The 139,544-nt window shown below is 50.2% G+C and overlaps 11 protein-coding genes and 1 pseudogene across 12 annotated transcripts; 7 read left to right on the forward strand and 5 right to left on the reverse strand.

Annotated features, from left to right (window-relative positions):
- Positions 1-3,165: 3,165 nt before the first annotated feature.
- Positions 3,166-5,583, forward strand: DCTPP1 (dCTP pyrophosphatase 1; the record flags this gene model as incomplete). The annotated part of the gene is made up of 3 exons (XM_084250373.1): positions 3,166-3,266; positions 4,011-4,121; positions 5,283-5,583. 3 exons carry the CDS (start codon positions 3,166-3,168, stop codon positions 5,581-5,583), a joined length of 513 nt encoding a protein of 170 aa, XP_084106499.1.
- Positions 5,584-20,800: 15,217 nt separating this feature from the next.
- Positions 20,801-24,665, reverse strand: ZNF48 (zinc finger protein 48; the record flags this gene model as incomplete). Its single annotated transcript, XM_084250198.1, has 3 exons — positions 20,801-22,602; positions 24,148-24,241; positions 24,504-24,665. The coding sequence occupies 3 exons, from the start codon at positions 24,663-24,665 to the stop codon at positions 20,801-20,803; spliced, it is 2,058 nt and encodes a 685-aa protein (XP_084106324.1).
- A 6,917-nt stretch (positions 24,666-31,582) lies between these two features.
- Positions 31,583-36,281, forward strand: SEPTIN1 (septin 1; the record flags this gene model as incomplete). Its single annotated transcript, XM_084250199.1, has 12 exons — positions 31,583-31,617; positions 32,711-32,819; positions 32,991-33,081; positions 33,174-33,260; positions 33,484-33,607; positions 33,909-34,043; positions 34,136-34,253; positions 34,831-34,932; positions 35,044-35,143; positions 35,404-35,569; positions 35,780-35,870; positions 35,982-36,281. 12 exons carry the CDS (start codon positions 31,583-31,585, stop codon positions 36,066-36,068), a joined length of 1,245 nt encoding a protein of 414 aa, XP_084106325.1. The 3' UTR covers positions 36,069-36,281.
- A 233-nt stretch (positions 36,282-36,514) lies between these two features.
- Positions 36,515-38,949, reverse strand: MYL11 (myosin light chain 11). The gene is made up of 7 exons (XM_084250646.1): positions 38,904-38,949; positions 37,931-38,026; positions 37,609-37,684; positions 37,294-37,398; positions 37,124-37,202; positions 36,782-36,830; positions 36,515-36,690 (listed from the first exon to the last, which is right to left on the reverse strand). Exons 1-7 carry the CDS (start codon positions 38,904-38,906, stop codon positions 36,586-36,588), a joined length of 513 nt encoding a protein of 170 aa, XP_084106772.1. The 5' UTR covers positions 38,907-38,949; the 3' UTR covers positions 36,515-36,585.
- Positions 38,950-42,593: 3,644 nt separating this feature from the next.
- Positions 42,594-52,462, forward strand: TBC1D10B (TBC1 domain family member 10B; the record flags this gene model as incomplete). Its single annotated transcript, XM_084251325.1, has 9 exons — positions 42,594-43,564; positions 46,338-46,437; positions 46,748-46,855; positions 46,953-47,059; positions 50,565-50,679; positions 50,803-50,868; positions 51,081-51,270; positions 51,580-51,734; positions 51,818-52,462. 9 exons carry the CDS (start codon positions 42,594-42,596, stop codon positions 52,460-52,462), a joined length of 2,457 nt encoding a protein of 818 aa, XP_084107451.1.
- Positions 52,463-53,490: 1,028 nt separating this feature from the next.
- Positions 53,491-54,126, reverse strand: LOC311181765 (sesquipedalian-1-like; the record flags this gene model as incomplete). The annotated part of the gene is made up of 1 exon (XM_084250200.1): positions 53,491-54,126. The coding sequence occupies one exon, from the start codon at positions 54,124-54,126 to the stop codon at positions 53,491-53,493; it is 636 nt and encodes a 211-aa protein (XP_084106326.1).
- Positions 54,127-55,705: 1,579 nt separating this feature from the next.
- On the forward strand, positions 55,706-57,439 carry CD2BP2 (CD2 cytoplasmic tail binding protein 2). The gene is made up of 6 exons (XM_084249144.1): positions 55,706-55,806; positions 56,021-56,156; positions 56,278-56,435; positions 56,540-56,975; positions 57,057-57,163; positions 57,250-57,439. Exons 1-6 carry the CDS (start codon positions 55,732-55,734, stop codon positions 57,358-57,360), a joined length of 1,023 nt encoding a protein of 340 aa, XP_084105270.1. The 5' UTR covers positions 55,706-55,731; the 3' UTR covers positions 57,361-57,439.
- A 16,390-nt stretch (positions 57,440-73,829) lies between these two features.
- Positions 73,830-75,050, forward strand: SPN (sialophorin; the record flags this gene model as incomplete). The annotated part of the gene is made up of 1 exon (XM_084250201.1): positions 73,830-75,050. One exon carries the CDS (start codon positions 73,830-73,832, stop codon positions 75,048-75,050), a length of 1,221 nt encoding a protein of 406 aa, XP_084106327.1.
- Positions 75,051-82,554: 7,504 nt separating this feature from the next.
- Positions 82,555-96,519, forward strand: QPRT (quinolinate phosphoribosyltransferase; the record flags this gene model as incomplete). The annotated part of the gene is made up of 4 exons (XM_084250202.1): positions 82,555-82,567; positions 95,008-95,543; positions 96,097-96,228; positions 96,301-96,519. 4 exons carry the CDS (start codon positions 82,555-82,557, stop codon positions 96,517-96,519), a joined length of 900 nt encoding a protein of 299 aa, XP_084106328.1.
- A 6,143-nt stretch (positions 96,520-102,662) lies between these two features.
- LOC311181121 (large ribosomal subunit protein eL21-like) lies at positions 102,663-103,145 on the reverse strand (annotated as a pseudogene). Its single transcript has one exon. The product of its transcript is annotated as a large ribosomal subunit protein eL21-like (transcript).
- Positions 103,146-109,536: 6,391 nt separating this feature from the next.
- LOC311181993 (transmembrane protein C16orf54) lies at positions 109,537-110,232 on the reverse strand (the record flags this gene model as incomplete). Its single annotated transcript, XM_084250518.1, has 1 exon — positions 109,537-110,232. The coding sequence occupies one exon, from the start codon at positions 110,230-110,232 to the stop codon at positions 109,537-109,539; it is 696 nt and encodes a 231-aa protein (XP_084106644.1).
- A 17,754-nt stretch (positions 110,233-127,986) lies between these two features.
- ZG16 (zymogen granule protein 16) lies at positions 127,987-129,321 on the forward strand (the record flags this gene model as incomplete). Its single annotated transcript, XM_084250895.1, has 3 exons — positions 127,987-128,041; positions 128,200-128,332; positions 129,006-129,321. The coding sequence occupies 3 exons, from the start codon at positions 127,987-127,989 to the stop codon at positions 129,319-129,321; spliced, it is 504 nt and encodes a 167-aa protein (XP_084107021.1).
- Between the last annotated feature and the right edge of the window lie 10,223 nt (positions 129,322-139,544).

Consider the following 139,544-nt stretch of genomic DNA (forward strand, 5'->3'; position numbering starts at 1 on the left):
TCAGTGGTGAATTGCATGTTCTCATCTAATTTTACAGTTCACAGCCTCCCAATCAGATGTTCATCTCTTTCTGGAATATGTTCCTCTCAGCCTCCATGTCACTACACTCTGCCAACTTTCCTCCTGCCTCACCTGCCTCTCCTCCACTCTACTACTAAATGTCGGAGTACTCCAAACCTTGGTCTATCTACCTGGATTCTTGTATTATTCTCCAATTCCATGACTTTAAATGACATACTGCAAAATCTGGATCTCTAGCCCTAATTTCTCCTCTAACCCTTAAGCTCATAAATCTACCTGCCAATTTGACATGTTCAATCTTGCACCTCCTCCCCCTCATCCCAATAGGAGTCACCATCCATCCACCAAGTTGTCTGACATTCAAAACTTGTAAGTCAGGTTTGAATTTACCCTTCATCCCATCCTGCTACTTCAAAATCAACAAAGCCTATAGCTCTACGTCCAAAATATGTCTCCATACATTCAACTCCCTCCATCTTCAACCATCAGCCTGGCCCAAGTCCCCATCTCTTTTGCTTGGACAAATGCAGTAATTCATCTCCCTGCTTCTACTCTTGTCCTCCTCCATTCATTCTTAAAACAGCAGCCAGCGGGGTCATAAATACAAAGTATGAACCTATGACTCCCCTGTCCAAAGCCCTTCAAATGGTTTCCATAATTCTTTTTTTTTTTAATTTTTTTTTTTTTAGATAATCTCCATTTTTTTTTTTTTGGTTTTTTTTTTATTTTTGCCAGTGTATTTTTTTTGTGTTTTTTTTAATAATAAATTTTATTTTTATATTCCCCCATACAATTGCAAACGCCCCATTCTGACCCCAATCCTTCCCCTCCCGCCCCCCACCCCCCAAAAAGTGTCTCTGGTTCATAGTTTTTTGTTGATTTTGATTTTCACTTTCTTATATTCATTTTCCTGGTCCCTTATTTAAGTTTTCTAGATTCCTGCTATGAGTGAGACCATCCGGTATTTTTCTTTTTCTTTTTGGCTTATTTCGCTGAGCATGATCCCTTCCAGCGCCATCCATGTTGCTGCAAATTGCATGTGTTTATCTTTTTTGAATGCTGAGTAATATTCCATGGTGTATATGTACCACATCTTCTTGATCCAGTCATCTATTTTTGGGCATTTGGGTTGTTTCCAAAGCTTAGCTATTGTAAACAGTGCTGCTATAAACATAGGGGTGCAGGTGCTCTTTGGAATTGATGTTTCTGTGTCCTTTGGGTAAATACCTAGGAGTGGAATTGCTGGATCCTATGGAAGCTCTATGTTTAGTAGGTCCAGAAATCTCCACACAGCTCTCCATAGTGGTTGGACCAGTTTGCACTCCCACCAACAGTGCAGGAGAGTTCCTTTTTCTCCACACCCTCGCCAACATTTGTTGTTGCTAGTTTTTTTAATATGTGCCATTCTCACTGGTGTGAGATGGTATCTCATGGTAGTTTTGATTTGCATTTCCCTGATTACAAGTGATGTTGAACATTTTTTCATATGTCTGTTGGCCATTTGCATTTCCTCTTCAGAGAAGTTTCTTTTTAGCTCTTCTGCCCATTTTTTGACTGGATTATTTTCTTTGTTGTTGCTGAGTCTCATCAGCTCTTTGCAGATTTTTGTGATCAGTCCTTTATCATTAGTGTTGGGTGCAAAAATGTTCTCCCAGTTGGTGGGGCTTCTCTTTGTTTTTGTTATTGTCTCTTTTGCTGTGCAGAAGCTCTTTAATTTGATGTAGTCCCAGCTGTTTATCTTTGTCTTCACTATCACTGCTTTTTTTTTAAATATTTTTATGTATTTGTTTATTTATTTGTTTGTTTGTTTGTTTATACATGCACTGGGTACAGTAAGAAGCGCGGGAGGGTGAGAGAATCCACCAGAGCCAGAGCGGGGAGCAGAGCAGGCAGAAGGACCGAAGTACACTGCTGGGGGGGGCAGCAGGCGGCAGGAGAGGTCTGCGCGCCATGTGGGACCTTCCTCTGGTGGCCCGGGAGCAGCCGGGGATCGCACCGGCGCTCAACCGCTGCGCAACCCGGTGCTCAACCGCTGCGCCACCAGGGAGGCCGTTTACTGGAATCTTTTTAAAGAAAAGACATATCCTTTCAGAATGCAGTCATAGTAGTAAACCAAATGGTAACAACAAAAATTATTCCAGGGGCCTCCCTGGTGGTGCAAGGGTTAAGACACAACCCGTGAAGCTGTCCGCAGCCTCTGCAGCACGAGTTCGATCCCTGGCCAGGGAGGTGACCCACATGGCGAGGCAGACCTCTCCTGTCTCGCCCGCTGCTCCCCTCAGCAGTGTATTTCAGTAGATCTGCCTGTTCTGCTCCCCACTCTGTCTCTGGTGAATCCTCTCACCCTCCCGCGCCTCTGGCCTGTACCTCAGCTCTTGTATAAAAATAAATAAATCTTAAAAAAATAAATAAATAGTATTTATGACCATCAGAGGCAATCCAGTGTAGGGGCCAATAACAAATTCTAGACCCAAACTGCCTGGATCTGAAACTTGACTAGCCATTGAGTTAAATCACTTAATCCTCGGTTTCCTTGTCTGTAAAATGGGAATAATAATACTATCATCACCTACCTCATTGGGTTGTGTCAGGATTAAATGAGTTGCTGTGGAGATTAAATATGTGAAGTGCTTGAAACAGCTACTCTAGGCCCAGCTCCTTGGCAAGGCCTCGCTGGAACCCGGAAGGCATCCTGCGTCCTTCGGGCGTTCTTGGGTCCTGACAATTCCTCTCTCTTAAACCCTCCGCCGCTGGGGTTCTCCACTGAGCGACGCGCGCCCGCACCCCGCGACTTCGCTTTGGCGCCATCTGGCGCCCAACAAGAGCAGTGACGCGCCTGCGCCCGCCGCCTTCTGCCTTTTTCGCGTTCCTCTGAGGGAATAATCTGGCAGAGACACCTTTAAGGCGCTTGACCAAAACCAAGAATTACCGGGCCCGGACTAGGTGCGCGCGCCTGAAATTCTCTCAGATTGGTCCAATCCGGAAAGGGGGCGGGCTCTATGAAATTCCACAGAAGTAATTGGTCTTCCCTGCGGCGCCGCCGCGCTCGCTGGCGACTGTGATTGGCCAAGGGCTCCGGAGGCGGGCTGTCGCGGTGGGCGCAGGGATCTCCTGGGCAGTCCCGGGCGCGGCACCGCGGCCACAATGTCCGCGGCGGGCGGGGAGACGCGTGGGGACTCGCGGGAGGAGGGCGCTGCTGCCGCCGCGCCGTTCAGCTTCAGCCCGGAGCCCACGCTCGAGGATATGTAAGCCGCTCTTGCCCTGTCCGCTGGGGAGATCGCCGCCCTTCTCCCTTTTTCTGGGGAGGGTCCCTCCACGTGGGCTGGAAGAAAGCAGCGTCTGTTTCCGGGCCCTGCACTCCTGGCGCACCGGGGAGAACTTTGCAATCTCATCTGCAGAATGGGCTTGGCAGTGTATACCCGAGGCAGGGCAACGGCGATCCCCAGTGAGCAATAGTAGAATCACCCCTCAGCTCTGCCCAGGTGAAATACCGGAGTCGGATGCTGCTTCTGCCCGGCCTCTGCCTTCCAGGAGTGGGTGATAAGACGGGGCATATGCAGGACTGAGAGGTGGGAGACATTACTCCCTGCTGGAGGAAATCAAGGAAGGCTTCTTATGACGGATGCGCTCCTTGCTGTACCTTATAAAGCTTGGTAGAATTTAGATATGCCAGTATCCGTAGAGATACGGATATTCCCGGCGGAAGAAACTGCAGAAGCAGCAGCAGGAGGTGGAATAATGAAGAGGGTATTGTTAACTTTCGGTAGTTTGGGGTGTCTCTAGGGGCACACCCATTATATAGATGAGAAAACCAGGTCCCCTAGAGAAGAAATGATTTGCTTAAGGCCATCTAAGGAATTAGGTGAATTCCTTTATTACATGCTGCCCCTCTTCCCCCTCCCCCATTAATAACACAGCAGGACCTGCCTGGGCCCTACCTCTCATCCTAATCTTGGGACCTGGGCTTTCTCCCCTTTCTCCTCTTCCAGCCGCCGTCTCCATGCAGAGTTTGCTGCTGAAAGAGACTGGGACCAGTTCCACCAGCCTCGGAACCTTCTCCTGGCCTTAGTAGGGGAAGTGGGAGAGCTGGCAGAGCTCTTGTGAGTAGACAGAACATTTCCTATCTCTGTGGTATGGAAGAAGGGAGGGTTTATTTGATCCTCAAATAAGAGGATTGCTTTAACTCTCTTCGCTCCCAAATTCTGTTCTGGTGCTGGGGATACCTAAATGACTGAATCTTCCTGGTCCTTTCAGGGATATGAACCCTGAAAGATAGAACAAGGGTTAGGAAGTCATGGAGTATGATTAGACAATCTGATCAGATCCGAGTGGTAGAATGACCCTTGTGTCTGCAGGGTGGATGGATCACCGAGCAAATTGGGGCAGGGGAGGCTACTAAGGAAACTGGTGCATATTAGGCAAGACCAGGGCAGTCACCATGGGATGGAGAAACTAAGGCACAGAGATGTGTGCCTGCTGTGTGCAAGCTGTTCATTCATGACGGGTTTATGAGTGTCATCTGGCTGCTAGGTCTTCTACCATCAAAGAATATGACCTTGAACAAGATAGTGCAAGGATACTGACAATAAGTAGGCAAATTTGTTTGAAAAGATCTGCTGTTACAACAAGTTCTATGAAGAAAATAACACCAGGTGATGAAAAGGTAGCAAAGGGAGAAGGCTCTTCTGAGGAGGTGGCAGCCATGGGAAAATTCTAAGGGTGGAGAGGAGGGGGAGGAGCATTCCACGCAGGAGTTTTAAGTGCAAAGCTTTTATGCCAGGTCTGTTTGCAAGACACAAAGTGGCTTTAGATGGGGAGAGGGGAGAGTAGTAGACAAAGACAGGGGCAAGAATCAGCTCATGCAGAACCTGGAGGAGTTTGGGGAAGGTATAGCAAGAGAGGCACAAAATGTAATTAATGCTTTTAAGAGATGGCACAGAGTAAGGGTGGGTACAGGGCAGACTTCTACAGTGGCATAGGTCTGAGGTGGTAGTGGCTCAGTCTTTAGAGAAGTAGAATTGGATTTCAACAAGTGAAAAGTTCTCTTGGCTTAGAGAGAGACACAGCTTTGGGTGAATCATCTGCTCGGGTGTCATGCCGTACCCCGACTGCCTAGGGCCCAGAAGGGTTGAGTTAACCTTGGAGGAACTTCTAGGAGGTAGGAGTTCATTGCTGTAAGAACTGGGTGCTCTCAAGAGAGCCAGGGCCCATTGTCCTAGCTAGCATCGCTGTGTGTACCTATCTGTATGTTCTACCCCCAGTCAGTGGAAGCCCGATGAGGAGGCTGGCCCCCAAGCCTGGCCCCCCAAGGAACGGGCAGCCCTTCAAGAGGAGCTTAGTGATGTCCTCATCTACCTGGTAGCATTAGCAGCCCGCTGCCGTGTGGATCTGCCCCAAGCAGTCCTTGCCAAGATGGACATCAACCGGCGACGTTACCCAGTACATCTGTCCCGCGGCTCTGCCCGCAAGTATACAGACTTGCCCCATGGGGTCACCTCCAAAGACCAGGCTGTGAGGCCTGCAGACCTTACCTGTGAGCCTATGGGCCAAGCCTCAACCTAGAACATGGGCACAGAACCTGAACTCAGCATGGCATCTGAGGAGCAGAGGGTGGCCCGGCCGTGGAAGCTCTTCTAATCCTTTCCTAACTGATCATGGGTCTGGCAGCCCCACTTCCAGAGGTCTCAGGCCCAGAAATCTCCAGAAGACAGCTTCATTTTCTCTCTCAATAAAACAGTTTTGGTTAGCAATTTCCAGATTCTTCCTGGAGTGGTGGGGGGCAGGGAGGGGGAGGCTGTGTCCCAGAAGGTGCCAAAGAGGGGTGCCTTTGGGCTCAACTCCTGTGTATATTGTACCTTCTTCCTTTGGGGCAGAGAAATTTGAGTTCTAGCAATTCCCTGTGAGATTTCCTGCAAGGTCCTTTCCTATTCAGGCTTCTAAAGGAGTTTGGAGTCTATGTGTAGTGTTGGTTAAGAATCCACATTTTGGGGCCTCCCCTGGTGGCGCAGCAGTTGAGTGCTAGGTGCGAGGCTGCCCGCAGCCTCTGCAGTGCCAGTTCGATCCCCGGCCACTGGCGAGGGTCCCACAAAAAAAAAAAAAAAAGAATCCACATTCTGGAGCTAGCATTTCTGGGTTCGAGTACCATTAGTGATACTTAGCTGGATGGTGTTGTTCAAATCACTTCTGCACTTCAGCTTGCTCATCTGTAAAATAAATAGTATCTACCGGATAGGGTCGTAAGGTTTAAGTGAGCTATTATAGGAAGAATGCTTAGCACAGGGCCTGGCACTTAATAGGTACTATGTAAGCTTGCTGCTGTTACTGCCAGTTTGCCTTTCAACTCAGAAATTCTAAGGGTTCAGAGCAGGAAACAACAGTTAAGCCAGACCTGGGACCTAGAACTCAGCCTTAGACCCTGGGTCCCCAGCACTGAGAGCCCTCAGCCCCTCTTCCCAGCACCCAACACAAACTGGGGTCACGTGTCTGATATGGAGAACAGGGCTTCCTCTCTCTTTGCATTTGGGCCCTTAGACTCCTTCCCCACCCTCCCAAGGCCAATTTCTTATTCCACCTGTACACTCAAAGATAGTGTTGGGTGTATATGATTTACCTTTACTTTACCTCCCTTCTTGGATAAGGGGCCTGCCTCTCTCACAGGGTGGGGTAGTGCAGGGGAAAAGACCATTTAGACTACTTTTACTGTCCCTCTAAGCCTGTTTCATCATCAGTAAAATGAGGCATTCCCCTTTACTGACCTTACTCCTCCTAACCAGTGATCTCTCTTTCTAGGTAAAACAGTCCAGATTGGAACTGCTTCAGCTTTATATTCCCAAACCCACCTTTTTTCTCCCTGCCAGTGACAGGGCCTGATTTCATTTCCCTTTCCTTGATCACTAATCTCCCCTCTGTCGAATCAACTTCTCTTTCCAGTAGCCCTTCCCACCAGCCTCATACTCTCACAGCCAAGCCTCTTGAAGAAGAGATGCTTCAGTCATCCACTCTGCTTCCCCCTCCTCCCAGTTATACCCTAGTCCACTCAAGGCTGACTCTCACCCCAGCCCTCCACTGAAACTACTTTGCACTTTCCCCAAACAGTGGACACCAGAGCGGCATCTGACTGAGCAAGACAGTTCTAGTTTTCTTCCGACCTCTGTTCTTTCACAGATACCCTTCTTGGGTATCCTCTTCAGGACATGGCATCTTGCACCATATAGCTCATCCCCAAGCTCTTTTGAGTCACTCCCTAGCCCCCCATCCCCTTCCCACCCAGATTGGGGTGTAACCACTGCCCCCACTTCAATTCCTGCCCTGCTCATGCAGTGCCCCCGTTTCAGTGTCACTGCCTAAGAAATGAAGACAGCCCCATCTCATTTCCCTGTCGCCAGGTCCACTCTTAACGCCTATGGCTTCTAGCTCCTACTGTCAAGTCTACCCTTCCCCTTCCAGTCTTCCAAGGTTTCTTTGCTGCTTTGGATCCTTTAGCCTTGCTTCCAAAGTCCCTAGTGGTTTATTTCCTGCCCACCACCATCCTCCCCGCCCCCCATTTCTATCCTCCAGTGGGTCTGCAAGCTTTACTAAGTCTGACAGACAGTTTCAGGGGCTCACTCCATACTGTCCCTGTCTTGATCTTAAAGATCAGCTCAAGCACCTCTTCTGAGAAGAACCTGTAAATGCCATGATTGCTTTAAAGAACTACCCAACAGCTCCCCTCCGCCCCCCTATGGCTCAGGGACAAGACTGCAATGGCCTTTTACTTGCACCAGCTCTGCCATTCAATAGCTGTCAAAACCTACTTTTCTGCAAAAATGGAGACCAAAGATAGACCTGCTTTACGGGTACTTTGGGGATAAAAATGAGCCGATCACTTGAAGCTTCTATGAAGCTGCTATGAAGCTTCTACTAGAGCTGCTTCACTATGCTGAGCTCCTTGAGGTCCATCCTACCCACCCAAGCGCTTCAGAAAGCAGTGGCTTCTTAATCACAAACATGCTCTATTGACAGACCCTTCCGGGTGCGAGGTAGCAAGGACATGGACCACCGCAGAGTGAGGGAGGCTGCACACACAAACGAAGTTCCCGGAACCCCTTAGACTTTACAGCCCCTTTGGCTCCACGGTTCACTCAGGTCACCTAAGCCTGGGGGATACTTTCCTCCTCCCCACCCACCTCACTCACAGGCACGGGTGGGGTGAGGATATAATACTTTATTCACTATCACGGGCTGAGGGGCTGCAGTTGGGGGTGAGGTTTGCCAGGACGCGATTTGGGGAGCTCCCTGTTCCAGCCCAGCCTGCCATCCCACCCTACCGCAGACCCAGCAGAACGGGGGTGAACCGTCCAGGCTACGCAGCCCCAGGACGGGGTCTTGGCCGGCCCCTCGCAGCCACATGGCGACAAAAAACGGCGGCTCAGGTGCCCTCGCACTCCGGGCAGCGCTCGGTGGCAGTGGCGGCCGTGGCGCCAGGGGGGAGCTTGAAGTCCCGGCCGCAGCCCGCACAGATATAGAGGCGGCGCCGCATGTGCGCGCGGCGGTGGCGGATGAAGTGCGAGCTGAGGCGGAAGCGCCGGCCGCACTCGGCGCACGGATAGGGTCGCTCGCCCGTGTGCGTGCGCGCATGCTCCGCCAGGTTGGAGCGGTGGCCGAAGCGCCGGCCGCACACGGCGCAGCGGTGAGGCTTCTCGCCCGTGTGCACACGTCGGTGCTTGGCCAGCGCCGAGCTCTGAGCGAAGCGCGTGCCGCAGTCGGCGCATGCGTACGGCCGCTCGCCCGTGTGCGTGCGTCGGTGGCGCGCCAGGCACGAACTGCCGCCGAAGGCGCGTCCGCAGTCCGGGCACGCGTACGGCTTCTCGCCCGTGTGCACGCGCAGGTGCTGTGCGTAGTTGGAGCTCTGCGCGAAGCGGCGCCCGCAGTGCGCGCATGCGTACGGCTTCTCGCCAGTGTGGCGCCGCCGGTGTTGCCGCAGGTTCGAGGCGGCCGAGAAGCGCTTGTCGCACTCGGGGCACTCGTAGGGCCGCTCGCCCGTGTGCGTGCGGCCGTGTTTGGTCAGCGCTGACTTCTGCGAGAAGCGCCGGCCGCACTCGGTGCACGCGAAGGGCCGCTCGCCCGTGTGCGTGCGTGCGTGCTTGGCCAGCGTGGAGCGGCGCGCGAAGGCGCGGCCGCAGTCCGGGCACGCGTGTGGGCGCGCCGGGTCGGCCGACGGCGCTGGCGCCTCGCTCGGGACCTGCGGGGAGAGGGGCACAGGTCAGCCCTGACCGCTAGGCCCAGGCCCCCGGTCTCTGGGTCTGCGCAAGCTGCAACCTGAGTACCCCCGTTTGTAAGATAGAAAAAAACAAAAGTGCCTGCCTCCTCGTGTGCGCATTAGAAACGATACAGTGATGCAAATACCACAATGCCTAGTGTCATTCTAGCTATTCTTTATTAATCCAACAAATACTTATGGAGCACGTACACGGGGCCGGACTCTGTTCTAGCCGCTGGGTCATTCAGCCTTGTTTTAAATTTAAATTCCTGTTCTCAGGAAGACTGGATGAAGAAAAATGATATGGGGGGGGGGCTTTAAATTCAAATAGAATTAAGAAACCTTACTGGTAAAAGATAAGCAAACACCTAAAGGCGCTTAAGACTGGCTACTGAGGGGCAGCAAGACCCTGAGGCAGGAGTTGGCCTGTTGAGTTTCGGGGATGCAAAGTGCCCAGTGCAGAATGCACAGGCGAGCATAATCCACTAAGTGACAGTATGAATGAGATAGGGAACCCTCTGAGGAGTGTTAGCTGTTTGGGGGCAAGATCAGACTCAGTTAAAAAGGCTCCCTCAGGTTGCCAAGGTGGAGAATAGAAGCAGGAGACAGGGAGGAAGCTCCCTTACTGCTGTGGCCTGGCAAGAGAAGACAGTGACTCAGACCCAGGTGAGGAGGTGGAAAGTGAAAGTGGTGAGAAGTGGTCTGCTACTGGATATATTTTGCATTTTGAGACAACAAATTCAACAAAAATTAGATGTGAGGTATAAAGAAAAGAGGAATGACTTGTAGGACTTTGAGCTCAGCAACTGCAAGGGTTGCCATCTACACAGAGAGTATGGTGGCAGGAGCAACTTGGTAGATGAGATGTTTTGGATGGTATCTCCAATTCTGGATACATCTGGAGCTCAGGAAGGAGGCCTAGGCCAGAGATGTTAATTGGGAAGCTTGGAGATAGATGGTTTTTAAAGTCTTGAGAATGGATGAGGGCACTTGGAATGGGCAGAGAAAACCTGGGGCAGCAAGATGCAGAGTGGCCCGCGAAGGAGACTGAACAGGAAGAGCCAGTGAGGTAGGAGCACCAGGAGAGCATGGGTTCTTAGAAGCCAGGCCAGGATCAAGTTCCAGGCTCTCTAAAAGACTTAAGAGCAAATACCTTTTTAATTTTTTTTTAATTTTTATTTTTTAAGTGAAGAAGGCAAGGGTATAATCTCAATACTATTCTGAGGCTTGAAATGAAAAATTTTTTAAATGAGTCAATATCATGAGGTCTGGGCCTCTAGAGAGAAAATTAGAAAAAGAAAAGCTTTTTAAGAAATAGGTAAAGAGAAAACATTTTGTACTAACAGAGCATTAAGAGGAATATTGAAAGCACATTGCTCCCATCTTAGAAAAGAGAATCTCATCCCAGCAAATGTGGACCAAGAAACTAGGCACATTAATTTACCAAATGAAAGGAAACAGGTAGAGGTGGTGACAGCCAGGGAGCAATAAGTCCTTTTCTTTCTGAAGTTGCAAGGCCTTCAAGACCCTTTGTAAAAAGGCAGCAGCTTTTGGATAACCAACTCAGAAATAGAAAACAAGGTGGTCTGGGAAATTAGTGACTAGTCACATATATATCTCATATATATATCATATTTATGTGATAATAGTGATAACATTGCTATGTAAAGCTTTGATTATGTTGTTTTATCTACATCATTGTATAAAATCTTCCTGTTACTTCTTTAAGTCAGGAGTGAAAAAAAAAAATCAAGGCTCAGGGAGATTAAATTCACAGTCAGTAGGAGTCAGGACTGACTCTAGAGCCCTTAACCAGTAGACTTCCCTGTGCTCATGTGGCCAAGACTTGACAGAGGCTGGACTCCAAGTCCCCAGCTCCCTCCTTCAAGGTGAAAATGCAACCTGATACTTTAAATTGAGAAACTCCACACAGTAGGCTTGGCACAATCTAAATTCAAGGTCATATTTTCCAGTCGTTCCCTGGTTTTTGACATCTATCAGATTGATTTCAACACAACAGTCATTGTGGAGAGAACTTTTTTCATTATAGCTACATTTTCTGGTCTGTTTTCCCTTGGCACCATTCTTTAAGGTGACTTTAGCAGCCTGAGGAAGTCCTTAGGCTTCCTAAGAAAGAAATTCTTCACACGTGTCTCTTTAGTATCTCCAGCTCCAGGAGAGGGGGACTTGGGTGCCCCAGGAAGAATCTTGGTAAGACGGGCCAAGGCGAGCTCATTAACACTGCAGGCAAGTCACTCCCTTTCCTGCCTCAGTGCTCCAAGGAAGGTGAGATCACCTAGGTGAAGTCAAAACTTCCCAACTGGAGGGACGCACACTACAAGATGCAAGAGGATTCTGGGTGTTATGTAGGCAAACTTTGTCTTATTATAATCATTATTTATTTTCACAGATATTAGAAAAACAATGGATTCCATGAAACTCACAATTTCATCAATATTGTTGTTTAAATGAAGGTAAATTTATTTAACAGAACAATGTGAATCTATCTGAAGAAAAGCATTAAATATATGAGCACAACAGGTGAGTAATACACGTTACTAAAGCTTGGCAAATACCAGACAGAGGTGATCGTAAAAAGCTCTATTTGTCTTAAATCCTACAACTATTAGAAGTCAGAATAAATGGTATTTGCATAGAACCCTATAACAAGAAGCACTATGGGGATATAATGTAGTATAATAATATTTTTAAATACAACTACCGTTGATTAAGCATTCGCTATGTGCCAGGAACAATAGTTTTTTTTTACTCATGTTTTCATTGTAAATTCTCACAACCCTTTGGATTAGGTATCATTAGTTCTGTTTTATAAAAAACGATTTAAGATTCAGAAGTAAGGTTGCTGACTACCCAATGTCATCAGCTAATCAACTGCAGAGTTTGAACTGGACATCTGTCATTGTCCAAAACGCCTATCCCTTAGCCATGATGCAGTTATATCTTGCTGACATGTTTGAGGTCACCTGTGCAGCTTGTCTCGCTCCCCTTGACTCTCAAAAATCAGAATCTATCTTCTTATTGGTATAAAGTATAAAATCGATCCCTGTGCTCTAGCTCCCCCACAATGGAAGTGTGGGCCACAGACCAACACTAGCATCTGTGGGAACTTGTTAGATATGCAGTCTCAAGTCCCATCCCAGACCTACTGCATCAAAACCTTCACTTTAACAAGATCCCAGGTGATTTGTATGCATGTAAAAATTAAGAAACTTGATCTAGAAGAGAGAAGCTACTGTAGGGGAAAGCAGGTGGAAAAGGGCAAGAGGGCTAAGTAGGCTGAGAGATCACATGGGCAAAGTCTTAGAGGTAAGAAAGGGTCAGTTCTGTTTGAAGCTGGGAAATGGGATGGATCTTGATTGATTAGACATGAAACCAGGACATGAGGTCAATGGTGAAGAGCTTTGAATGCCAGACTTAGAAGCTGAGACTTTATCCTGAGGGAAATAGGAAACCACTCAAGGGTTTAAGCAGGGAGAGACAGAACTGGATGTGCAGAGAGCCCTGAGAAAATCTGTTCTATTCATTAAAGATAGATTGGATTGTGATAGGCAGAGAAAGAATACCCCAGCCCCTGAGTGCAGCATAATTAAGGCCTGTTCTGGACAATGACTTAGCATAGAACTAGGTGACAGCTAAGAGTCACAGAGTGTCAGCACTGGAAGGCGCTTTCAAGATCACTGTTTCACAGATAGAAAAACTGACACCCAGTGGGACCACACAGCAAATCAGTGAGCTATCTTATGGGCACAGTGTAAATGTCCTTGGGATGTGTGCATGGATGTGTCAATGCCACCCTCCTCCTTGGATGATCCTTCTCTGACTGGCATTCAAGGATCTTATTTTCATTATCCCATTTTACAGATGAGAAAGCCACGGCAAAGCTGGTGAATGGTAGAGTTAGGATTTGAACCAATGTTTTTAATTGCCACATGATGCCATTTACAGTCTAGTCCTCATACCTTTCATGACTAGCTCTGCCTAGCTCCCCCAACACCGTGATTAGCTCCAACCAGTCCAACCAGGTATCCCCTCCTCTCAGCTTCTCTCCACTGCACTGCTGTCCCTACCTTGGAGCAAGTTACCTGGCCTGGTCTCTCCACAGTAGTTAATGATTCTTCTAAATTGAAAATACAAACATGTCCTTCCTCTGATTTAAGGCTTCTGATGGCACCACATAACCTAACTCAGTATGTCCTATGCTGGCTTTCAACACCTTTTACTTGATGGCGCCACCCACTTCTCTTGCCTCATATCTGAGCCTTTGCCTTTGCAGTCTCCTCCTGGAATGCCCTTCCTCCTCCTCCACTTGCCAAATCAAAGTCTGTTGCACTAAACTTTCAAGACCCAAGTCAAAAGTTATCTTGTAAAGCTTTCCCCAAGGCTTGTTTGCTCTCAATCGCCTGTCAAGAGCCACCATGTTGGTCTCCCTGTTCAATTCCAGGCCCAGAATGGTCTTTGATAAAAGTGAGTTGAAAAATATCTGGAAGGATGACCTTTTTGAACTTCAGGGAGATGAATGAATAATAGCAGATATTTACATAGTATTTATTATGTGCCAGACAGTTCTTTACATGTGTTAACATATTAATCCTCACAACTCCAAGAAGTAGGTGCTATTATGATTTCCCTTTTACAAGTAAAGAAACTGAGGCACAAAGAGGTTAAACTTCCCAAAAGTCACAAAGCTGGTAAGTGAAGGAGTTGGAAGTCTACCCTAAGCTCTGGAATCTCAGTTCTTAATTTATAGGTCAAAGGTGGAGATCCACAGGGCCAGGAGAGCAAGGCTGAGCTAGGATGATGGGCTAAAGAAGCCTGAGAGAAACAACTGTAATAGTTATTTTGACTGGAAGAATTTGTCAAAGCATCCAGCCCCCTCAGTTAGGGCCCACGATACCCACTAGGGGGCAGCAGAACGTTCGCTGGCCCCTGTGCAGGAAGAAATCAGGTACCCTGGGCCCAGAAACCTGGCACAGCTGGAGGTTGAAATTAGGACTGCTTTGGCTGGGGATGGGCATCCTGTAGGACTCTGGGAAGTGGAAATATACCTGGTGATAGTTAGGGTCTTGAGTGGGTAAATAAAACTCATTCTGATCTCCACAAAATGCCTCTCTGTGAACCTTCCACACCCTCAGGGTAAAACCCAGATGTTCTACCTGGCCTCCAAAACATACACTATTCTCACCGAGGTTACAACATGACTGAATCATGTGCCCTCGTTCCTCCCAGTGCCCCACTCACTCCTCTGGGCCACTAAAAAGGCCATTCTTCCCCTCAGATTCCTACTAGTCTCGACAAACCATCCTTTTAGTAACTTGAGACCACAGGCCAGTTTTCACTGTCCAGTTTCCTCACCTGTAAAATGGAACAAATACTATCACTATCAAAGAACTGAGGTGCTTAGATCAGCGTCTGGCACACATTAAATGCTATGCAAAGTCAGCTGTTGCTGTTGCCTGACATGACCCCCCCCACTGCCCCACACCAACCCCCAAGTATGCATTAAGTTCCCATATCTGGGCTCCCACACCCCCTTGTGTCTGCAGTCACACCAGAATAACTGCTGGTACTTGTCAGTCTAACCCCACTAGACAGCAAACTCCACGAGGAACCAAGGACAGTGTTACTCTCCAGCATTCACACAGCAGGCGTGACATCTGTATGATGGCAGCATTGACAGTAGGGCAGAAGGATGGGTGGCCAACTGTGGGATTTCGGGAAAAGTAGGGGCAGGATCTCTGGCTTCTGTCTGAGGAAGGTCGGACCTGGCCCACGATTAGGAGCAAAGGGGCCCAGGGTGTGGGACACGTACCTCCTTGCTGTCCATGGGGATCTTGAGTTTCACTACCTCATATTTCTCCTCACCCTCATCTTCCTCACCCTTCACCAGCAGCACCATCTCCTCTTGCATCTCTTCCTCCTCCTCCTCCTCCTCTGTCTGCTGTTCGCCAGGCATCTTGGTGTCCTGGGGCGGGGAGCTGGGTCAGAAGCTCAGGACCCGCCCCCATCACTATGGCCCTGGCCCAGGCGAGGCGGTGCAGCCCTGGCTTCTCCCGCCCGGCCCTGGTCTCTGGGTCGGGCCCTCTCCCCTCCACCCTGGCCCGGCCCCACCCCCAGCACTGCCCCGGGTCCAGCTCCGAGAACACTAGTTCACCCCGCTCGTCCCGGCATTCAAGGCCTTGAACAGTTCGAATCTCCAGCCCCGGCGAGTCGCCACCCTCCCCGCGCTGAGTCACTCCTCGGCGCCCAGATCTGCGGCCCCGAGCTCTAGGTCACGGGCTGGAGGCGGGAGCGGGGCGGAGACCCTGGGGGGTGCGCACTCACCGGCCGCAGGTTCGGCGCTCGCGCTGCCCCAGGCCAGGGCGCCGGGCGGTCGGGCACTCAGAGGCCGCGGCTCAGGGGGCGGGGCGGGCGGGGCCTGGGAGGCGAGCGGCCATTGGCCAGGATTCCTGGTGCCGCCCCTGGGGGCGGGGCCCAGGGAACCCAGGCGTCCGGCCGCGACTGCAGTGGGCGGGTGGCCACCCCCGGACCCGCGCCCTGCGCGGCCCTCCGGCTCCCGGGGGCCCCAAGCCGTCCCGTGCCGGCGTTGCAGGTCCTCGCAGCTCAGTTGTAACCTACCTTCCAGGCTCGCCTCCTGTGACTGACTCGGAGATCTCCGCTGCTGCCAAGCGCGTCTGCTCCGCCCGAAATAGGCCACGTGCGCTCCCGCCCCGGCCTGGGCCTCTCGCGGGCGCCCCGCCTGGAGGGCGGACCCTGCTGCCTCTCCTCACCCCTGCCCGTCTCATTTTTCATCCTCTCCCGTCTTTTCTCCTTTCCTGGTGTCGCCCTCCTGGTGGCCTGGTCTCTGGGATAGCTTGCTCCTTGAATACATACTTAGCAAATCAGCTGCTGCTTGCTGGGCGGTGTGCCTACTCTGAGCCAGCGTTTTACTAAAGCGTCTTTACACACTTTATCACTTTTTTTTTTTCTTTTAAGACTAGTCAAGAGCGGTAGTGAGGAGGGGAAAAGAGTTGAGTAAGGAGTTTGATCTGTAACGGATGGAACAATTGATATAACTCACTACCTTCCGACCAACCTTTATCTCCTTTGATCTGCACAAAGGTGGATACATTTTACAAATGAGCTAATTGAAGTTTGGAGGTAAACTGATTTGCCTAAGTTAACAACGTAAGAGTTGTCACAGCATCCTGACAAGTAGTAACCCAGATGGAGAATTACCCAGTGACCCTATCCAGTCCACAGAACTACCTTGTGCGGCCCTCAGGGTGTTTTTCTTTCAAAAATTAGTTTGGGCAGTGGGGGGATGGGGAGACAAAATAAATAAAAATTAGTCTGAAAAAAAGGGCTCTCTTACAAACTGTAGTTTTCAGCATTTAAACGTTGAAATATTTCATATAAAATCTATTTCCCACGTCTTGAAAAAGTTATCTAATTCTATTGAATGGGCAATTAAGATTCAGATATGATGAAAGAAAAGCGAAATATACATTGCTTATAATTCCCTACCTTCTCTTTAGGACAGTCCTGTGGGGATCAATAATATTATCTCCCTTTGATAAATGAGAAAATTAAATCTTAGTTGAATTTGTTCAAAGTCATATCACCACAAGAAGCATGCTCTTTCTGTTATCCCAAATCTCTCTCAGAAATGAGGTTACATGAGGAAACTGGTGGTAGGACCAGGACTCTGAACATCAGTTCACAGAGCCTAGGGCATAATTCAGATCCTTTGATTAAATCTGGTCAAACTTATGCTCTTCTTGGGAAAAGGGGACAAATACCTAGATACTCACATTCAAGATCCCCAAAAGCCACTTTGCGTGTGTTCATCTGCTCACCTAGTATTTACTGGGTCCTGTTATGTGCCTGGCACCATCCTAAGTTTTGGGTATGCAGTAGTGAACAAAACAAAAATCTTGGGTGCTATGGCACCTCTAAGGTTGTAAAACATATAAGCAAGTAAACAAGATAATTTCAGATAGTAAACGTCCAGGAAGGAAACAGGGCAAGATGATGCAGCAGCCAGTGGCTATGGTTGGGGGCAGGGAGGGCACCTTTGAGGAAATAATGTTTGAGATGAAACTTGAATGGCGAGAAAGGGTTAGCCATTTGAAAATCTGAAAGAAGAGTATTCTAGATCGAACTCTAGACATCTTAAGGTGAGAATAAGCTTGAGGAACAGAAGGAAGACTGTGATAAGTGCAGTGAGGTGACAAGGAGAAATGTAGTATGTGAGGTGGTGGAGAGGTAGGCAGGGACCAGATTATGGTTGGAAACCCAACTCTAGCAAAAGGTAAGAACTGGGGGCCTCCCTGGTGGCCTAGGGGTTAAGTCTTAGCACTGTTACCACTGTGGCCTGAGTTTAATCCTTGGCCAAGGAGCTGACCCACATGGCGCAATAGACCTGTCTCACCTATTGCTCCCCTCGGCAGAGTATTTCAGTAGATCCACCTATTCTGGTCCCCACTCTGTCTCTGGTGAATCCTCTCACACCCTGCACCTTTGGCCTACATCCCAGTTCTTCTATGCCTAAATAATTTTTTTTTAAAGGCAAGTCTGCTTGTCTTGACTCAGAGAACCAGTAAGAAGGCTCAACTGGGAGCAGTGAAAGACCCTACTGGTAGGATTTCTTGCTGTGGGAGGACTCTGCAACAGGTGCTTGGAAAACAACTCTGTCCATTTGTTCTATAAACAGGTACCTACCTGGAATCAGGTCTAGTTCCTGTTCTTGAGTAAAGAAGACTATGAACAATATATGACTAGATATAAACATGAAATATAAATCAATATATGAAAGAAATAGGTGTTCTGACAGAAAAATAAGAGTAGAATGAGTGAATAACTCCCTTGAAGGATATGGATATTGGGTGCAAGCGGTACTGAGGAGGTAAATGTGAAAGGCATTCAAAGTGGAAGTTTGCCAGATTTGCGAGGTGGTAGCAGCCTGTGGGATTGTAAATTCTTGTGAAGAGCACATGGTGTTACAAGGACACTGTACACAAATGCATCTAGTCAGGCCTATTGTATGCCAGGTTCCCATTAGAAATGGAAGGAAGAAAACTGAATTTGGAAGTCTTTGTATCTTAGTCCTCATTACTCTGCATTTCACTAGTTGCCTTCAGCCTTACCTCTTCCCATCCCCACCTGCTCCCTTTCTTAGTTTACTCCAAGTCCCACTTTTTTTTTTTTTAAAGATGTATTTACTTATGCATAAAGAGCTGGGCCAGAGGTGTGGGAGGGTGAGAGGATTCACCAGAGACAGTGTGGGGAGCAGAACAGGCAGATCCACTAAAATACACTGCTGAGGGGAGCAGCAGGCAAGACAGGAGAGGTCTGCTGTACCATGTGGGTTAGTGCCCTGGCTGGGGATCAAACTTGTGCTTCAGTGGCTGCCTATTGCTTGATAGTGCTGAGACATAACCCTTTGTGCCACGAGGGAGGCCCTCCAAGTCCCTCTTTTAGTTGCAATTGTTTCTTCTTTGGAGAGGTCTTTGGATCATATAGGATTCACTCTTGCATCAATGTTTCCTTCATATCCTCAATACACTTGTAATTATTTGTTTAATGTCTATCTTGCCAATGGAAACTATGGGCAGACCCTGTCTTACTCATCCTGTGCTCTCCCCAATACCTAGCACACAGCAGCTCTTGATGTGTTAAGTGTTCAGATGAAGGGGATTCTAACTCAGACTGGAGGTTCAGGGAGGAAGTAAAATTTGAGTTATTTTGATAGGAGAGATTAACAAATGTGTTAATCTCCATTCTTTTACATATAAGTAAAGGAAACAACATTTAAGAGGCACAGGTCTGAAAACACAAGTGGAAGGCCTTGAATGCCAACCAAGGTGTTGAGCTTTACAGAGAAGACAAGCAGAGATCCTGCAGTTTTTAATAGGGAGTGACATGGTCAGTTCAGTGCTAGCCTGCTTGAAGACCTTTTAGAGGGGGAAGACATGAAAAGCAGCAAGGAGCACCCTCCTCCCCACACACCCCCTGCCCCTGTACTGAAGGCAAAATTCTAGGATTCTGTGTATAACTGGGCAGCATGAAGGATGGAGAGGACCACGCTGCAGCAAGCTTTCTCTGGTTTCCAGGGAAACCGGAGCCAAGGGCTAAGGCCTCGCGGGAGTTTTTCTCCAAGGAGGCAGAGTAGCTGTCAAGCTCGACCAGCGAAGTTGCAAAGCAACCAAAGTAATCTTGTACTTCATTGCTTAGATGAGTGAACCGCCCTAGTCTTTTTTGTCCCTGGCCAATCAATCAGTACCTTTTTCCCCCTTACTCCCTGCGGGCCTCCTAAAAAAAATGCTGGGAGTTGGAGTTCCCCTCCTGATGACAAAAAGTTTGCTGGGAAAGAGGACGGACTTTTCCAGTGGAGCCACCTCCCCTTTACCTCCTTTTGGGCAGTGCAGCCAAAAGACCGGATTCTCAGTAAGTCGCAGGAGGTCACAATTCACTCAGTACCTGTCGCCACAGCAAAAACTTTCACTGACATACCCCCTCCCCACTCCTGCCATCCAGCCCAATCAACAGCCTGGCGAGCTTTTCCTTTTATGGGTTGAGCTGGATACTGAGGCATAGGTGGCGCCTGTGGGCATCAGTTGACTGACTTGACAGTTGTTTTTAAACCAGATGTCAGCATTAGAAAGCGTCTAAGTCAAGCCAACGTTCAAAGAGGAAAGGGGCCTACACAAGTTTACACATGGCTTGTGAACCTTCTATACCTTTTTCACCCCTTGCCAGGCACACACACACACAGACATACACAGAGTCTAAGCCTCAGACAAGAAGCAGTTTATTGGCTAGGAGCTACATGGAGATGTGGCTGTTGGGCCTTGGTGCTTCCCTACTTCTCCCAGCCTGTTTGTCGCTCACGTCCATCAGAAGGCCCTGGGCTTGGCAACCAGCATGGATGCCTTGAGCATTCCTTCAGTCTCTAGTCTGCCAGTGTCCAGATGTCAGGGTGGGTGGGGGTCAAAGGCAGAGCGGTGTGGGCTGTTCAGGAGTGCCTTTCCTGGCCGTGTCTAGTGACCCAACGCTGGGTAGTGCCCACTCCACAGCAATGCTCTCCCCATCAAGATGATCAAGACACCCCTGCCTCATCCTCTCACCCTAAACTCCAAGTCTCACTGTTGCAGCTCGTAAGTTCAGATAAACTGGATTCAGGTGCTGGACTTACCAGTAAAGTTGGAAGGGGACCAGTTTTCTTCACAGCAGGAATTTGATTCCTCAAGAGCCCGCAGGCTAAAACCAATTGCTTTCATTTAACAAGTAGTGAGGGCTTACTGTATACCAGGCAGTATACTAGACGCTGGGCATACAGACCATAATGGGAAGGCCCTGAGTCCAGCCAGAAGTTTCCTGAGCTTCAAGGTCATTGTCTCCAATTTCTATTTCTATCTATTCACTCCTTTCTCCGTCTGTCCCTCCGTCTCCCTCCCACCACCTCCCAGGCCCTTTCTTCTCTGTTTAAGCAGCAAATACCCTCCCGTTGGTGTCCTGGGCCTCCACTGTCCCTGGACTCCATCACTCCAATCCGGTTGGTGGCTCTTCCTTAAGGGGCCTTGCTCGACCATCTCCTATTCCAAAGGGCCTCAGGACCAGGTGCCCACGTTGGTGCTTGATACGGGCAGAACTGTCACCAAAACCTCTGCCACACTCTGCACACTTATATGGCTTCTCTCCAGTGTGTGTACGCCTATGTTTGACCAGATCAGAACTCCGGGGGAACTCCTTCCCACAGAAGCCACACACGTGGGGTTGGCTGGGTCCAGAGGGCTGGGCACGGACTCGGGGTCTAGGGGCAGTAGGTGCTGGGCCTGGGGGGTTATGTGGCCTTAGGAGAGTAGATGGTGGTGGTGGCCGGGCCCGTTCACCACGGTGGGTGCGGAGATGCTTGACTCGGGCCGAGCTGTCAGCAAAACCTTTGCCACATTCTGGGCAAAGATAGGGTTTCTCTCCCGTGTGCACACGGTGGTGCTTGACCAGGTCCGAGCTTCGGCGGAAGCCCTTGCCACACTCAGGGCACTTGTGGGGCTTATCACCAGCCAGTGGTGGGGGTGGTTCCCCAGCCTGTGGGCCCCCAGGCTCTGGCTCCAAACCAGGCAGACCAAAAGGCCCATCACCCGAGTGTGAGGGGCTTCGAGGCGTCAGCGGGGGGCTGGTTCCAAGAGGAGGCGGGGGTGGACTTGAGCTGGGAGGTGGGCTGGGGATCAGGGGGGCTAAGGGGTAGCCTGGGAAGCTGAACTCCTGGGGCTCCATGTGAGTGAGGCGGTGGCGGAGAAGGGTGGAGCTGAGGCTGAAGGTACGATCACATTCTGGACAGGCGTGAGGCCTCTCACCACTATGGGTGCGGAGGTGCTTGACCCGAGCAGAGCTGTCAGCAAAGCCCTTGCCACACTCAGGGCACAGATAGGGCTTCTCGCCTGTGTGCACCCGCAGGTGCTTCACCAGGTCTGAACCCCTGGCAAACTCCTTTCCACACACATCACAGCCAAAAGGTTTGGGCCCCAGGTGACTACGCTGGTGGCTCAAGAGGCTGCAGCTGAGCACGAACCTTTTACCACAATCAGTGCAGATGTATGGCTTGTCCTGGGCTTTGGGTCCCTGTGAGGCTGCCGTAGTTGCTCGAGATGGCTGCCGTCGGGGTACCACTGGCCGGGGGGGTTGCTCCCCACGGTGTGTCCGCTGGTGCTTTATCCGAGCAGAACTGTCACCGAAGCCCTTGCCACAGATGCCACACTTGTAGGGCTTCTCACCTGTGTGTGTCCGCTGGTGTTTCACCAGGTCGGAACTCTGCCGGAAGCTCTTGCCACATTCACCGCAGATAGTGGGGCGCTCACCAGCAGGGATCCGAGACCGAGGAATCTTTGGGGGTCCCTGGGCTGGAGGTCGTGCTCTGTAGGGCTTTTCACCACTATGAGTTCGCTGGTGTTTGATACGGGCAGAGCTATCACCAAAGCCCTTGCCACAGACCCCACACTTGTAGGGTTTCTCCCCTGTGTGGGTCCGCTGGTGTTTCACCAAATCCGACATCTGCCGAAAGCTCTTGCCACACTCGCCACACACAGCAGCTCGATCACTAGCCTGGCCCCAGCGAGGTTCTCCCAGCAGCCGGGGGCCTCTGTCCCGAGTCGGAGCCTTTCCTGGACCCTCTCTGTGGACCCACAAGTCATCCCAGGTCTGGATGCCTTGGGGTTTGAGAGAGGCATTTCCTACTTCATGACCTGGAGCTAAATCTTCCTCTTCCTTGAACCCCAAGTCATCCTCCTGTGGGGTATGTTCAAACTCATGGGGCTGAGAAATCTCCACATTCTCACTCCCTAGACCTGAGGAAAGAAAAGGGAGTTGCAGACCCTGCCCTTTGGTTCAGTTCCGACTTTGGATAGCAATCTTCCCAGGAAGGCTTCCTTGACAATTTGTGATTGCTCTGTCTCTCCCAAACTTCTGAAACTCTTATTGTCTCTGCCTCACTAATAACAATAACTTCCCTGAATTTAGCCACCAGGTTCCAGACCAGGTCACCCCAAATGCACCAAGTATTATTTATTTTATATTAAAGAAACAGTCGGTGAATGAATGATACCTTCAAGCTTCCTTTCTCCTAAAAGCAGGGAATTTCCCTGACCCTCCTCCTCTCTATTCCTTCTGAAAGCAGAAAATCTCTTCGTGAAAGGTACCCTCGAAATAGAGAATCACTTTATTGTCACAGACAGGAGTGGGAAATGAACAAGTTCTGCTTAGCTAACTAAATTGGTTGTCTGAACCAAAACTTTCAAAAATTTCTTTATCCTGTCTGCACTTCCTATTTATTGCTTCTCTGTCTAAAAGCTGTATCAATTGTTTTGATCATTTACTAGGTTCTGGACCTCCCTGTGCAAGAAATCAGATTTGTCTTTCACTTGCTAAATTCTTTCCCAATGTATTAGTGGGTCAGCCAAAGGAAACAAAGATCTCCCTAAAATTTCCCCTTCAAAGCACTGCTAAATCCTTGCAATCAATCCTATGAAGTAATCCTGCTACTATCTACACTTCATAGACATGAAGACACATAGAATTTAAGTCCCTTGCTCAAGGTTAGAAAGGTTAGAAAGTAGCAAAGCTAAGTTTTTAAACTCGGGCCTGCCTGATTTCCAAGCCTGTGATAAGTATTACATTATATGTTCTTTATTTGGAAAATCTGGCATTTGCTATTTCTATTAGATAATGGTAGCCCATTCTGTAATTTATTACTTCAGTCATCTTGTGTGTATATGAGAGGACAACCCCCAACCTCCCACAAAGGAGAGAGATAAGATAAAGCATGAATAATTATAATTGTGGGTTCATAATAACTGTGCTATCACAAGAGTAACAGGAACTAAGGAGACAGGGACTGGCTTTCATAGCAGAGGTAGGAGTAAACCATGGAGAGGAAGGATAAAGCTTGGAAAGGGATGCTGGGACTAGACTAAGCATGTAAGGTCTGGATTGAACATTAGACTAGGGCTTCTAATCAGCAGAGGGGAGCTAGGGAGATGGCATTTAGACCTGATAGCTTAGCTCACCTGGCAGCAGAGTGCATCAAAAAGACAGAAAAGGGAGGCTACTGCAATTGCCTAGACGAGATCAAATGAGGCCTGAAGTAGGGCAGAGGCAGTGAGAATGGTGATGACTGTCGGGGAGGGGAGACCTAGAGAGGCTGCCTCCTCAGACCTGGCGCACAGTAGATGCTCAGAAACATTGGCTCCCTTCCTCGGATTTTGCTCCCCTCCCCCTCCCCCTGGAAGCAGTTCACGTCTGATTTTTCTGGGTCTCGGCCAGGCAGAGAGCCCAACACCGGAGTCCCCACCTGGGCATTACCTGTCCGCGGCGGCTACCGCCGCAGCCCTCACCTGTGCGGGCGCCTCTCAGCTGCTCCCTCTCCTCCGAGCCGTGGAGATCCGGGCCCCAGGGATCCACCGCGCGCTCCATCGCCCGCACGCCGCCCTGAGCAAGAGGACAGACACACAACCCCGCGGTCACACGGCCATGTGCGGCCCGCGGCTCCTGTCGCTGCCCTCTGCCGGCCAGCGTCCCGGCCCGAGGTGCCGGGCGCGGCTCCGGGTGACCCCCGCCCGCGCCGCCGGCCGCCCCTGCACCTGCTGCTCCTTCCCGCACGCAGCCGCTCCCTTCACCTCCCGGCCGCCGCGGGCTCCGCCGCCCCAGCGCCCTCCGGAGCTCCTTGTTGAGGCTCGGGAGCCCGCGTCACCGGCGGCTCCGGGAGGTGGGCTCCGCGCCAAACGGGGAGGGGGCTCCGGCCCAGCGTCCCGGGGGCGGCCGCCGGGGGAGGGGACGGGAAGCGGAAGCGCCGGGCGGCTCGGGGCCGCTCTAGGACCTTGGAGGAGCCGCTCACCCGCGGGGGCCGCGGCATCCGCCAGAGCTCGGTGGCCGGCGGGCGGGCGCGTGCCGCGGAGAGGGCTGCTCTAAGCCGAGGACAGCGGCCCGAACTCGGTGGTATTAACCGTGTGCCTCCTGGGCTGGCGCCGGGCGGCGGGGCCGGGCTCTTCCTCAACTGTCGCGATGTCAGGCCCCCCGCGCGGACGCCCGGGCCCGGCGGAGAGCGCCAGCCTCACCGGCCCGGAGAGACAAAGAGAGCTCGGAAGACGGACTCGGGGAAAGGGGTGGGGGAGAGACCGAGGCAGACAAAGGGCGGCGGAGACCCTAGACGGGGCGGGGGCGGGGCGCCGAGACGTGGGAAACAAAGCCGGGCGGGCGCGGGAGGCCGAGGTCCGAGGTGGGCGTGGGGGCTGGGCCGGGGGCGCCGAGCCCCGAGCAGCCGCCGCACAAACGCTGGAGAGGCGGGCGGATGGAACGACCCTGAGCTGAATGGCCCGGGAACTGAGACCCTGGGCTGGAGGCTCTCAAAGTCGTAACCCAAGAGCCCAGAGCCTGAAGGCGGGAGAAACCGAGAGAGACAGCGGCAGGCCAAAAATACCGGAGTGAAGGATTGGCTGCCCGAGACAAAGAGATGTAGAAAACGATAAGACATAGCTATAAAGTCATTGAAGCAGAGTCGGAGGGACTATAAGAAAAGGCAGGGAGCCTGGAGAGAAACAAGTCCGAGACAGAAACAACAAAACATGGAACAAAGACACAAAGAAAGAGGTTCCTAGACACGAGACTAGGAACAGGTCGACAACCCTCCAAAGGCTAAGCCCTGGGAGAAGCTGTAACATTAAACTCTCTCAGTTTGGTGGGGCGCTTGCTGGGACTGTGTTCCCTAAACACCAGGCATCCAACCACTGTGCTCAGTACAACCTTGCCTTTGCAGAGGCTGACAGTACCTGCAGCCCATCTGATGATGGGGAGGGGGTTGTGTATTCACATTTATTAGCCCCTCTGCTAAGCCAAGAGTTTGGGAGATGACACGGCTGTAAGATTTGTCCTTGTGGTGGAGACTAAGAGTAGGAAATTCAGGATGGCGCAATCACAAGACCAGAAACTGGAGGTGGGGATTGAAGTGACTAATACAGTCCGATGGCCAGCTATGGAAATGAAAAATCCAACTGCTATAGCAAGTGTCAGACTGAGATAGAAAAGCATCCAGAGGGGAAGACCAGAAGTGGGGATATGGAGATTGAAGACCTCGTTGAGAATTACTGGTATTTCAAGTCTACCTAGATGTGATTTCTCTAACAACAGTTAACACTTTCACAAAGGACTGAACCCCTCCCAAAGAGAACACTGTATCAGTGCAATTTCTGCACTGGTCAGCAGCAGCTCGCCTGCCCACCTGTGTCTATGCAGGCGTCTGTTAAACCTATCACTTCCAGGGCCTCCCTGGTGGCCTCAAGGTTAAGGCTAAGCACTATCATAGCTATGGCCTGAGTTCGATCCCCAGCCAGGGAGCTAACCCACATATGGTGCATCAGACCTCTCCTGTCTTGCCTGCTGCTCCCCTCAGCAGTGTATTTCAGTAGATCCGTCTGTTCTGCTTCCCACTCTGTCTCTGATGAATCCTCTCAACCCCCCTACCTCTGATCTACACCCAGTTCATCAATAATAATAAAAAAAAAAACAACAAAAAACCCACCACTTCCAAACATAGTTGTGACTATGCACGTGCCTCTTTTTCTTTCTCCTTTTCCTAACAAACCTTTCAGGGATAACACTCTCTGCCCCTTTTGTGTCTGCAAGCACCCCTTACTTCCTTTCCCTTTTTTATTTACTAAACCTGCCCTGTTGGATATAACCAAATGCCCCTGCCTCGTGGGAAAACTCACCTTGTGCCACTGAAAGAACGCTAGTGAAACTTTTCTTTGCAGTAACCCAAGGACCCTGTTCTCTGCACTCAACACCTCTCCAAATTGACTTCACTTGGGGTGTTACCAGTTTAAAGGGGTAGGCACACATGAAAAATAGAGAAGTAGGGGGCCCCCCCAGGTGGTGCAGGGGTTAAAGTCTCAGTGCTATTAAGCTATCCTCAGCCACTGCAGCACGAGTTCAATTCCTGTCCAGGGAGGTGACCCACATGGCGCAGCAGCTGCTCCCCTCAGCAGTGTATTTCAATGGATCCACCTGTTCTGCTCCCCACGCTCTCTGGTGAATCCTCTCACTCCCTGCACCTCTGGCCTAGACCCCAGTTCTTGTATGCATAAATAAAGTCTTTGAAAAAAAATAGGTGAGCGAGTACCAATGACAAGGAGCCAAGACCCTTCCTAGAGGAACTTTTGAAGAGCTGAACCACCAGCACAGCTCTTGACTTTGAGAAGATAAGCCCTGGAACTAGTACGTCTGAATCTGAACTCAGGTTTAAAGATACAGACACCCCTCCAGAGATGTCTGGTGGAGTTACAGGTAGTTATGAAGACATGATGGTGAGATGAAAAAGAGCTAAGACACATAATTATTGAATGAGAAAACGGCTATCTACTCTGCACTGCCCCACAGGAAGCTCAAGGAGAGACCTTACTTTCTCTAAGCCCTTATCCCATGAATGATTGGCAGAATGTGCGGGAGTTAGTAAGCATGTAAATAAAGTATTGTGTCACTACTAATTCATATCATCTCTAAACAAAGACCAGTCTGGAGCCTTACACACAGGACAATCTGTTAACATACACTAATGCCTTAAACCTGTGACTTCTTTTGACTCTGTAACTCCTCTTATAGAAAATAAGCCCAAGGAATCCCTGGAGTAAGGCCCAGTGATGACACCACAAACATGTTCATCCCAGCTCAGCAATGTTTAGCACAAGGAGAGTGGGGATCTATCTAAATGCCAAGCATCTGTAAAAATGACAATGGAGATGTGTATTACCATAGAAAGATGTACAGAATACATAAAGCGATAAAAACAGGTTACCAAACAAAGAGTATGAGCCTAGTTAGGAAAATACTCACATGTATAGGCACAGGAGAAAAATCGAAGTGGGTTCTAGCCATTTGCCTTTCCGACACTTCTATGGGAATGTGTGTTGATTATGCAATATACATACAATTTTCCAAAAGTTTACTGAGGGCCTCCCTGGTGGCACAAGGGGTTAAGACGCCACCTATGAAGATATCCACAGTTACTGCAGCACAAGTTCAAGCCCCAGCCAGGGAGATACCCATATGGCACAGCAGATCTCTCCTGACTTGCCCACTGCTCCCCTCACCAGTGTATTTCAGTCAATCTGTCTGTTCCCCGCTGTGTCTCTGATGAATCCTCTCACCCCCCCACACACATCTGGCCTGTACCCCAGTTCTTTTTTTTTAAGATTTATTTTATTTATACAAGTGCTGGGGTGCAGGCCAGAGATGCGGGGGTGAGAGGATTCACCAGAGACAGCGCGGAGAACAGAACAGGCAGACTGACGAAACACACTGCTGAGGGGAGCTGCAGGAGAGACAGGAGAGGTCTGCCTCGCCATGTGGGATTCTTGCCGGCCAGCCAGCCAGGACCAAACCTGCGCTACAGAGGCTGCAGACAACTTCACAGTGCGGCACTCAACTGCCTGCAGCACCAAGGAGGTCCTGTGCCCCAGTTCTTGCATGCATAAATAAATAAATCTTAAAAAAAAGTTACTGAAAAACTCAAGAGAGACCTGATCAGAGTTTGAACCCAGAGGAGGGGCAAAGGGTGAAGGGTATAGATAGAAAGGGACCCATTTTTCTGATCAATAGGAAGGACTTGGAAACCAACTGGACATACTTGTAAGGAGGGAGGGAGGCATTGTTCAGATTTTTTTTTAAGGTTTATTTATTTATGCATACAAGATCTGGGGTACAGGCCAGAGATGTGGGGGGTTAGAGGATTCACCAGAGACAGTTGGGGAGCCGAACAGGCAGTCTGACTGGAATACACTGCTGATGGGAGCAGCAGGCAAGTCAGAAGAGGTCTGCTGTGCCATGTGGGTAGCTCCCTGGCTGGGGATCAAACTTGTGCTGCAGTGGCTGCGGATAGCTTCATAGGTTGTGTCTTAACCCCTTGCACCACCAGGGAGGCCATTGTTCAGATTTTTAACGAAGCATAGGACTATTCTACATGGTGAGAAATGCAGAGGGAAGGTTGTGATGGAGTGGAGTAGGGTATAATTATTCCTTCTCTTGGCTTAAGTACTATTTACCCCCCATATTACATGTTTTTTTAGCACCAGCACTGTATGTCACACTTACTTATAGCTGTCTCTGTCTCCCCAGAGGGCACAGCCCTAACTGATTCGCTCATCTGGATCCTGAGCCACTAATCCAGAAGAGCAGTCAGTATATTTGAGCTGGTGGCTCTGTGACATCCCTTGGCTCAGGAAATAGCAATTAACTGGCATGCTGTGTGAGCTCTCACATGCCAGGCACTGTACTGAGGGCTTTATATGTATTTGATCTTATAGTTTTTATCATGACCCTATAAGGTAGAATTATTCACCACCAAGAGGTTAAAATAAGATCACCCAACTCTTAATCACGGTGTGTCTCTATAATCATGAACTTTAAACAACCTTTGCTGAGTTTAGCTTCTAATTCCATTTGATAGATGAGGAAAGTAAGACCCAAAGAGCTGACTTCCCCAATGTCACGTGAAGGGAAGAATACTGGAAATGAAGTCGAAATAAGAATTAGATATACAACATGGATGGATCTTAAAAACAGAACTGAGGACCTCCCTGGTGGCCCAGGTGGTTGAGTGCAGTGCTGTGAAGTTGTCTGCAGCCTCTGCAGTGCAGATTCGATCCCCTGGCCAGTGAGATACCCACATGGTGCGGCAGACCTCTCCTGTCTCACCTGCTGCTGCCCTCAGCAGTGTAGTTTAGTCAGTCTGTCTGTTCTGTTCTCTGCTCTGTCTCTGGTGAATCTTCTCACCCTCCTGCACATCTGGCCTGTACCCCAGTTCTTGTATGATGAATAAATAAATCTTTAAAAAAAAAAAAAACAGAACAGAATGAGGACCTCCCTGGTGGCGCAAGGGGTTAAGTCTCAGCACTATTAAACTATTGGCAGCCACTGCAGCACAAGTTAGATCCCCAGCCAGGGAGCTACCCACATGGCGCAGCAGACCTCTCCTGTCTCCCCACTGCTCCCCTCAGCAGTGTATTTCAGTAGATCCTCCTGTTCTGCTCCCTACTCTGTCTCTGGTGAATCCTCTCACCCTTCTGTACCTCTGGCTTACACCCCTGTTCTTGTAGCCATAAATAAATATCTTATAAAGCTATATAGACTTTTTTTTTAAGCTTTATTTTTTAAATAATTTGTTAATTTTTTAAAAATAAATTTTGGGCTTCCCTGGTGACACAAGGAGTTGAGCGCCACACTATGAGGCAGTCCGCAGCCTCTGTAGCATGAGTTCAATACCCCGCCGGCCAGGGAGCAACCCACATGGCACAGCAGACCTCTCCTGTCTCACCCACTGCTCCCCTCAGCAGTGTATTTCAGTCAGCCGACCTGTTCTGTTCCCCACTCTGTCTCTGGTGAATCCTCTCACACCCACCCCCTGCATCTCTGGCCTGGACCATAGCTCTTGTATGCATAAATAAATCTTTTTAAAAAATAAAATAAAAATAAATCTTTAAAAAAAGATAGCAATTAACTGGCATCGTTTTTAAAGATTTATTTTTACATGTCACATACTTTTCAAAATATATACAAACAAAAAAATTACACATTAAGCACATTACAACGGTTGCCTGATGGTGATGAGGGGACAGAAGTGGGCCATGGGCTATATCATCCAGTTGAGGCTGCCCTCACAGGATACCAGACACAAGAAGGCTTAAACAACATTTATTTTCTCATTGTTCTGAAGACTGGATGTCCAAGATCAAGGTGCCAGCAGGGTTGGTTTCTGGTGAGAACTCTCCCTGGGCTAGAGACAGCCACCTTGTCACGGTGTCCTCATGTGCCCTTTCCTTAATGTGTGGGCCGAGAGATCACTGGTATCTTCTATGAGGACATCAGACTTGGATCAGGGCCCTGTGCTTATGACCTCATTTAACCTTAATTACCACCACCACCCCCCTTCAGAAGGCTTTATCTCCAAATATAGTTACATTGGGTTGGGTTTAGGACTACAACACATGAATTCTGGGAGGATACAATTCTGTCCATAAGTGGGAGGGGAGTAGGGTGGAGTTTAAAAGGACTGAAAGGAAAATAATAAATAATAGAACCAAAAGGAGTTGAGAATGAAAATGCGGTTGGAGCAGAGGCAGAATCCAGATCAGGTAGGGCTTTGTAAGGAGAGAAGATTTAAAGGCTCAGAGAGGTTAATTAACTTGTCCATGGTCATTCAGCTCATAATTATTAAAGGAAAGGTGTGTATATATTACTGATTGATGCCAAAACCTCTATCATCTAAACCTACTGTGAGTCCTGAAAACAAAGTGGAAATGTGTGTATTTCATTTTACCACAAGGAAACTGGGGTTGAGAGGTCAAATGATTTGTCCAAAGTGACACAGTGAATGGTAGAGCTGGAGTTTGGGAAGTTCTTTCTGACTCCAAGGCAAGGTTTGTTCTGTAGTTTTCCAGCCTTTGGCCTTTACTTCATCCATTCACTCTTTCTTCTATTCATTCATTCACCTAGTATATTATTTATTGGTTCCTTCTTTGTGCAGGCCCTTGTGCAAGACACCAAAAGTTATGGAAATTTGGAAGACATGGTCCCTATTCTCAGAGAGCTCAGCCAGGGGAAGCAGAGACGGCCAGATAAGCACATGTGGGCCCTGAAGGGGCCTACAAAGAGTGCTGGGGAGTCTAGAGGGAAAATGGCTCTGCCTGGGGTGGTTGGGGGAGATCTCATAGAAGGAGAAGCACTCTTTGAATCAAAGCCTTGAAAGATAAGGAGTTTACCAGGCGCAGAAGGAGAAGCAGCATGAGCAGAGCCAAGGACATGGGCAATTACCAATGGTGAGAGAGAGATGGGGTGAAGATTTGGGAGACTGGCTGTCAGGTCTGATTTGAGATTTAGTTCTGGGGTCACTGGGAAGCCCCTGAAGGGCTTTAATTAGGAGAGGGCCTGGGGCAAGATGCGAGGACCAGGTCCCCCTAGCAGTGGTGTCCAAAAGCCTGAAATCCTTTTAGGAATCCATTTCATGGCAAGGAAATTGCTGCCTCCTTCCCACTTCCAATCCCTTTGATCCACTCAGATCCTAGGGACTTTTTTAAAAGATTTATTTTTATTTAAGCATACAAGAACTGGGGTACATGCCAGAGGTATGGGGGTGAGAGGATTCACCAGAGACAGAGTGGGGAGCAGAACAGGCAGATCAACTGAAATACACCATTGAGGGGAGCAGCAGGTGAGACAGGAGAGGTCTGCTGTGCCATGTGGGTCATCTCCCTGGCCGGGGATCAAACTCATGCTGCAGGGCCTACCCAGTGGCACAGCGGTTGAGCGCTGGGTTGCGAGGCTGCCCGTGGCCTCTGCGGCGCCGGTTCGATCCCCGGCTGCTCCCCAGCCACCGGAGGAGGGTCCCACATGGTGTGCAGACCTCTCCTGCCGCCCGCTGCTCCCCTCAGCAGTGTACTTCGGTCCTTCTGCCTGCTCTGCTCCCCGCTCTGGCTCTGGTGGATTCTCTCACCCTCCTGCGCTTCTGACTGTGCCCAGTGCATGTATAAACTAAAACAAACAAATAAAATAAATAAAACAGGCCTCTATTAAATAAATAAATAAATAAACAAACAAACTCATGCTGCATTGGCTGGCAACAGCTTGATAGCGCTGACTCTAACCCCTGTGCCACCAGCGAGGCCCTGCTAGGGACTTAAAAAAAAAAAATCCCCAAAGCTTTCATCTCACTTGCTAGAGAGACCAGCCTACTTCCTTCCTTTCTGCCTATACCCCACCGGCCACCAGGGTGATGAGGCTACAGTGGAATTTGGAATAAATGTGTGTAGATAGTAAGCTTTCTACAAGGATGATGAACAAAGGATCCAGGGGACGGCAGGTTTTCTCTGCCTTAACTTTCCCCACCTCTCTGGGCTCATTTGCGCATCTCAGCGTCCTACATTGCCCGCCCCCTTGTTTCCCCTTGTTTGCCACACTCGACTTCCTGTCCCACCAGAGGAAGCGAGTGACTGCAGGTGCAGCGACAGCTAGCAGGACCATGGTGAGTCCTAATGCCCAGGAACCCAGGCATCTCTGCCCCAGCCCTCAAATCCCAGGGTAGCCAGGCCGAGCCAACCCACAGTAGACTGATTCCTGCTAGCTCCTAAGCTCAGGTTATAGGGGGGCCAGCTTGCTGCTCCCAGCAGCCTCATATTATCTACCCCATCAACAGGACAAGGAGTATGTGGGTTTCGCTGCCCTCCCCAACCAGCTGCATCGCAAGTCTGTGAAGAAAGGTTTTGACTTCACACTCATGGTGGCAGGTCTGGGGGTTTGGGAGACAGGGCTGGAGGGGGCTCCTCAAGAGACCCTAGCTGCCTCCTCACCTGAACAGTTGGGCCTGTCCTGTCCACAGGGGAGTCAGGCCTGGGGAAATCCACCCTCATCAACAGCTTGTTTCTCACCAACCTCTATGAGGATCGGCAAGTGCCAGAGGCCAGTGGTAAGATTCTCCCATCCTCCCAGGCTCTCTGTCCCCCTCCTGTGTCCCCTCGCTGCACTCTCTGCCTTTCAATCTGGGTGTCCCATGAGCCAGAGCCTCAGGCAGCTCCCGCTGTTTTTCTCTGAGACTCAGTTTTCTCCCCTGAAAAATGGGTGGGGGCAACTAAGGTACAGAAAAAGGAAATTCAGTCTGCCTCACACCCTGATTTCTTCTGTCCCCATAGCTCGCCTAACACAAACACTGACCATCGAGCGCCGGGGTGTGGAGATTGAGGAGGGGGGTATCAAGGTGAAGTTGACTGTAGTGGACACGCCTGGCTTTGGGGACTCAGTGGACTGCTCAGACTGGTGAGGTGGGGGGAGGTGGCAGGGTAACTTTCCCAGTGTGGCTACTTTGTGGAGACTGGGGCTGGGGGTTTGTTATAGGGTTGGTCTATCCTGGCCCCAACACCCTGATCCAGAAGGTGGGGACTGTATTTGGCTGCCATCTGGCCCCAACATCTCATCTACACCCCTGCCAGTTTCATCTGATGTCTTTGCCTGGAGTTAAACCACTACTTCCCCTAACCCCACATCCTGGTGAGCCTTATCCCCATCCCTGCCCCGTGGCCCCTGACCTCTGACCAGGCGCTCTATCCCCACACTCCAGCTGGCTGCCAGTGGTACGTTTCATTGAGGAACAGTTCGAGCAGTATCTTAGGGATGAGAGTGGCCTGAACCGGAAGAACATTCAGGATTCCCGTGTCCACTGCTGCCTCTACTTCATCTCACCCTTTGGCCGGGGGTCTGAGGGACACCCTGGGGGTTGGAGCATTTGGAGAGGGCTGGGGGTGTCTAGAGACCCTGAGGCTGAGCCTGACCCACTCCTCGGTGCAGGCTCCGGCCCCTAGATATAGCCTTCCTTCGGGCAGTGCACGAGAAGGTCAACATCATCCCTGTCATCGGCAAAGCAGATGCCCTGATGCCTAAGGAAACCCAGATCCTCAAGCAGAAGGTGTGTGGGCTGATCTTCAACCCTGCATGAAGCTAAAAGTCATGAACCCAGTTTTCACCTCTTAGATCTTGGGGTGGCCTTTTGGGAGCATGATATGTCAGGCTAGACTATGGGAGTTTCTGGAGAAGGAGGGCTAGTAAGCTGCCTGAAGGATGCAGGTCTCTGGAGGCTCAGAATAGAATCCTGGGGCTAGATGCTTGGCTAAGGCCCATCTGCAAGCAGGGGCATAGATCTGATAACCCCTGATATCTGCCTGGCCCCCGATACTAAAGACACCCTACCGGTGTCTTCAGAACCCTCTCCCACCATTTTTGCTACTGGCATTTAGACTCTTTCCAGGTCTGTCTTCCTTATTAGGGTGTCTTTGTCTCAGTTTTTCACCATCTTTCTCTCTCTGAGCTTTTGTTTTTGGTCATCCTGCACATCGTTTCTACCACCCATGTCTTTCCTGTCTCTGGCCATCTGGTTTCTGTATCTGTACCTCACTATCTCCAGCCTGTGAATGCACCTCCGCCCCCTTGGCCTGTGTTTCACACCCTCTGTGTTTCTTACGGTCTCTGTCTCTGTCTCCTCTGAGATACGGGACCAGTTGAAGGAAGAGGAAATCAACATCTACCAGTTCCCTGACTGTGACTCTGACGAAGATGAAGATTTCAAGAGGCAGGATGCAGAAATGAAGGTTCAGAGGCAAAGGAGGAGGGCAGAGAGGCAGGGGAGGCGGATGTGCAGGTGAAGACTGAGAAAGAGGTCTCTGCCCACCTAACAGTGATCCCTGACTCCTGCCCTCTAGGAAAGCATCCCTTTTGCAGTCGTCGGTTCATGTGAAGTAGTGAGGGCTGGTGGGACCCCACCGGTGAGAGGACGCAGTTACTCCTGGGGCACAGTAGAGGGTAAGGCGGGCGTAAGCTCTGAGGCCAGCAGGAAGCTGGAGCGACATCGGGTCAAACGCACCCAATATGTGAAGTGAGGGTGATCTCTAGTACCGGGGGTGATAGGAACCCAAAGATGGGTCCTTGGGCTGCTGACCACTCACCCTCCCCTAGAAGGCGGCAGGACTGGGCAGATGGGACTGGGGCGGGGGTGGGTGGGGGTGGGAGTGGGGGTGTAAGTCTGGACCCGGAGCGCTGAGGTTCGCGATTCCGCCCCCCAGTGGAGAACCCACATCATTGCGATTTCCTGAACCTGCGACGCATGCTGGTGCAGACACACCTGCAGGACCTGAAGGAGGTGACGCACGACCTGCTCTACGAGGGCTACAGGGCCCGCTGCCTACAGAGCCTGGCTCGGCCTGGGGCGCGTGATCGAGCCAGTCGTAGGTGAGAGCAGAAGCCAACTCCTAGGTCCTTCACAGTCTCCGGTCTCACCATCCAGATCTTTCTCCACCCACTTGGCTTACTACACTGCTTCGGAGTCCTAGGCTCACCTGCCTCCTAGACCCCAACCTAGCCCCAGGTCCTGCCCTGTGGCCTTGACCCACAGCCATGGGTCCCCCAACCTTGACTGTCGTTCCCCTTCCCACCCCCTAGTAAGCTTTCCCGCCAGAGTGCCACAGAGATCCCGATGCCCATGCTGCCTCTGGCCGAGACGGAAAAGCTGATCCGAGAGAAAGATGAAGAGGTGAGCCAGCATCTCACTCCCCCCCCCGCTGCCCCCACCCCCGCCCAAGTCCTTTTCCAAGCCCCTCGCTGGCCTCTCCGACCCCATCGCCCTGTATCTTGTCTCGCACAGCTGCGCCGCATGCAAGAGATGCTGGAGAAGATGCAGGCGCAGATGCAGCAGAGCCAGACTCAGGGCGAGCAGTCGGACGCCCTCTGAGGCCTCCGCGCGGGGTACGCTTTACCTCGGCTCCGCCTTCCGTCCGTCAGCCGCCCAATCCCCGCGCCCCCGGCGGCCCAGCGCCCGATCCCGGAGCCTCAGCCCGTAAGGCCCGCCTTTGCCCCGGGTTCTCCCGCTCACAGGTGCCCGCACATCCGGGCTTCGGAGCCCGGCCCGCCCCCGTCTCCGGGGGGGCGCGTCTCCGGTCCCGTCCCTGCCACCCCCAGGGCCCCTCTCCAGCCGAGCTGTACCTTCAATAAAGTTTCCCTAAGGCCAGCGAGTCTGTCCGAGCGGGAGTACGTGGCGGGGCAGCAGGCGGAGCCGGCCCCGGGCTGGGCCGCCCCCCGCCGGCAGCTGGCCCCGCGCCGTCGCCCCGCAGCGGCCCGCCCGCCCCCAGCGGAGACCCTGTGGGGCAAACACCGCCCGCGGGCGGAGAAGAAACAGGATCCCAGTAGAACTTTATTGGGAGTTGGGGTGGGGGTCGGACTGGCAGGAAGGCGTGGGCCGGCCGAGGACCCTACTCCTGGTCCTTGGCGTCGCCGTGCGTGATGACGTAGCAGATGTTCTTGTAGTCTACGTTGCCGCCCACGTCGGGGGGGAAGGCCGCCCACATGTTCTTGATCTGGGGGAAACGCAAGGGCACGTCTGGCCGGGGCACGTGGCCGGCGCTCCCCTCCCCCACCCCTCCGCGCCCCCGCCTCTCCCCCACGCACCTCTTCCGGGGTGAAGCGGTCACACTGAGTGGTGAGCAGTTCCTCCAGGCTGCGGAGAAGTGACATACAGGGGGTTGCTGTTGGACGTCACGATTCCTTTCCCCTTCCTCCCACCTCATCCTTGTTGCCATTCCCAGTCTCGCCTTGAAAATCCAGGGTCACCCTAGACCTCTGATGGACTCCCGGACACTCTGGCCTCCCCATCTCGCTCTTCGCCCATATTTGCTGTGAAAATTCAATGCTATCTCCCATTTCCACATTTCTCATTTCTCCATTATCTCTGACAGTGCCTAAGCCTCGGTAAGACGTTAAGGAGGCTTTTTCATGAGAGCTGCTACTTACAACTGCTTCTTGATGGTTCCCTTCCCCTCAGGGTCCAGAATCTTGAAGGCTCCAGTGATCACGTCCTCAGGGTCTGCACCTGGAGGTCAGATAGCATATGATGCTGAAGGGCCCTCTGAAATTTCTTGGGAGGGCCAACTAGGGGCTTAGCCTCCGGACATTTAATTCACCTTTGAGCTTCTCCCCAAACATGGTCAGGAAGACGGTGAAGTTGATGGGGCCGCTGGCTTCCTTCATCATGGCATCCAGCTCCTCATTCTTGACATTGAGGCGGCCTGGAGCAGAGTGGGGGGTTACGACAGTCTGGGTTGGGATTCTGTGGCCTGCAGCTGATGCTTACCATAAATTTATATCATCCCAGCCATTTTTCATCTGGGTAGAATGAGGTCCAGGGTGGAGCCAACAGGCCTGGAACCTAAGGCTACAGAATTCCCGGGACTCTGCAGTCTTAACTCTTCGCAGGTGGAGTGGGGGGGGGGGCTCACCCATGGCTGCAAAGGTGTCCCGAAGATCTTCCTTGTCGATAATGCCATCTCGGTTCTGGTCAATCACAGTGAAGGCCTGTGCAGGGCAGGGGCAGGGAGGAGTTAGTTCTCCCATGACCAAGCTTTAGCATCCCTATCCCAGGCAGATCAGATTCTGGCCCCCAGCCAGCTGCTGTTCTCTTACACCCCAGGCAGGGAGGGGAATGTGGAATCTAAACCCTTCCCTTCCCCCCCCCCCAACAGGTGTGCATTCCAGTAAGAGGGGGCAGGAGCAGTAGGGGGTACATTTGGTCAGTCTTCAGTCTCCCCTCTCCTCACTCACCTCCTTGAACTCCTGGATCTGAGTCTGGTCGAACATGGAGAAGACATTGGAGCTTCCACCCTCTGCTGCTGCCCTTCTCTTGGCCCTCTTGGGTGCCTAGGGGGTGGGGTTTGGGCAAAGGGGTCCATGGACCGGTCTCTTACTCCTTCTTGGAGGCAATGGACTGGATTTAGGGTTCTTTTGAGGCCCTTCTAAAACATTCTTCTGGTTCTTTCCCTCTCCTCCCACAACCTTTTTTTTTTTTTAAAAAAAAAAAAAAGATTATTTATGCATACAAGAGCTGGGGTACAGGCCAGAGATGCAGGGGGTAAAAGGATTCACCAGAGACAGAGTGGGGGACAGAACAGGCAGACTGGTTGAAATACACTGCTGAGGGGAGCAGCGGGCAAGACAGGAGAGGTCTGCCTCGCCATGTGGGTTGCTCCCTGGCTGGCTGGGGATCAAACTTGTGCTGCAGAGGTTGTGGATTGCTTTGTAATGTGGTTCTTAACCCCTTGTGCCACCAGGGAGGCTCCCTCCCACAACCTCTTTGAGAGAACTTGCTTCATTTACATTCCCAAATTCCTCTCTGCTGCCCTTGAATCCCCATTCTCCATCCTACCCAACAAATGCCTGAGCTTGCCTCAGACTTACTGTGCAACCCTGACTGACTTGTTCACCCAGATGGAATCGCTTCTTTCTCATTTATAAAATGGGGGTGGGACCCCGTGCCTGGCTGGTCTCAGAGGGTTTTAGGAAGATGGAGAGCAGGGAGGTAGAGGATGCTTTCAGAGGGACTGGGCCGCTGTGAATGGAGTGTCTGGGCAGATTATCCTTGGCTGGTTCCTTTAAACCATCGTCCCTTATGCCTCTCACTAGTGATACCAGGAAAGGTAAGATTCAGCTTTCTTCCTTTTGGAACCCACTACTTTCTTTCAAAGGGTGAGGCTGCCTCAAGGTTGGAGGGACCTGGGGCATCTGGGTTCTCACTCACCATGTCTTCGGTGTCCTGGGGGCAAGCAGTGGCTCTGGCTGGAAAGGAGCAGAGAGTCAGCCTGGGGCAGTCCCTCTGGGGTTATATAGCCCTGCCCCAGGGAGCCCTTAACATACCAGGGTAACCTTAGCCCTGCTGGTGCCCACCCCAGATACCAAAATAGACTGGCTCAGGGCCTCTCCTTTCTTGGAGGGCCCACAGCAGCTGGAGCCTCGGGGGAGGGAGGAGGGAGTTGGTCTTGGGATGCCTGTCTCACTAGGACCTGGGCAGGAAGGATCTTTCTCCCAAAAGGGGGCTGGAATGTGCCAGAGTTTGGAGGCATAATAAGGGGGAGAGGGATGAAACAAGTCCCTGCACCCTAGAGTAGGATGGGCCTAGATTTAAACCCAGTAAATTTTTTTTTTTTTTAAACCCAGTAAATTTATAGAGCATCTACAGTGTGCCAGGCTCTGGGCTGTGCTTCATGAATGCATTTTGACATAGCCCTTCCCCCTCCATTGTGGCGTTCACAATCAAGTGTATGTATGGTTAGCATTAATGGCAGAATTTAAAGGTAGGAAGGCCTTCTGTGGAAGCTGGAAGGATCAGGCAGTTATTCTCCATCTCCTTTAAGTAGAGGGGGGATTTTGTCAGGAAAGATGCAGAGTATGGAGTCAGTAGACAGCCTGGAGCAGAGTGTACTGTGATCTTGAGCTTTGTGCTTTAATTCCCTGGGCTTTGGTTTCCCCCTCTATAAAATAGGGATGTAATTCCCATCTCACAGAACTTGCAGATGTGAACATTGTTTGGAAAGGGTTTAGTGATGTATAATCATTGTAATTAATATTTAGACCCTGCCTTGATGGAACTTACAGTCTAGCCATGGAGACAGGATAAATGCAGAAAATGACATAGCAGATGATCAAGTGTGCAGAAGTAGAGGGCGTGGCAGTCCTGTGTAGGCGTATGGGAATCACTTTATGAGACCATAAAAGTGAGTCAGGTGAAAGGAGAGGAGCAGTATGCTAAGCAGATTGCATGGATGGACAAAGACCTGGAGAAGTAAAAGATCAAATGCATACAGGTTGTCAGAATGATGACTCGAGTAGAGGATGCAAGGGACTGGAGACTAGGTACCAGAGGGCCTTCTGTGCCAGGTGGAGGGCCAAGACCTTAGGAACCCTGGAAAAGTTAGAAACAGGAGAAGAACATGGTCTAGTGTGAGTGTGATCCTTTCTTTGGATATTGGTATGAAAGCTGGAACTCAGAGAAAGGGAATCAAGACACCAAGAGAGAAGCTAGTTTGTCTCCTCTTGCGTGACTGGATGACAGAGGTCTTTTTTTTTCTCCATTCTGGGCAAGAACCAGCTTGGCTGATTGTGACTTTGAGATACCCCCTTCTATCCCTCTGGGTTTCAGTCCTCCAGTCCCCTCCATACAGTCAAGGTCTGGGGAAATAGTGACCGAGGAAGCCCCAGGAGACCCAAGGTTGACAAGAACACCCATCTCCTCCTCCTGCTCCCTCTAGGACTTGATGTCCTGAGGAAGGTGTCTCTTCCCTTCCCCCTTCTCCAGTATCATGCCAATCATTTAAAGACATTTTCTTTTCTGGGCACTGGGGCGCAGCCACCTGTTGTCTCTCAGAAGAGAGAAGGAGCCACCCTAAACTTAGCAGCTGCCCTTGGCCTCCTGCACGGGCCCCTCCCTGCCACAGTTGACAGCTGCCTCACCTTATATGGTTACCATGGGGGTACAGGTCCAGAGAGCCCACTTATTACTGGGTAGGATTCTGGGAAGGAGGAGGACTTCAGAGAGGGGAATGGGGGAAGCTTGGGTCAAACGGAAAGTGGGGTGTTGAGAAGAAGCTCAGGAGTGGTATATCTCAGGCCCTGAGTTGGAATTCACAAGATCTGGGTCTGAGCTGGGAGTGAGGAGTCTCAGAGACCTGGGAAACTGAGGAGGAGCTTGGAAGGTGGGAGCTAGACCTGATAGAACATTCAGGATGGTGGATTCTGTATGGAAATTAGGATGCTTTATTCCTGGGGTTCAAGGGAGAGGGGTCAGAGTGGTGGGGCTCTATGATCAGGATTTTGTGTTTGTGGTCAAGAGCTGAGGGGGTGAATTCATGAGATTGGGGTCTCTTTTTCTTTCGAAGAAAATGAGCACAGAGAGGTATGGCAATGAGAGGAGAGGAGTTGATGGGACAGGGGTCATGGATCCCTAAAAGAATAAGAACAGATATGGGAACTCATGGTATTGGGAATTTATGGTTTTGGAGTCTCGGATTCCCACTAGAATGGGGAGGGGACTCAGAGAGTGCGGTCTGAGGAATTGGAACCTGGATTCTGGGGTAGGGGGTGGAGAGTGCTGATAGCTGGGGCACTGAGGAGGGGGACTTGGGACTTGGAATTCCCATAGGAACGGACGGGTCGCTTAGAAGATTTGGGGGTCTCTGGTTATAGTTGCTTCGACTAGGAGTGTTGGACGTTGACAGGGCTGTACAGGACACTGGATGTGTGGTGGAGCTCGGCGGTCTCATAGCTCACGCGTGGGGAGGGGAGGCATCGGGGGCTGCGGAGCTGGATAGAGAATGGGGGCCCAGAAAAAAGGACTCGGGTGGGGCAGAACAACACTCTTATTGGCTTAGTGGTACACTAGTGCTTCCAGCCCCCACCCCTCTCTGCGCTGTCTCCAACTGTCATCCCCTTTCCGCGCTTGTCTCTGGTTGTCACCGATATCCCTGGAGCGGCACCGCCAGTTGGCAGCGCCCCTGCCCTTTGGGTGCTGCCATTGGCTATGACAACCGTCTGTTTTCCTCCTCTGTTGCTAAAGTGAGCTAATGCGCTCATTGGCGGAAGAGGCAAATTAATCGCATAGTGGGCCCGCCCTCTGCCCCGGCTGTGATACTTTTCTGACCTTCTTGGGAGCCCTGAAGAACTCCGCATTTCCTATTGACTGGGGGCGCTGTCTGTCGCCGGGCAAGCACACAGCATTGCCCGTGCGACCTCCGCCTGCTCCCCTTCCCGTGGGCTCCCCCTACCGCTCCTATTAGCCAGGCCGGCCTCTGCCCTCCCCGCACCGCCTCCTTCCGCGGCCGCTCACGCCTCAGCCACCGCCATTGGCCGGGAGGCTGCGCTTCCCGTCTCTCCCTTAGTTACTCCCTCGTCCCGCCTCCCCGGCCTTCTCGCGCCCTCTCATTGGCCCCCTCGCCCTACTCCGTCTCCGTTTCCTCTTCCCAGATCGCCCACCCCCTCCCCACCCCCAGCCCCACCCACCCTTCCAACGATTGGCAGAAGCCAGTTCCCCCTCTGCTGTTATTCGTCCAGGCCTCCTGCCTGGGCGGGAGGAAGAAGGAGCGCGATGGGATGGTTCGCGCGCAGGCGTGGAACTCCGACGGGCTGGCCGCTCGGCCGGCGCCGGGGCATGTGCGCAGGCGCGGGGCCGGCCTCTCGCCCGAAGCGGGAGGGGGGCGGCGGCGAGAGCGCGCGAGGGGTGAGAGGGCGCGAGTGAGACCCCGGCGCCGGGCACCCGGGTACCACTGCCCCGCCTCCGGGCGCCGGCGGCAGCCCGCGGGCCGTCCCCGCCCCTGGCGCACGCCGGGCCGCGCCCTTCGCCCTCTCGCCTTCCTGGGCGGGCGGCGCGGAGCGGCCTGAGGGGCGGCGCCTTCTGCGGCCGCCCGGGCGGGGGGGATGTGAGGGGCGGCCCACAGCGATGGAGCCGGGCCCGGCGCCCCTGGTGGCCCCGCCGCGCCGTCATGGCGCCCCTGCGGCCCCCGCGGCGCCCTCGCCGCCGCCCCGAGGCTCCCGGGCCGGGCCCTTCTTGGTGGTGGCTTCGGGGCCGGCAGTGACCACGGCCACTTCGGCCCCGGTCACCCTGGTGGCCCCCGGGGAGGCGCGGCCCACCTGGGTCCCCGGGCCGACTCAGATCTCGGCCCCGGCCCCGACGGCCCCGGCCCCGACGGCTCCAGACAGCACGGTGGTGATGCTGCCTCTGGAGGCCTCACCTGAAGCCCCGACGGCTCAGGGCGCCCCCAGCCCAGTGCCCCTGGTGCCCGCGGCAGTGGTGGGAGCCGAGGCATCGATGACTCCTGCCCCAGGGACTGACTCTCCGAAGATGGAGGAGGCTAGACCCTCACCCGCCCCTGGACCAGGTACCCCCGCCGGGACCCCCACCAGAACCCCTTCCAGAAGGGCTCCTGGGGCTCTGACGGCCAAACCCCCGCTCGCTCCCAAGCCGGGAACTACAGTGGCCTCAGGAGTGACTGCACGGGGTGTAGCAGTGACAGCAGGACAAATGACAAGTGGACGTGGAGCTGCAGCAGCAACATCAGCATCAGCATCAGCAGAACAGCCTCCAGAGGACCCCTTAGGGCCTGATACAGGCCTTCCAGGGACAAGTGAACCTCTGGTAGCTGTCGTGACCGTGACCCCCGCTCCCGAACCTGCCGAAAACTCTCAGGACCTAGGCTCCATGTCCAGCCTGGGACCTGGCATCTCTGGGCCTCGAGGGCAGGCCCCAGACACTCTGAGCTACTTGGACTCTGTGAGCCTCATGTCTGGGACCTTGGAGTCCTTGGCGGATGATGTGAGTTCCATGGGCTCAGACTCAGAGATAAATGGACTGGCTTTGCGCAAGACGGACAAGTATGGCTTCCTTGGGGGCAGCCAGTATTCAGGCAGCCTGTGAGTACCCCGTGGGCACCCAGTGGGACAGCTTCAGGGAGGCAGAGGTTGGGGGGGAGGCAGGGAAATGATGCATTTTGCGCAAACTCTGGCAGCATAGCCTCCTGGGAGGATGGGGGGTGCTGTCAGCGGGATGGGCTGCTTGGCCATTGCGCTCAAGCCGAGAGCATCCTGAGGTTTCTGTGGCATGTTGTGAGACTTTCGGACCAGGGGTCGGTTCTTGGTTTGAACTGAGCCTTGCCTTTGGTGTGTTCTGTGCCCTTGAGCGAGTGCCTTCCCCATTTCCATGCCTCAGTTTTCTCCTCTGAACTAAAAGGTCGAACGAGATGATAACCTAGGGTAGTTCCAGCTCCTGCATGTGAAACTTTAGCTACAGACCAGACATTCTGGAGGGGTGGTTCTGGTAGAGATCTTTGGTCTCTTAGGAGAAAGAGTCTGGGAGGGATGCAGGCGCATCCCCTCCCCCATCACCCACTGTCTGATGGGGTGGTGAGGTGGGGAAGTCTGGGTGATGGAGGGGCCTTCTGTGAAGCAGGACAGGGCAGTCTTCTGTTTTCACTGAAGGAATGGGGGTGGAGGAGGCCTCTTCCCCATTTCCTCATCTCCCCAGCCCAGCTTACTCTTTCCTAGTTCCCTCCAGGGGCCTGAGTCACTCCTGAGGTGGGGGTGTGATCGCCTTTGACTTCTTCCTTCCTTCTCTCTAGATCCTGCCCATTGTTCCCATACCTGCTGGTCAGTTCTTCCTGTGCCATTGCTTGATAGCAGGCTTGTGCTGGGTACTAAGGAAGGCGCTCACCACCTAGAGGGGGACACAAATACTTAAGCTGTAGGTTTCAGCATGTTAGGTTTAGCCTAGAGATCATCACAGGCTTTTGTGAGCACCTGGGTTTTGCCCAGTCTGGGAATTCGACTGAAGCTGATCTGAATCATACCGAGTAGGAGTTAGTCATGGCTGTGTGTTGGGAGACCTTGTTGTTGGGGGAAGCTCGGTGGAAGGATGTTCTAGGCAAGGTTTATAATCTAACGAAACATCAGAAAACCTTTGAGCACCATATTCACATTCCTGTGAAGGGAAGGCAACTGAAATTTGACCCTGGTGCTTTCCCACGCAGGAGGAAGGCATTTGTTGTACCTAATTCACAGATGAAGAAACAGGATTTGAGCAGCTGAATGAATTGCCCCGACTCAAATAATCTGGTTCTGCATGACCAATGGCTTGCTCCTCAGCTGCATGCTGCCCTCAGGACCTTTGATTGAATTGGATTTTCGGGTTGTAGTTTTGTCCCTCTAAAATGCGTCTTCTGTGCTGGGGACGCTACCGCTGAAGCAAGGCTGACTTGGGTACCCGTTACCTTAAAAGCATTAGAGGCTCCCCATTGCCCTCGCGATAAAGTTCCCGGGCCTCTAAGCCTGCACACAGGCTCCTTCTCTGCACATTGGCTTCATCACATCGGGTCACATCGGCTTCGTCGGCCTCTCTGGTCGCTCCCGCCACTTTGTGCTGTGGTCCTGTTGAACCAGTGTAGTCTCTCCTTCAAACCCAGGCTGTCCTGCCTGCCCGGGAATGCCCTTCTCCCCTTTCTTTTCATGGATTGCCTCATATGTCCCTTCTTCCACTATCCAACCACATGCTGCTCTGTGCATCTCTGTCGTTGCATTTCTCACATCTTACTGCCAGTTATCTGTCCTGCTGGTGTGTAACTATCTTGAGGGCAGGAAAGGTATTTTACTCTTCCTAGTCCTGAGTGGAATTTGGAACTGACTATAATAGAGACTAATGAGAGATGGCCTCCCAGTTCAGTGAGCTTCTAGGACAAAAGAAACATTTAGTGAACACTTCCATTTAACAATCCTTTCTATATAATTTCTTAGATAATCCTGTCATAACTTTGTGCTGCAGGTGACATCATTTTTTTACAGATGAGGAAAAGACGCAGGTTATCACTTGCCAAGACTTCACAACTTCTAAGGGTCAGAACTGAGTTTTGTGCTCAGGTCTGTCTGGAAATCCGCACTCTCTCATTCCATGTACCTGGTACTGGCTTCTGTCAGTAATTGTTTTGAGACTGATGGAGCATCTTGAGTGTGAAGCTCTGACAGAACAGTGGACAGACAGTGCAAGGAGAGCTTCATGTGCCTGGAAATCTGGGGTGATTCAGGGAGGAGTGGTAGAGGGAATTGCAGATGGCTTAAGAAATCTCAAGAGTCTTACAGGAGGAAACACAGGTAGTTGCTTCTAAGGAGACAGAGTAGTAAATTTGTTCTGTGTTTTGTTTAATGAATAATAATCAGTATTTACTAAGCTCTTGCTATGTTCTATTTTATATATAACATGTCAATAAACTCAGATAGATATTGTTTGTCTCTCCATCTTACAAATGAGAAAACTGGGGCTTAGAGGAATTGAATGACTTGCTAAAAGTCACACAATGAGTAAGTGGTAAGGCTAGAATTTGAATCTTTGGTAGAGCAAAAGGTAGGAGCTTTTAAATATGGCATACTCCCATCCCAAAGTTGTATGTATCAGAAGGGGGATTTGAACATAATCTGTGTTCAAAAAGATCCAAAATGAGAACACAGTTCTTCCAAAGAAAGTCCTTTCAGTGTGGAGAATGACAGCCTTGGATGGCCAGGGCGCCAGCTTTCCTTCACAAAATGCCTTTGGGTTGAGTCTCTTATTTGAGCCTGGGGAGGTGACTTGCCTCAGTTCCCCCAGCAACCCAGGTTTTATATTGCTGCTAACTGACCCTTTCCATGCTCCTTCATCTTGCAGAGAAAGTTCCATTCCCGTGGATGTCGCTCGGCAGCGAGAGCTCAAGTGGCTAGAGATGTTTAGTAACTGGGATAAGTGGCTGTCACGGCGTTTCCAGAAGGTTTGAAAAAGCTGATTGATGGGCAGGGCAGTGGATGGGGCGGGGTGTGGGTTTGGGGCTGAGGGAAGGGTGGCCCATGAGCTCCAGGGAAGTCCAGGAACCTGATAGAATCTGCTCTCTGGACCACACTGGGGGTAGGTGGGCCTTGGGCCTTAAGGAGAAGTAACTTTAAAAATAGGCCAGCCATGTACAGTGGAGGCAAGCCTATGGAATGTGGGAGGGGAGGCTCGGAGAACCAGAGCACTGCTGGGGAAATCTTGGAGGCTGTGCAGCCCCTGAAGCTGTTTCCCTGCCTGCCGCTCTGCCTTAGGTGAAGTTGCGCTGCCGGAAGGGCATCCCCTCCTCCCTTAGAGCCAAGGCCTGGCAATACCTGTCCAATAGCAAGGAACTCCTGGAGCAGAACCCGGGCAAGTTTGAGGTGCGTGCAGCTCCAGGGTGTGGGGACACATGATACTGTGTAAAGGGTATCATCACTTTCCCCAGATCCTGAGATTATTCCTGCTGTTGCCCCGCAGGAACTGGAACGAGCTACTGGGGACCCCAAGTGGCTGGATGTGATTGAGAAGGACCTGCACCGCCAGTTCCCTTTCCATGAGATGTTTGCTGCTCGAGGGGGGCATGGGTAAGGGGCCCTGACCACGTGGGTCAGTTAGTGGACATTTGTTGAAGGCTCCAGGTGGATACAGGGCTTGATAGAAAGCAGTTCTTACCCTCCAGGATTTCTAGAAGAGTGGTCCTTGGTGGATTAAAAGAAATGTCCCGGGAGGAAGATTGTGACTCTTGGGTGGGAGATAAGGTAGGGTGGGGGGGAGCACCTTGAGGGTTCATTAAGGCCGTTGCATTTGAGCTGGATTTTGAAGGATATGGGAGCGGAGGAAGAGTTAGGTTTTTTTCTGGCTTTGGGGCAGGTGGGGTTGAGGCTGTGTGTAAACAGTGTTTAGCCTTGGGCTTGGGTAGAGCCTAGGTTGGGAAAGCAGTTTAGAGCCAGTCACCAAGGGCCCTTAAATGCTGTGCCAAGGCATTGGCTTTTTCTAAATGCCAGATTTCCTCGAGCTGTAAATATACTGCTCCCTTGTAGAATGTAAGATGATCTTGGGTGATTCTTGGGTGAACATTTTTTATTGATAAGTTCATCCTTTCAGCAAATATTTATTGAGCATCTGCTCTCTGCCAGGCATGTTCTAGTTATAAATGACAGCAGTAAACAAACGACAAACTCTTGCCCTTACAGGGCTTATTATAGTCTGGTGGGGATAGACAATAATGAAATAAAGAAGGAAAGTATATTTTATATGCAGCAGTGCTAAGTATTAAAGCTTAAAACAAGAAAGGGAAAAGAGTTTGTGAGTGAATATGGAGTTACAAGTGATCTGACTTGTGTTTTAAGAGGATCATTCTGACTGCTGTGCTGGGAATAGACCATCAGGAGACAAGGCAGAAGCAGAGAGACCAGTTAGGAGACTACTTTCATAATCCAGGAGAAAGGTGACACTAGATAGATCAGGGTGATAGCAGAGGAACTATGGGGAGAAGTGGCTATACTCTGGATATCTACTTGGAAGTTAAATCCAGAAGGATCTGCAAGAGGATTAGATGTGAAATGTGACAGAAAAGAGAAACTGGAAGAATGGAGTTGCTGTGTACCGATATGGATGGGGGAGAAATAGCCTTCGGGGTATCGCTGAAGCTCAGTTTTGGAATGTGAGTGAAATATTTATTAGACGTCTAGCTGGAGATGTCAAGTAAGTTGGGTAAAACTATATACTTAGTCTGGATTTTGGAGAGAGGTTTAAACTGGAGAGAAATTGGAAACAGTTGTTAACCTCTAGATGGGACTAGATCTCACCCATGAGACTGGGTAAGATCGTAAAGGCAGCAAGTGTAGGTATGAAAGGAAGTTGTTCAAAATTGAGCCCTGCAGCTTCAACGTTTCAACATTGGAAGATGAGAAACAACCAGTAGCAGAGACTGAAAGAAGAAGCTGTTGAGAAAGAAGGAAAACCGAAGAGTGTGATCCCTGGAAGCAAAGTAAAGAGGGTTTTAAGGAGCAGTGTATGGAATGCTGTTGATGGGTCATGTAAAGTCAAGCCTGCAAATTCATTTCTGACTTAACAGTGTGGAGATAATTGGTAGCCTTGATAAAAGCAGTTTTGTGTGGAGCAGTGGGTTAAAGCCTAACTGGAGAATGAGAGGAAAGAAATTGAAGACAGTGAGTCTATACTCTGGAGGAGTTTTGCTGAATAGGTAAGAAGAAAAATTGCGGGGGGGAGGAGAGAATGGGGTTGAGAGATTTATTTATTTATTTATTCTGAATATTTATTTATACAAGCACTGGGTACAGTTAGAAGCGCGGGAGGGGGAGAGAATTCACCAGAGCCAGAGCGGGGAGCAGAACAGGCAGAAGGACTGAAGTACACTGCTGAGGGGAGCAGAAGACATGGCAGGAGGGGTCTGCGTGCCATGTGGGACCCTCGCCAGTGGCCAGGGATTGAACCAGCGCTGCAGAGGCTGCGGGCAGCTTCGCAGCCCAGTGCTCAGCCGCTGCGCCACCAGGGGAGGCCCTGAGAGACTTTTTTAAACTAGAAAAAAATAACATGTTGGAATGCTGATGGGACTGATCTAGTAGAGAGAGAAAATCTGGTGATGCAGGAGACATGGGAAAGTTGCTGGAGTGATGAGCTGTGTCCATGAGAGGGGATGGGATCCAGGGCCCAAGGGGAAGGACTGTTTGGCCAGGATCAGACAGTTCACCCACAGGAAGAGAGAAGGCAGGGACACAGAAGCAGGCAGGTGGATGAATGCTGGCATGGGAGCTTGTGGAAATTATGTTTACACTAATACGTGTTAGGTAAAATAACTAATATATCATACCTGTCATCTCATGGAGGCTATTGCAAAGAGGAGAAAAATACTAAAAAAATAATAGTAGGATTGGTATGTAGGTAAACCACAAATGAGGACCACACTTTAGGGACTGAATTTTGGGAAACACTATTGTCAGGGCTGCTTAGGAGTGTATATGACTGGAGGCAGGGTGAGGATCTGGGAAGGCATTACAATACTTCCTCCTTATCTGTGGGGGACCCTTTCTAAGACCCGCAGTGGATGTCTGGAACTGTGAGTAACACTGAACCCTATATATACTGTATTTTTTTCTATTCATACATAGCTGTAGTAAAATTTAATTTATAAATTATACACAATAAGATTAATAATAATAATAGGCTAGAACAATTATAACTATATATTGTAATAAAAATAATGGGAATATAATGTGTCATTCTCAAAATATCTTACTGTACATGACATTATTTTTGGACCACAGTTGGGTAACTGAAATCACAGATGAAGGGGTACAGCTGTATTTTTTTCTGGTTGAGAGATGACAGTCTGAAATTCAAAGTAGATGGGGAAGTGGAGAGAGGGAACAGACATGAATAAAGGTCAGGATATATTTGGTGCTTAGCCATGAGGAGTGAGGGAAAGTTATATTCTAATGTGGGGCTGAGTGGATAAATTTCTCATTTAGCATCAAGATACCCTCAAGGAAACAGAGCCAGGTCTGAGGCAGAGATTTTTATTTTGGGTGCAGACAAGAGAAAGATCACAGGCACAGTGGCCTTCCGTGGGCTTCCCAGGCCTTCACCAGGGCCCATTGGACATACTTGGGGGGGGCCACACTGATGAATTCCAATGAGACTGATAAGGCAGATCCTGCCCTCAGAGGGCCCCTGCTCTGGGGTGATAAAGCATTTGGACAGTTGATGCTATAGGTAGTGAAAGCTTTCTGGAGAAGATGGCCTTGAAGGTTTATGGGACAGGGGCAGAGAAGGAGGGAGAGAGCACAGCCTGTGCTGGGGAATGGGAGGGGGTTTTGGGGCATGCAGCTGGGGATGGAAGGCTAGTGCCTAGAATGCTTTGATTATGATCTGAGTCCATGGCTTAAGCTTGATAGGCAGGGCTAGGAAGGTGGATGGGAGTATGTGGCAGTAAAGCTCTGACATAATCAGGAACTGAATCTAGGAGGGGTCTGGCTTGGGGCTTGGGGTGGAGGGCAGCTTTAGTTTGGCATAGGGAACTCTCAACCAAATGTTGATCACCCTCATGGTCTTTCCCCATACCCATAGGCAACAGGACCTGTATCGAATTCTCAAGGCCTATACTATCTACCGGCCTGATGAGGGTTACTGCCAGGCCCAGGCTCCTGTGGCTGCAGTACTGCTCATGCACATGCCTGCTGAGGTCAGCACAAGATGGTCCTGGCTAGGGAGGGCCTGGGAGGATCTTGGCCTACAGTGGTGATGCGGGAGCTCACTGCTCCGTTCTCAGGCCCCATCCCTCCCTGCTTGTTCTTGCCCTTCTCAGCAAGCCTTCTGGTGCCTGGTGCAGATCTGCGACAAGTACCTCCCTGGTTACTACAGTGCAGGGTTGGTAAGTGTCTAGAGGCTGGGTGCAGTGGGGCTGTGACATTTCCCCAAGCTTACAGGGAGTCCTTGTCCTGCTCTACCCTGTGCCCTTCCTTCCCACACTTCTGGGCCTCTCCCCTGAGGTGAGGATCCCCTACCAGGGGATCTACTACCAGGGCCAGTTCTACCCCAAAGAGGCCACAGCAGGCCTATTTTCCTGGCTTACCCCTCCTCTAGGAGGCCATTCAACTGGATGGAGAGATCTTTTTTGCGCTGCTGCGCCGGGCCTCCCCACTGGCACATCGGCACCTGCGGAGGCAGCGCATCGATCCTGTGCTCTATATGACAGAGTGGTTTATGTGCATCTTTGCCCGCACCCTGCCGTGGGCTTCAGTACTGCGTGTCTGGGACATGTTCTTCTGTGAAGGTAATTCTGTAGTCATTCAGGCCATGAGGGCCTTCCATGGTGGCTGCCAGAGGTGGCCCACTGATAGAAGGTACTTGTTGGACTTAGGCGTCATTGTCAGCAATCTGGGGGCTGGGGAAACAGAAGTCTGGTCTTGACTCTGCCGCCAGCCCAGAGCCTGCTCTTCCTTCCAGGAACCTGAAGCCCATGCTTGCTCATTTCCCTTCTTGAATTTTCAGTAGACAAGGAGGGGGGCTGAGTCCCTCCTAAATATGACAGGCTGAGATCCCAGGCCTGATCCCCCGTGCCCTCTTCACTCTGCTCCTGCAGGTGTCAAGATCATTTTCCGGGTGGCCCTGGTGCTGCTACGGCACACACTGGGTTCAGTGGAGAAGCTGCGCGCCTGTCAAGGCATGTATGAAACCATGGAGCAGCTGCGTAACCTGCCCCAACAGTGCATGCAGGAGGAGTTCCTGGTGCATGAGGTAGGCCCTGGCCATCGCACACCCACACCTACTTCACCCCAACCCCATCTCATCTTTATTCTGGCACCCATTTCTTTGTCCAGGTGACCAACCTCCCAGTGACAGAAGCCCTGATCGAACGAGAGAATGCCACCCAGCTCAAGAAGTGGCGGGAAACTCGGGGGGAGCTGCAGTATCGGCCTTCACGGCGACTGCATGGTTCCCGGGCCATCCATGAGGAGCGTCGGAGGCAGCAGCCACCCCTGGGCCCCTCTTCCAGCCTTCTGAGCCTCCATGGCCTCAAGAGCCGAGGGTCCCGGGGAGCTGGAGGGGCTCCCTCTCCACCCCCTCCTGCCCGCAGGGCTAGTGCTGGGCCTGCTCCAGGGCCTGTGGTCACTGCTGAGGGACTGCGTCCATCTCTTCCTTCGCCTACTGGCAACAGCACCCCACTGGGTTCCAGCAAGGAGACCCGGAAGCAGGAGAAGGAGCGGCAGAAACAGGAGAAGGAACGTGAGAAGGAGAGGCAGAAACAGGAGAAAGAACGGGAGAAACAGGAGAAGGAGCGGCAGAAGTGGGAAAAAGAGCAGGAGAAGGAACAGCAGAAGCAGGAGAAGGAAAGGCAAAAGCAGGAGAAGAAGGCCCAAGGCAGGAAGCTTTCCCTGCGTCGAAAGGCTGATGGGCCCCCAGCCCCCCAGGATGGTGAGGACAGGCCCTCAGCACCTGAAACCCGGCAGGACGCTTACTTCTGACCTCTGCCCTGGGCCTGGACTGCATCACCCCCCCTCTATTTCCCTCAGCTAAGAGCAAGTCTAGCTTGGGGTGCTGCCCCAGCCCCCTTGACAGGCTCTCCCTCTTTCTGAGGAAAGTGGCTTGATTCCCCATCTCCTCGCCAGCTGCGGATCCCTGCACAGCCAGGAGTCAGTGCATGGGCCAGCTGCGTTTTCCTGGGGCAGCTGGGAACAAGTCTGGAGCCCCTCCAGTGAGGTTCAGCACGGGGTCTCTATCACTCCTGTCCCTATTCCCTCTGGGGTTCCTTCCCAGGTGCTGTCCTGATTGGCCTTTTGTCACCACAGGGTTGACTGTTGGCCATGGGAATCAGCAGTTTTCAGATCCTTACACTCCAGTCGCTATCCTTCCCCATGAAGTGGAGCTGGGTTCCTTTTTCTCTTCGGTCCTGCCTGTCTTCCCCCTTTTCCTGACTGGGGGGCCAGGTTCTCGCCCTACTAGACATCTCTGTGATAATTATGTACAGAGGACCTGGCTGTCCCAGAGTGGGGGTGCTGGCTCAATCTTCTGTTCTTTGATTCTCCTATAGTATTCTTACACTTTAGTTTATTTAAGGGGACATGCACTGGAATAGGAAATGTCCCCCACTTTCCTACCCACTGTCCTTGCTTTCCTCTACCCACCTTCCTCTCTACTCTCAGGCCTCTCTGTTTTGTCTCACCAGCGCCCCCACTTTTCACCTTATTCCCTTCCAACCCTCCAGCCCCTCTCTGGTCAAGGGGTCTTCCCTTTGTGCTCCAGGGGGTGGAACCCAATGTTTACATTCTCTTCTGTCTCCACCTCCACCCCATGTGGTCGCTTGAAGGAAACCAGAAAAGAACCTGCTGTTGTACCTGGGCCTGTCTCCTGCCTTGTTATTTGATGAAGGGAGTGGGGGGTAGAATAAGGAATAGGGAAGGGAAAAAAAAGGCCAGGAGGAGACAGGATCTGGGGTCTCTATTGAAGTAGTTGGCTGGTCTTGGCAGGTTGGTACCTCTTGGTCTTTGGTCCATCAGTCACTCAACAAACAATGTTTTAGCTCCTTTTCCACCTTTTCCTGGGATCTGCTGCCTCCATTGTCACTGGCAGTTTGGAGCTTTCTCTGTACCTCTTGTAGCACCCGGATCTCCTTCCCAAAGCGCTCATGCAACTCCTGAAAGCTGGAGGGGGCATTGAGGGTGGCTAGGGAGCCATAGCCCTCTGGGGGTGAGCTAGGCTCTTGGCCAGCTGCCTGGCACAGCTCACGGTACTGGGCCTCCAGTTGGGGTAGCAGCATAGCCAGCCGCCCCCAGCTCGCCCCAGCCAGTGCCCACAGCCAGGCTCCCAGCTCCTCCTGGTTTTCTGCTGCCAACTTGTATAACCGCCCACCTTCTAGGCCCTCAGCCCCAGGGGTCAGGATGGTAAAGGCATAGGGTTCTGTGGCCCCAAGGTGTGGTTCCACTTGGCAGTTCTCCAACAGGATGAGGCCTAGGGGTGTGCGGTCTGCCTGGTGCTCCAGGTAAAAGAGGAGGTTTCCCCGGAGGATGAACCAGCGGCGATGGTAGCTGGTGTTTCGGGTCCCCTTCTTTAGTAAGATGCCCTCCTGGTCTGGAGTCTCTCTTCTGTACCCGCGGAAGAAACTGAGCACAGACTTTCGATGCAGTTTCATGGTAGTCAGATCTGGGCGGAAACCCTAGGGGTAGGAGAGAGGAGGGGTGGGCCACCTGCTTACTGTGGAGAACCCCCCCCCCTTTGGCTCCAGTAGGCTCTTCCTGGGCACAGCAGTGGCTTAGTGGTATTCAGACTGCGAAACGTCCTCAGGAACTAGTACTGACCCTAGCCACCTCCGACACTCAGCAGTACCCCTAGGATCAGGAACCTGGGCAAGGGCCCTCTCCTAAGGTTGGGGGTCTGATCCTGCAGCTGTGGTCCCAGAGAGAGGCACTGTTGCCCTTTTCTAGGCCTACCTGAGATCAGAGCACAGGGTTCAGGGCTGGGTACTAGGCACAGGTGCCACTGCCACCTCTCCAGCGATGGCTCTTCCTATCTCTGAAACCAGGAACTCGCCCTGGGGTAAATGACCTCCTCTGGGTCCTAAGGCGAGCTGGATTCTGTAAATGCCCCCAGAGCCGCCAGGGGCCTCCAGGCGCCTCATCAGGAAAGCCAGACTTCCCCTCGGAGAGGAGCAAAGCTGCACCTCTCGATCTAGAGGGCCAACAGCAGGAGTGGGAAGGCAGGGTTTCTAATGAGATGCGGGGGAGCTGGGCAGGGGGTTCAGAACCCTTGGCCGGCCCTGGGGGAAAGATGATTCAATGCAGAGAGGGGAAACTAGCGGAGAACCACCGGCCCTGCTCGGAATTAATTCTTTCATGGTGGCCTTGGGGGCTCTTATGTAGGGAACGCTCCATTTTCTCCCTATAGCCTCTACTGCAGTATGAGGGAGTCAAGACCACTTCCGGCCAAATCTCTCGTTCGATCCGGGTCTAGGCGTTCACAAGTCCCCACTTCTCTCCATTGTCGCCCCACACTGCTCACGTCACTACTAGGAGGGGGTGTGTCTCCCCGCCTATCGTGTAGTTCCGCCCGCTCTCCCAGTTAGTCCTCTAAGCCGAGTGAAGCCACTTCCGGTCTCCCTGCACTTCCGGCAGTTCTCTTCCGGGTGATGGCAGCTGGGTGCCCCGGATGTGGCCCCTGGGAAAGCATCTTTCTTTTTCTTCCCCCGCCTCCAGTGGATCTTTAGGTGAGCGCGCGCCGCTGAGGCTTGTCGGGACCCAGTGGCTCTGCCCCCTCTCTAATTTGTACTCAAATCTCGGGACAGTTGGGGCTTACCCCGCGGAGTTGGGAGTTCGGTGCAGGGAGGAGCGGGGTGGCCAGGGCGCCAACCTCGCCCGGGCCTCGGAGGCTCTGAGGGAACCCGGGGTGGAGGAGTGGGTGTCAGCCAGTCGAGCCCCGTCGCGCCCAGGATTGCAGGGACCGGGAATGGGCATGGTCATACCCTTTCGTCGAGGGTAGGGGTGCCCTCAGGAGATCCTCCGTGAACTCGCCTGTCCATTCCCGCGCCAGCAACTCTTTCGGATGCCATACAAAGTCTTGGGGGCCTCCTGGCTCCCAACGTCCTTTTCGGCCCCTAATTCTGTGCTCCCTCACCTCCTCAACTGGATATAGTACGTCCCAGGTGAAACATTTGTTGTGCTGGGGATTCACTCCTTACCCAGTTCCCATAATCTTCCCCCTTTCCCTCAGCTCAGCTTGGGGAAGGTCCCTCTGTCCAGTCATGCCAAAGAGGAAAGTGACCTTCCAAGGCGTGGGCGATGATGAGGAGGATGAAGCCAGTGTCCCCAAGAAGAAGGTGAATGGGGCTCTTCATTCTCGGGAGGACAGAGGGGAGAAAAGTGGAGCTAGAAGCCAGAAGAGGAAGAAAACTAGGAGTACAAAGAGTGGAAAGGACTGGCTTTTCCATGGTGTCTGAGAAGTGGGTTTGGAGGTTTTTCAGGTTGAATCTAGAGTATTTGGTGGGAATAGCAGTAACCTGCATCTCTTGCCTTGCTGGCTCCTGTTCACAGCTCATAGACCCTGTGGTTGGGGTAGGGGGTCCTGGGAGCCGCTTCAAAGGCAAACACTCTTTGGACAGCGACGAGGAGGATGATGATGATGAGGGGTCCAGCAAATACGACATTCTGGCCTCAGAGGATGTGGAAGGTGAGTTATGCCCAAGAACTGACTCTCTTGGAAATACAGATGGGCTTTGGGTCAAGGGGAGGGGGGGGGGCTGTGCCTTTTTATACATGCCTGGCATGGGACCCCTGTGTCTTTGATGCAGGTCAGGAAGCAGCCACACTTCCCAGTGAGGGAGGTGTGCGGATCACACCCTTCAACCTGCAGGAAGAAATGGAGGAAGGCCACTTTGATGCTGATGGCAACTACTTCCTGAACCGGGATTCTCAGATCCGAGACAGCTGGCTGGACAATATTGACTGGGTGTGGCCCAGGGGTGGCATGGCTGGGGCCTGGTGGCAGCACGTGCTGATATGGGTCTTGCTGGCAGTGTATAGAAAATAAACTCCTCTGTGTTTGCATTATAGGTAAAGATCAGGGAGCGGCCACCTGATCAGCGCCCACAGTCAGACTCAGAGGATGAGGAGAGCCGGGGCCAGACACCAATGAGTGCCCAAGCCCTCCTGGAGGGCCTCCTGGAGATACTGTTGCCAAGAGAGACAGTGGCTGGGGCACTGAGGCGTCTGGGGGCTCGAGGGGGAGGTAAACGGGGCAGCAAGGGGTCTGGGCGGCCCAGTTCCCCGCAGCGCCTGGACCGGCTCTCTGGGTTGGCTGACCAGATGGTAGCCCGGGGCAACCTTGGCGTATATCAGGAGACAAGGGAACGGTTAGCCATGCGGCTGAAGGGATTGGGGTGCCGGACCCAGGGAGCTCCTGACCCCACACCTCCACCCTCTCTGGACATGTTTGCTGAGGAAGTGACAGAGGGGGAGCTGGAGACCCCAACTCCTACCCAGAGAGAAGGTAAGGTTGAAGGAAAGAGGAGAGCTGTTATGGTCAGGGGCAGGACACTTGAGGCCCTAATGGCTTTGCCTGTTACTTTAGAAGCAGAGTCTCCAGGAGATGGTCTGGTGGATGTGATGTGGGAATACAAGTGGGAAAACACGGGCGATGCTGAGCTGTATGGGCCCTTTACCAGCACTCAGATGCAGGTAAGTCCCTTCCTACTTCAGTCTGCCTCTCCTCTCCCGCCACCACTCCTTTCTGAGCTCCCTGAGCTCTGCCTTCTTTCTTGCAGACCTGGGTGAATGAAGGCTACTTTCCGGATGGTGTTTATTGTCGGAAGCTGGACCCCCCTGGTGGACAGTTCTACAACTCCAAACGTATTGATTTTGACCTCTATACCTGAACTTGCTGGGGCCCAGTTTGGTGGCCCCTATTTTCTGGACTCTGCAGAGAGGCCCCAGCTGCCTCAGGCAGTGAGGATATCGGAGGCCACTTTTCAGTCACTTTCCCTTTCCCAATAAAAGGTGTTAGTTGTGTATGAAGGCCTGGGCTGTGCTGTGCTGATGGCCAGAAGCCAGCGACCCCTTCCATAGCCCCTTTGGACTCAGGAATTTGAAACACCTTGCCATTGTTTGCCAATTGAAGGACAGAGCTGTGGTCTGCCAGGCGTCTGTGACCTTTCTGCCTGGACTTTATTCACCATCTCAAAATGGCTTCACTCACACTCCATTCTCCAATATCTTTGGGGATTTCTGTTTTGCTCTTTCTGGTGTTTGATTTTTAGAACCTCAAGATTCTGTCCTTGCAGCCAGTGTAGGACAGAGCCCCGGAAGTGGAGATTTTAGGCCTAGAAGGATGGGGTGAGCAGGAAACCTGGCACTTACTGAGTCTTCAATGCCTCAAGTCCCTCAGACAGAAATGGCTACTTAGATGAAGTACAAACTCAGTGTTAGCACTTGAAGGACCCTGTAAGACCCCCTGGGCAGTATCTCATTGGAGATCACAGCAAATCAGAGAAACTGGCCCAGGTGCAAAAACTCCCAGACATTTATTGGCACCAGGGCTTTTCTGCTTTGAGACCCCACAATTTACCTTTCCTGGGCTCCCACAATGTGTGTGGTGTGGGCTGCTGCCTTGAAGGAATTGAGATGACTGGTTCTCTTCTAGGAATTCAGAATGGGGATGGTTGGGAGAGAGACAGGTGGGTATAATTGGATGGGATGGACCTAAACACGCCTACCTTGCACCTGGGCTGTCTTCTGTCTGCTCACTCACACCAAGTTAGATTGATTTTTCCACTTTTGCACTTGGGCTGTGCATTGCACTCCTGTGGGAGCTGTGAAATTCCTGTGAGGAATGAGTTGCTCTAAATTGTGGCCTGGTGGTTGGGGCTTTTAAAGGCTCCCAGATGTTTTCAGCGTATCCTGGAGGACCACTGGGCAGGACTCCTGTGACTCAGGCTATATCTGGCGGGGAGGGGCCAGTTTCCAGGTTGGAAGGACCCATGAGTGCTTAGGGTGAAAAGAGCCAGAATTGGAACCAGGAAATAGTGGGAGGCTGGGGTTGGGGGTAATGCTTGAGGCCTGATTTGGCTCATTCTGGTGCTAGCCCAGACCTGGATTTCACTGACTCCAAGATGCCTTCAGTTGTGACATTCTTATTTTATGTGTGCTTAAGAAAAGAAACCCCGCTACTTACAGTTGTAAAATGTCATTAAGAGATGCATCCTGATTTCAGAAATGTTCTCATGTGCAAAGCAAGTATTAGAACCAGTAGAATCCAGTGTCCATCTTTCTAGCTCCAATGACTGACTCTGGGAGGTGCTTCCTGTGTGGGGAAAGATGGAAGCCCTGGGGGCGGCTCCCCTAGATGTCCCAAGGGAACTTGGACTCATCTCTCCAAAGTTGGCCTCCCCTGCCCCTCACAGCTTCCTCCTGTGTTCATTTCACTGACGACACCCTTGTAGGCAAAATAATAGTCCCCCAAAGATGTCCACGTCCATGTCCTCAACCTCGGAACTGATCTTACACAGCAAAAGTGACTTTGCAGATGTGATTAATATTTTTGAAATGAAGTGTTTTTCTGGATTATTGGACCCTCTTCCGGGGGCCGGGGAGCAGCCGGGGATCGAACCGGCGCTGCAGAGGCTGCGGGCAGCTTCACAGCCCAGCGCTCAACCGCTGCACCACGGGGAGGCCCTATAATTGCTCTTTCTAAGTCTTTGTTAAATGTAATATCTCGGATAGCTCAAAAAACAGTTGCTACTGATTATTTTTTCGAGTTTGGACTGGATTCTGATGCCCCCTTTAGGCTCTTGCTGTCATTGATTTTTGTTTGTTTAATAATCTGTGAAATCTGCTTTCCTTGTGATGTGAAACCACTGATGTCTCTTTTTATAATCTCGTTTTTACTTTTAAGTTTGAGTTCCTAGGAATGCCCTTATGTCTGTAACTTAATGGTCAGCCAGTTATTGGATAGAGATTAATGAGTCACCTTGAGCCAGTGGGAATTCTGTCCTCTGCCAATGGATCTGTTTGGGCTGGACAGCACCAGGTTCAGACTGTTTTCAAGCTGGCCCCAGTTTTATTTTCTCTATATACATGTAACACTTGGAGTAGTAGGGTAGCATGAGCTTTCTGCTCTGCTGCAAATGCATATAGCCGCAGCTAGGAACATACTAGCTACACATGCTCATATGCAACATCTGGCTAGTAGAGTCATTGATCCTCCCCATTTGCTTGCCATTAAGATGGTCACTTTAGCTGGCAACATCGCTGAGTGTGGGCACTGCCCGTGGCTCCAAGCCAAATGATGCTGCTGGTCCCCAAGGCCTGTGCATTTGGCAGAAGGTTTGCACTACCAAGTTGGGAGAGGGGAAGAGATGGCATAGCCTGAAGCAAGAACAGCACAGACTCCCACTGTCCTTACTCAAAACTGAGCAGATTTCAAGTTAATTAGATTCTCAGATTGTGGTAAGACTTTGGTCAATTTTAGAGCCTTGAAATGGGTATTTTGGCTGTTTTGTCCAGGTTTACAGTTGCTTTTGGGAAGTGAATTGAATTTGCTGACCTTTCTTGATCATAAGTGATTATAAATGATCAAAGTAGAAGTCTCCTTTAAATACTTGTCAGAGTATCCATGGCAGCTTCTGGGTTTGCACATATGTCCTGACAGTTCTCCATGGAGGTCAGCAGGGGGCACCATTCTCTATGTTCATGAGCCCTTGTGCAGTGTGGGCTAGAGGCAAGCACACGGGAGCAGGGTAGTGGAAGGAGCCTGGCCTTTAATGCCATGACCATGGACTTCCTGTGATCATTCTTCCTCCAAACTAACCTGGACTCCACAAGGAGATAGGATGTATGACATCACCCTGGAGCCCACTATGGTTTTGTCTTCTGGGGAACAAACTTTGGTCTGAGTTGCCTTTGTGATGATAATAATATCCAACTTTTATTGAGTATTAGTAATGTGTACTTAGGCTAAGTTTCATGTGCATTAGTCCTCATGAAAATATGGTGGGAGGTTCTATTGCTTTTTTTTTTTTAATCCAAAAGGGAAGGTTCATTATAAAAAGGGGAGGGAGGTAAAGGATGCTTGCAATAGACACAAGCGGACAGGAGAGCTGCTGGGGGTACTGTTGTTATTCAGTTACTGGCATGTGTAGCTTTCTGGGATTTCCTGAAGGAGTGGCCAAAGCAACGGGCATGAGGTTCCTAGAGGGATTGCTTGGGCCAGCAGGTATTTACCAAGAGGTACAGGACTGTTGTTTCAATATATTAACCTCTGGGACAGCTGCACCAGTGTGTGTCAACTGAACTTGACTCCCCATCAGGAAGATGGTCTTTGCAAGTTCTGGTGTGGCTTGTAGGCAGGAGGGTACCAGCATATAGCTGCCTAGAGTGCCATTACTGGTGTGAACATAACGTGAATGATCTGGAAGACCTTCCCTGGGCTAGTAGGCAAGAGAACAAGGCCATCTGCATAGTCTTTTTTTTTTATATATAAAGATTTATTTTTTATTTTTATAAGAGCCAGGGTACAGGCCGGATGCGCGGGAGGGTGAGAGGATTCACCAGAGACAGAGCGGGGAACAGAACAGGCAGACTGATGAAATACACTGCTGAGGGGAGCATCAGGCAAGCCAGGAGAGGCCTGCTCGCCATGTGGGTTGCTCCGAGGTCAGCGGGGATCGAACCAGCACTGCAGAGGCTGTGGACAGCTTCACAGCACTGTACTGAACCCCCTGTACCACCAGGGAGGCCATCTTCATAGTTTTAAAGTCAGGACAGTTTTATCCTATTCTGTGAAACAGCCATGCAGGAATCTGATGCCTGAGAGTAAACTTACCTTTTGGCCTCCACTAATGACCAAGGAGTTAGTTAAAGAAGATTTAAACTACAGGTAGCTAGCCTCTATGTCTCCACAGTGCATTCTTCAGAAGTCAGGACAATGATCAATCCCCAGTCTTTTCCCTCCTCTGTGCTTAAATAGCATTGACATTTTTTAAAGATTTATTTATTTGTGCATACAAGTGCTGGGCTGCAGGCCAGAGGTGGGGAGTGGTGAAAGGATTCATCAGAGACAGAGTGGGAAACAGAACAGGCAGACTGACTGAAATACACTGCTGAGGGGAGCAGCGGGTGAGTCAGGAGAGGTTTGCTGTGCCATGCGGGTAAGCTCCATGGCCAGCCGGAGATCAAACTTGTGCTGCAGAGCCTGTGGATAGCTTCATAGGTTGCATCTTAACCCTTTGCACCACCAGGGAGGCCCTACTGTGGGTTTATTGAGATGTAATCTCATTGTCAGTTGAGGAGGACCTATGATAAGGTTATGTGGGGCACCGCTGTGAAAGGGCCACCCTTAGCCATAGCATTCAATCTGACCCTGGTAATGGCATATTGACCAGGTGAGTATTCCCGTCATCATCAAGCCATCCCACCTAATGAGCATATGAAGCAATCTGTTTCCTCTGGGGTGTTTACTTAGCACTTACAGGGTAAGATGGGTAGCACGCTCCCCCTCCCCCAGGGTAGTTGGAGCTCACACTGTCTTTTACCTAGTCCACCAGGTGGACTGTCCCCTTAGGACTAACCGCCTGTGTGTCTGGACACAAAGAGCCATCTGCAGCAGTTAAAACCAAAGACATATGTCCTAAATTAGTTCCTCTCATAATTCATTTTAGTAAAGCTTCCCCAGGAAGCTAATACCAACCGATCCACAAAACGAAGCGATGGCTTTGCACTGTACCCCTAATTTCAGTAATTCTTGATTTTTTCTCTCTCCGTGTGCTTTCTGTGATTCCTGCACTATTTTTTACTTTGAGGGGCAGCTTTGAGGCTAGTGACCAAAGCTCAGACTCCCTAAAATCTGAGCTTGGTCTAGCATTAAGGTTCAACTTGCCATTTTCTGTTGGGATAACAATGATTAAAGGATTGAATACTTTGCTTTTTCTTAATTAGGTTGCCTTTTCTGATGCATCCATGACCCAGCTCCCCAGAAATTGGATTTCTCCCTAAATTCTTTCATTAACATTTATCTCTAGTAACTGACAGCAGCTCGGAACCATGTGTGATGAAACCACCTGGCCACCCAGGAATCAAGTTCTTCATCTCCCCTCTTTCATTCATTTTCCCAAAGCACCTGTTTCATGAGCCAGGGCTACTCTAGCAAATCCCGCCTCATTGACAACCCTAAGGCTTTTGTACCAACCACACTGGGGTGGGGTGGGCAGTGGTTCCCACACCAACCAGGAATGCTCTGACACCAGCTGGATGTCCCACAATTTGACTCAGTTCTGGCACCAACATGGAAGTAGTGTTAGATCTCACAGCTTGAGGACTCAATCCCATCAGACTGCCCATCATCACCCTCCTCCACAACTTCAGGAACCAATCAAAAGTCCAGTTTCATACCTGGGCTCTGACACTAGCTATAGAAAAGACATTCCAATGATCCTCTCCTTGGGTTCTACTAATTTGCTAGAGCAGCTCATGGGACTCAGAGAAACATTTTACTACTTGATTATCAGTTTACTAGGACAGGATATAGTTCAGGAACAGCCAGAGCTAGCTGCAGAGATGCATGGGGACAAGCTATGGGGACTCCCATGCCCTCTTCAGGAGCACCGTGCTCCCCAAATCTCCATGGGCTCACCAGCCCAGAAATCCTCTGAACAATATGCTTTTGGGCTTTTATGGAGGCTCATTACATAGGCATGATTGGTTTTAGGCCATTGGCCACTGGCGACTGAACTCAACCCCTGGCCCTTGTCCCCTCCCAAGGAGGTCAGGAAGTGGGATTGAAAGTTCCAACCCAGTAATCACGTGGTTGGCTCCCCAGATGACAAGTCTCCTCCATCTATAGGGTATTTCCAAAAGTCACCTCATTAACATAAACTCAGTTGTGATTGTAAGGGGCATATGGGGCCAGAAAACAATTAGTCCAGGCAACAGGTCCCAGAGCCCTGAGGAACTCTGTCTGAATACAACTTCCTAGGTGGAATATGTCAAACTGAACAGACTTCTTGGGGAGGTGAGAAATCTCTGGAGGTCATATGCTTCTGAGCATATTTCCTCTGAGATTCTTAATAGCAATGACAAGAGATGAAAAGGGAATTAAACTCTGTGCATGGTTTGCCATAAATCAGGTGATTTCATGGGTATTTTCTTGTTTAAACCTAAGACAGGACCTCCCTAGTGGCGCAAGGGGTTAAGCACCACACTATGAAGCAATCCGCAGCCTCTGCAATATGAGTTTGATCCCCAGCCGGCCAGGGAGAAACCCACATGGCGCAGCAGACCTCTCCTGCCTCACCCCCTGCTCCCCTCAGCAGTGTGTTTCAGTCAGTCCGCCTGTTCTGTTCCCCACTCTGTCTCTGGTGAATCCTCTCACCCCCCGCATCTCTGGCCTGTACCCTAGCTCTTGTATGCATAGATAAATCTTAAAAAAAAAATAAACCTAGGACAGTCCTGGAGAGGGGAGCTACTTGCTTTCAATTTAGAACTGAGGTGAAAGGCAACTGGTGACAGCGATCTTGACATTTTTCCTGACTGGAGGCTTCCGGGTGTAATGCTGAGCATGTCATCTATTGTGTCCTTATTGGCCAGTTACTAGACAACTCAGGCCTCCAACTTTCAATGTCTATTAGGACTCCTTCCAGTCTGCCTTTGCTCTGATCTGCCTGTCTCAGTGTATGAGAATCCCACCAGACATCAAGAACATTGAATTCCTGATTCTCAAGCTTGTCTCAAAGTTCACTTGAGAAAAACCTAGAACTTCAGAGCCTACATGAATACGTGATAAATTCTCTGAATATTCTAAATTAATGCCATGGAGCAAATTCCATGAACAGAAGCTGACATAGACTACTTTAAATGCAATACAAGAAGATCTGAACCAGCACCTACTTTTGAATCCTGACTCTATCCCTTAGCAGCTGTGTGACCTCAGGTAAGTCATTTAACTTCTCTGAGCCACCACTGCCCTTTCTGTAAATGGAGTGCACCCACCTCACATCTTAGAGCTGGCTCTCTTCACTTATTCTTTGGTAAACTCATCCACCCAGAGACTCATGGCCATAAAAAACACTACTCAAATGTTGATATCCCTCGAATATGCATCTTCAGTGGGGACCTCTTCTATGAGTTTCAGAATGGCTTACTTGAAACCTCCACTTGCCGTCTAATAGACATGTCAAACTTAACATGTGCCTGGATGAACTCTATGGCCTCCACCAAACCCACCCTCTCCGGGCCCTCTATATCTCAAAACTTTGGTGTCCTCAAATCCTCGCTTTCACACCCCCATAACCAGCATGTTAAGAAACCCTGCAGATGCTATATTAAAAAAATATTTGGTAACTACCTATCTCTCTCCATGTCTCTCATCATCCTGATTTAGACCTGGTGGAGTGCAGGGGTTCCTTACTGCTCCTCTGCTCCCCACTTCACTCACCACTACAGCTTGTCTTCCAAAGCCAGAGGGAGCCTTTTCAGGTCCTCCAATAGCTCTCCACTGACAGAGCGAATGTCCTTAAGGTGCCACACAGCATCTGGCCCCTTTCTCTGACCTGCCTCCTGCCTTCTCCCTGTGCTCTGCTCCAGCCACATTGGTCCCTTTGGGATACCCCAAACATGCCAAACATGATCTGTTTTGGGGGCCTTTGAATTGGCTTCATTCTCCCCTTTCCCAGATATTACACAATTGGCTCCCTCACTTCCCTCAGATGTCACCTTCTCCAGAGGTTTCCTGGGAAACAAGCATTTTCTCGACCCCTCCCCCCCACTTTCCTGCTTTATGGCCCTCTATAATATCTAACATTACATATTTGTCTTGGAGAAGGTTACCTCTGAGAGACAGGTGACCAACACTTTATTTGATGTGTTACCATAAACAATGCCTGCTACATGGTTCGTGATTATTATTATTTGTGTGTGTGTGTGTGTGTGTGCGTGTAGAAGAACTGGGGTGTACCCCAGAGGTGCAGGGGATGAGTTCACCAATGACAGAGTGGGGAGCAGAACAGGCAGATCTACTGAAACACACTGCTGAGGGGAACAGCAGGCCAGAGAGAAGAGGTCTGCTGAGCCATGTGGGTCAGCTCTCTGGCTGGGGATCGAACTCAGGTCATAGAGGTGACAGTGCTGAGACTTAACCCGCAGGCCACCTGTGAGGCCCTACATAGTTAGTGTTTAAATGAACAAGCTATATAACATTGTGAGGTAGTTCCTTTATTGCCATTGTAAAGGCAGGGAAATCGAGACTCAGATTATGCCCAGGGACACACATACGGTGGGTGGGGTGGGTGACTGGAGTTGCCTTCAGGCTGATCTGATTCTGTGGTCCTTACTCAGAACATCAACTGGTGTTCTCACATGAAGATTAATTTTAGAAGTGAATGCCAGGAAAACACTGGCCTCTTCTGAGGAACTACTGTATTTCTTCCCTTTTTTTGACTATGTGAACTCTCCTCTTACATTCACATGTAAATTGTCCTTTTGGTTCAGCCCCAGAAAGTTCAAAGTCATATATGGACCTGGTCACTGCATGAGCCGCTTGTTAGACTTGGATTTTTTTCGTCTCATTTTTGTTAACCTCATCATCCAGCACAGTGGTCACTGGTCACATATGATTCTTGAGCAATTTAAATGCCGGCTGGCTGATTGCAAAGGAAAGATTGCAAGTAGTATCTCCTTGAGCATTATTAAACGTACACATAACGGAAACTGGTCAGCACACAAAGGAAAGGAAACCATCAAGTGACAATCAAGAATTTCTAACAACCAGCCTTGGCCTTTGGGATGCTCAAGCGCTGTTCCCTGCACTTGCCATGTTCCAGGGCCTGTCATCCTCAGGACGAGGCTGCCTCTTGTCACAGAGGATCATGCAGAAAGTTTACACTTGTTGCCCAGGATCATGTATTCTCAGTGGCTGAGCTTGGGTCTGCCCAGGAAGTCTGGCCCCAGAGTTTACTCCTTTAACCACTTTGTGGCTTGCCTGACAACATAAAATTCACCTCTGAGAGCTTACTTAAAGGGACAGGAAGCAGCTTTAGTTACAGTGACATGGGACCTAGAGAGGGATGTAAGTGACATAGAGAGTGGATTGGGCCAGTGGGTGACTTGCTCCTCTGCTAGGCTGGAAACCAGCAGATCACAATAGGCAAATGGGCGGGAGATCTAGCAGAGTTAGTGCAGTGTTTAGGGACCCAGACCAGCAAAGGACCCCGATTAGGACAAGTGCAAAGGATTAAATATGGCGCCTTTCTGGGACTATAACTTGGGAAGGAAGTGGGAGGAGTATTACTATTCATGATAAATCCTTTGTGTTTATAATCTGTATCATGTTGATAAAAATGAAGACTCAATTATGTTCAGTGAATAAATTAGTACATATACTTCTGACTAGATGGAAATTCCCCAAAAGATAGGGACTGACTAGATTTTCCTGTTCCTGATGAGGGGTGTCAGTGGGAAGAAAGGGCCCAACTACCCAAGCAAATCCAAATCTTGCAGTCATGGAGGATCAGGATGGGACTTCAACTTGTCCTCATAACAGCAACTATTATTTATTTTTTAAAGATTTATTTATTTATGCATAAAAAAACTGGAGTACAGGTAAGAGGTGTGGAGGTGAGAAGATTCACCAGAGACAGAGGGGGAACAGAACAGGCAGACTGAAATACACTGCTGAGGGGAGCAGCGGGTGAGACAGGAGAGGTCTTCTGCACCATGTGAGTATCTCCCTGCCTGGGGATCGAACTCATGCTGCAGTGGCTGTGGACAGCCTCGTAGGTTGCATCTTAACCCCTTGTGCCACCAGGGAGGCCCAGCAACTATTATTTATTAGATTCCTCACATTTCTAATTTAATCCTTCTGATAACAACAAAATAGTATTATTTCTATTGCTTATAGGTGTAGAGACATAAGCAGAGATAGGTGATAACTGAGCCAAGGCCCTGAGAACAGCAGGTGAGGCAGCTCAGATGTCCTGACTCCTTCTCTGTGGATCCCCTGTCTCAGGCTCAGGGGCAGAAAGGGGCAGTAAGAATCTCTTCTGCCAGCTGCTTTCTGTTTGTTTTGGTGTCTGATTGGAAATGACTGTCACCTCAAAGACCTACAGAGTCTTTACTGAAAGGTCAGAACTGAAAGTCCAAACCCAGACGGGGAACAGGGTTTGGGGGAGGGAATATTATCTTCACAAGTAGTTGGCATGGCTGCTCAGACTGCAAACCTCTGAGGACTTCCACTGCCCTCCTGAGGGCTGTGGCCTAGGCAGGGCCTTCACAGTTCGGCACACCCTTGCTCCCGGTCCCCTCTCCCCGCTCTTTGGCCTCCTTGCCACCTGACCCGCACAGTTCATCAGCCTGCCACCCTCTTCCTTCCTTCTCTCAGTCACAGAATTCTTCAGCCAATAAACATGGTGAATAGTGCACCTACAGTGTACCAAGAACCTTCTAGGGCCTCCCCTGGTGGCGCAGGCTGTTGAGCGCCACGCTGTGAAGCTGTCCGCAGCCTGTGCAGGACCGGTTCAATCTCAGCCAGCCTGCGAGGGTCCCACATGGTGTGGCAGACCTCTCCTGTTGCGCCCACTGCTCCCCTCAGCAGTGTATTTCATCAGTCTGCCTGTTCTGTTCCCCACTCTGTCTCTGGTGAATCCTCTCACCCTCCCGCGCATCTGGCCTGTACCCAGGTTCTTGTGTAAAATAAATAAATAAATCTTAAAAAAAAAAAAAAGAACCTTCTAGATGCTGGTGGTACCGCAGCAAAAAAACCCTCACCCAGACAGTCATGGAGCTTACATGCCAGCGGGGACAGAAAGAAACAAAATAAGACAGTACATGACATGGTATGTTAGAAAACAAGCATGGGGCCTCCTTGGTGGTGCAAAGGGTTAAGATGCAGCACCATGTAGCCATCCGCAGCCACTGAAGCATGAGTTTGTCTCTGGCCAGGGAGGTGATCCACATGGCACAGCAGACCTCTCCTGTCTCACCCACTGCTCCCCTCAGCAGTGTATTTCTGCAGATCCGCCTATTCTCCTCCCCATTCTGTCTCTGGTGAATCCTCCTACCTCCCTCACCGCTGGCCTACAGCCCAGTTCCTGTATGCATAAATAAAATAAATCTTAAAAAAAAAAAAGAATGATTTGTTCCAGCACTTCCTTGCTTTCCGGTGCAACAAGATATTCCAGGATCATCCTATACTTTCTATGCCCCAGTCCTGAAATCAGCCATTTTCCAGGGACCCCTGGTTTCTTTCCAAGAAGAGTGATATTTAGAAATTAAGATCTAGGTGTTAGTTGCTAGCCCCATTTTGAAGGTAGAGACAGTGGAATTTACAGATAGACTGAATGTAGCATATAAGAGGAGAGGCTTCCCTATTGCCTTTAGCTTGCTTGCTTTCTTTTTTAATTAGAGTTGCTTTACAACACTCTGTACCTTAGGGGTGTAGGTTCACAGCTTTCCTGGTATGTATGTTGCTATTCCACACCCACTGCCAAATACCAGTAACCTGCACAGTCCATTTGGCACCCCCCACCCTTCGCTCTCCCCTCCTTTTAGGTTCTCCCCCTTCCCCAAGTCTCAGTTCTGCAGCCAGGATCTAAGGGTTTGTTTTGTTTTGTTTTTATCTGTTCCTTTGCTTTGCTTCCTCTTTTTTTTTTTTTTTTAAAGATTTATTTATTTATTTATTTATACAAGCACTGGGTACAGTCAGAAGCGTGGGAGGGTGAGAGAATTCACCAGAGCCAGAGCGGGGAGCAGAGCAGGCAGAAGGACCGAGGTACACTGCTGAGGGGAGCAGCGGGTGGCAGGAAGATGTCTGCGCGCCATGTGGGACCCTCCTCTGGTGGCCGGGGAGCAAAATGTGTACAAAAAAATGCATACAAGAACTGGGGTGCAGCCCAGAGGTGTGGCAGCCGGTGTGTGAGAGCATTCACCAGAGACAGAGTGGGGAGCAGAACAAGCGAATTGACTGAAATACACCACTGAGGAGCAGCAGGCAAGACAGGAGAGGTCTACTGCGCCATGTGGGTTGGCTCCCTGGCGGGGGATCAAACTTGTGCTGCAGTGGCTGCCAGTAGCTTGACAGCAGAGACTTTAACCCCTATGCCACGAGGGAGGGCCTCCTTTGCTTCTTTATATTCCATATATCAATGAAGTCATCTGATAATTTGTCTTTATCCTGACTTATTTCGCTCAGCATAATCCCCTCCAGGTCCATCCATGTTGTCTCAAGTGGCAAGATTTAATTTTTTTTTAAGATTAATTTATTTATGCATACAAGAGCTGGGGTACAGGCCAGAGATGCAGGGGGTGAGAGGATTCACTAGAGACAGAGTGGGGAACAGAACAGGCAGACTGACTGAAGCACACTGCTGAGGGGAGCAGCGGGAGAGACAAGAGAGGTCTGCCGCGCGATGTGGGTAGCTCCCTGGCTGGCGAGGGATCGAACTCGTGCTGCAGAGGCTGTGGATTGCTTCGTAATGTGGTGCTTAACCCCTTGCGCTACCAGGGAGGCCCTCCTTCATTTTTTTTAAACAGCTGAATAGTATTCCATCATGTACAAGCATCTCAGAAGTACACCATCTTGTTTGCACACTCCTGTGTCATGGGCGCGTAGGCTGTGTCCATGACCTGGAATTGCAGTGAACGTAAGAATGCATATGTCTCTTTGAATTATTGTTCTCATAGTTTTTGGGTAGATACTTAGGAGTGGGATTATTAGATTATTCAGTAGATCTATTTTTAATATTCTGAGAAAACCCTGTACTGTTTTCCCCAAGGCCTGGACAAGTCTAGTTCTTTTTCTCTACACCCTTGCCAACCCTTGTTTCTGGTGCTCTTGATATGGGCCATTCTCACAGATGTGAAGTGTTATGTATCTCCTTTGAACGTTTTAAGATATGGTTCTCTGAAATCTTTCTCGACATTCTCTAAGGCTAGATCTAGTCACTTTTTAGCAAATATTCTATTACTTGATTATTTATAGACAAGCAGGCCTCTAAATGCAGCATAGTAATTATCAGACTGGTACTACTACCTTTACTACCTTAGAGATCTTTATCCTTGGCCTTGGGCCATTACTAGCCTGATGTTGTGTTTTGTTTTTTTTTTTTTTCTACCAACCTGGTTTTGAAGCTCACCTCTAGCATTTACTCTTTGTCTGTACCTGGGCAAGTCTCCTAACCATTTTTTAAGTGTATGGAGTAAAGGCTATGTGACTCTAAGTTTTTGACTGAGCCTGGCCATTCTACAGGTCTAGCACATTCTACAGGTCTCTGCACCTCAACTTCCTCAGCTGTAAAATGGGTTTGTGTGAGGAGGTGCTGGAATTACACAGAGAACCTGTGGTTCTGTGCCTGGTAAACAGGGAGTATAACTCCCTGGCTTCTGCCACCAGAGTTTCCTAGATATGATTGCATTTCTGTGATGCCTTAAAGACAGCGACCACCCCTTGTTCACATTTTCATCATCTCTCCATTCACCCCAAGGTCCATAGAATGTGCTGGGCAGACCCTTGCTCTGACTCCTTCAGGAAAGCTGGGCACATTCATACACTCTCAGCCCTACCAGCAGAAGGAGCTTGGCACAGGGCCTAGGGACAAATAATTATGTCAGGAGCAGTCACTTGGCTCAAATGACAACTTTGTAAAAAATTAATTTTGCTTCTGTGATCTTTTTAAAGACTGGGAAATTGGGGATCTTGGTGCAGTCTTACAAATATTTCTGTTGATTTTCTAGAATTAAAAAAGTGTTTAAGCTCCAATTACTTTGCAACCAATGATATTCACCTTTCTGTTTGCAATTGCAAAATGTTGAAACAACCTAAGTGTCTGACAGGGAATGTTTTCTCTCCCTTCCTTCCTTCATTCCTTCCCTTGTTCCTTCCTTTCTTTCCTTTTCTCTCTTTTATTTGTTCAGTAAAAAAAGAAAAAATGCGGGCCTCCCCGGTGGCGCAGCGGTTGAGCGCTGCGTTGCGAAGCTGCCCACAGCCTCTGCAGTGCCGGTTCGATCCCCGGCTGCTCCCCGGCCACCGGAGGAGGGTCCCACATGGCGCGCAGACCTCTCCTGCCGCCCGCTGCTCCCCTCAGCAGTGTACTTCAGTCCTTCTGCCTGTTCTGCTCCCCTCTCTGGCTCTGGTGAATCCTCTCAGTGCATGTATAAATAAATAAATAAATAAATAAATCTTTAAAAAAAAAAAACTTAAAAAAAAAAAGGAAAAATGCAGAACAGTATACTTAACAAAATCAAATATAATGAAAATACCTGTGTGCTTGTACAAATATGACCACCGTATGGCGGCCTGCCTGGTGGTGGTGGTATGAGACCATTTACGTTACACCCTCCAGGCTGCCGGGAGAGGCGATGCACTGTGGTTGCAAGAGGCACACTCTAGCTGGTGCCAGGAATGCCAGGTCCTGGTCGTGCCTTTTCTCAGGGTGGTCCTTAAGGTGAGCAACTCTGAAGGATGAAGTCAGGTCTCCTTTAGGGCAAGGGGCGGGCTTGCTTACCCTTGGCTTGAAGAGGGCCATTTCCCCAGCACCGTGCTCTTCAGTTGCGCGGCCAATCTCCGTGGGACTTGGGGGACATGAAGGGCAAACATGAAGCTCCAGCAGCTGCTGTGGGGTGAACCAGGGATTCCCATGCCTCCGACCCGGGAACCACTTGTCTTTGTGTCAGACTCACTCACTAGCTTGAGTGGGGTGCAGCACTGACTCTGATAGTGGCCTGTTTCAGTCACCTAGCATACACAGGCATTACTTTTACAATATAGCAGTCAACTTGCTTTCTTTTTCTTTAACAAAGAAAAACAACCCTAGGGCCTCCCTGGTGGTGCAGGGATCAAAGTCTCAGCACTGTCCAGCTATTGGCAGCCACTTGGGCAGGAGTTCGATACCAGCCAGGGAGGTGACCCACATGGCTACACAGCAAACCTCTCCTGTCTTGCCTGCTGCTCCCCTCAGCAGTGTACTTCAGTAGATCTGCCTGTTCTGCTCCCCACTCTGTCTCTGGTGAATCCTCTCACACCCCCTGCACTTCAGGCCTACGCCCCAGCTCTTGAAAGGATAAATAAAAATAAAAGAATAAATAAAAATAAAATAAACCTTAAAAAAAAACAAACCCTCAAAAAAAAGCAAACACTCAAAAAGCACACCCCTCACACCCCAAAGTCAGAGCTTGCTAATTAGTGGGAAGTCAGAAAATGCAACTATGGGGAAAAAAAGAATCTCCCCTCCCCCAATCACACTTGTCCTAAAAACCACAGTTAATACCTCAGGGGATATTTCCCCCCACCACTGTCTTCCATATAAAGTCCCACGACGTTACCAATCTTCTATAAACATAGGTTCAGAGCATATTCAATGCTTAATAATCACCTTGATTCGGTTAAATAATCCACAACTGGGTGTCATATGTGCGCCCCCCTCCAGCTCCTTGAGAAGTGGGGAGGAGCTCACCTGGCACCACCTGCTGCCTTCAGTCAGTCACTCACTCCCCAATCAGAGTCGGGGCTCCTCTGATCTGGTACGGCCTGGGGACTCTAAGGACAGGAAATGTCTGAGTCCACGTCTTACACATTGGGGGCCCACAGATGCAGATAAAACCACCCTCCCCTCCCATCTCTTCCTCTGCACCCCCTTGTTCTCAAACACATACTCCTATTACCTCAGCTCTAACCCCCATTCCTAGCCCAGCTTCAACCCTTGCCACCCCTTCCCCACTGACACGCAGGAATCCTCTTTGCAGGCTCCTCCCCTGACCCCCACCTTCCCTAGCTGAGACCCAGAGTCCCTGCACCATCTCAGACCCCACAGAGAGTGAGGAGGGTGGGGCAGGATGCTGGGGTGGGGTGGGGTGGAGCCAGCGCCACTTCCTTTCCCCTGGGGCCCAGTTTGCCCATAGTTGCCCCAGCTTCAGGAGGAGTTGGAGCAGCCTGGTCCTTATCAAGAGAGCTGGTAAGGAAGGGTGACTGGTGGGGCAGGGAACTCAGTAGACCTGGGAACATGCTACGGCTTGAGAAGACCCAAACAGGTGATGGAAAAAGGGCAATAGGGGCTGGAAAAGGCCAGCGATGGCCAAGAGGGTCTGCTGAGGCTGGAGTCTAGCTGCTGTGCCCTGGGGCAGGAGGGATGAGATAGCTGATGGGGAGCTACCAGCTTTTGTTCCCTTGCTATTTCTGATAATAGCACAAGCAAGGGTGGAAAAAGCCGTTACACCGCAAGTTAGACCTGGCAGTTGGTAGGGAAGTGGGCTGGAGGGAGGGCCTGGCCAGGTCCTCCTCAGATCTTTATGTTGATCTTTATGTTCTTCAATGCCTCTCGGCCTCTCCCCACCCTCTAGATCCCAACTCCTGCTCAGGCCTCTTGTCATGGAAATGACCCTGCTGCTTCTTCTCTGTGTGGGCTCCTGGGCCCAAGAGCAGCCAGCAACTTCAGCCGAAGCCCTTCAGTCGAAGCCTACACCCAATGAGACCTCTGACTCTTTGGTCACAGAGAACTCTGAGACTGCACACCTCACTTCAGTGAACTCCAGCTTTACATTAACAAGGGCCCCTGAGGAGAATGGTAGTGCCAGCAACCAGACCACCCAGAACCCAACTGTTTCGACTCCCCATATAGGGATTGACGAGGCCTCTCCCAGGATTTCCATTGATGCCGGTACTGACCTCCCTGCATCTGTGTCAACAACCCCCCAGGAAATTTCCACCAAGACAATAGTGTTCCTGGAAATCTCTAAACCAACCAATAACACTGCGCCGGACTCTCTGGATCTCCACACTGTGACTGGTGAAGCCATGGCAACTACCTCTCTGGAGCCCACCGATGGGACCAGTGGACTCCCTGTCACCATGACAACTCACTCTCTGGAGCCCACTAGTGGGGCCAGTGGCCCTCCTGTCACCATGGCAACCAGCTCTCTGGACACCTCCAGCAGGACTAGTGGGCCCCTTGTCACCATGGCAACTAGTTCTCCAGACACCTCCAGTGGGACCAGTGGATTCCTTGTCACCATAACAACCAGCTTTGAGGAGACCTCCAAGGGGATCACTGGCTCCCCCACCTCTAGGGTAAAAATAGCCCCAGTGACTGCCTCAAAAACCTCCCCAACCTCCTACATAACAAGTACCTACAGTTCAGAACCGGGACCAAAGGGGATCATGCTGGTGCCTGTATTTGTGGCCCTGCTGGTGGTCATTGTCTTGGTGGCTCTGCTCCTGCTTAGGTGCAGGCGGCGAAACCAGAGGACAGGGGTCCCGAAACTCACCAGAGTAGGCAAGCGCAATGGGGTAATAGATACCTGGGCAGGGCCGGCCCCAGTGTCGGATGAGGAGGCCATGACCCCTGCCTCTGTGGCAGTGGCTGGGGATGACAAGAGCTCTGGGGAGCCTGAGAGAGAGGGGCCTGGCAGGCGGCCCACACTTACCACTTTCTTCGGCAGACGGAAATCTCGCCAGGGTTCCATTGCTCTGGAGGAGTTGAAGGCTGGGTCAGACCCTGGGGTGAGAAGAGAGGTTGAGCCACTTGTGGGCAGTAAGGAGGAGACTGTTTGTGATGGGTCAGAAGTGGGCGAGGTGGAGGCCTCTGACTGACTGTAAGTAACTAGATGGGAGGTCAGAGTCATTCCCAGCTTTCAACACGTTCATCACTTCCAACCTCATGGCCGTCCAGTATTTGCACCCAGCAGCTCCCTTCTGAATCTTCCTCAGCTCCTTACCCCTGGACTTTCCAGCCAGCACTCACACCCAGCACCTGTATCCAGCACCCAAACCTAGGACTTCACCCAGTATCTGTGCCTAGCCCCGGTGTCTAATACCCATACCCGGCACTCACACCTAGCATCTGCACTCAGCACCCATCCCCAGCTACACGCAACATCTCTTGGTATCTGCATCCAAGACCCACACCCGGCTCCGAGGCTGGGGCCTGCGCCCATTGAGTGCTTGTAGACTGGATGAATAAACCTTCCTCACCGATCCCGGCTTCTCCCATCACCTATTTCTCCAATTTTTTTTTTCTTTTGTTCCTGAAGCCAGTTGCTAAATCTGCACAGTTATAGACTCTCTTGACCCGTGATTTCTCAGAGGATTCTCCAGGGGTGTTAAGGTCTGGGAAGAGGAAATGACAACTCCGCAAACTCCCCAGTAGGATTCCTCTGGAAAGTGCTCTAATTCCATAGATTAGAACAGTCCTACAGGGCCAGCCCATGAATGGCCTGCACCGTGGACCAGGCAGCCCGGGTACTCGGAGCCAGTCTGGGTGTGCCGGTCAGCTGTGCTTGTGGACTCTAGGCTGGCCCAGGGCCCAGGGCTCTGCTCTCTCCCCAACCAGTGGACCAAGGCAGCAGAGGCCTCAGCCACTTCACCTCCTGAGGGGAGAGATGAGAAGAGTTGCCTGCAGGTTCAGGCCTCAGAAGCCCCCGCTCTGTGTGGGGCCATGTATGCAGGCAGTTTCTGTCCACGAGGAGAGGATTTGGACGTGACTGTGAAGGGCAGTGGTAGGCACGGCAGCATGGGGGAGGTGGCAGGCAGGGCACAGAGACTGAGATGCCAGTCCGAGAGTGGGAGACGCAGGGACTGCGAGAACACATGCACCCTCATCTTTGCTCAGATGGCGTGGAGGAGGCAGATGATTTAGCGCCGTCTGTAGCACAGGGAAGAGTTCTAGGCTTGCTAGAAATACGGCCTGTGTGACCGAGTGTGACTTTTCGGCTCTTCAGCAGTCTCTGGTCCTTCATGCTTCCCCACTCCGGGGCACACCCAAGAGGCAGGGGGACAGGAGACCCGAGAGTGAGAGGGGGCCCTTGCTGAGGCCCTGGCTGTTGTGTGCTTATTGGGCCTGTTCCCAGACAGCTCCTTCCCTTCTCCAGGGGCAATGCGTGAGAGTGAGGAAATTGAGGCAGGTGACAGAACTGGGGCTTCCCCTGTGGCTCTGGGATGGAGAGGAAGGACAAGACCCAAGTGTGCCCAGTCTCAGAGACCAGTCCAGGCTGGAGTCTGGGGCTTCATGGGCCAGAGAGTTTGGTATTTCCCCAGGGCAAAGAGGAAATTTGCAAAGAGGAAGTTGTTGAGTCAGAGGGTGCAGAAACTGAGAACAGACAGATTGACCTACAAAAAGGGAGGCCTCTGGGAACCCAGTGTGACAGCCACCCAACCTGGCCTATGGGGGAGGCAGGAGACAGAGAGAGGTCGCAGGCCGGTCAATTCTTGCCGAGGGTCCTCCAACCATCACAGGCTGTGCCACCTGCACTTGCCTGAGGGGTGAGCGGAGCTGGGGTAGAAATTCCCCAGCTCGCCTTGGCTCCCACGTCCGGGCTTGGTTTCCTGCTGCTCATCGGCGCTGTTGGGACTAACTGGAGCCCCAGAACAGCCCAACTGAGTTTCAAAAGTCACTAAGTGATTCCGCCACGATTGTCCTAAATTAGCTGAACCAAGTGCCCCAATTTCAGATTTAGAAAATTCTGTCACTGAACTCAGAGGTCATCACCCTTGGACAACATGTGTAGACGGCCCGAGCGACTGAGTGTAACTCTTCAACGCCTTAGCTATCTCCCTTCCTCCACGCCTTCCCTGGGCAAATCCTGAAAGAAATGGGTGTGGGACCCAACTGGGCTTTCACACCCCAGAAAATATCAAGGTATGTGAAAAGTGTTAAAATAGAAGCACAAACAAAAAAAATTATTCTTTTCAAGATTTATTTATTTATGCATACAAGAACTGGGGTAGACGCCAGAGGTGTGGGGGGTGAGAGAATTCACCGGAGAGAAAGTGGGGAGCAGAACAGTAGGATCTACTGAAATCCACTGCTGAGGGGAGCAGAGGGGGAGACAGGAGAGGTCTGCTGCGCCATGTGGGTAGCTCCCTGGCCAGCCAAGGATGGAACTTGGAGACACAAACAAAGTTTTACATGTATACCGACAGGAAAGCCACATGCTGCTCGTGGGGATAAGTTAGGAGGTTCTCCCCAGGAGCTAAAGCTTCACAGGTTATTTGTCATTTTCACTGTCATGGTCTTGGTTATGTTATGCCTGGTTTGTATCAGGTGCTCAGTAAATTTTCGTTTGAATGAAAGAATGAGTGAGTGAGATGACTGCTCAGAGACTGCTGGCTGAAGGCAATCACAGGCACTCCGCGGTGAGTGTGCAGAGGTCAAGGCAGTTTCTTTTTGAGAAACACGGAATGCATACCTTTCAATTCTCTAGTGGGAAAAAAAAGAACCAAAAGAACCAGCAGCCATTGTAAGAATAAAAAGTTGGGGGCAGGGAGGAGAGAGAGAAACAATATGAAAATCAAAAATATGGTGATGAGAAATGACCAAACATATCAGTTATGAAAATAATTGTAAATGGTTCATACTTATCAGAGTTGCTAAAAATCCTGTTTTCCAAAATACATACTGACTTTGAAAAATGTCCATATAATGTTAAGTGAGAAAAAAGCTAGATACTAATCTGTAAATATGTATGATTCTAGTTTTTTAATAAATTTGCAAAGCATAGACAGAATTGTCTGTGAAGGAAATGTCCCAAATGTTTGCTGTGGTTTTATTTGTAATAGGCGTATGGGTGGTTTTTATTTTGTTTTTATTTATCTGTGTCTTCCAAATTGTATGCAATAAACATTTATCATTTCTACAATTTTTAAAAAAGAGCAAAGTGTGCATGGGGTGAGGGATGGGGGTGTCTGGTTTGAAGAGAATTGTGGAAGGTGAGCCTGAACATGTGGGAGCTTCACTGTGAAGGGCTTAAGAGTTTGAATTCAGTTCTCACAACAATGGGGAAATCAGCAAATCTTCAGTTGGTTCTGCCCTCTCCAGGGCCTCAGCAACGGTAAATGCCATAGTTGGGCCACGTGCCCTCCAACCGCTGCCCCCGTCCTCACTCCCTGGGTACCAACTCCAGTGGATTCTTTTTCCACAGCCCCAGGACCATTCCTGCTCTCCAGGCTCCATCACCCACCACCTGGGTCCTACTGAGACTGTCCTTTGGGGTTTCCTAGCCCCAGTCCCTTGTCTGCCCACGATGGGCCCAGTGACTTTTCTAAATAGCCACCCTGTCCAGATGACCCCTGAACCCCCTAAGGCCATCAGGATAGAGTTCCACCTTCCTTGGCATGGAACATAGATCCCTTCAAGTCGCACCCTGCCTCACCTCTGCCCACCCAGCCTGGCTGGCCCTCCTTCATCTCATCAAATCCCTATAGCTCCCTGGATGTGAGGTGTGCTTTTATGTGCGGGAGATGGGTATAGTTTAAAATGCGGAAGATATTAATTTTGTTCGGATAGCAAAGTATTTTTCCTCTTATGCAAAACTTAAATTACTAGCACATTTTCTATAGCTCCTTAAGTAACAGGACATACATGCACACACAGAGTGTATTTTAACATCATCTCATTTTAAAGTGCATGTTTCTATTCTCAAAAAGTGCACAATAAGATGATCATGGTTACAACTAAAGTTTTGTCATCCAAAATGAAAATTTCAAACAGAAGAAGGACTTGGAAGGGAAAGGTGTTGAGAATAATGCGATTCGGTTTTGCAGGAAAAATGCCTCCAAGCATGGTTTGCAGAACATTTCATTTCTGAAAGTGGACATTTACACCCAATTTTCTCTGCATCCCCATTTCTGACATTTGACCCCAGGTCAGTGGGCAGAACTGAGAAGGAGGGGCCAGCTGGGGGCTGAAAGCAGAAGTTGCCCCTGTCAATTCCTGTATCTCCAGTCCTTGGGCTGAGTGAGGGAATGGGAAACAGACCCTAGAGCTCCAAGCTCAGCAGCTGAGTCATAGTCAGATCAAAGTAGGACTGTTAACAAGACCGGAGAGAAATACAATCAGAAATTTCTAAGATTTCCAAAGCAGTAAGAAAAGCAGACCCCAAATCAAAGTGAAGAACAAACTTTCAAACCCTAAGAGGTGGAGGACGGGGCACAGTGGGTGACGGTGGGGGGTGGGGAGGTGGGGGGGATGGGCAGAGCCCATAGACAATGGAAACCCAGAGCATCTGGGGGATGATCTACTTGTTCCCGACAATGAACTGCAAAATGAGTGCCTGTGTGCCCCGGCCCCCTAGGGTGCTCAGTTCCTGCCTGCCAGTGTGTAGCATCAGGACCCTGGTTCAGGTCCTGGGAGGTGTCAGCCACAGAGAGGGCCACAGACTCACCCCTGCATTTGAGCATGCTCTGCTTGAAGACAGCCCACCCACAACTTGCCCTACACACATTTTGACTCCCTGCCAAACTCCTCCTCAACCGACCAGATTCAGCTCAAATGTCATTGCCTTCGCAAAGCTGCCCTGCTGCCTCCACTTCAACCAGACACAGTGTTTCTCCTCTACCCTTACAGCTTCATATGACAGCACAGATGACATTCACAAGTCATCTGAAAGTGCCTCTCACTGCCCTCCAAATCCATGGGTCATCTTTGGGGCTCCAGAGTCCAGGGCCTGGCACGCTGTAGCTATGTGTGTGTTTACTGAATGGAGGGACTCAGTGAATGAACGAGTGATGACTTTATGTAAATGTCTGGCAAGCCCCTATTTGGCCTAGTGCCTGGAAGATGCCCCAGGAGGGTGGCCGCAGGCGGTGCGGCCCAAGATGGGAGCATCATCCAGCCCAACTTCCATATAATGGGAGTCTGGTTTAAGGTGAAAGAAGAGGTCAGGTCTGAAATCTATTTACTCAGAGAATACAATTTTAGAACTAATAGGCTGTTGAGGTGATGGAGGGAAGAATGAAGTTAGATTTTAAGGTTTCTATTTTGGGAGATTGAGGAGATGCTGACGTCATTATGTGGAAATACAGAGAGACAACAGCATTTTTTGGGAAAACATAATGAGTTCATTTTTAGACCTGTTGGGATAGGTCTAAAATAGATGGGATATTTTGGAGGTGGCTAGAAATAGGGGGCCAAAGCTGGTAGGGAAGTCAGAGCTGGAGATATAGACTTAAGAGTCATCTGATTTTAGGTAGCAATTGAATAATGGCATAGATGGATAAATGCGCGCATTTATCTAGATCATTAACTGTGTAGAAAGAGAAGAGAGTTGTGGAGAGAATCAGCATGTCAGGGAGGCTAACTGCTGTAACAAACAACCTCCAGAATCTCAGGGACATAACTTGAGAAGCTTTCTTCCTGCTCTGTAATAGCTCAATGCTAGCATTTGGAGGGTGACCTCACATAAGATCTTTCAGGGACCCAGACTCTTTCCAGTGTGTGGCTCTGTCATTGCGAGGGAGGAGAAAGGAGGATCATGGGAAGATTTTTGTGGTCAGGGGAAGTGACATCCCACTTTTGCCACAGAATTCAGTCCCATGATGGTCTCAGTGCCCTGGGGTCTGGGAAATGTCCTTTAGCTGTGTGCTCAGGAAGAGAAACTGTCCCTTCTCACTGATTGAACACCCAAACTTGAGGACAGGATGTGGGGAGAAGGACTCACCAGAGACAGCAAAGGGACTTAAGAGAAAAATCAGGAGAAAGTGACCTCTGTGGGGAAAGGGCGAGACTAGTTTGGAGTGGGGCTTTCAGAAGCTGGCCTGGACTAGAGGAAGGTGAGTGGGTGCTGAGGTGAGAAACTGGAGGTGCCAGGGAGGCCTCCCTCAGCTTTGTGCCCCTTCCATCCTCACTTGCCTCACTTTAGCTGCAGGCCTGGCTGTGTCGTGTGCTGCAGAGAAAGAAGTGGGAAAAGGCTGGGAAGGGGCCAGTGGACTTGGCCATCAGTGGTCCTGGAGATTTTGGCAAGCAGTTTCGGATGAAGAAATGGAGGCACAGCTGGTCTGAGACAGGAGCTTGCCAAAGCCAGGGTGCAGCTTACTGGTGGCTTCCTGGTTTTCCCATTCCGAAGCCTGGCTCTGATATGCTGTGCTCTTAAAGTACCTTGGAAAGAAGCAAAGGAAGGAAATTTGTTGGGTTTCTACTGTCGTTCATAGGTTTCTCACTCAAGTGTCAGTGCACCCCCAGGGAGGTGCTGTTGGAGCGGCCTGGTGCAAAGGGGCTGAACTCAGCTCCCTGACATCAACCAAGTCAGAGGGGACCACGCCTGTGCAGTGCTGCAGTCTGAACTCTGGCCCTGACATCCCTGAGCAAGGGGCTGCTGGGAGGGGGGTGGGGCTGAGCAGCCATATTTTGGGAGCCTTTAACAGGGAGCTGGGCACTTGGGCTCTTGCTTTTTTTTTTTTTCCATTGTAGCTGCTTTGGAAGGTCACGGGCTGGCAGGTGGTAGACCTTCACCCTCCACCCCCTAGGGTGGAGCCCCAACCTTAGCATCAGCAGGCTTCATCCTGCTGTCCTTTTAGCTGCAACTCCACCTGGCATCCTCCGTGGTAACTGGGTTTCCTCCCTCTCCCTCTCCCCTTGTTGGTTAGACTAAATTGTTGTTTTTCTTTTTGCTAAACCAAAGGCCCTTTTGTTTACATTTGTGGGAGTGAGTGGCCCAACCCAGAACTGGTGAAAGAGGTTCTGACCCAGTGACAGTTTGTAGACTCTGCTGGTAACAGCATTGTACCATTTTATAGCTAAGGACACTGTGGTGCAGGAAAAACGTAAAAAAGCTATTTGAGATAAAGAAGGATGGCATCAGGATGTGCGCACCATCGCAAAGCCTCTCCAGCTCCCTCCAGTGAGCTGCACAGTGGCTTCGGCGAGCTCCTGTCTCAGACCAGCTGTGTCTCCATTTCTTCTTCAGAAACTGCTTGCCAAAGTCCCCAGGACCACTGATGCCCAAGCCCACTGGCCCCTTCCCAGCCTTTTCCCACTTCTTTCTCTGCAGCACACAGGCAGGCCTGCAGCTCAGGGGGGCACATCCTTCCACTCACAGCCTCTGGCGTGTGGAAAGAACAGGTTTTCAGTTCAGGGAGGAGAGGCCTTCTGAGTTACGCAAGGGAGAGCTCCTCCTCTGAGTGTGGAAAGCAGACAGAGGTATGTACGGCCCCAGGGGTCCTGGAGGAGGGCAGGAGGGAGGCCCAGAGCCACTGGGAAAGGCTGACAAGGCAGCTGGCCAGCCCCTCCTCCCGCTGCCTCTGGCAGCCCCACCCTGACCTCCAGGATCTCAGAACCCCAGGTCTAAGAAGTGGACACACCACCCTGCAGCTCCCAGCGGTCATGGACCCTGAAGGTAAAGAAGATGCTGATCTCTCTCCCGTCCCCTGCATCACCAGCCCCTTCTCCCCTAGTCTCAATTTATCCTAGTCCCTTATTTACGCTGAAATCTCAAGTCTCCTCCCAACCCCCATCTCGCTCCAACCTCCTTGAACCCCAAGCACTCTTTCCTGCCTCCCAAAGCCCTCCACTTGCTCTTCTTTCTCCTATGTTGGGTCCCCAATAAGCTTTTGGGAGGAAAGCTCTGAAGTCCCTGGAAAAGCTGGGGTGGCCCGGAGGAGACATTGTATCCTGGGGGCTAAGGAGGTGAGTAGGGGGAGGCTGGAGGGGAATAGCTCTGGACTTTGCCCCTCACCAGCTGCTCCAGAGAGGAATGGAGGCAAAGTCCTATCCTCTGCTGCAGGGTGGGGGCAGGGGGCTGGAGTCCCGTGATTCCTGCCATGAGAGGGGGTTGATGTCTCAGGCTGGTGCCGAATGTCAGGCTCTGGAGTCGAGTGTCCTGTTTGAATCTGGACTGTACCAGAAACAGGCCTTGGGCAAGTCAGCTGGCTTCTTGCATCTGTTTAATGACATCCAGTTCTCGCTCCCCAGACCAGGCTGTGAGCAGCAGAGGGCAACTGGCTTGACACGGGAGACCTGGCCAGTGCCTGCAGCACAGAGGCCCTGCATGGAGCGCTCTGCATTTCACTTTCTCCTCTCTGGACTTCACCTGCCCCAACTCTGACCTCCCTCCCTGGTTTGGGGCTTCTGCTGGCCCCCCACACCCAGCCTCTCTGATTCGGTCGTAGAACCTGCTCTTGGGGAGTCCAGAAATGAGCTAGAGATGAACTCAAAGTCAGAGCCTGGACTCGGGTCCAGTCTGCACCTGCCAGCTGTGTGGCCTGGGCAGCGAGCTTAGCCTCACTGTGTCTGGGTTTGCTCATCGACAAGGCAGGACAGTACCTTCCCTGGGCTGTGGTGAGGAATATGTGAGATGAGGCGCGCAAAGTGCCTGGCACACGGTCACGTGCCGGTGGTCATGCTGGTGGTCTTGTCGATTCTTCACATTCTGAGCCCTCGCGAGGTTCCAGGACCGTTTTGGGGGAAACTCTGTGTCCATCTCTGCCTCTGTGACAACTCCCTGGCGTGTCAGGCTCAGTCTCTCCCTCCACCAGCTCTTCTTACGGATGTGTCCATTTCTTTTTGTGCCTCACCACCTTCCTGGAAACCTCAGGGTCCCCTTCGACTCCTAGCACCCCAATATCCAAACAGTTGCCACATCCTATGGACTTACCTCTGTTGCATCACCTGGGACTCTTCCCACCTCCCCCTGGGAGAGCAGCCCTGTGGGGTCTTTCTTTGCATCACTGCCTTCAGGGTGACAACACCTGATGTTTAACTGACCTAGCTCGTGGGGTTGGTGCTGATGTCACTCACCCCTGGGCATTTAGCCAGGAGGGAGTGGACAAGTCAAGGGGGTGAGGCAAAAGCTGGGAAGGTGGAGCAAAGAAGGGGCGCGGACAGAGTTGGGGCAGAGTAGGTGCCAGGCTGGAGTGCAAAGGCAGCAGTTGGACTCAGGCCAAGGCAGGACTGGGCCGAGTGAGGCCAGGCTGGGGGTGCAGGAGGCCAGGCACGTTTCCTCACCTCTTGGAGCGGGCTGGCCTCCCGCTATACTTCTTTCTGCCTCACTGTCTCTTGCTCAGGCTTTTGCAGCAGCCTCCCTACCTGAATCTTTCAAGAATTCTAGGCACAATTAAAATATTTAAACTTTAAGCTGCCTTTTTGGGGATCATATGACTTCTGATCTAAAGTCTTAGTTGTTTTCCCAAGGTCTATTGAATAAAACCTTAACACTTTCCTGTCATTCAAGGCCTGCTGGTCTGGCCCCAGCTACAAGTCACCCTCCTTTGCTGCTCTCTAGGCGCCAAAATTGTGCACCTCCACTTGGGTGTGCCCCACGCCTCCTCTCCTTGCCAGGCCTTGCTCTCTGCTCTCTGCCTGGCAAGTCTCCCTGTCATTGTCCAGTGTCCATCTGGCCCAGAGACCTTTGGAGCCCCCTCTTACTGCCCTCATAGTACAGCAACAGCTCATCCCCTCCTGAAGCTCTGTGCATTGTTTTACCACTCAGCCAGGGCTAGCAAGTCTGGCACTATTTGGAGATCACTTCTGTTATCTAGGGAGAGAAAGGGAAAGAAATACATTTATCTGGAAGTTCTAGCCAGCCTCTGTCTCCACCTGGTGTTTGCCAAATGGATCAACAAATAAAGAGATGGAAGGACAAAGTGCCAGAGACAGACCCTGGGTTGGAAGGCACTCGGGCAGGCACTATCTGTGAAATAGCTCTTCTCTCCTCATCGCAGCCTGCGATTTCCTCATGAAATTGATTCTCAGAGGTTAGCAAATGGCCGAGGTCTCCCACCAGGCAGGCGATGGGGCCAGGAGCTGAGCGCAGTCTCCCAACTCCCAATTTGGGCAGTTTCCGACACACCAGGGACAGAGCTGTGACCCTGGGTGTGGCAGCAGAACCCGGTGTTGACAGTAAACATATACTAACTAAAAAATACAATTTTGTGCTGGATTAAATGGCAGTGTGGTTAAGGTGGGGGAAGCGAGCAACAGACCCTGGAACAAGCCTGCTGGTTTATGACCCTGATTCCACGCTTCCCCGCTATGTGAACCTAGGCAAGTTACCTGCCCTTCCAGGGCCTCACTTTCCTTATCTGTAAAATGGGCTTAATAATAGTACTACCTTGTAGAGGTGATGTGAAAATTAAATGTGTTTTAAAAAAATGAACAATGATATAAAAAATATATACATAGATTATTAAAAAAAAAAATTAGGGCCTCCCCAGTGGCGCAGCAGTTGAGCGCTGGGTTGCGAAGCTGCCCGCAGCCTCTGCAACACCGGTTTGATTCCCGGCTGCTGGGTGAGAGTCCCACATGGCGCGCAGACCTCTTATGCAGCCTGCTGCTCCCCTCAGCAGTGTACTTCATCAGTCTGCCTGTTCTGCTCTCCACTCTGGCTCTGGTGAATTCTCTCACCCTCCTGTGCTTCTAACTGTACCCAGTGCTTGTATAAATAAATAAATCAATCTTTAAAAGAAAAGAAAATGTGTTAATACTTGGAAGAAGCTGCACCCCACACCCAGAGAGGGGGTAAATGCTTGCAGCAGTGCCTGGGAAAGCCTGTCAAAGGGCTGTAATTATTCTATTTAGGACCTCATTCTATATTCCATTAGACAGCAATGGAGCAGGCCCCAGAGTTTTAAGAAAAACTTAAAAAGGCAAGCTTTTTAAAAAATGTCAATATCGGGCCTCCCCGGTGGCGCAGCGGTTGAGCGCTGAGCTGGAAAGCTGCCCTCAGCCTCTAAAGCGCTGGTTCAATCCCCAGCTACTCCCCGGCCACCGGAGGCGGGTCCCACATGGCGCGCAGACCTCTCCTGCCGCCCACTGCTCCCCTCAGCAGTGTGCTTTGGTCCTTCTGCCTGCTCTGCTCCCCGCTCTGGCTCTGGTGAATTCTCTCACCCTCCCGCGCTTCTGACTGTACCCAGTGCTTGTATAAATAAATAAATAAATCTTAAAAAAAAAAAAAAAAAACTGTCTTTAAAAAAAAAAAAATAAAAATAAATAAAAATGTCAATATCTATATTTTTAAGTTAATTTTCCCCTGTAAATTGGGGAAAACCATCACTCCTTGGCCAGGGCTAATGTCAGTCACATTTAAAACCGCTGTTGCTACAAACGTAAGCTGTATCATTGCTCATAAAATGAAGAACAAAGACAACTTATGTTATTTTAGGTGCATCCCCAGAGCTGCCTTTGTGCCCATCAAACGCACAAACAACTTAGATGATTGAAGGGAAGAGGAAGGACAGAGTGCTGATTCTGGTGTCATGCCTCCCGGCACGAACAAGCCCCTGTCTAGTTAGGATGACGTAGAAACAAATAGCAAAAATCAGTCAAGGCAGAGTAGAGCCATATAAGTGCCGGTGGGGAAGTCTTCATTTTTCTGTCAAAGGCATCAGTTTATCAGTGTCTCTCTACATTATTTGTAAAGAGAGAGGAGTAGGAAATATCCCCAGATGCTTTGGTTTCCTTCAAAGACAATTTTAACAAAACTCTGGAGAAAGAATTAAGAAGGCATTGCCTTAAGAGGTCAGATTACAGCCCACAGGATAAAATGCAAATCTCTGAAGGGCAGGCGTGCTGAGGGCGCTTGACTCAGAACAAGGCAAGGAGGGCACGGCAGCACAGCTGTCCCCTCTGTGTAGCAGCTTCGTGGAAAACTCCTCCTGCAGCTGCAAAAACAGCACCCCCACCCCCTGAAGTTCCTTTCAGGAACAGCTGCTAATTAGGAGAGCCTGTATTTTCAAAGCTCCCAGCAGGAATCCCTTTTGTTGGAAATGCTTGAGAGAGTCAGGCCTGAAGAAAACCAGACACACTTGATTACCTCTCAGGAACAACGATCTGTGTAATATTATGCCCCTACAAAGGCAGCGGGAACAACTGACCTCCAAGGAGGCAGGAGAGTGGCCCCAAGGGCGGAGGCAGGGGGGAGGGGCTAGTAAGAGCACCCTCGTGGAGAAGGGACACCAGGGCCCACCTTGATAGTTTTCTAGCTCTGCTCTTCAGGTAACTTCCCTTAACGCTTCTGAGGCTTCGTTCTCCATCTGTACATACAAATGACACGTTGGAGATTTGTGACAATGTGTGGGAAGTGTCTACGTGTGGCAGACACCAGTGTATGGCCGTGTTCAGAAGCTCAGCTCTGCCTCAAATTGAAGTCATGTGACCACATTCCAGACCAGTCCTAGTGTAACAGGGTGGTCCCCAGGAAAGGGAAGGGCAGGGAACCTCCCCCTTTCCTGGGGACCACCCTGTTACACTAGCAGCATCTCTGGGGCTGGGGCGGGAGGGTCTCACCCCGTGCAAAGCCACCAGATGATTCAGCAAAGCCACCAAATGATTCAGTGGTGCAGCCAGGATTGAGAACAGTGCCCAAGCCATCCTAAAATAGCTTTCCTTGTCTCTCTCTTTTCTTTCCTTCTTGATCTGTTTTGGCTTTTGGTTATGAAGAATTTTAAGCCTACACAAGAGCAGGCAGGGAAGTCTGATGAACCTTCATGTACCCATCACCCAGCCTCAGGAGTATCAGCCTTCGGCCAGTGCAGCCCCACCCACACCCCTTCCACTGCCTCCCTTCCAGGATGACCCTAGTGTAAAACTGGCTGGCAAATCTTTTCATACGTGAACATCTCAGCATTTTATTATTTTTTTTAAATTATATTCTAGGGCCTCCCCAGTGGCGCAGCGGTTGCGCGCTGGGTTGTGAAGCTACCTGCAGCCTCTGCAGCACCAGTTCGATCCCCGGCTGCTCCCCGGCCACCGGAGGAGGGTCCCACATGGCGTGCAGACCTCTCCTGCCGCCCGCTGCTCCCCTCAGCAGTGTACTTCGGTCCTTCTGCCTGCTCTGCTCCCTGCTCTGGCTCTGGTGAATTCTCTCACCCTCTCACGCTGCTGACTGTACCCAGTTCTTGTATAAATAAATAAGTAAATCTTACAAAAAAAAAAAAATCTTACCAAAAAAAAAAAAAACCTTTAAAAAAATAAATAAATAAATAAATTATATTCTAAGAGATAGACTTTTCTTTTTGTGACAATAGGACAATCACAAGCATATTTTTAAAAATTTCTGAAAGTTATCCAATATCTAATCAATCCAGATTTTCAATTGTTTCATAAATGTCTTAATTGCATTTCAATTAGCTTGAATTAGGATTCAAATAAGAGCCATAGGTTGTGATAGGTTAGTGTTTTGCAGCCATCCCAGGCCGGGCAGGTTCACTGTCAGTTCTCCTAAGTGAAAAGAGAATTTTGGCGACTCTGGTCGATTTTTACAGGCCTTCAGTGCTGAGTCAGGGGACAGACCCACTTTCTCCTCAGCATTTCTCTGGCTCCCTCCTCTCGTCTGTCCTCAGAGTCCTGCCACCCTTAAATCCCCTCCCCCTCGGCACAGGCATCCCCTTGTAAGTATATGCTCGCCCCCTGCTCTTGGTCCAGGTGCCCATAATTACATGTGCGTGGGCAAGACCGCAGTTGCCAGTGCTGGGTGCTGATGGGGAAGGGAGGAGGGTGGAAAAAAGCCAGATTTTAAATTCATTTATCTTACAGTTAGTGTTTTTTAATTTTTTTTTAAGCTTTATTTATTTATTTATTTAATTTATACAAGCACTGGGTACAGTCAGAAGCGCGGGAGGGGGAGAGAATTCACCAGAGCCAGAGCGGGGAGCAGAGCAGGCAGAGGGACCGAAGTACACTGCTGAGGGGAGCAGCGGGCGGCAGGAGAGGTCTGCGCGCCATGTGGGACCCTCCTCCAGTGGCCGGGGAGCAGCCGGGGATCGAACTGGCGCTGCAGAGGCTGCGGGCAAGGCTGCGGGCAGCTTCGCAACCCAGCACTCAACTGCTGCGCCACTGGGGAGGCCCAGTGTTTTTTAATTCTTTTCATCCCTTGTTTTCCTTGCAATGTATTTGTTGGAGAAATGAACTTATCTTTTGGTTGACTTTCCCATGGTCCGAATCGTGCAACTGTGTCCCATGAATCCTTGGGCACATTCCTGTGTGTCTGGCTTCTTTGTAAATTAGTGGGTGCAGCCAGGAGTCTGCCCCCATCAGCTGTTTCCATGAACGTGCGCTGGTTGAGCTCCCTGGCCATCTCTGTGCTGTGGGCTTTCCCAGCGCGATGCCCCGTCCTCCAGTTCACCGGGCTGCAAAGTGGTTTCTGCTTCTCAGCAGCATGTGGGTTCTGGTTTGTTTCAGCAGCCAGTGAAATGATTTTCAGCAAATTTACTAACTTGGGGAGCCATCATCAGGCCATTTCCATCACTTCAGTAAGATCTATTAAGTTCTCATTCAGCATTCAACCACTGCTGGTGTCGGCCTCTCTCCCTTTGCCTTTTCTGAAGCTCTGATAGAATTGTGTGAACATCAATTCTTTTTTTTTTTTTAAAGGTTTATTTTTTATTTTTAAACAAGAACCCGGGTGCAGGCCAGATGCGCAGGAGGGTGAGAGGATTCACTATGGACAGAGTGGGTAACAGAACAGGCAGACTGACGAAATACACTGCTGAGGGGAGCAGTAGGCTAGACAGATGAGGTCTGCTGCGCCATGTGGGATTCTCGCTGGCCGGCCAGGATTAAACCTGCGCTGCAGAGGCTGCAGACAGCTTCACAGTGCAGTGCTCAACCGCCTGCTCCACCAGGGAGGCCCTGAACATAGAGTCTTAATCTTCACTTGCATCTAAGTCTCAGTTGGCAGGGGATGGGTATGGGAGGCTCATCCCAAACCTGGATGCCTGGGGAACTGCGCCCCCCCCCAACAAAGATCCTGATTTGGCTGGTCTGGAATGGGCCAGAGTAGCAGTGACTGAAAAGCTCTCCAGGTGATGTCCATACGCAGCCCAGGGGAGGCTGCTAAGTTCTCCACTTCTCCTGAGAGGGGTTGTCCACAACCTGCCTCTGCTTCCTCAACTCCCACGCACTCTTTGAGTGTGACCCCACAGCTGCCCACCTCACCACCAGCTCTGAGACACTCCAGCCACAGCTTCCCCGTTGCTAAGTCCAATGCCCACTTCAGTCTTCCTTCTGTTTGCTTCTGCTCACACTCTACTTCTGGGGACTTCTTCCAGATACCCACTCCCTCCTGGTGCTGCTTTTCTTTTTGATGGCCATGCCACTGCATGTCCTTCGAATACTGATGTTTCCCAGGGTCCTACTCTTCTTATCTGCCCCAGGGATCTCACCCCCTGCTGTGCTTAGTCACCACCTGTGTAACTGGTGGCTCCAAAATCTCCTCTGGCCAGCAGTACCTCTTCTGAACTCCAGAATCATTCTCCTAACCACTGTCTGGATGTGGCCACCCACAGCTCCTCTGGCCTCTCAAAATCTGCAAAAACAAAGTAATTTCTTCCCAGGCCCTGTTGCTTACATGCTGTGTCCCCAGGGCATGATTTAGGAAACTTCTGGAAAGCCTGGTCCAGTACTTGTAAAATGGGAACAGTTTCCTGTGGTGAGTTTCAGAGGAGAGGGTGTAAGAAACTTGGTGGCCAGGCCTGGCCCCACAAGCACGCAGGCAGTGCAGCCCACTGCCTTCTGCTGGCCCTGTCCTCCACCCAGCCCACTCTTCTTGCACAACTTATGTCAGTTTTCAGCTACTGGGGACAGGATCTCATGCATCTACAGCTCATTAACTGCTAATCTGGGTAGATTCTACCTGGAAAATAACCCACACTTGCCCCTGCTCACTATTTCTGTGGTTACTACCCAGGCTCAGGTGTTATCACGTTGTCTGGCCAGTCCCCTCAGCCTCCTCTGTCTTGCAACCCATCCCCAGTTGTGGCTGAAATGGCCCTTGTGGAGCAAAACTGTGATCATAACATGCATCCCCTTGGTTACAATTCTGTGACAGCCCTCGGGTCTGCCCACATTCAGCCAGCACCTAGTTTTGTCCTTCTTCACTCCTGCCTTTCTCCTGTGGATCCTACTCTGTTTATTTTCTTGCTTTTGAGCCTCAAACCCCTGCTCTTATAGTCCAAATGGTCTGGCCGCCCCCACCCCTACTGCCCCCCCCCACCTCTGACTGGTAAACATGACTCATCCTTTAAGGTCACTGAAACAGCCTCCCCCTTCCTTAGGGACCCCCGAGTCATCTCTTCCTCTGTGCTCCCATGACCCTTGGTAAACGTTTCAGTCATTCCTTTAGCGAACACACCTGATACGTGCCAGACAATGTTTTCTGAGCAAACTGCAAATATTAACTCGCTTGATTTTCATAACACCCCTAAGGTGGTTATTATATTCAGTTTCCCCTTTCTGCACAAGGGATCCAAGGTTCTTAAGAGACTGAATCACTTGCCCAAGATTATTTAGAGGAAAGTGGTTGAAACTGTTGGAACCCAGGCCGTGTAGCCCCAGAGCCCGGCCCTGATTCACTCGGCCCTGTGACCTCTCTGATGGGATCAGCATCACTGAGCACTTAGTACTAAGCAAAACAATAGCCAGTGTGTGACCTTTTTTTTTTTTAAATCTAAAAGCAGCACATTTGTACTTGTGCTAGGCACTTGGAATACAGCAGAAAACTCTCTTGATAGAAATATCTTGGTTTCGCATACATTGTGCAAAAATGAAAATGACGTAGAAAATATATAAAATAAAATAATAAAGTATTAGCAAGCAAAAAAGAAAGAAAGAAATATCTTGGTTTCCAGAAAGGAAAAGTAGAGTTTGATGATAGGTAAGAATAGGTGGGGGGCATATGACCTGGTTTAGGGGGATCTGTGAGAGCCCCTTCTGAAGTGATATCTAAGAGAAGACATGAAAGAGGACTGACAGGTGAAGGGAGAGCCTAAGGGTGGGGTCGGGGAAGGGATATCTGGGCAGAGGCAACACCTGGAACAGCATAGGCTGAAGCCTGAGAACTAAGAGAAAAACACCTACTCTGCCACCCAGAGCAGGTGCTCAATGAGGACTTGTCAAAAGAAAATGAGAAATGTAAGGAAGCCAAAAGCGGTGAAAATAGTACACTGAATGTAAGGGTTTGAGCAGAAGGCTCCACCCAAATGGACTGATTGTTTTATTTTTATTTTTTTTAAAGATTTATTTATTTATGCATACAAGAGCTGGGGTACAGGCCAGAGGTATGGGAGGGTGAGAGGATTCACCAGAGACAGAGTGGGAAACAGAATAGGCAGATTGACTGAAGTACACTGCTGAGGGGAGCAGTGGGTGAGTCAGCAGACCTCTGCTGTGCCATATGGGTTTCTCCCTGGCAGGCTTGGGGATCGAACTCATGCTGCAGTGGCTGTGGATAGCTTTATAGGCTGCGTCTTAACCCCTTGCACCATCAGGGAGACCCATCATTGTTTTATTTTAAAGTCAGGTTTCATTACAGATAGTAAAATTCACCTCTTTTTTGAGTCTTGACAAACTGGCAGGTGCCACTGTCACTGGCAATAGTTCAGTCACATCCAAAAACTCCCTGGCATTGCCCCATGTGGTCAGTCCCACCCCCACCACTGATCTGTTCTTTGTTGCTGTCAGTTTGCTTTTTCCAGAATGTCATATGGGTGGACTCAAATTGCCATTTGAATCTGGCTTCTTAGAATAATACACTTGAGATACATCCCTATTGCGTATATCAGGAGTTGGTTCCTTTTTTTTTAATTCACGAGTAGATGCACCAGTTTGTTGTAGTGCCAGCAAGCCCAGGGCAGACAGATGTATCAATACATTTGGGTCTTCCCAATCTATTGATTCAGGAAGACGGATAAAGGAGAGTCCTAGAGACCTCAGCGGCTTTTTCAGGCTCTAATGTTCTTTCTACGCCAATTGTTGTGGGGCAAACCCGCAGGCTGGCGAGGCAGGGCAGCCAAGGGCGGGGGGGTGCGGGATGGCCAGGAGGCTGGCAGGCCTCCCAGCCCCAACAGAATCTATACTCTTTCTCTTTGGACTATCTCTGGTGTTCATTCAGGGCCTTGTCCTCTCATAGCCGTTCTGATATAGCTAGTCCTGTCTCTGAGTGATGCTGCCCTTATAGCCTCAGCCTCTAGGCTCAGGTGTGCACACTTACGCATGTCCATACCATACTCCAGGTGTCCACAATCAGGCCTGCATGCCCTACAACCACGCTCCCAAGCCCCTTCTGCATCAACACCATTAAGGTCACGGGTGACAGCCACAGAGGCTAGTGGAGTAAAAGCCTGACCAAGTTCATTTATCCTACAAATATCCATCAGTTGAAGGATTCATATTAGCTTTAAAAAGCAAATAACACTGTACCAGCTCTGAACAGAGTGGGCCCTGCCTCCGGTCTCATGCAGGCCTTTTGCCTGACTGCACCATGACTCCAGAATCGTAGAGATGGGGACGATGTCTTTGTCTTTTAACTATGTGCCCAGCACGCAGCGAGGGCACAGCTGCCTCTGACTGAGGGAGGGAAGCCAAGTGGGGCGGCGGTGGGTTGGGACGTGGGGAAGAGCACCAAGTGCAATCACTGACAACTGTGGCTGGGAGATGGGTGTGAAGATAGGCTGCTTGGCTTTGGGGTGTTGAGGGACCGGACAAGAAGAACGTGCTTCTCAGAGTGGAGCAGACCAGAAAATCTAGCCTTAACCAAATTTTGGTGCTAAAGTGGGGTAACCAAAGCAAACGAAAACTACCCCTCCCCCCAGGCTGTCTAATTGTTCCCCCTCCGCGGGGAAGCCAGTGCATCTGCAGCACGCGCCCATGCGCTGCAGGTCTTCTCTGGGCCGACAGATGGCAGTGTTGCACCGTGCCTGAGCTCGGCCCCTGCAGGCAGCCCCTCAGCAGGGTTCCGCCAAGGGCCTGGCGCTTAGAGCCCACTGTCCCCCGACGCTTGTTTTATAGGCAATGGACTCGCCCTTGCTCTTGAAACTGAGTCTCGCAGAGCCAGGGCTCAAACCCAACTTCCCAGTGCTCTTCCCTCACTGTCCAGCCGTGGGAGGAGTCTCCAGTCAGAGGGCGAAGGTGGAGGGACAGCCAGCCAAGACCCCCAGAGCTGGTTGGTCAACTCTGCGGCCAGTTTGCTGTGTGACCTCATCCCATTTGCCTTTCCTCTCTGGTCCTTATTCTCCACGTCTGTAAAAAGACGAACTCCCAGCTTTAAAATATTTGGTGCTGGGGCCTCCCTGGTGGCGCAAGGGGTTAAGATGAAGCACTATGAAGCTATCTGCAGCCACTGCAGCATGAGTTCGATCCCCAGCCAGGAAGGTGACCCACATGGCACAGCAGACCTCTCATGTCTCTCCCGCTGCTCCCCTCAGCAGTGTGCTTCAGTCAATCCACCTGCTCTGTTCCCCTTTCTGTCTCTGGTGAATCCTCTCACCCCCACACCTCTGGCTTGTACCCCAGTTCCTGTATGCATAAATAAATAACTCTTTTAATAAAATAAAATACTTGGTGCCATAGAACAAGCAGACTGTGATTGAAAAAGACACACAGTTCACGTTCTGCTGGGGGTTTCAGCGGGTAAGGTGCCCATTGCAAGGCCGAATGGAGCGGCCACAGGGCGACTTCCGGGCGGTGTGCAATACAAGTCCCTTGTAGCTGGAAGTAGTTGCTGACCCAGCTCTAGATTTGCCAGACAAAATATAGGACACACAGTTAAATTAGAATTTCAGATAAACAACAGATGATTTTTTTTAAAGCATAAGTATCTTCTAAGTAGTGCCGAGGACATATTTGTACTAAAAATAATGCTGAATGTCATAAATTTAAATCTAACTAGATGTCTTATATTTTTATTTGCTCCATCTGGCGCCCTTATCAGGCCCCGGGTCCACCTCCCCATCTTCACCCCTATTGGCTAAGGCCCAGTCTGCCGCCCTGTTCAATATTTTGACAATTACCCCTGACTGCCCAAGAGGCGGCCCACATGTGAACTGTGTTCTCATCTCCTTCCAGGCCTGGCGCTCCTGCTGCCCCCCGCCACTCTGGCAGCCCTGGCAGACACCTGGCTCCGAGAGGACTGCCCGGGCCTCAACCTCTCCGCCCTGGCCACTGGGGCGGCCCCTTCGCAGGCGGCGCTGTGGGCCAAGTCGCCGGGCGTCCTGGCTGGGAGGCCTTTCTTCGATGCCATCTTTGCCCACGTCAACTGCCAGGTCTCCTGGTTCCTCCCCGAGGGATCAAAACTGATGCCCGTGGCCAAGGTGGCAGAGGTCAGGGGCCCTGCCCACTGCCTGCTGCTGGGGGAGCGAGTGGCCCTCAACATGCTGGCGCGCTGCAGTGGGGTGGCCAGCGCTGCAGCGGCGGCCGTGGAGGCCGCCAGAGGGAGCGGCTGGGCCGGACATGTGGCTGGCACGAGAAAGACAACGCCGGGCTTCAGGCTGGTGGAAAAGTACGGGCTCCTGGTGGGCGGGGCCGCCCCCCACCGCTATGACCTGGGGGGGCTGGTGATGGTGAAAGACAACCACGTGGTGGCCGCCGGTGGTGTGGAAAAGGTGCGTGTCCTGATCCCTGCTCTGGTCCTGTCCTCGCCCGTCACAGCCCTTCCCCCTGTGGCTAGCCACGCCCCAGAAAAAGGGATGGGATTCTGGGGGTGCAAAACACCTGACCCCTCCGTGATTCCATGTGTAAATCAGCGGTGGCTGCTTTCCCACCGTTCTGCTGCTTTGGCTGATGTTCAAGCGCCAAGGTCCAGGTGGGGGAGCCCAGTGTGGTGGGTTCTGGGTCCTAGGGCAGGTGACTCAAGGCCCCGGACATGTTTCCCATCTGGAAAAATGTTGTTGAAGATCCTTTCCAGTTTTCATATTCTGAGGGAAATTGGACTCAGTCCTAGATGCTGAATATTGCTGATATTGGTCATTTTTGCCCCCCACAAGTGGTTATTTCATGTGGTTGAATCTAATAACAAAGAAACCATCCCAGTACCTGGTTTCCTCATTAAACTTAAGTTCCTCACCCATCTGGAGCTTTCTAAATACCAGTCCCAGCTCACTATGCTCTTGTGCCAGGTGCCACCCTCTCACCCTCACCCACTGGTCTGTCTGACAGGCGGTGCTAGGGGCCCGGCAGGCCGCCAACTTTACCCTGAAGGTGGAGGTGGAGTGCAGCAGCCTTCAGGAGGCCCTGGAGGCAGCTGAGGCAGGGGCGGACTTCATCTTGCTGGACAACTTCAGGCCTGAGGTGAGCGGGGTCTGCCTTCTGGGAAGGGGCCACATTGGGGACTCTCATCTCCCCTCTACTTGTGCCCCACAGGAGCTGCACCCCACTGCCCAGGCGCTGAAGGCCCGGTTCCCAACTGTGGGTGTGGAAGCCAGTGGGGGCATCACACTCAGCAACCTCCCTCAGTTCTGTGGACCCCATGTCGATGTCATCTCTTTGGGGATGCTGACCCAGGCTGCCCCAGCCCTTGATTTCTCCCTCAAGCTGTTTGCTGAAGGTGCCACTCCAGTGCCTTATGCCCACAGGTCCTAAAACGGATGTGGAGGATGCTGGCTGTGGGAGAGCACACTTTGCTGGGGACCCTCCCAGCCACACATTGTTAGGTCCAGGGGCCCACAGGAGCTTCTCAGCTTTAGCCTGGGTAGAAGTCTGTCTCTGCCATGTGCTGCTATGTGACCTCCAAGGACGGACTTCACCTCTCTTCACCTCAGTTCCCTAATCTGTAAAATGGTTCTAGCAAGTGAGCAACAGTATGAATTGGGGAGTGATAATACATAGTTAAGTGTTCAGTAAAAGTTAGAAATTACCAGAGTTCATCTCTTCTGTGATGCATTTTTTCCCCCTCATATGACCTTCTCTGAAGTCAAGGTGTCTTTAAGCAGTGATACTATCTAACAGCCACCTTTGGCCAGGGGCAGATCAAGAATGAGTTTACCTCCCAGACAGATCAAGACCTTTGTCTTTATGCACCAAACAGCACTGAACGCTTGCCAGGGCCAGCCTCAGAGCGCACAGTGGAGATTCATCCAGCAGCAGATGCTGGCAAACTTGGGTCCTGCCTTTGCTGAGGCCCTGAGCCAAAGGGCCGGCCCCCACAGGAGGCAGCCTAGAGGTGCCCCTCATTCCTGTCTCTAATCCACTCCTCTGCCCCTGGGTCCCATAGTCCTTCCTCCAGCATGAACACAGACCTTCTCAGCTGACAGCCTTCCCTGCTCCAGGGAACTCCCGACAAAAAGCCCCAGCTCCTCAGACCCGAAAAGGGAGAACTGAACCCCTATAGATCCGGGGGCACTTCCGGAAGTCAGCACAGGAGAGCCTGACAGGTGGGGGAGTGGGAGGATGGGGGAAGCAAACTGGGGGTGCAAACTCAAGTGTTTCCAGGACACAAATGAATAAAATAAATGGGAGAAGTTGGAATAAGACAAAGGGTAGAGGGCCATTCGCCTGGAGAAGGGATGCTGCTACCACAGCAGTCCAGAGAAAAAAGAAACCTACCAGGTTGTGTCTCACACTCACCTTTAACTCAGAACTAGGTCACCCCAACAGGCACCTCCAGACCTGAGAGCTGGGAGGGGGTTTCATCACCAGAGGGAAAGGAAATGGATCCTGGGCAGGCAAAAAGAACACGTGTTTTCCTTGCACAAACCTGGGAATGGGTTTCCGGGCAGAGAGACGACATGAGTAAAAGCTCAGAGGCAAGAAATATCTTGGTCTGTTTGGTGTAAGATTTGAAACTGGTATCAGAAGAGGCAAGATGGCCAGGAACTGGGTTGGGTCCAGACCACAAAATGGCAGGTCAGAGGACTTGGACTCTGTTCCGAGAACAATGAGATTCAAGCTGGAAAGTGAGATAAGCAGATCTGAGTTCACTGCAGGAAGATGCACTTGGGGCAGCTGGCTGCAGGGAGAGCAGGAAGGGGCCGGAGCAGAGGGCTTGAATGTTGGTTGTGACAATGTGGTGGAGGCAGGGAACTGCCCGTGGAAGCAACAACCTCTGCAAAGGTTCTGATGGCAGATGAAACCTGATGGGTTCAGGGCAGGAGGAAGAGTTGGGTGTGGCTGAGGGGTGGGAGACAGGCTTGCATGTCAGGAGAGGAATCTCAGACTTCAGCCAGTTTTGCTCAGTGTATCTGGCCACACTTCCTCCCTGCTGGTCATTTGGGACTGAGCTTAGATCCCTTCCCCAGGCTGCCCAACACCCAGAAAGCCCCAGAAAGCCCATGCCTGTTAAGGCAAATGGTCTATTGAAATGGGGGCTGCTGTCAGCATATAATGCATCGTCGATGCTGCTGGAGAGTGAGAAGCAAACATACATTCATGGAGTGCCCTCGCCCAGCCTGTGTAGGTCCCTTTCCCTCAGGTAAAGCGCGTGGGTGGTGGTGGTGGGACGGTGTTAGAGTCTTTGTTTTGCCCGTGAGGAAACAGGCTTTATGAAGTTAAGAGCGCTGCTTAGGATCACACCTCAATAAAATGGTGGGGTAGAGTTCAAAATCAGTGTCATTCACTCATTCGATTAATAGTTCTTGAATGCCTACTATGTGGCGTGCACTATTCTAGATGCCAGATAGACAGCAGTGGGTAGACAGACAAAAATCCCTGTCCTCGCGGAGTTTATATTCTGGTGTAGGGGTGGGGTGAGGGTTGCCAGATCAAGCAATGAGAAAATATTATACCTAAGGGCGCCAAATCCCCTGGTGGCCACCAGAGGGCACTGCAACCACACCACCTTCCACTCTGCAGCTCCCTCTCAGGGTTCCAAAGAGAGCCAAGAAAGCTAGCAACAGAGTTGAGCCTCTCCCCAAGAATCAGTGCTGGGCAGGGGTGCGCAGCAGTTCCTTCTTCCACCTCTCACTTTCTAGCTTAATCCCTTTATCAGCTCCCCATCCAGCTGTTCAAGGTATCATTGATTTTTCAAGGCCTTGTGTACTCTAGAGCTCACCAGTGACTCTCATACTCACTCACCACCTGTCCATGCCCCTTCCACTTACCCACCCACACACCCTACCCACCCACTAAGCTATGTATCCTCTCAGCTACCCATCCCATCCATCCACTCCCCTTCCATCTACCCATCCCTCTTGCTACCCACCCACCACCTGGAGCACCTGGTCTAGAGGGTTAAAGAAGGTAAGAGGTCACGCCAGGTTTTACAAGTCTGTGAACTCAAGGCACATGAGTATCAGTGATTTATTAGTAAATCAAACTGTATCTGAAAACAATTATTTTTGATCTTTCAAAAATCCCATGGTGGTATTGTTAGGGGGAAAAGGATGTCCCAAAGCAAATTCCATATAGGCTTTGTGGACTCCACCCCCACCCCAGGTCAAAGCCAAAGACACTGGGAACTCCAAATCCCATCACCACCAAAGGGAAGGTGGCTGGGACCTGAGGGTGGGGTTAAGCAGCCAGGTGGATACAAAAGGCAGACACGTGGGCTTTGGGGGCTCTCCATTTTGGGCTCTCGGCCAGCTTGCAGCGTCCGGTCAGCTCTGAGAGTGACTTTGGGTTTCCAGGTCGTCGGATCGGGTAGGACGCATTAAAGACTTTATTTCCTTATTTTCTCCCTGAGTTATACCTTTTCCTTATTTTCTTTTTCTCTTGTAAATAAACCTTTTATTAACCCTTTTGTGTGTGTCTGTAGTAGAGTATTCAGAAGTCTCTTTAAAGCGCGCGGGTGAGGACCCACAGCCAGGAACCCGTTTAATATCGGGGCTGCTCTATAACAGTATTATGCGGTGCGGACACGTTTATTAATTTATCGCTAGCCCTTCAAAACAACAGGGCAGGTAAAATTCCATGAGTGTTTCAGCACCTCCATATTTGTTCCAGTAGCTTCCTGAGTAATAGATCATTTTGGCAGTTATTCAGTAGCATTTAAGACCTGCTTTCTGAGGCTCCAAATGGCTCCTTTTGTAAGACCAAACTACAAAGCACTGAATACCATCTGTTTTGCCACCATCCCTGCCTGGGTAGGTTCCCCATCAGTTCTAGCGACTTGAAGAATTTTGGAGCCCTAGGCATCATTTTCACAGGTTTTGCTGGTAAGCAGGGGAACCAGGCAGCAGGGAGACAGCAACTTGAGACCCTCCCTCAGGGTGACACTGCCTTTTTATAGCTTCCCTCCTAGGCACAGGTGTGCACACTTGCACATGTGCACACACCCATGCTCATGTGTCCATAATTGGGCACATGTACCCCGTGCCCATGCTCTCAAGCACCTTTTGCATTAACACACTCAGGTCACAGGTGATGGCACGAGGCTAACGTGCATAAAGCCTGATCAATTTACTTACCCTACACCGTTTAACTGTGGCTCATTGATCACTCTGCATGTCAAATTTATACCGGGTAGTGGGGGCTTTCTTCATTTCAGATGTGTAATGCTCTTTGGATTACTGGCATCTGGCGCAGCACACCTAGAAAATGATCAGGGGCTTGGGGGGCTACATTCCTAGCTCTGGTCTGGTGAGTGGCTGAATGACCTCCTTTCTCCCAGCTCTTCAGCCAAAAATTGCAGAAGCCTTACATGGAACTAACAAGCAGCTATTCCAGAAGTTGCTTGTTTCTTGCTATGTGGCTACTTTTTAACCAAAGGCAAGCATCTCTGTTGGAATACTGTATCATTATATAAAGGACAACACTGATCTTTTAAGGGCTGGATTAAAATCATGCTCCCCCTATGAAAAACAATAATAAAACTGTAATCTTGCCAAGGACCAAAAATATTTCATGTTTTATTTTTGTGTGATCTGCTTTGTTTTCTCAGCATGTTCTGAGCCAGAAGGGGAATTCACTGAGGTTTGGCAGCTTTTGACGTGGAGAATTGTAGTTAAAACGTTTTTATGTTATTGGTATAGTAATGACCCAAAAGGATGGAAAATTTTAAAGGCCAAACCAAGCCTAGCATCAAAAAAAATTCCAATCTAACTGATGAAAACTCCATGAGGGAAGACAGAAGATGTAAAAGAACTGCTTACGTGACCAATTTTGAGGCAGCAATTCAGTCCTGCTCTCTGTACAATAATTAAAACAGAACCGAGCAAGTCCATATGTCTTTCCTGACGGTAAATTCCTCCTGTCGTTTCTCCTTCATTTGTTAATTAACTTACTTATCAGGGTATAAAATGAAGAAGTAAAAATCCCATTCACTCCCATCCCCCTGAGGTGATTATGTTTAAGGAGGTTTTAATGGTCCCCATGACAGCCTCTGAACTTGTAAGGAGACTAATTTCTAGGTCTAGGCAACACTGACCCCTATGCTAAGCACAAAGAATCAAGCTCACTCACATTTTTTCTTTTTTTTGGTTAGGTTGTTTTTTTATTCTTTTTTTTTTTTTTTTTAATTTTCTAGAGGCATGTCTTATTTATTTATTTATTTATTATTTGTTTGTTTGTTTGTTTGGTTTATACAAGCACTGGGTACAGTCAGAAGTGCGGGAGGGTGAGAGAATTCACCAGAGCCAGAGCGGGGAGCAGAGCAGGCAGAAGGACCGAAGTACACTGCTGAGGGGAGCAGCGGGTGGCAGGAGAGGTCTGCTTGCCATGTGGGACCCTCCTCCGGTGGCTGGGGAGCAGCCGGGGATCGAACCGGCTGCAGAGGCTGCAGGCAGCTTCGCAACCCAGCGCTCAACCGCTGCGCCACCGGGGAGGCCCTGTTTTTTTATTCTTTCTATTGGTTATCATTGTAATTTTAGTACATCTAACCCCTTCTTTTTTTTTTTTTTTTTCAAGATTTATTTATTTATACAAGAACCGGGTACAGGCCAGACGCCTGGGAGGGTGAGAGGATTCACCACAGACAGAGTGGGAAACAGAACAGGCAGACTGACTGAGATACACTGCTGAGGGGAGCAGCAGAGAGACAGGAGAGGTCTGCTGCTCCATGTGGGCTTCTCGCTGGCCAGCTGGAATCGAACCTGCGCTGCAGAGGCTGTGGACAGCTTTGTAGTGCGGCGCTCAACCACCTGTGCCACCAGAGAGGCCCAAACCCCTTCTTCTTGATGCATTCTTTAAAATGCTGAGATATAATTGACACACTTGAAAATTTAAATTCTTTCAAACACCTTTTCAAGTGTTCAGTTCAGTAGTTTTGGGATATGTTCTAGAGGTGGGGAACCATCACCACTATGTAATTTCAGAACATTTTAATCAAACCTCAAAGAAACCCCCATACCCATGAAAGTCACTGTCCACTTACCGTGGATTCTTAAGATTTTCTATATCCAAGATCATGTCATATGCAAAAATAGCTTTACTTCTTCCTTTCCAATCTAGTTGCCTTATTTTTTTCTATTCTAGGCCATTTACATTTAATATGATCATCAACGTGGTTTGATATCTTGCTGTTGTTTTTTATTCATCCCAGCTCTTCCCCCTTTCTCTTTTTCTGCCCTCTTTTGGAAATTGAGTACTTTTGGTTTTCATTTGTCCTCTTTTGTTTGCTTATTCACTATAACTCTTTGCTTTTTTGTTTGTGAGTTTGACTCACATCTTTTTCTTTTTCTTTCTTTTTTTTTTTAACCCACTAAATTTTAATAAAGACACCATTCAATGAATTACAATATAGTTAAAAGTTTGCTTTAAATATTTTTTTAGAGAGGGGACACCATACTTCTACTCAATTAGGTGAAACATTTTTATAGTCCAGAGCTCTTTTATTTCTTTTTGCACACCTATCATGCCATGAATTCATAGGGAATAGGTTCTAGCAGCTCAGGCTCCTTCCCACTGGTTCTCACAAAGTGTGCTTCTCTAGGTGGAGCAGGCTGGCGCTTCAGCTGAACCTAAGTACCCTTCTCTTTGGCTTCCTTTTTCTTCTGATCATTTTCTTTCACACGTTTCAGGAAGCTATCTCGGCTCTTAGAGTGCTTAATGTGCTCAATACGAACATTAATTCTCTTTGCAAGAATCTTGCCCTTTACTTGCTTGTTTACAACAATGCCAACTGCATGCTGGGTAACATTATAGACTTTTCCGGTTTTGCCATGGTGACATTTGTGGGGCATTCCTTTTTGAACAGTGCCCATCCCCTTAATGTCAACAATATCACCTTTCTTATAGATTTGCATGTATGTGGCCAAAGGAACAACTCCATGTTTTCTAAAAGGCCTAGAGAACATATAGCGGGTCCCTCTTCTCTTTCCCTTTGTGTTAGTCATTTTGGTGACTTACTGGAAAATGGTGGTTCCAGCTGAAAGCTTGACTCACATCTTTTTCAATACCTCCTTACTGTTCTTGAAATTTGTAAACATGGAACACAGTTATAATAATTGTTCTAAAGTGCTCTGCTCATTTTAACATTTGCATCAGTTCTGGGGTGGTTCTAATTAATTGAAGAATGTCCTCTGCACGGATGTTTTCCTGTGTTTCTGCATGCCTGATAATCTTTGATTGCTTGCCCAATATCGTACATTTTACCTTGGTGAGCACCAGCTATATTTGCAATCTGTGTCTTTTATTAGGCAAGTCCAGAGCTTGTGCTCAGTCTAGTTAATTATTCCCCGCTGCTAAGCCAGACCTTCCTCGTTCTCTGCCCAATTTCTTGTGAAGGTTTCTAGCGTGACCCTGTGTGAGCACTGGGAACGGCTCCTGCTGGTCCTTTCAGGTGGCTCTTGCCCTGGCCTTGGATAGTTTGCTAACACATGTGTTGATCGGGGGGGGGGGGGGGGACCCTCTGCAGATCTTGGGTTCTCTCTGAGAGAAAGTCTCTCTTCTCTGTGTTCTACTCTCCAAGCTCTGGCCATTGTGGCTTCCCTGGACTCAGCTCCATTCCCTCAGCCCAGGAGTCCCTCTGGGACCCACCGCACTTCTGCCACCTGCCCCACAGCTGGGAAATGCTCTCAAAGCCAAAGGCTGGATGGTCACTAAGGGATAAACCTCATTTTTCTTTTTCTAAGATTTCATTGCTTTCATTACTGTCTTTTATTGCCTGATGCCCAGTGTTTCGGAAACCATTGTTTCCTGTTTCCTGTCTGCCTTCTTGTTGTGGCTGTGGTTCTTTTGGGCAGGAGAGTAAACCCCGTGTCTGCTACTCCAACTTGGTAAGAAGGGGAGTCTCAGGGGGGCTGTTTCTAAGGCTGCCCAAGTGGTTCCATGCAGCCAGGTGAAAGTCACTTGCACAGACCCCTTTCACTGCTTAAAATGTTTTTTTTTTTTTTATTTTTTCAATCAAATAGAACCTTTGGTTATTTCCTCCCTGTCGTTTCTCTGTTCTCTCATTCTGGAACTTCTGTTAGATGAATGTAGAATGAATTGCTCCTCCATTTCAAGCTGTCTTTCATATTTTCCATTACTTTGTCATTTTGCTGTACACCCTAAGAGAGGTTTAAAAGCTGTTTCCTCCAATACCCTTTCCTTTGATTAAAATTTTAATATTGGCAACCATAATCATAACTTCCAGAACATTTTCTTCTTTTCTAATTGCAGTGTCTTCCTGGAAGTCCTTTCTTGTTTCATGGGCACATTTTCTTATTCATTTGCTTCCTTCAGTGCTGTTTGTTTTTAGCCATTTCATCCTTTTTGGTGCCACTGAAAGCAGGAGGCAGTGCACATGGTTCTCTGAGGCATCGGGTGGGGCTGGGTCCCCTGCAGAAGGGCATTGGGGCCCTTTGCCCCTCTGTCCCCTGGTCCATGGTGCTCCTGCTTGGCCTTTTAATGCCTGTGAAGTCATGACCCCTGCATATTTTGGGGGGACTGATTTCATTCTGGGGACAAATACTGACTCTTAACTGTGCAGTGGTTCTGAGATGATCTTCTAGCTAATCATCTTGGGGTCTCTCCCACTGGTGCCATTACGTCAGAATAAGGGGACAATGCATAGAATACATGTGGCTGCATTTGCCACAGTTGCGGGAGGGAGTCTTGGGAATCAGCAGCACCAGCGATACCCACTGAAGCTGTGGGCATGAGTGAGATTGCCCAGGAGGAGCAGAGAGCAGAGGGAGAGTGAAGGCCGCCCAGGGTGGACCACTTTGGGAGGCAGCCGGCAAGGATCAGAGGGGATGACCAGAGAGAGAAAAAGGAAATCAGGTGAGTGTGAAGGCAAGGGGGAGAGCAAGGCTCAAGAATGGAAGCAAAATGTCTAATCTGCCCAGGGGAGGCTAAACAATTTCTTTTTTTTTTTTAGAGGCATGTATTTTCATTTATTTATTTATTTGTTTGCTTGTTTGTTTATACAAGCACTGGGTACAGTCAGAAGCACGGGAGGGTGAGAGAATTCACCAGAGCCAGAGCGGGGAGCAGAGCAGGCAGAAGGACCGAAGTACACTGCTGAGGGGAGCAGCGGGCGGCAGGAGAGGTCTGCGTGCCATGTGGGACCCTCCTCCAGTGGCCGGGGAGCAGCCGGGGAGTAGCTGGGGAGCAGCCAGGGATCGAACCGGCGCCGCAGAGGCCGCGGGCAGCTTCACAACCCAGCGCTCAACTGCTGCACCACCAGGGAGGCCCTAAACAATTTCTTTTGATTAAAATATCCAGGTCATGCTTTTGGTGCAAGCAGCCCCTGTAACAGGGTAGAAGAGTCCAGAAGGCCACAGCGGATTGCAGAGTGATGGGAGATGAGCTAATGTAGTTTGCTAGCATAGACAGCCCTTTTCAGAAGTGGGCTGGGAAGGAGGTGAGAGGTTGTGTTATGTGGTGAGGAATGGAAAATTAGTTGGTCACTGGTGAGAGTGGAAGAATTTATTTATAGAGCAAAGAGCCTGCCTTGGGTAATACTGTGCATGGTATGACTCTGACAAGCACACCCCACTGAGAAGCATCTAGACACATGACACAAAATCAAGCAAACAGACTTTAAAATGCACAGCTGAGGTTCATGAAAGTCAGGGGGATCCCCAGGAGCCATGCATGAAGAGGAAATGGAAAACCAGAACCGTGAGCTGCTGGGAGGTTATAGATATTGGCCATGAAAGGGCTAGGGTTTTACAGCCGCCTACAGATTAAAGATGAGGCCTCAGCTCAAGTATTGAAAACTGAAACCCTAATATAAACCCTAAGACTCTTAAAGGACTCCCCCCTCAGTGAAGAGCAGAGCAGAGCAAACAAACACACAAACAGGGCCTCCCTGGTGACTCAAGGGGTTAAGCATCAGCACTATGAAGCTATCTGCAGCCACTGCAGCATGAGTTCAATCCCCAGCCAGGGAGCTACCCACATGGCACGGCAGACCTCTCCTGTCTTGTCCACTGCTCCCCTCAGCAGTGCATTTCGGTCAATCTGCCTGTTCTTCTCCCTACTCTGTCTCTGGTTAATACTCTAACACTCCACACCCCCCCCCCCCCGTGCACCCGCACCTCTGTCCTACACTCCAGTTCTTGTATGCATAAATAAATCTTTAAAAAACAAAACAAGGGCCTCCCTTGGTGGTGCGGTGTTTGAGCGCTGGGCTCCAGAGCTGCCCGCAGCCTCTGCAGCGCAGGTTTGATCCCTGGCCGCCGGGGAGGTTCCCACATGGCGCGCAGACCTCTCCTGCCCTGCCCGCTGCTCCCCTCAGCAGTGTATTTCATCAGTCTGCCTGTTCTGCTCCCCGCTCTGCCTCTGGTGAATTCTCTCACTTTCCCGCACTTCTGACTGTACCCAGTGCTTGTACAAATAAATAAATAAATAAATAAATCTTAAAAAAAAAAAAAACCCACTTTCCCATCACCCTGGGGAGGACAAAGGTAACTTGTTTGTCTCATCCTGAGATCTGGGGGTAAAGAATTCATAACCAAGGGCTGGCTCTCACTTGAATCTGCGTGGTCTTGGGTGCCGCTTAACAACTAACATGGCAGCAGACATGGAGCAGACACAGACCTTCTCTATGGGACAAATCCTCAGAGCTGGGCACAGGGATGCCCTGGGGCAGAGCTGCTGGAGCTGAGCTCTCAGGCCTGCCTGAGAACGAGGAAAGCAGACACATCCTCGCACACCAGACAACAAGCTTAGTACATGAAGGACCATAAAGTATGTTCTAAATATCAAAAATAACTCGACATGGGAAAGTAATAAGACAGTGTAGATGAGAGGGAGAGTTTAAAATAGAAAGGAGAAAGGGTAAAGCGAACAGATCTAAGAATCTGTCCACGTGCCATTTCCTTGGGCTCCTATTGCTTTTAGACCATGGTCTGGGGCTGGGAATAGAAAGATGACTTTGGCTGCAGCCAAGTGACATTCGTCCATGCCCGAATCCTTCCAGCTGTCCTTTCCCAGCATCCGCAAATGTCACTGCTGGGAATGTCCCAGCAGAGCAGCCCATTCAACTGCTTTTTTTTTTTTTTTTAAGATTCATTTATTTATGCACAAGAGCTGGGGTACAGGCCAGAGGTGGTGGTTGAGAGGATTCACCAGAGACAGAGTGGGGAGCAGAACAGGCAGAGTGACTGAAGTACACTGCTGAGGGGAGCAGCAGGGGACAGGAGAGGTCTGCTGCACCATCTGGGTCAGCTCCCTGGCCAGGGATTGAACTCGTGCTGCAGTGGCAGCAGATTGCTTCATAGTGCGGTGTTTAACCCCTGTGCCACCAGGGAGGCCCCTCATTCAACTTTTTAACTCTCGTATCAGAAAGAACATGAAGCCCAGTAATAAATTTAAAAGTCACACTTCTTCAGGTGAAAGGGGAGCAGAGCCAGATCAAGAGCTATGGCCTCGCCCTGGGGCCCCTTCCACACCATTCTGTCTAAACTTTCAACACCTCACCTGTTTCCTGGTGCCCTGGTCTGGTCATGCCCCCTGAGCACAGTCCCCACAACCCAGGCCTATCAGCTGATGGTGACAATGAGGAGTGACATAGCCCCCAGCTTCTGAATGACCCGGGGTGGGGGGCTCTCCCTCATGTCAGGTACACATCCCAGACTTATTTGGCCCCCTTTGCCCCGCTCACCTCCCACCCCTGACACTAGAGATACTGGGAGCTCCTTGAGGGCAGGGCCCAGGTCTGATTCCACATCCAGGGGCTACTCATTCCCTGCTGCTCCTTCAATATCGATGTCTGACAGGTTAGAGAGGGGCAGGAGGGCTCCCTGATCCTCCTGAGCTGGAAGAACCTAGTGCTGCCTTCTGCGTGGCAGCGCTCCAGGGTGTGGGTGACCTCAGGAGGTCCCGGGGCATTCAGCAAACAACGGGATGGCAGCTCCAGCACAGGCTCGCACGTTCTGGGTGTAGCGCTAGGGCGTCCACACTTCCCTGACATGTGCTTATCCAGCCCTTCCCTTTTTTTAAAAGTCTAGTTGACAAAGAACATTGTTGCCATTGCAGGTGTACAGCATAATGACTGGCCATTTGTGTACACTGAGATGATCTCCACAGTGAGTCTATTTACCGTGTTTTCTTATCATCCTAGCCTTTGAGCAGGTCTTTGGGTTCATGCCTCTGGCAGGGAACAATGTCAAGTGAGAGCTTAGTATCTTTATTTACATTCTACTTATTTTCACCTCTCGCCTTCTATGTATGGCATGTGATACTGGTTTTTCCATTTACAGAAGCGATACCAAAAAAGATTCCTTTAAAAATAAATTTATTAAGCAAAATATTAATCCACTTTAAAGAAAAAATAGAAAGTAACTCACAGTACAGGTGGTAAACCGATATGGCAAAGGTCCTAACAGGCACGACTGAAGTTTGGGAAAACAATCCTGGGGAAGTGGAAACTCCTGGTGGCTCCCCTGTCCCTGGCTCCTTTCCCCAAGGGGAGTCAGCTGACGCAGATGGGGCCAAGGGCAGTTCCAGGCTCTATTTGGAGGGTGTGGAACAATATAAGTAAGCCGGTCTTGGGGCAAGTCTTTCCGGACCTGGGACCTCGCTGGGAGGGAAGATGGCCGTGCCCCCAGGACAGTGCTCCTTTGCACAGTGATCCAACTCCTAGGCCCTGCCTCCCTCACCAGGAGGGGTAAGATCTGGAGGGCTGAGATCTGCCAGCGTGGAGAAGACAGTGGGAGGAGCCCATGGGTCCCCTTGGGCTCTAGGTCCCAGCTGCAGGCAGGAGAGGGGCTCCCCAGCTCAGCTCGCCACATTCCCTGCTGCGAGCTGGGAGTGAAGGCCACAGTCCGCACGCAGTAACATATTCCTTTGTCTGGTCTTGACCTCTTTATCTCTTCCTGAACGTAAAGGGATTTGTGGCTCTGGGATGCCGGGTTGCATCCTCTCCTGCTATTGCGACTGACCTCTGTCATCACCACACCGGTCTGTTCTTCAGTGTCCAGGGGAGCCCTCACCCCAATATTGGCATCTCAGGCCCATATTGAAGGAAGGTAGAAGCCGTGTAGATGCTATATCCTGCCTGTCCGGTACCTTGAATTCTTTACTCCAAACGTAACCTTGTGGCTTCTGTTCTCCAGTTCTCTGCCCGCAGCCCTGGGCAGCTAAGCAGAGGCACCACCAGGCTCTCGCAATGTCTCTGTCCACACTCAGCCTGCCCAGACCAGATCCAGGGAAACTGGAATCCCGATGTAAAAGGCTGGGTGTTCTTCTCTGGGGGAGCCCTCAGGGATCAACTCAGGTTCCTAGACTGGAGCCTTCTGAGGTTAGGCCTTCCTCAGGGGTCTCTGGGAGGCCGGACCCCGTGGCCCTGGGGATTCAGAATCCAATGCTGGTCCGGCCTTCACGCCTCCAGAAAGCTGAGATCTGCTCCTGGGTGACCCGAGGCTGGAGGCCCCACTCAAGATCAGGACTTCCGGGTCGCAGCCTCCGGGTCTGGGGGCTCCCCCAGTACACACTGGCCTCTGGCCTCTGCTCTGCTTCAGTCCAGCTCACCAGGCCCGGGAGGTAGGGCCTCCCTTCCCAGGCCTGGGTCCCCCTGAAGGTACTACTTCGGGATGGGGTTTTGGGTGGGATCTGGGGGACCAAGGAACTGGGAGGGGACTGTGGGGCTGAGGGGGCTGGTGGGGCTAAGGGGGCTGGTGGGGCTGTTGCTCGGGCCTCCAAGGTGCCCCCAGGGGTGGGAGGGTCTGGAGCCCTGTCAGTCAGCAGGGGCATCACAGAGCCATACCAGTCCTCAGAGCGTTCTCTTGGGGTGCCTATGGGTTCGATCCACAGCTCTCCTCCAGGGCGCCAGACCAGGGTGGGGGCGCGGTTGGCAGGGTCTGGACGAAGAGATCGGCGGAACAGGCTTTCAGCTAGCACCGCTGTAGCTATGAGGAAGAAGGCAGCCACAGAGGCCAGGGCCAGCATGATGGGGATGCAGGGCCCACAGGGCAGCGGGGGCAATGAGGCTGGCTCTGGGGCAGAGGACGCCACCATGTGCCCAAAGGGCTGCTCTGGAATCGAAGGCATCTGGGGAGACAGGAGTCAGGAGAAGAAGCAAGTGAGACAGGGGTAGCTCTAGAAAACGAAAGAGGCCTCAAACAAGATCTGCTCAGAAATCCCAGCCCCTTCCGGGAGACCCATTTCCCTTCCAGACCCCAGAGTGCCTCAGACAAAACTCTAAGCACCCCCTCAAGTCTTGCCAGGCCTAGAGAGGAAGAGGTGGGTGAGAGTGAGAACCTCCTGGACCCTTGGCTGGCACCTTAGATGCCCTTTGGTCCCTCAACTGTCCTCGGACTTGGTTTTGCTCCCTGCAGGCTCCACTAAGTTTGCCGTTGTGCCGCATCCGGACCGCCCTGCACCTGCCCTGCCTCTCTGGCCTGTCTCCCTTGTTTGTCTCCTCTTGCCTCTTTCTGTCCCCCAGGTCCTCCCACCTGCAGAAGCCTCCTGCTCTCCTCACCTCACCTCTCCTCAGGGCAGTCAGTCAGAGCTCCTCTCCCTCCAGCGCTCTTCCCAGCTCTTCCTCAAACATGCCCAAGGGGTCAGGCCAGTTACCTCAGAATAGGGCGGAAGGGAGGGTACATCCTGTTGCTGGGCAACTGCACCACAACTACCCCTGCCTCTGTGGAGTGTTTCCAAGGCAACCTGGGGGGATGTGGTCACTGTGGTGAAGAGGCATTTCCTGGGGAGTGGTAGGGCAGTGGCTCTGTTGAACTTAGTCTCATCTTAGAACCAGGCCCTAAGCCCCAGAACATTCTCCCAGAGACCATGAAAGAGGAGACAGGGACTCTGGCCCCTCGTTCTTAGAACACCGAGGCATCTGGCTCTGCCTGCCAACAGGCAGCACCTGTCCCTACTCTGCCCAGTGGGTATCTTCAAGGTGCGGCTTGCTTGTCAATGTCAGGCCTCTAGGAAGAGTCCAGGGCCAAATAGGCAGAGGCCTGTCTCCAAGAGCCGGAACACTTGCCAAGTCAGCTCCTTTCTCCTGTACTGGGAGCAGAGATGCTGAGCAGGGTGGATAGAGCGTCCTTAGCTCCTGGGCTGGAGTCTTTTTCAGATACTGTCTAGCTCGACTCACACCCTGACAGAAAACAAGCCCTAGGAAGGGAAGTGTCGCGCCCACAGTCACACATGTGTGTGGGAGGGAGGGCAGAGGCGTAGATAAAAATACCTGGTCTGGCAAGCTCCCTGAACACAACACAACTCTTACTAGGTATGAATATTTTGTTTTGCAAGGTAACAGCCACTTCATGTAAAAGGCAAAAAAAAAAATGTCAAAATAGTCACAAGGGCAGCCTGACTCAGGTGCTTCTGTCCTGGTGATCTTGAGGAAAGGGCCAGCGGAGCACAAAGCGGGGTACAGAGAGGAAGGAGGGGGAAATGGAGAGTTCCATGGCTCTGGGCTTTATGACATATGCAGAAACTTGATGAGATTAGAATTTGATGAAATCAGAAGACTAACAACCTGCACTCAATACCACTGAACTGGTCACTTAAGAATGGCTAAGATAAGGGCCTCCCCTGTGGTGCAGCGGTTGAGCGCTGGGTTGCGAAGCTGCCCGTGGCCTCTGTGGCGCCCGTGGCCTCTGCGGCGCCAGTTCAATCCCCGGCTGCTCCCTGGCCACCAGAGGAGGGTCCCGCATGGCGCGCAGACCTCTCCTGCCGCCCGCTGCTCCCCTCAGCAGTGTACTTCGGTCCTTCTGCCTGCTCTGCTCCCCCCTCTGGCTCTGATGAATTCTCTCACCCTCCCGCGCTTCTGACTGTACCCAGTGCTTGTATAAACAAACAAACAAACAAACAAATACATAAATAAATAAAATGCCTTACTAGAGCATCTTAAAAAAAAAAAAGAATGGCTAAGGTAGAACATTTACATGACATGTATTTACACCAATAGAAAAAGTTTTATATTAAAAAATCCAAATAAATGAACATTTGTTATTTATTTAGTTGTTATGTATGTGCTTTGCTAATTCATCTTTATTTAGAAAAAATAAAACACTTAAGGAATAAACATTATTAAAAGCCAGAAAGATCGGTCATGCATGATGTTCCTGTTTCTAAGATATCAGACTGGTTGTTTTGATTCTTAACTTTCATCACTTACAAAACACCCTAAGGGGGGCCTCCCTGGTGGCACAAGGGGTTAAGCACCCCACTATGAAGCAACCTGCAGCCTCTGCAGCATGAGCTCAATCCCTGGCTGGCCAGGGAGCTAAATAAATACATCTTTATTTTTTAAAGATGTATTTATTTATTTATCTTTATTTTTTATTAAAGATTTATTTATTTATGCATACGAGAGCTGGGGTGCAGGCCAGAGGTGCGGGGGTGAGAGGATTCACCAGAGACAGAGTGGGGAACAGAACAGGCAGACCCACCGAAATACACTGCTGAGGGGAGCAGTGGGTGAGTCAGGAGAGGTCTGCTGTGCCATGTGGGTAGCTCCCTGGCCAGGGATGGAACTTGTGCTTCAGTGGCTGCCAATAGCCTCATAGTGCTGAGACTTAACCCCTTGTGCCACCAGGGAGGCCCCACTCAGGAATTTCTGATAAAAGGAATTGGGAAGTTACTCCAGGAGTTTGTGCAAAGAGAAGATTCTGGGTCAGAAGTCTAGGAAACAGGCCTTTGTGGGGGTGTCTTCACTGGGTTGGGGTGTTCAGGTTCGGTCTGACCGTGTTTCTCGCAGACTGGTAGGTGGGCCGCTGTGTGCAAAGTTCTGTCCTTGGTGGCTTTTTGCCTCAAGTCTATGTGTTGGTCTTAAAGAACATGTCCACGAGTTCCTTGACACCCCTCCTGCCTTAGGCAGTTTAATTCCTCCAGTAAGTGCCGAGCTGTGGGTGGCACGGCTTCCGGGCAGAGGAGAAAGGCGTGGAGCCAGCCGCTTGCTTTGGTGGAGGGCTGCTCGCTGCGCTTCTCCCCCCTGCCTCCTCCTTCTTCTTCTCTTTCTTCTTCCTCCCTCTCACGTCACCTTTCCCTTCTCTCCCTTTCTCCCTCTCCTTCCCCAGCTCTCCCTCCTCCTCCCTCCTCCTCACCTCCCTCCTCCCTCCCCCATGCTCCTCTCTTGGCTGATTTCTCTGCTTCCCCACAAGATGAGAGCTGGCCCACAGGCATTCCCAAGGTTTACTTCCGGCAGAGCCAGCCTCCCACAGTCGTTTGGGCTCCGTTCCAAAGTTCCAAAATTCCAAGAGAGACCTGCTTTGGTCCAGGACTGGTGAGGTGTTCAACCTGCAGCTGGGGGAGGGCTGACACTGCCAGACCCCACAGTCCCGCGAGCCATCGGAAGGACAATTCCTCAAAAAGTGGTGCTGGTCAAATAATCCCAAGTGTGACCCACTCTGGGCCAGGAGCCGGGGGACCCCTCAGGGACTGAAGACTAGAGCAGTGGATCTTGAATCACCAGGGAAACCTAGGAGATTCTGATGTGCTCGGTCGGAGGCGCACAGTCCAGGCGATTGGACAGGCAGAAGGCAGCTCTGTGCCGTCGCCTTCCACAGAGGGCCCCACTACCACCAGCAAGGTCAAGCTGAAATTCCTTGGCTTAGCACACAAGGGCCTTCTCACTCTCCAGACTTTACCATTTGTGCCACCGCCTCACACTCATATGCGTGGCTCCCTGGGCCGGCTGTGCACCTTCCTCATATAGGAACTTATTTGTCCATCTGTCCATCCATCCACCTAATGACAAAGGTCCAGTAATGTGCTATTTTTGGGTACCAGGGACAGAGTTTCTTTCCCCTTGAGACTGGAACAACCCTCTATCCTGCTCATTTTTACTAGTCTATCGAGACTTGGTTAAAAACATTATCCCTTTGGGAAGCCGTGGCTTATCCAAAGACTAGGAGCTGGAGTTCCTTCTGTGGCGAGTGGAAAGGGTGTGCACAGGAGGACTCCAAGAGTAATGATGCTTGTCTATTCACCCAGGATCTTTGACTCCATCTCTGGGCTCAACTCCAAGAAAAAATGATCAGAAACCATCCAAGATGGATTGACCTAGATTTCCAAATAAGGCATCAAGTCACGTTCACTAGCAGCGACACGATGCTGAAAGTTTGGCTGACCACCTAGTTTCCAGGGAAAGTAGCCGTTGTGGGTGGGGAGTGTGCATGGAGCATGCGCTTGGGCTTGTGGATGAGGGTGCGTCAGGCTCCCTGAGGATGAACTGTACGGAGTTGCAGTTGGGGGGCAGCTACAAGGACGCTCTGGGGAGCCCAGCTACTTCCTCACCAAGGACTCACTTGCCAGGGAAATATACCACCTGTCCACCTGACACTATATTGGGGGCATTTTGGTTACTGGTGACACCACCAAGCCAGGCAACATTTCCTGAGTGCCAGGCACTAGGATTTGACAGCGAACAATCAGATGTGGACCCTGCACTCATGGGGCTTACTTGGGGTAGACAGACCAAGCAAGCAAGCACGGCCCGAGTCGTGTGCCCTGGCAGCCAACGTGGCTCAAACTCCTGTTGGTCTTAGTATAGGTGAATCATGTGTCCCTTCCTTGTGAGTGAAAGACTTAGGAAGCTTCCCAGACAACACTGTCTGATTGATCTGGGAGTGAGCAGACAACAGGGAGGGGGAGTTGGGTTTTCCAGCAGAGCAGCCTCTCTGAGGGCACATATGTTTGCAAAACTGGAAGCCATATTATGGGTCATGCTAGTTCCAATTGGTATGTCCAGAGGATGCTGGGCCTAGAGTACATTGTTCTCAGGAACAGAGATTTGAGGGGTGGGTGAGCTATTCCCTGGGATTCTGCTTACTTTCAACCTAAAGGTTTTGCTAACTCACCACCAGGTACCTCTTTCACTTCAGCTTGGCCGAAGCTAGGCTACCCAGCTGGCCACCCTCACACCATAAAGGTTCTCTACAGCCCAAAACTGAATCTGACACTCACCAGCCCCTTCAGGAGATAACAAGACTTGATGTATCTCAAGGAAACAATCACCTGAGCTGAGTATGTGTAAGGGCCTCTGCCCACATGGCCACTTGTGAATGGGCTGTGGATCCCATGTCTCTGCCATGATGCCACTTAGAAAATGGTACGAGATCCATTCCAGACTTCCAGTGGCCAGCATCTGACCCTCGCCCACCCAAGAGTTCCACATCTTTTCCCAACTCCTAAGTGCGAGGGACTGGCTCTCCTCAGGTCCTTAGCCTGATTCCAGTGGAGATGGATGCCCTTAGGAAAACATTAAGGCCCCTGCCCGCCACAGCACATCACCACTTACTGCTCATTCATCAGGAAGTTTCCCATCTCGTGGGCTGTTAACCACCTGAGCGCCAATGGGAGGACCCACTTCGTTCCAGGAGGCTCATCCATCCAAGTCATCGCTCATCTAGCAGTGCTATCCTAGTGCCAAGGGGCACCCACTGGCTCCACCACTGCTGTGCTTCCTACAGGTAACAGGATGGGGGCCAAATGTTCATTCTTTATTACTTCTTTTGAGCTGTAATTCACACAGAAATGCTTCATCCTTTCCGTGTGCTGTTCAGTGGTTTCCGTATAGTCACAAGATTGCACATCCATCACCATTATCTCATTTCTGAGTATTTTCACCACCCCCCGTACCCATTAGCAGTCACTCCCAGCCCCTGGCAACCAATATCCACTTTCTCTCTCTGGATTTGCCTCTTCTGGACGTTTCACATAAATGCACTCACACGAGAAGGGACCTTCTGTGTGTGTCTCTTCCACGAGCCTAGCGGTTTCAAGGTTCACCCACACCGTAGCGTGAACCAGTACTTCATTCCCTTTTATTTTCATTCCATTTTTTCCCCACAGCTGAATAATATTCTGGTGTATACAATATTTTCAAAATCCATTCATCGTTTGATGGATTTGTGGGTGGCTTCCACTCTAGCTATTACAAGTAATGCTGCTTTGAACATTCACGTACAGAGTTTTATGTTGTCAATTTCTCCGGGCAGAGTCCTAGGGGTAGAATTTCTCGGTCATGTGGCAATGCTATGTTTAACTTTTTTGAGGAAATGTGAGCAGCCAATTTTACAACTGCTGAGTTCATCCACTTCTTACTTTGCTCAGAACTCACCCTCGCACAGCAACCACCGCTCCACACCTTCCCCTGACACTACTGAGTTCCCCCGCAAGCCTGGTTCCTGGGCAAAATGCGGAGGCAAAATGTGGGCAACCCCAAGCAAGAAGAGGATTGACAGCAGGCACCACAGGAGACAAGCCTTCAGGAAGTTTTGTCTGCTCTGTTCCTGCCTTGTCTCCACCACCTGACTGGAGCCAAAGTCCTCTCATTGAGCGTCACTGTGGCTGCAGTTCTGGGTTTTATGTTTCAAGTTCCTCCATCCATGCACATCCAGCCCCCTCACCACTGCCTACTGCGCATGGGTGCCAGGCTCCCAGGAGGCAGCAACCAGGAACAATGGGGAGGTGATCTACAGACATGGTGGAGTCGCTTTGTGGTCAAAAGTTCAGCTTCACAGATGCCGGAGCGTGCAGTCCAGCTGGGCATCTCCTGCCTCAGGGGAATGGAGTCGCACTCCTTGCTCTTGTGGGTAGAAGCAGGCAGCAGGTTGCCATATTTTCCACATGGAAACCGAGGCTTTGATGGGTTGAGGGAGCTCCTCCACCATCACATTTGGCCCATTTCACTATATGGTTTTATTTTATTTATTTTTTTTTATAGAGGCATGTTGTTATTTATTTATTTATTATATTTGTTTGTTTTGTTTATACATGCACTGGGTACAGTCAGAAGCGCGGGAGGGTGAGAGAATTCACCAGAGCCAGAGCGGGGAGCAGAGCAGGCAGAGGGACCGAAGTACACTGCTGAGGGGAGCAGCGGGCGGCAGGAGAGGTCTGCGCGCCATGTGGGACCCTCCTCCGGTGGCCGGGGAGCAGCCGGGGATCGAACCGGCGCCGCAGAGGCCGCGGGCAGCTTCGCAACCCAGCGCTCAACCGCTGCGCCACCGGGGAGGCCCCCACTATATGGTTTTAGAACCGAAGTTTCCATGTCCCAGAAAACCCTTAATTCTGGGCGAACTGAGAAAATTGGTCAAGGTCAGCTAAAGTCACATAGCTAGCTGGTGCTGAACGGACTCTGAACCAGATCTGATCATCTCCCAAGTCCTCCTCCCAATGGGTGAATGAGTATCTCCTTCACACAAACAGACTCAGCTTCCATGAGAGGAGAGAGTCCAGGTGTTTCCTGTTCCTCCTCCCTTCCCCTCAGCCCCTCTCCTCATCTGGAGCAGCCTCTGAGAGTCTCATCACTGCTCCGGGCTTGCCAGATCTCCCATCTCCCTGGCTCCCAAGATCCCAAGAGGCAGGGAGTCGACCCTTCAGAGCTGTGAAAAATGAGAACGAATTAGAAAGGTCCCACGTGCCACTTCTTTGGGGAAACACGGGCATTGGGGTGGAAAGAACCCAGGCTTTGGAACCAATCAGACCTGGGAGAAAATCGGAGCTCTCCAGCTCAGGATCTGACACTCAGTGATCTACTCAATTTGTTTCTAAATTTCCATTTCCCACAAACCCCCAACTTGAAGGGCTATTGGGACATAGTATTAGATAGTTTATCTAAAGTGCCTCATGGAGGGGCCTCCCTGGTGGCGCAAGGGGTTGAGCACCGCACTATAAAGCAGTCCGCACCTCTGCAGCACAAATTTGATCCCTGGCCTGCCAGGGAGCAACCCACATGGTGCAGCAGACCTCTCCTGACTGGCCTGCTGCTCCCTTCAGCAGTGTACTTTGGTCAATCTGCCTGTTCTGTTCCCCGCTCTGTCTCTGGTGAGTCCTCTCACCCCTCTGCATCTCTGGCCTGCACCCCAGCTCTTGTATGCATAAATAAATAAATCTTAAAAAAAAAAAAAGAAACATTTCATGGCTCTCACCATGCACCAGGCAGTGTGTTGGTCTTTGAACACTTTAACCATTTAATTTTCACAGCAACCCTAAGAATTATTACCTCCATGTTTTGTTTTGTTTTATTTCTTTGTAAAGATTTATTTAGTTATGCATACAAGAGCTGGGGTGCAGGCCAGAGATACAGGGGATGAGAGGATTCACCAGAGACAGAGTGGGGAACAGAACAGGCAGATCTACTGAAATACACTGCTGAGGGGAGCAGTGGGCGAGACAGGCGAGGTCGGCTGCGCCATGTGGATCACCTCCCTGGCTAGGATTGAACTCAGGCCATAGCTGTGATAGCACTGAGACTTAACCCCTACATCACCAGGGAGGCCCCTAAAATTGCAGCTTTTAATAACATTTTTCTTTACTCCAAAACCCCCTCAGAAGCTTTCCCTTCCTCTCTCTCTCTCTCTTTCTATCTTTCTCTCTCTCGTTGTTCCTTAACAGACTTAAGATACATCTTAAATACCTTATAGACAAGAAGTTCAGTGAATTACTTGTGAAAATGTAAAAGTAAGAACATCACCATTATTTTTTTTAATAGCGTAGAAACCAATATTTCTGTAGATTTCACTGGAATTTTTCTTTGTCATGAAAATATCTCCTCCTTTAAAGCTCAAAAATCTCCTATCAGATCTTTGTTTCTGCAGCTATGAATGTACTTATTAGTTTTAAAGCTGCTTTAACTACTTCAGACTTCTTACCAGCCTTTATATATATAACTATCCACATTCAGCAGAATACTTTCATAACAGCACCTTGGGGAAGGCGAGCTGGACATTAAATATTTTATTTATGATTACTAGGAAGCAAACATGGCCCAGTAACGTTCGAGGCAGGAATGTCTCCAACAAGATGCTTTTTTAGGCCTCCCCAGTGGCGGCACAGCGCTGTGAAGGTGTCTGCAGCCTCCGCAGTGCCGGTTTGATTCCCGCCCAGGGAGATTCCTGCATGGTGTGACAGACCTCTCCAGTCTCGCCCGCTGCTCCCCTCAGCAGTTTATTTTGGTTCTTCTGCCTGTTCTGCTCCCTGCTCTGTCTCTGGTGGATTCTCTCACCCTCCCGCGCCTCTGGCCTGTATCCCCTTGCTTGTATAAATAAATAAATCTAAATAAATAAATAACTTCTTTAAAAAAAAAAAAGATGCTGCCTGGCTGGGAATCAAACTCGTGCTGCAGAGGCTGCAGATAACTTCATAGGTTGCATCTTAACCCCTTGCGCCACCAGGGAGGCCCCAATAAGATACTTTTTTAAATGGAATATTTCTTTACTGAAAACACAGAGGTTAAAAAAAGTCATCATGTAAATATACCTCCTTAAAAGGAAATTAAAACCAGGTTCCCAAGTGCCTTAACTTTAGTTGTCCAAACCAACACAGTCCTTTGTCAAGTCTTGGGATGCTTCTGATCAGGTCTCTGGGATCTGAACCCACGCAGCATAAAGTAAAGCTGAATGCAGATGAGAGGGAAATGGTTCTGCAGAATAAGTTCATTAGGTTGAGACCAAAAAAAGAAGAAAAGGGAAAAATGTCCTGTTTCATGAAAATTCCAAGGGAGAAGAGAATGTTTACTTATCATCTGCCCTGTGCCAGGTCTATGTGAGGCAGGGGTTTGACTGAAACTTGTTGGCCTTATTAGTTCCAACTTACACATGAAAAAGCTCAGTAGGTCATGATGGGGTTTATGGGCCAGCACCAGGTTTTAACCCCGTGTCTCTTTATGGCACAACACAGTGTCCATGAATTCTTGATATATCTATAGCTATAGGTTGTTGACAGGAGAAAATTATTAACTCATTTTACAACATACACATATATTGAGTCATGTTGTAATCTGACATAATGTTTTATGTCAACTATAGCTCAGTTAACAGTGACTCACACCTGGCTTGCCTGCCCTGAGTCTGGGTCTGCAGAGCTGCGGGGGGTTAGGGCCCCTGCTGTGTCCTGACCCACACTCAGCCTTACAGCTTTTTTTTTTTTTTAAGATTTATTTATTTTTGTGCAAGAACTGGGGTACAGGCCAGATGCACAGGAGGGTGAGAGGATTCACCGGAGACAGAGCAGGGAACAGAACAGGCAGACGAAATCCACTGCTGAGGGGAGCAGTGGGCAAGACAGGCGAGATCTGCTTTGCCATGTGGGATTCTCGCCCACCGGCTGGGATTGAACATGCACTGCAGAGGCTGCGGACAGCTTCACAGTGCAGTGCTCAACCACCTGCGCCACCAGGGAGGCCCAACCTGACAGTTTTGACAGAATATGCCAAAGAATGTTGACACATGAAGATGAAGAACTTGGATGTGAACTGACCTTTTCAGAGAGGCGGAGTTCATTTCTTTCCAAGGCTCTCATTTTTTATTTTATTTTAATTATAATCACAACAGGAAATAACATTTTTTTCTCTTATTTATTTTTATTTTTTTTTAAATAATAAATTTTATTTTTATATTCCCCCATACAATTGCAAACGCCCCATTCTGACCCCAATCCTTCCCCTCCCACCCCCCACCCCCCAAAAAGTGTCTCTGGTTAATAGTTTTCTGTTGATTTTGATTTTCACTTTCTTATATTCATTTTTCTGGTCCCTTATTTAAGTTCTCTAGATTCCTGCTATGAGTGAGACCATCCGGTATTTTTCTTTTTCTTTTTGGCTTATTTCGCTGAGCATGATCCCTTCCAGCGCCATCCATGTTGCTGCAAATTGCATGTGTTTATCTTTTTTGAATGCTGAGTAAGATTCCATGGTGTATATGTACCACATCTTCTTGATCCAGTCATCTATTTTTGGGCATTTGGGCTGTTTCCAAAGCTTAGCTATTGTAAACAGTGCTGCTATAAACATAGGAGTGCAGGTGCTCTTTGGAATTGATGTTTCTGTGTCCTTTGGGTAAATACCTAGGAGTGGAATTGCTGGATCATATGGAAGCTCTATGTTTAGTAGGTCCAGAAATCTCCACACAGCTCTCCATAGTGGTTGGACCAGTTTGCACTCCCACCAACAGTGCAGGAGAGTTCCTTTTTCTCCACACCCTCGCCAACATTTGTTGTTGCTAGTTTTTTTAATATGTGCCATTCTCACTGGTGTGAGATGGTATCTCATGGTAGTTTTGATTTGCATTTCCCTGATTACAAGTGATGTTGAACATTTTTTCATATGTCTGTTGGCCATTTGCATTTCCTCTTCAGAGAAGTTTCTTTTTAGCTCTTCTGCCCATTTTTTGACTGGATTATTTTCTTTGTTGTTGCTGAGTCTCATCAGCTCTTTGCAGATTTTTGTGATCAGTCCTTTATCATTAGTGTTGGGTGCAAAAATGTTCTCCCAGTTGGTGGGGTTTCTCTTTGTTTTTGTTATTGTCTCTTTTGCTGTGCAGAAGCTCTTTAATTTGATGTAGTCCCAGCTGTTTATCTTTGTCTTCACTATCACTGCTTTGGGTGATGTGTCTGTAAAGATGTCTTTGATGTGCAAATCCCGTAGTGTTTCCCCTATATTTCCTTCTATGTATTTTATGGTTTCAGGTCTTATGTCTAGTTCTTTAATCCATTTTGAGTTGATTTTTGTGTATGGTGTGAGGTAGTGGTCAAGCTTCATTCTTTTGCATGTAGCGACCCAGTTTTCCCAGCACCATTTATTGAACAAACTTTCTTTGCTCCAATGCATAGTCTTTGCTCCTTTGTCAAAGATTAGTTGACCATAAATCTGTGGATTTATTTCTGGATTTTCTATTCGATTCCATTGGTCTGTATGTCTGTTCTTGTTCCAATACCATGCAGTTTTGATGATTATGGCTTTGTAGTATAGTTTGAAGTCTGGGAGTGTGATGCCTCCATTTCCTTCTTTTTTTTCAGTAGAGCTTTGGCTATTCGGGGTTTTTGGTGATTCCATATGAATTTCATCAATAATTGTTCTATTTCTTTGAAGAATGCCATTGAGATTTTGATTGGAATAGCATTGAATCTGTATATTGCTTTTGGTAGGATGGCCATTTTAATAATGTTTATTCTTCCAATCCATGAGCAGGGGATGTCTTTCCATTTCTTTGTGTCTTCTTCTAAGGAAATAACATTTTATATTAACCCAGTGCACACGGCATAGAGTATTTAGAGGAAACAATATTTCCAGAAATAATAATTAACCTTGTGATGTGTAAAGCTCTCTTATTTCTCTTTTATTCCACCTTTAAAAATAGGCTGGACTTGGGCCTCCCTGGTGGCTCAGCGGTTGAGCGCTGCCCGCAGCCTCTGCAACTCCGGTTCTCTCCCCAGCCGCTGGGCGAGGGTCCCACATGGCGCTCAGAACTCTCCTGCCGCCCGCTGCTCCCCTCAGCAGTGTACTTCGTCAGTCTGCCTGCTTTGCTCTTCACTCTGACCCTGCTGAATTCTCTTACCCTCCCACGCTTCTGACTGTACCCAGTGCTTGTATAAATAAATAAATAAATCTTTAAAAAAAAAAAATAGGCTGGACTTGGGCTGTTAAATCAATTTCATGACCCATGAATGGGTTAAGACCTATAGTTTAAAAAACACTGTTCTTGATTTTGATTGATCTTGAGATGTTTATTCCCAGAAAAACTCCAAGGATACTCCAAAAAATGGAGGGGACTCTGCTTTGCCAAAGGAATTGTAAATAAGAAACTAAAGACGAGAGAGAGAGAGAGAGAGAGAGAGAGAGAGAGAGAGAGAGAGAGAGAGAGAGAGAGAGAGATGAAAAGGCACAGGAGGATTATTTGAGCCAAGTCTCCCCTGCAGCTGAGGCCCCCTCTAGTTATCATTTCTGGAGCTGGGAATTCAGGGATGGATAAGATATGTCCCTGCCTTAAAATGGGCTCCTGGTTCAGAAAAGCAGGCTGCCATGTAAACATCTAAATGATGTACATTGATATAGGTTAATTAACAGGGGGTAATTAAACCACATTGTGATATAGGAAGCACAGCTGGAGGCCATTGAAGGCCTGAATAATCTGTTTGAAGTGGAGGGGCTGGGAGGAGAAGAGGGCTCAGGGGTGGTGGTGGCTGATTGTCTTGAGGGTGGAAGGTCCCAAGTTGGCAAAAGGAAGAGAGAATTTGAACAGCTGGAGTAGCAGGGGACAATGGCAAACACAGGAGCAGGAGTGGGGTGGGGGAGCTGTGTGGGAGGGGAAGTCCCTTTGCTCACTGGGCTTGTTTATTTGGAAGACTGAAGGGTGAATAGAAAAGCAATGTTCAGATTTGTTTCTCTGGTGAGACCCTTTGTTCCACTGAAGTTGCCCGGAGGCCCAATGTGTGAATGAGAATAGACCATTTTTCTTTAACAGGAAACAAATCTGCCATTGTTTGGAAACATATTTTGAAAAATCCTTCATGGGAATAAAGGGGCTGATTCTCACTCTGGGATCTGAATTTGAAATAAGACTTGGAGGAGGAAAAAAGACAAAGTGGTTTTGGGCCTCCTTGGTGGCGCAAAGGGTTAAGACACAACCAATGAAGCTATCTGCAGTCACTGCAGCATGAATTTGATCCCTGGCCAGGGAGCTACCCACATGGCACTGCAGACCTCTCCTGCCTCGCCTGCTGCTCCCCTCAGCAGTGTATTTCAGTCAGTCTGCCCGTTCTGTTCCCGACTCTGTCTCTGGTGAATCCTCTCACCCCCCACACCTCTGGCTTGTACCCCAGTTCTTGTGTGCATAAATAAATAAATCTCAAAAAAAAAAAAAAAAGACAAAGCGGTTTTGTTTAATCGAGGGAGTAGTTCTCAGGGGGTCCAGCAAAGGGCACCCAGGAAAGTGGGGGAAGTTTCACCCAGCTTGGCTGCCCATGTACACACTTATGAGCTGACCCCGCCCCAGTCCATTTTCCACTTTATCAAAGTCCTGTGAGAGTAATCCTTTTAAAAGGACTCAGAAAGAATCCTGCCCTCCTTTGCACCATCTGCCCACTGGCTGCTGCCCAGACCTCACCTCCCGCTGACTTCCCTGGCCACCCGCCACCCTGCCCACCCTGCTGTTTCTAAATCCATCCCACACACTTCCTGCTCGGGGCTTTGGTGCTATCTTTCCCTGCCTCACCCACTCTTTACCCAAATAGCTACATCTCTCTCCGACCCTCCAGTCCCACCTCTTCACAAATGCTACCCAGAGGAGGGCTCCCCTGTCCCTCTTGGATGCCTCACTCAGCTTTGCTTATTTCTTCATAGCCTCACTGACCCCCACTCCCATCCCCCAACCCCCAATCAGGCAGTAAGTGGCAGTTCATCCGCCTGATGTCCCCCCTGGAGTGAAGGCTCTTGGAAGGCAGATGAGTTAAACCTGGAACAGTTCAGACAGGAGGTCAGAGGCAGAGGCAGAGGTGGGGCCTGGTGTCTCTGGGGTCTTCACCTTTTTCCTCCCAGCATTTCAGAGGCTGCATCAGTGTCACCTCAGATAAAAAGCCATCCATTATCTCACTAAGAAAATGGGTTTATTTAGAATTGCAAACCAAAAGGCAGTTTGATATGTGTATGTCTCCTGCAGAGATCCACAGGCACTTCCCTGAGTTAAGGGTCACCCCCACCTAGCGTCTAGGGCTCCTTTCTTCTTTCCATTCAGGCAGGGAGGCAACATCACTTCCCACAGGCCAGCCGGACACATTGGCTCCTGTATCTAGACACTGCTTTTGAACCCCATTTTGGACCCCACTTAGAAAGGGTTCTGTATGTTAATTTTCACAGGAGAAGTCACCTTCCTTGTCACTGGTGAAAGGTTCGGCGGAGTAAAGAAAAGGAGAGCCAGGCTACATTTCTCAAAGGGAGTGAAAGTTTATTGCGCCCCGGGCGGACCTCACAGACCCAAGGCGGGGGTCCGTGGAGTCGCGCACGTTGTTAGGGGAAGCAGGGTTTTATAGGGCGAGGAGAGGTCTGGTGGGTAGTTGGGCTCGTTTGGCAGGAAAAGTTTGTAGGGCGTGAAAAGGTTCGTGGGGCAGGTAGAGGTTCTTTGTTTGAGAAGAGACTCCTAGGGGGAGGGGGGAGGCTCACTGCCTGAATCCTCCAGGCAGGTATCCGCATTCCTGCCCCCCAGGTGGGCTTCCTGGTTGGCTCCTGCATTCCGGCCCCCTGCATGGACCTTTCAACTGGGATTGACAGGAGGACTCCTGGGACACCTTCTGCCTGGAGGAAAGGCATCTCGCGCTCTGGAGAGGGATTTGCTGTGGGGAACCCAGGGACTAGACTGCGGGAATGGAGGAGACCTGGCTCCCCACATTGAGGGCGTTGGTGTACCAGAGTGAATCTGAGACAGCGTGGGGGCATCCCCTCTGAGGGTCCCAGATGTGTCCTGCCTGGAAATATGAAGGGTTTTCTCAGGGTGTTCCCCTTAGGCCTCTCTGAGCTGCCGTCTTTGATAACCTGTTTGGCCACAGACTGTGTGACATGCCCCTCATAAGGAAGAGGGGAGACAGACAATAGTGAGAGAGCAGGGGTGGGAAAGAGAGAGAACTGGGGCGAGACAGAGAGACAAAGAAGAAAAGAGGCAGAAGGAAAAGGCACTAAGAGGGCAACTATAAAGAAAACACTTCAGAGCTGGAGATGTGGGGAAGTTAAGATACAAAGGGAGGGGCCTCCCCTGGTGGTGCAGCGGTTGAGCGCTGGGCTGCGAGGCTGCCCGCAGCCTCTGCAGCGCCGGTTCATTCCCAGGCTGCTGGTGAGGGTCCCACAAAAAAAAAAAAAAAAAAAAAAAAAGATACAAAGGGAAAGAGAGAGAGAGAATGGGGAAAGAAAGGCAGTCACAGAGAGAGAGGCAGGAGAGAGAACAAGATGGCTGGGACAAAGTAAAAGTCACCAGGATGTGTTTGTTTTGAATTTGCAGGAGGTTGGAGAGGAGTGACCAGATACCCCATCCTTGGCAGCAATCCTTGCTCCCAGAATAATCTGCCAGGAGCCCCGCCTTGTTTCCGGCTCCTGGGGTGGGGGCCCCCTTTGTTTCATCGATGAATCCTCAAGTCCCAGATGGTAAGCCTGTGGGTGGGGTACTCTGGATGCGAGCAATGGTCATTAGCCAGAGGCTAATGATTTCAGCCCCTCCCTGGGCTCCTTCTCTGGTCTTGGAGGCACCTGCTGACTTAGAGGATCAGAGGAGTCTTCCTGGCGGATCAGGCAACGGGCCTCAGCAGTCAGCCTCAGGAATTTTAGGTGGAGAGGAATCAGTCCCCTGGGGAGAGTTTTCAGACATGCTTGGCAGAGAGATTGCTCTGGCTTCAGCCCTGGGAAGATTCAGCTGTGGTGCCAGAGCCCCCAGGACCCTCAGTGCAGAGCTGCCCCTACAGGAAGACCTGTCTCCCCTGACTTCCTCACTCTTCCACTGAACCCACTGTCTGTTCCTGGGAGGGGGATCTGAGGGGATCACTCTACTCAGAGAGAAAAGGTTTGTCTGGCAGATGGAGAGATGGAGGAAGAGCAAGTGCAACAAAATATTAACCATGGCAGAATGTTCATGGTGGACATATGGATGTTTATTGTACAATACTTTCAACTCTTCTATACATTCCCCCCCCCCCCCACAACAAAGCATCAGGGGAGAGAAGAAAATTGCCTGCTAAATAGACACCCTCCTCAGTATATGGATTTAGGAGTGTAATCCCTTTCCAGGAGAATCTATGGAATGCTTGGAAGGGGCAATGTTTATTCCAAATCATGGCAAATTGCAAGTGAGCGCACCTGTGGAACACCCAAAGGTGGGGGGGGGTACTTAGACCACACCCTAGAGCTGATTAGTCACTTTGCCCACCCAAAACTACTGGTTCTGGGGTTGGAGATCTGAGATCTGGGTCTTGACCCGGAATGGACCCCACCTTGCCACCTGTAACCTTCAGGGGAGGGGCAGGACAAGATGTTCCAGACCCTGCCTGGCACCTGACCCTAAGAGGTTGATCATGTTTGCTCAGGAGGTGAGGTTCACACGATAAAGAGCCGGGGAAGAGCTTGGACCTGGTATAAAAGATCTGGAGGTCTCTGGGGGATCACATGGGACCTGAAACTGCCAGGTGAGTGGTGGCAGAGGCCTGTGCTCAGTCACTCAAATCTCAGGGATGTCTGGATTTGAATTAGGGGAAATTCAAGCTGAGCAGGAGAAGGGCCGGTCTGGGCTGAGTGGCCAGGGAGACCAGGGTGTCAGTTACCGGGGACATCTGAATCTGAGACAGTGTAAGGTGCAAAGGTAGTTGGGTCTCAGGTGAAGGACTGCAGGCACCTGGGATGCTGGGGGATTGCATGTGGTTAGATGTGTGTTAGTGGAGAGGAAATGATGACAAACAGACCAGGACCTGATGTCTTGAGCTGGCCCCAACTCCATGTGCACCTTTCATCTGTCCCCACCACACCAGCTCTGCTTGGCCACAGAGACACTGGCGCAATCTCTTCTGTCACCCCTTTCACTCCCCATGTGACAGAGACACACCTCTAAAATGGTGTGTCTGATGAGGTCAGGGTGAAACTAGGGATTAAACTGTGCCCCAGAGGCCCCCCCAACCAGGACAATCCGCTGGGAAGACTTCAGGTGGGCTGGGCGCAGACTCCCAGCTCGGTAGACCCAACCATCCTGTGATGTGGAGAATCCTCACTCCTTTAGACAACTCCGTCCTTGCTTTGTGCCGGGAGGGGCCAGAGGTGACCCAGTTCAATCCAGATAGAGGTTGGGGTGGGTCTTCTGACTTGTGACAGAAGATGAGGGTTGACGACAGCAGCCCAGTGAGGCAGAGGGTTAAGGGCAGAGAGGACAGTATCCGGGAGGGCCAGGGCTGGACCTGGGAGGACCAGGATGGACAGTCTCCGCTAAGTCCAAGACTGAGCCTGCTGTCTCTGAGCTGAAGGTCCAAGAAGACCGCGTCTCAGCGGGAGGGCAGGAAACGAAGGTCAGAGGGGAATGGGCAAACGTCATGTTCTCCTTTTTCCCCAGAATGTTGACCTTGGCTCTTCTCGCCCTGCTCTGTGCGTCGGCCTCTGCCAATGCCAGTAAGTGAGCTGCGGGAGCCCAGCCGGGGTCGCGGGAGGCAGCGCCACACGCTGCGGGTCCAGGCTTCCAGCGGCTTCCTTGGGGTGGGGGGACTGAGTTGTGGGAGGAATGCGAGCTCCCGAGGGCTTTCTCCCCCCAACGCCCACGTCCCCTCCAGTTCAGCTAAGGTCCTCCTCCTACAACGGAGAGTACGGAGGCGGTGGAGGGGAGCGATTCTCCCATTCTGGCAACCAGCTGGACGGCCCCATCACCGCCCTGCGCGTCCGCGTTAACAAGTACTACATCGTGGGGTAAGAGTCTTTGTTTCCGTGGTTTGGGGACCGCCTAGGACCCTAAGCTGGGACGTTCTCGGTCACTCTGGGTCCCAGCTGTTCCAGTCAGCGAGTGCCAGGGGTAACATGCTGGGGGAGAATGGCCAGAGGACTTGGGCTCCAGACCCGCAGCCCCGATGTAGTGACCTGGCTGGATGGTTGGATCAGAAGCTCTCAGGGGCCTGGAGCTTGTCTAGTTAGCCCCCACCAGAGATGTACCCTGACACCCCGTATCGTGCCTCTTTGCTGGATGCCTCTCCCCAAATATGCATTCTTCTGACCTTGATCTGCCTCCGGAGACAACACAGACAAGTCTCTTCCCTCAGGAGACTCTTTCCAATGATGGAAAAAGCCCTTGCTTCTTCCAACTAGTGGGTGGGGGCACGGGAGCAGCCTGGACTTCAAAGTCGAGCTCTCATACCTGCTGTCTGGGGAACTGAGCATGCTGATTCCCTATTTTTCAGCAAAATGAGAAGTTGAAACTCCCCATCTATGCCTAAGAGCTCCCCCAACTGTCACAAAAAGTGGGCCCCGCAGGAGCTTTGTCACCCCTGTCACTGGTGTGAAGGCCTGTGGGTGGGCCAAAGAGGTCCTGAATTCTGATCACCCCACTCAGCCTCTCCCTTCCCTCCCACCTCTCCCCTGCCCCCAGTCTCCAGGTGCGCTACGGCAAGGAGTGGAGTGATTACGTGGGTGGCAAGCAGGGAGACCTGGAGGAGATCTTCCTGCACCCTGGGGAGTCAATAATCCAGGTGTCTGGCAAGTACAAGTACTACCTGAGGAAGCTGGTCTTCGTGACTGACAAGGGCCGCTACCTGCCTTTCGGGAAAGACACAGGCACGAGTTTCAATGCTGTCCCCCTGTACCCCAACACTGTGCTGCGTTTCATTAGTGGCCGATCTGGTTCCCTCATCAACGCCATTGGCCTGCACTGGGATGTTTACCCCAGTGACTGCAGCAGCTGCTGAGCTCCAGCCTGCTCCAGAGAGGCAGGGGGACCTCCATTCCTGCTAACCCCCATCCGCATGGCTCAATAAAAGGATGTGGCTGAAGCCAGTGTGTGTGTGTGTGTGTGTGTGTGTGTGTGTGTGTGTGTGTGTGTGTGTCTGCAGCTGGGCCCTGCCTCCTGGCTGTGGGTATGGATGTGTGACTCTGATTTTTGGCCATCAATCTGGTGGAGAGCAGAAGAATGAAGGAGAGAGTTGTAACTTTCATCAAAATGTATTGAGAAGAGATAACAATCTGGCTTGTACCAACTCTTCTTGTGTTTACCCAAACTCCTGGGAGTGTCTGCTCAAACTGGGGTCCTGAGTCTGAGGGTAAGTCTTTGTGGTGGCTTCGTGCCCAAACCTCAGATGTTCCTTCTCCAGCCCTCTTGTTTCCGCCTTGAGATACTGCCTTTTCCCCCAAAGGCTGACAACTCAGTCTCCCAGACCTCAACCCACTTGCCGCATGTGGGTAGCCTGGGCCATGACCCTTTGTTCTTTCCCCAAACCCACCTGCCTTCTGAAGTTTAGCCCAGGTTTGTGCCAAGGACTCTGTTCTGTTACTCCAGCTAAGCTCCCCACCTTTACCCAGGGCCCTAGTGACCTTGCTGGGCTCTTTCAGAATGGGGGTTCTTCTCTCAGAAAGTCACTCTCTCCTCAATAGCTTCTATTCTGCCCCATCTGCAAAGAAAGGGCACACCAAGGGTGGGGGGGTGATTTCCATCATGGGTTTCCATGAACATCAAGACTTAGAGTTCGGGGAAAGGCTTTAGGGTAACTGGATAGATTCAGCGAGAATAGAAATAATTCTGAGGACTCTAGTTCCCAGATCTAAAATTTTAACTTTTGGTGGAGGAGGGAGGAAGAGGGCTGGAGAGGGTTGGAACTTACACATTGCTCCCATAGGGAATGCCAGAGTCACATCTCTTCCCAGTTAGACAAAGATAACAGGTGCATGTACGTTTATAAAGAAACACCAACATTATAAAAGCAAATATACGCCAGGCCTCTTTTATCAACAATTCCTTTATTTCTCTCAAACAATCACTTTCATGGACTAGACTATTATGCCACTGTAATTCTTTTTTATTGCTACATAAATTACATATTATAAAAGTCTTTTTTTTTTAAGATTTATTTATTTATTTATACAAGCACTGGGTACAGTCAGAAGCGCAGGAGGGTGAGATAATTCACCAGAGCCAGAGCGGGAAACAGAACAGGCAGGCTGACAAAGTACACTGCTGAGGGGAGCAGCGGGCGTGGCAGGAAGAGAGGTCTGTTGCACCATGTGGGACCCTCGCGGGAAGCAGGGGATCAAACTGGCACTGCAGAGGCTGCAGGCAGCTTCGCAGCCCGGTGCTCCACCGCTGCATCACGAGGGGAGGCCCCCAAGTCTTTTTTTTTTTAAAAGATTTATTTATTTATGCATACAGAATTGGGGTAGAGGCCAGAAGGGTGGGGGGTGAGAGGATTCACCAGAGGCAGAGCGGGGAACAGAACAGGCAGATCGACTAAAATACACTGGTGAGGGGAGCAGCAGGCAAAACAGGAGAGGTCTGCTGGCCATGTGGGTAGCTCCTGGCTGGGGATCGGAGTTCTTGTTGCAGTGGCTGCGGAAGCTTCATAGGTTGTGTTCTAACCCCTTGCGCCACCAGGGAGGCCCAAAAGTCACCCTTTTAAAGCATGTGATTCCGTGGTTTGTACTATGTTCACAAGATTGCACCTCTCTTGTGTACTCTCTAATTCCAGAATGCTTTCATCATCCCATACCCACTAAGAGGCCACACCCCTTCCCTGTCTCCCCCAGACCCTGGCAACCCCCCATCTACCTACCTTCCGTCCCATTGATTTACTTACTCCTGACATTTCACAGCCATGGAACTGTACAACTTGGCTTTTTATGTCTTGCTCCTTAACATAAAGTTCTCGCGGTTCCTCCGTGTGGCCGCACACAGCAGTACTTCAGTCCTTTTTATGGCTGAATTTGGTACATTTTTTTAAGAGGCAAGTTTTATTTATTTGTTTGTTTGTTTGTTTTTTGTTTATACATGCACTGGGTACAGTCAGAAGCGCAGGAGGGTGAGAGAATTCACCAGAGCCAGAGCTGAGAGCAGAGTAGGCAGAAGGAACGAAGTACACTGCTAAGGGGAGCAGCAGGTGGCAGGAGAGGTCTGCGTGCCATGTGGGACCCTCCTCCAGTGGCTGGGGAGCAGCCGGGGATCGAACTGGCGCCGCAGAGGCCGCGGGCAGCTTCGCAACCCAGCGCTCAACCGCTGAGCCACCGAGGAGGCCCTGAATTTGGTACATTTTTGACAGATATCCAGTCAACTTTAAGTTAACCTGTAAAGCGGTGGTCTTCACACTGCCCTGTGGAGGCAGTGGCACCTCAGGGGTGGCCACGCAGGAGACAATACAGAGAGGGGGTTCTTGGCTTTGATTTAGTCTATGTGTTAGACTTTTGCGAAAGATTTTTTTTTTTAAAGAAAAATGTCCTTGGGCCTCCCTAGTGGTGCAAGGGGTTAAGCACCGCACTGTGAAGCAATCCGAAGCCTCTGCAGCACAAGTTCAATCCCGGCTTGCCAGGGAGCAACTCACATGGCGAAGCAGATCTCTCCTGTCTCACCCGCTGCTCCCCTCAGCAGTGTATTTCAGTTAGTCTGTCTGTTCTGTTCCCCACTCTGTCTCTGGTGAATCCTCTCATCCCCCGCATCTCTGGCCTGTGCCCCAGCTCTTATATGCATAAATAAATAAATCTTTAAAAAAAAGAAAAATGTCCTTTACCCCTAAATAATGTTTAAAAATGGTTGAATGGAGTTAATCACACATTTATGTAACATTCCCTGCTAGGAATTAGGAATATAAAAAAATATTTTGATTGATGCTATCCAAGATGATTCTCATAGGATGTTAATGGAACCCAAAGGAGGATTAACTTTCTCTGGCAGTGTCAGGGAAGACTTTGTGAAGGATAGTGTGTATGTGGGGGAGTGTTCACGTCTAGGGGTGCAGTACTGGACCCAGGGCCATGCTTATGCAGAACTATGAATAAAGAAAAATTACAAATGGCTTAGCACAGTTAAAATGCAACATACAGTTGGGCAAAAGATGAAGCCTCATGGAAAGGCAGGGGCTGTGACTGTCATTCTAAACTACTTAAACTTTATTTTTTGGCCTAAGGGAGCCACTAAACCAAAATTTTGCCTGAGGGATTGGTACGATCTGTAATATTATTTTTCTGGTTTAAGTTGGAAAGTAGATCAAGATGAAGCAAGATGAGATTAGAAAACAGTGAGGAGACTAGATCAGCAATGATCCATGAACAGAGGCAGCTCAAGAGGAAGAGAGAAAGGGAACCATTGGAGAGAATTGGTGGGGGTAGACTCCCCTGACTTGAGGGGCAGAGAAGGAGCGTCTAGGAGACCTGCCATGTTTGTAGCATGGGCAGATGGGAAAAGAGGGATGTTATTGGAGATGGGGAGACAAAAAGAAAAATTAGCTTTTCGGCCTGTTGAGTTTTGGTGTATCTGTGCATCCTAGTTGAGATCAAACAATAGGTACAGAGACATTTGGAAGTAAAGCTTTGATACAAGTTGGCTATAGGACTTAGATTCAGGGGCCTGTAACATGTGGAGAATGAAGCTCAAGTGATAGGTGTGGAAGAAGTCACCCAGGAAAACAAAGGGGCGTATCAAATGAGAAGAAGCCCGCTGGGAGGACTGGGAAGCACTAATGTTTGATGGTTGGTCCAAAGGAGAGGAATCAGTTAAAGAAATGGAGAATGGAGTGGCCTTGGAGGTAAAGGGAATGAGGAGTGATACACTTGAAGGCAACGGAGAAATTTCAAGGAGTGGTTAATGCCACTGAGATCAAGGAAAAGACAGACTTCAGTTTCCTTGTCATTTAGCCGCAGAAGGTCTTTAATAATCTACGAATCCCATGTCATCATCACCCGAGGGAGGATTGCTGGCTTCTTTTTTTAAAGATTTATTTATTTATTTATATAAGCACTGGGTACAGTCAGAAGCATGGGAGGGTGAGAGAATTCACCAGAGCCAGAGCGGGGAGCAGAGCAGGCAGAAGGACCAGGGTACACTGCTGAGGGGAGCAGCGGGCGGCAGGAGAGGTCTGCGTGCCATGTGGGACTGTAACAGGGTGGTCCTCAGGAAAGGGGGAGGTTCCCTGCCCCACCCAAGCGAGGGTGGAGCTGAGCAGGAAGGGGAGAAGCTGGAGAAGAGACTGAGGAAGGAAGCAGGATGGAGCCAGGAGACCTGGAGGAGGCGCATGGAGCCTAGAGACACGTGAAGAAACTGCGCTTGTCTTTTGGTCGTAGACTGGGTAACACAGATGTGGGTGAGACCCATGGGGAGGTGACAATGGCAGCTTTTATCTTGATGTTGATTTTGTTCTTTTCCTTCCGGGCTTGTCCGGTTGTTTGTGACCCTTTTCTGTGGGTCCCCACTGGAAGATGCTTTAGACTTGTGGCAGGCTTTGGGGCCTTGCTCTGGGCCGATCCCATATGGATGGACTTTTTCCCACGAGGGGACGGGTAACTTTGGGTGCTTTATTTAGAAACTAGACTCTGTCTTACTGTAACAGGGTGGTCCCCAGGAAAGGGGGAGGTTCCCTGCCCCACCCAAGGGAGGGTGGAGCTGAGCAGAGAGAGGAGAAGCGGCAGAGGAGACTGAGGAAGGAGCAGGATGGAGCCAGGAGACCTGGAGGAGGCATATGGAGCCTAGAGACACGTGAAGAAACTGCGCTTGTCTTTTGGTCGTAGACTGGGTGACACAGATGTGGACAGAGTTAAGAAAGCGCCAGAAGGAACGGACCCAGAGACGAAGTCCCATTGGTCTTGTGAACCCATTGAAGACTTGAGATATTTATTTAAGAAACAGAAAGAAACTTGAATGTTACTGACTTCTTTTCCAGTTATTGTTGCAGGATACCCAAGAACTCGTTTTTTTTTTTTCTGAAGAAACCCTGAGAAGAAAAAAAACTACCATGCTCTAACCAATCTCTTCCTTGCAAAGTTTAGGAGATGTGAAATAACATCTAGGATCATGCATATGCTGACAGTATTTTTTTTCTTCCATACAAAGGTTTTTAATCTTGATTTTGTTATTTCCTATCAACTTTTGGTTTGTTTTTTTTTACTTTGAAGTTTTTTTGTTTCCCTGCTTGGTTTTTTTATTGTTACTTTGGCCTATCAGACAAACTGCAGTTGCACGGGATTTCCCACGCGTGATGAATGGTAACTAAAGAGCTCTTTGTGTCTATATGTTGTCTGTCAGTATGTCCTTGTGTCTAACCGTCCTGACCTCCAGTGATCGACAAATTGGTATACGTGGTGCCCATTAACGTTGAAGAAAAGAGTCTCCAGTTATGAGAAAAACTAAAGGTTATGGTTTGATTGTCAACATTGTGCTACTGAACTAAGCCGGTGCCTTCATAGAGATTAAAATATTGTTGTTTCTGTTAATTTTCTGATATTTATGGCAAAGCTTCCCAGAAATCTAAATTCAAGTACAAATTTGGTAGCCTGTCATTTGACTGATGCAAGGAAATTTTGTGGAACCTCAGTAGAGCTCCTGAGACACTCCACGAAGTTTCTCCTTTTCCTCCTGGGAAAGCATTACATGAATTTGTTCTATTTCGCTTTTACCTAATGAAGTAAAACTGGAAGGGAAGCATTGCCACTTGGGAAAATGGTAAAACTTTGGTATGTACAATATGTTAACAGTAGTATCGGGTATGTATGTAAATTGTCAATGGTAATTGTCACCTTGTAATATTGTATAATTCAATTGTTTCACATCTATAGAAATTGTTTCTGGAAATATAGGGAGAAAAGGTCTCAACAGATTCCTATTGATGGAACTGTTGAGAGTAAAAAACTTTCCTACAAAGGACTCAATAGACCTGGAAATACACCTGACATTTACTAAGGTTTCTTTGACATACTGGAACTTTTTTTTATGCATTTCTGTCCTGACTCCACGAAGTTTTTTTTTTTTGGTTTTGTTTTGTTTTGAGTAACCAGGATCTGCAGAAAGGTTGTAATTTTTTTCCAGCAAAACTAACTTGTCACATTTTCTCTCCCCTTGATACCAACACAGCATACAAATAGTGGTAGTAATTTTTGCTACTTATCTTAGAGTCTGTTTTTTGCATAACTTCCATAGGGATTTTGTCTGTTTTAACAAAAAAATTGGACGCGAGTTTGATTGTGTGGCTTTGTGTGGAGTTCTTCCAAAAAGTTGAAACAGAGCTGAACCAAGAAGAGGAGAACCTGTTTGCCTTGTTTGTAGGGTTCCAGAAACCTCCAAAGAAGGTGAGGAAGCTTGCCTCCATTGGCAGGACTGGACAACCCGGCCAACGAAAATTTCCTGGTACCCTCGAGAAGAGGAAAGCCCAGGTGGAATCTGATGAGACCAACTTTATACCTGAAACATACATCGACTGGATGCCACCGGTTCGCTCTGATCCTGTATGGAATATTTCAACAAAGCCAGCTAAAAAAATTGCTGTTAGTTTTTTCTACCCTGTGATTTTATGCAAAAATAGGAAAAATGGTTTAAAAGTAGATTTAATTTGCAAACTTTTGCTATGTTGTTAAAGTTTGGGATCAAGGTTGAGAGAATTCGTTTTTGCATAAATTGAACCATTTTAACATTTTTTCCCTGTGGTTTTGATATATTTGCTATCTTGTTTTAGCCAATGCTCCATTTTTTTTTTCTTTTGGCTTGGATAATGGACTATTTTTAAGTAATGAAACTGTCATACTGGACATTCATGGACAATGCTGCAAATTGTTGCTTCTCTTATACACATTGTAACCCTAAAAAAAGACTGTCTCCTAAGACTACACCCTGAGATCTGTGCCACCATAGATATGGTGGAATAAAAATTAAAAGGGGGGATTGTAACAGGGTGGTCCCCAGGAAAGGGGGAGGTTCCCTGCCCCACCCAAGGGAGGGTGGAGCTGAGCAGGGAGAGGAGAAGCGGCAGAAGAGACTGAGGAAGGAAGCAGGATGGAGCCAGGAGACCTGGAGGAGGCGCATGGAGCCTAGAGACACGTAAAGAAACTGTGCTTGTCTTTTGGTCGTGGACTGGGTGACACAGATGTGGGTGAGACCCGTGGAGAGGTGACCATGGCAGCTTTTATCTTGATGTTGATTTTGCTCTTTTCCTTCCGGGCTTGTCTGGTTGTTTCTGACTCTTTTCTGTGGGTCCCCACTGGAAGATGCTTTAGACTTGTGGCAGGCTTTGGGGCCTTGCTCTGGGCCGATCCCATATGGATGGAGTTTTACCCACGAGGGGACGGGTAACTTTGGGTGCTTCACTTAGAAACTAGACTCTTTGCCTTACCTGTATTGTTTCCTAGTTTTATTAAAGTTCCTTCCCATTAAAGTCTCCTATGTTTTGTGTTGATGCGGCGGATGGCAGAACCCACTTAGAATAGACAGGTTTGCGGGGTTTGGGCTGCCCCTCTTCCTGTCCTATAACATTACCTGTATTGCTTCTTAGTTTTATTAAAGATCCTTCCCATTAGTCTCATGTGTTTTGTGTTGATGCGGCGGATGGCAGAACCCATTTAGAATAGACAGGTTTGCGGGGTTTGGGCTGCCCCTCTCTCTGTCCTATAACAGATTTGGCGCCCCACGTTGGGCGCCCCACGTTGGGTTTTATGGACTCCACCCCCACCCTAGACCAAAGATATCCAAGATACCAAGAACTACAAATCCCATGTCATCATCACCTAAAGGAGGATTGCTGGCACCCGAGGGTGGAGTTAAGCAGCCAGGTTTGGTATATAACCAGACATGTGGGCCGTGGGGGTCTCTTGTTTTTTCACCAGCTGTCAGCATGCTCTTGGCAATCCAGCTCAGTGGAACTGGTAGGACGTATTCATGAATTTATCTCTCTCTCTTTCCTCCTTATTCATTTCTTCATTTTTCCTTCTTTTGTAAATAAGCCTTTTATTAACCTGTTTGTGTGTGCCTGCAGTTGAGTATATTTTAAGTCCCTTTTAAGTGCATGGGTGAGGACCCACAATCAGGCAACCATTTCATATCGGGGTTGCCCTGTCACATGAGGGATGTGAGGAAGGAGGGTGTAGGGTAAGGTAAAAAGTATCAGGCTTTTCTGCCTTCCCGCCATTAGGATAGATGACAGGAACACTGTGGTCCTGAATGCAGGCCTGATGGCAGGTACCTGGAGTCGGGTGTGGGCATATGTAGATGGGATCCACCTGGGCTAAGACCTTGCTTATAGGGGCAGCATTATTGGGACTCCAGCAAAAGCTGAGAAAGAAGCAGAGAAGCAGAAGCTCAGAGAGAAGCAGAGCCATGAGAAGAGCAGAGAGAACGTGAGAGAAGGCCCGAGAGCCCAGAGTGAAGACTCGCTGGGGGCTGGGAGGACTGCCAGCCTCCTGCCCCGCCCTGCCCCCCCCCCCCGCCCCGGTACCCCTGCCTGCCTTGTACCTGGTAAATCCCAATAAAAGCCTGCAAAAGCCACTGAGGGCTCCAGGACTCTTTCCTCCTTTACCCCGTCTGCATGGGATCGTAGAAAACCTGCTCAGTGTCCATTCCTGCCCCTACAGAGGGCTTGTCCACCCTAGACAGGAGAGACATGAGCACTTCACATGATGAAGGAGAGTAGAGGCTGAATACACAGCAAAGAGGAGCTAACTGATGGCACGAAGTCTCAGAAGAGACTGGGGAGGATGCTTTATGGCACAGGAAAGAAGGGAAGAAAACAAAGATGTATGAAGGATTGAGTTAGTTCGTATGGGGGGAGGGTCTAGAGTAAAACTTGAGAGACTTAATACCTAACATTCATTTGCTAAAATGGTAAAGTTACTTGTTGTGTCAGTCAGCTTCCACCAGAAGAAAAAAACAGTAGGAGCTATATAGAGATGTAAAGAGAACTGATTGCCAGAGCTTGGCTCTGCAGTGTTGGAGGCTGGCCAGGTAGCCTGGAAACCCGCAGGCGGGAGCTGAAGCTGCAGTTCACAGGTGGAATTTCTTTTTCCATAGGGAAAAACGGCCGCTCTGTTCCTTTTGCCCTGTAAATTAATTTATTAAATTATCAAAATTTACACTTTTTATAAATTATTTTTATTTTATTTGCATAGAAGAACTGGGGTGTAGGTCAGAGGTGTGGGGGCTGAGAGGATTCACCAGAGACAGAGTGGGGAGCAGAATGGGCAGATCTACTGAAATACACTGCTGGGGGAGCAATGGGCGAGTCAGGAGAGGTCTGCTGCGCCATGTAGGTCAGCTCCCTGGCTGGGGATCCAGCTCATGCTGCAGTGGGTGGCCATAGCTTGATAGTGCTGTCTTTAACCCCTGAGTCACCAGGGAGGCCCAGCATCCATTTGTTCTTAAGCCTTTCAACTGATTGGATGAGGCCCAACCAGAGAGTCTAGGTGAAAGGTCCATGCAGGGGGCCGGAATGCAGGAGCCAACCAGGAAGCCCACCTGGGGGGCAGGAATGCGGATACCTGCCTGGAGGATTCAGGCAGTGAGCCTCCCCCCTCCCCCTATGAGTCTCTTCTCAAACAAAGAACCTCTACCTGCCCCATGAAGAACCTTTTCGCGCTGAATGAGCCCAACTACCCACCTGACCTCTCCTCACCCTATAAAACCCGAGGTCCGCCCAGGGCGCAATAAACTTTCCCTCCCTTTGAGAAATGTAGCCTGGCTCTCCTTTTCTTTACTGAGCCGAACCTTTCACCAGGATAATCCCATACTTAAAGTCAACTGACCGCAGCAGATGGTAACCTCAGCGAACCACATCTTCACAACAGCCCCCAAATGAGCCCTCAACTGTGTCTAGCTAAAATGATACATAAACTAACCATTACACCTCCTGAAACCCAGGAGAGCTGGGGTGGGCGAATCAGGAAAATGGCTGGATGAGAAGTCAGGGAAAACTATTACTGAGTAGAGCTTCCCTGGTGGTGCAAGGGGTTAAGCACCGCTCTATGAAGCAATCCGAAGCCTCTGCAGCATGAGTTTGAGAGTTTGATCCCGGCCGGCCAGGGAGAAACCTACATGGCACGACAGACCTCTCCTGACTCGCCCACTGCTCCCCTCAGCAGTGTATTTCACTTAGTCTGCCTGTTCTGTTCCCCACTCTGTCTCTGGTGAATGCCCTCACCCCCCACATCTTTGGCCTATACCCCAGCCCTTGTATGCATA

Source organism: Talpa europaea, assembly GCF_964194135.1.
Source record: "Talpa europaea genome assembly, chromosome: 12".
Taxonomy (NCBI): domain Eukaryota; kingdom Metazoa; phylum Chordata; class Mammalia; order Eulipotyphla; family Talpidae; genus Talpa; species Talpa europaea.

Coding starts and splice junctions, on each gene's coding strand:
- MYL11 (XM_084250646.1), bottom strand. Junction 37,685..37,930: donor AGATCCAGGAGTTCAAGGAG/GTGAGTGAGGAG, acceptor TGCCCTGCACAG/GCCTTCACTGTGATTGACCA. Junction 37,399..37,608: donor GGACACCTTTGCAGCCATGG/GTGAGCCCCCCC, acceptor ACTCTGCTCCAG/GCCGCCTCAATGTCAAGAAT.
- CD2BP2 (XM_084249144.1), top strand. CDS start 55,732: ATGCCAAAGAGGAAAGTGACCTTCCAAGGCGTGGGCGATGATGAGGAG. Junction 56,436..56,539: donor GGCTGGACAATATTGACTGG/GTGTGGCCCAGG, acceptor TTTGCATTATAG/GTAAAGATCAGGGAGCGGCC. Junction 56,976..57,056: donor AACTCCTACCCAGAGAGAAG/GTAAGGTTGAAG, acceptor CTGTTACTTTAG/AAGCAGAGTCTCCAGGAGAT.